This window comes from Cibotium barometz, chromosome 57 (assembly GCF_041138505.1).
Source record: "Cibotium barometz isolate CiBa-2024 chromosome 57, ASM4113850v1, whole genome shotgun sequence".
NCBI lineage: Eukaryota > Viridiplantae > Streptophyta > Polypodiopsida > Cyatheales > Cibotiaceae > Cibotium > Cibotium barometz.
In genome coordinates this window covers 2,440,626-2,584,804 of record NC_141102.1, presented here as the reverse complement: position 1 = coordinate 2,584,804, position 144,179 = coordinate 2,440,626, and the positions used below count along the sequence as shown (strand labels likewise).

The 144,179-nt window shown below is 41.9% G+C and overlaps 1 protein-coding gene across 11 annotated transcripts; it reads left to right on the top strand.

Annotated features, from left to right (window-relative positions):
- The first annotated feature begins 39,309 nt into the window (after positions 1–39,309).
- Positions 39,310–103,291, top strand: LOC147606326 (mediator of RNA polymerase II transcription subunit 33A-like). Of its 11 annotated transcripts, none has more exons than XM_086792206.1 (14): positions 39,332–39,688; positions 48,433–48,489; positions 48,628–48,738; positions 51,360–51,941; positions 81,024–81,377; positions 82,462–82,784; positions 82,929–83,020; positions 83,132–83,504; positions 94,838–95,048; positions 95,179–95,293; positions 95,630–95,791; positions 95,886–96,576; positions 101,590–101,796; positions 101,891–103,291. In XM_086792206.1, exons 5-14 carry the CDS (start codon positions 81,073–81,075, stop codon positions 103,030–103,032), a joined length of 3,621 nt encoding a protein of 1,206 aa, XP_086648332.1. In that variant the 5' UTR covers positions 39,332–39,688; positions 48,433–48,489; positions 48,628–48,738; positions 51,360–51,941; positions 81,024–81,072; the 3' UTR covers positions 103,033–103,291. The 11 variants fall into 11 exon arrangements, with proteins under 11 accessions (XP_086648330.1, XP_086648326.1, XP_086648323.1 ...); XM_086792203.1 differs by having other exon boundaries at positions 39,337–39,688; positions 95,176–95,293; XM_086792205.1 differs by having other exon boundaries at positions 39,352–39,688; positions 48,404–48,489.
- Positions 103,292–144,179: the final 40,888 nt, after the last annotated feature.

The following is a 144,179-nucleotide window of genomic DNA, read 5'->3' as shown; positions in this document are numbered from 1 at the left end:
ACATGCCATCACATTCCTTCACATCCTATACCATTCATTCACATCCTAATTCACTGGACATCACATCTATTCATCCAATTTCATTTATCTGATTCATATTACTTCCATCCATCCATTTACATCTATCTGATTCCTATCACATCTAATCACATCTTTTTATAGGATGTAAGAGAATTCTAATTTTTTGGATATAAAGATTCTTTACGCATCTAATTAGGCATAAAGACAACTTTAGTAGGAATAACACTTTTACAAAAATCCTTTTATGCATCTATTTAGGCATAAATTCGATTTTAAGGAAAATAACACTTTTGAATTAAAAATAAACCTTTTATGCATTTTACTATGCATAAATTCCATTTTAATGAGAATAACACTTTCAAAATAAAAATAAATCTTTTATGAATTTTACTATGCATAAATTCATTTTAAATGAGAATGACACTTTTGAATTAAAAATCAATCTTTTATGCATCTTCCTATGCATAAAATCAAAATTGATGAAAATAACTCTTTTGAACTAAAAATAGATTTCTTTATGCATCATTCTATGCATAAAATCAAAATTGATGAGAATAACACTTTTGGATTAAATCAAATTCATTATGCATCTTTCCATGCATAAATCCAATTTAGTAGGAATTACACTTTTAGAATAAAAGAAATTCTCTTATGCATCTTATTTATGTATAAAATCCATTTATGATGAAAATCACACTTTTAATATAAAAAAATCTTTTATGCGTATGTTTATGCATACAAATCATTTATGATGAAAATCACTCTTTTAATATGAAAGAATTTCTTTTATGCATAAAAATCTTTTATGCATCCATTTATGCATAAAAATCATTTTTGATGAAAATCACACTTTTAATATAAAAATATCTTTTATGCGTATGTTTATGCATACAAATCATTTATGATGAAAATCACTCTTTTAATATGAAAGAATTTCTTTTATGCATCCATTTATGCATAAAAATCATTTTTGATGAAAATCACACTTTTAATATAAAAAATATCTTTATGCATATGTTTATGCGTACAAATCATTTATGATGAAAATCACTCTTTTAATATAAAAGAATTTCTTTTATGCATCCATTTATGCATGAAAATCATTTATGATAAAAATCACACTTTTAATATTAAAAATATCTTTTATGCATATGTTTATGCATACAAATCATTTATGATGAAAATCATCTTTTAATATAAAAGAATTTCTTTTATGCATCTAATTTATGCATAAAATCTAATTATGATGAAAATCACACTTTTAATATAAAAATATCTTTTATGCATATGTTTATGCATACAAATCATTTATGATAAAAATCACTCTTTTAATATAAAAGAATTTCTTTTATGCATCCATTTATACATGAAAATCACATTTTTATAATCAAAATCACAATTTCAATATGCTTCCTTCTATGCATGAAAATCACATTTTTATAATCAAAATCACAATTTCAATATGCTTCCTTCTATGCATAGAATTTAATTCTAAAGAAAGTAACACTTTTTTAATAAAATATTTTTAGTATGCATTTTCTTATACCTAGGATGAAAATTAACACTTTAAGAATACATATACGATGGGAATTACTCTTTTTGAATTAAAAAAAGTAAAACTTATTTTACACAATTTTAGAAAATTTTGCCATAATCTCCTTTGTATGGCTGACCATTTTTCAATTTTCAATTCTCTAAAATTAATTAGAAGTTCACCAAGAGTATTTAAATCATTCTAATGTAAACATTTTCTGCTTATCAAAGAGGAACATTATGAAAAACTTGATTTTATCCATTAATCATTCATCTAGGATAAAGAATGGTTGGAGTTACTAAAGAAGAGAGGAGAATGTCCTTTTTCAATAAGGCATTCATCATATTCATTTTAGAGAAGACAAAAACCATAAAAACCATAAAAATTAAGCATACATGGGAATTTATGTAGTCCTTACTTCCATTCATCAGTTAACTTCAATAGCATACATGGGAATTTATGTATTCCTTACTTCCATTCATCAGTTAACTTCAATAGCATTAAAAAGTCATTCCAATTAAGCTTCTCAAGCTTGAGAGGGGTGGAGAAGAAAGAAACATTGAGAAATTATGGAAAAAGATCAAAATTCACACTTTACCTTACAAATTGCTTAATTCTTTGATCACGGTAGAGGCCCCCAACCAATCAATTGGTTTGGTATGCTGATGGAGCCACCAATGGAGATTGAAGAAGGAGGGAAGCTCTTGAGAATAGTAAAAATTATCATTATTTCAGCATAATTCTGGCATAGTATAATTCTCCTATTTTTTTACAAAGGACTCAGGTTCTATTTATAGGAGAACGCGGCTCTAACCAAGATCAATTGATTTCTGGAATTTTCTAGATTCAGTTTGATTGAATTTGGACCAGATTGGACCTAGTTTGGTTCCTTTTTTATTCGGTTTGGTTCCTTTTTTATTCGGTTTGATCCAAGAGAGAGGAGAGATAAAAATATCACATTATTTTTTAGTTTAAAACTCATTCAAGCATGTGAAGTAGGTGCCTCCTTGAAGGGACTCCCCTTCCTTACACATGTGTCAAAATGGAGTCATTATACCCAAAATATCTCATTTTTTTTAGTAATACTCATAGTTTTTTACTAATAAACCTTGTACATAGTCAACTCTTCATCTTATGTGAACATTTACTCATTTTTGGATATTTTTCTTTTACAAATTGGATTTATCTCCTCCCCACACATGGATTGATCTTATTGGCCCATAGGAACCTTAATTTAAAATTTCGAAAAAATCTTGACCCTTATGATAAGGCCTCTTGAACAGATTGTACTTGATTTCTAATGCACCTTCTGAAAATCTTTTTGATTTTAGGGGAATTTATTTTAATAAGAAGAGATATTTTTCCATCTAAAAATATTTAAAAACTGAATTACCACTCTCTAAAAGATTTTCTTTCTCTAGGACAAAACTGGTAGAAACAAGATCTTTTATATTTCTGAAGAGGGATTTGACTACAGGGGAAGATACTGGACATCCTGAGAGGCTGGGGAGGAATCTTACATTCTACCCCACTTAAAAAACGCGAGATTTCCTCATCTCGCAAAACTAGAGGAGAATTCTTTTTCTTAAGATCCAATTGATTATGGGTTCCTTATATTTTGGTGAACCCAAACAGAATCCTGGGATAAAGATCCCTTATATAAAACTCATTATTAAATAACAATTCACTCAAATTATAACAATCAATTCCTTATCACAATAATGGTCCATTAGACCGAATTTTCTATCTGAACAGTCCTTCATGGAAATTTTTCATTTATGCAGATTTTTAATTTGACCTCCTTTAACTTGATCCACTGGGTCAAGTGTTAACAGCAGCAATCTGCCAGCACAATCCACTAATCTCATAGTGATTTGCTGGAGTCATTAACGTCATTCCAATTATGAACATCATCACAGGGACTCGTCCCATTCATCCTCATTGTGGTTTTTCTCAGCTTATTACATTTCAACTAAATTTTAGGAATTATCATTTTTCAATCAGAATCCAAATCAACTCATCAGTTCCACAACCAGAATTTAAAAATCATATCAACCACATTCGAATTCATCATCTGGATAGCATTAATGCTTATAATTTCAAGTCTTAGATTTACTCGTATATACTGCCAGTAAAGAGCTGCAGTTACCCTCGACGTATACGGGTAGACACGGTCCTTAGAATTATAAGGTAAATACCATCATGCCTAGGCCTCAAGCAAGTCAGGGATTTTCCATACAATTGCGGTACTTCCATCTAAAGACCCAATTACCAATTTACGAATTTCAATCGGAATATCAATTTGTATGAATTTCAGTCGGAATATCAATTTGTATGAATTTCATCACACAATTATAACCTTTTAGTGCTTCTTGATAATTTTTTTGGACATATTTGGCTTCTCGGTTGATCCTCATTAGCCAAATAGCTATGATACCAACTGTAAGATCCCTGACCCCACTGCGTAACGAATTCTAGGGTGCTAGCAGCGAAAGTAGCACTTCTTACGCGAGGCAGGGTCCCACACTCGGGGCCTCACCCACGAATATCCAAACAAGAGACTAATCCATCGATTTCTCCAAAATTGAACCCGAAAAGACTTCCTTTACCCAGAAAGCACGGGCGATTCCACCTAGATAACTTTTCCTAACGTAGTCAAAAGCCTTAACTAACTGAACTGATCTGACCGAACTCGTAAGTTCCATAGTTAGATCAAGGGACAGATTGCACTTGGATCATAGAGACCAATGCTATTTTCCTCATCAAGAGGCACAGCTATTGATTCTTTTTCCATAGAACAATTTTTGTCTGGGATTTGCTTCATCTATCGAACTAAATAGAAATTGAGTCTCGATTTACGGATCCATCAGTCCAGCCTAACCCCATCCAGTCCCATGGGTTAGCCAACCGCCCAACCACTGTAGTGATGGGATCCAATTAGGAATTTGGTTAGGTTTTGTCCTGGGTACCAGGGAAAAGAGTTCCCAGGCCCCCTAGTCGGATATTCATGCAAACATAAAACTAGTCACACCACTTACACACCCAATATGAAATTGCCTTTTTCTCAGCATCAGCTATCTTTAAAACAATCCTTTAATGAAACCATTGTGTCACTGATCACAATCCTCAAAATCTTTGGTTGAATCCTTATTTCTAATCATTCCTTCATCGGTGTACTTATGGCATCATTGGCAACCAGAACGCTCACCACCTGTTCACACAAGGGCCTTTTCGATAGTTCCTAGCTCATAGTAACCAGCAATATATTCACATACAAAATGGAATCTCCGTAGAAGATCAGCCAGATCAACCAACAGATCCATATAAAAGAGCGATGGACTCATCCGTTTGAGGACCAACAAGGTCAATCAACCAAATCCATGCCCGGTTTCAGAAAACAACTCTTACTCCTTGACTCTATAACTTCCACGACACGTGTGGGTATCTTCAGCGACCCAGAGCCCGAGCACCGTATGGTCAGCACCCTCTAGGATCCTTCGCAGGTCACCTAGCGCTTCACTCATAGGCCACTTCCTTGGTCCCTTATCCACCGTACTGGAAGCTCACCATTTAAATCGAACCGAGGCTGGTCAAGACCTCGGCCGACCTTGCTACGCGAGACGTCCTCGGTTGACTCTCCGTCAGCTGTTGCAACTTTATCAGGTAGGTCTCCACGACCACATTCTCAAGACAATCAAAATGCTTCCCCAGCATTCTTGACATAAAACAGTCATTTACAAACAGTTCACAAATACAGTTTCTATAATGAACTCAAATCTTTCCAGATTGTTCCACGTCGATCCATATTACTTAGCCCAAATCCAAATCATATGTGTATCCATTCTTGACCAGATACATCATTTTCCATCCCATCACATCAAATTCATTCACTTCACATAATATCCATTCCTATCTTTCTTAATTTACATTGCGTCTCATTTACATTATGTCTCATCACATCCATTTCTCATTGCATCTCGTTCACATCTTATATTATTCATTCACATTCTGATTCACATGACATCTCCATTCGCTCATAACGACTTCATATCCATTCACATATATATTCGCATTCATTATTCCACATACACATCCACATTCACATCTACATCCATACATCCATTTTCACATCCACATTCATACATCCACATCCACATCCACATCCATATCTACATCCATACATCCATTTTCACATCCACATTCATACTTCCACATCCACATCCATACATCCATACATCCATACATCCACATCCACATCCACATTCATACATCCACATTCATACATCCACATCCACATCCACATCCATACATCCACATCCATACATCCATTTTCACATCCACATTTGTACATCCACATCCACATCCATATCTACATCCATACATCCATTTTCACATCCACATTCGTACATCCACATCCACATCCATACATCCATACATCCACATCCACATCCACATCCACATTCATATATCCACATCCACATCCACATCCATACATCCACATCCATATCTACATCCATACATTCATTTTCGCATCCACATTCATACATCCACATCCACTTCCATACATCCATACATCCATATCCATATCCACATTCATACATCCACATTCACATCCACATTTATACATCCACATCCACATCCACATCCATATCTACATCCATACATCCATTTTCGCATCCACATTCATACATCCACATCCACATCCACATCCACATCCACATCCATACATCCACATCCATATCTACATCCATACATCCATTTTCACATCCACATTCGTACATCCACATCCACATCCACATTCATACATCCATACATCCACATCAACATCCACATTCATACATCCACATCCATATCCACATCCACATTCATACATCCACATCCATATCCACATCATTCACACATCAAACCACATCATCCATTCACATCCCATTCACATGCCGTCATTCATTCACATGCCGTCATTCATCCACATCATTCACACATCAAACCACATCATCCATTCACATCCGATTCACATGCCGTCATTCATCCACATCATTCATTCACATCTCTTATCATTCATTCATATTACGATTCACATGCCATCACATTCCTTCACATCCTATACCATTCATTCACATCCTAATTCACAGGACATCACATCTATTCATCCAATTTTATTTATCTGATTCATATCACTTCCATCCATCCATCCATTTACAGGATGGATGGAAGTGATTCATATCACTTCCATCCATCCTAATTCACAGGACATCACATCTATTCATCCAATTTTATTTATCTGATTCATATCACTTCCATCCATCCATTTACATCTATCTGATTCCTATCACATCTCATCACATCTATTTATAGGATGTAAGAGAATTCTAATTTTTTGGATATAAAGATTCTTTACACATCTAATTAGGCATAAAGACAACTTTAGTAGGAATAACACTTTTACAAAAATCCTTTTATGCATCTATTTAGGCATAAATTCGATTTTAAGGAAAATAACACTTTCGAATTAAAAATAAACCTTTTATGCATTTTACTATGCATAAATTCCATTTAAATGAGAATAACACTTTCAAAATAAAAATAAATCTTTTATGCATAAATTCATTTTAAATGAGAATGACCCTTTTGAATTAAAAATCAATCTTTTATGCATCTTCCTATGCATAAAATCAAAATTGATGAAAATAACTCTTTTGAACTAAAAATAGATTTCTTTATGCATCATTCTATGCATAAAATCAAAATTGATGAGAATAACACTTTTGGATTAAATTAAATTCTTTATGCATCTTTCCATGCATAAATCCAATTTAGTAGGAATTAAACTTTTAGAATAAAAGAATTTCTCTTATGCATCTAATTTATGCATAAAATCCATTTATGATGAAAATCACACTTTTAATATAAAAAAGTATCTTTTATGCATATGTTTATGCATACAAATCATTTATGATGAAAATCACTCTTTTAATATATAAGAATTTCTTTTATGCATCCATTTATGCATAAAAATCATTTATGATGAAAATCACACTTTTAATATAAAAAATATCTTTTATGCATACAAATCATTTCTGATGAAAATCACTCTTTTAATATAAAAGAATTTCTTTTATGCATCCATTTATGCATAAAAATCATTTATGATGAAAATCACACTTTTAGTATAAAAAATATCTTTTATGCATATGTTTATGCATACAAATAATTTATGATGAAAATCACTCTTTTAATATAAAATAATTTCTTTTATGCATCCATTTATGCATAAAAATCATTTATGATGAAAATCACACTTTTAATATAAAAAATATCTTTTATGCATACAAATCATTTATGATGAAAATCACTCTTTTAATATAAAAGAATTTCTTTTATGCATCTAATTTATGCATAAATTTCAATTATGATGAAAATCACACTTTTAATATAAAAATATCTTTTATGCATATGTTTATGCATACAAATCATTTATGATGAAAATCACTCTTTTAATATAAAAAGAATTTCTTTTATGCATCCATTTATGCATGAAAATCATTTATGATGAAAATCGCACTTTTATAAGCAAAATAACAATTTCAATATGCTTCCTTCTATGCATAGAATTTAATTCTAAAGAAAGTAACACTTTTTCAATAAAATATTTTTAGTATGCATTTTCTTATACCTAGGATGAAAATTAACACTTTAAGAATACATATACGATGGGAATTACTCTTTTTCAATTAAAAAAAAGTAAAACTTATTTTACACAATTTTATAAAATTTTGCCATAACCTCCTTTGTATGGCTGACCATTTTTCAATTTTCAATTCTCTAAAATTAATTAGAAGTTCACCAAGAGTATTTAAATCATTATAATGTAAATATTTTCTACTTATCAAAGAGGAACATTATAAAAAACTTGATTTTATCCATTAATCATTCATTTAGGATAAAGAATGGTTGGATTTACTAAAGAAGAGAGGGGAATGCCTTTTTTCAATGAGGCATAACATCATATTCATTTTAGAGAAGACAAAAATCATAAAAACCATAAAAATTAAGCATACATGGGAATTTATGTATTTCCTTACTTCCATTCATCAGTAGTTAACTTCAATAACATTAAAAAGTCGTTCCAATTAAGCTTCTCAAGCTCGAGAGGGGTTGAGAAGAAAGAAACATTGAGAAATTATGGAAAAAGATCAAAATTCACACTTTATCTTACAAATTGCTTGATTCTTTGATCATGGTAGAGGCCCCCAACCAATCAATTGGTTTGGTATGCTAATGGAGCCACCAATGGAGATTGAAGAAGGAGGGAAGCTCCAATTTCTTCAATTTGGAGAGAATTTTTGAGAATAGTAAACATTATCATTATTTCAGCATAATTCTAGCATAGCATAAATCTGGCATAGTATAATTCTCCTATTTTTTTACAAAGGGCTCAGGTTCTATTTATAGGAGAGGGAGGCTCTAACCAAGATCAACTGATTTCTAGAATCTTCTAGATTCAATTTGGTTGAATTTGGACCAGATTTGGACCTAGTTTGGTTCCTTTTTTATTCAGTTTGGTTCCTTTTTTATTCGGCTTGATCTAAGAGAGAGGAGAGATAAAAATATCACATTATTTCTTAGTTTGAAACTCATTCAAGCATGTGAAGTAGGCGTCTTCTTGAAGGGACTCCCCTTCCTTACACATGTGTCAAAATGGAGTCATTATACCCAAAATATCTCATTTTTTTAGTAATACTCATAGTTTTTTACTAATAAACCTTGTACATAGTCAACTCTTCATCTTATGTGAGCATTTACTCATTTTTGGATATTTTTCTTTTACAAATTGGATTTATCTCCTCCCCACACATGGATTGATCTTATTGGCCCATAGGAACCTTAATTTAAAATTTCGAAAAAATCTTGACCCTTATGATAAGGCCTCTTGAACAGATTGTACTTGATTTCTAATGCACCTTTTGAAAATCTTTTTGATTTTAGGGAAATTTATTTTAATAAGAAGAGATATTTTTCCATCTAAAAATATTTAAAAACTGAATTACCACTCTCTAGAAGATTTTCTTTCTCTAGGACAAAACTGGTAGAAACAAGATCTTTTATATTTCTGAAGAGGGATTTGACTACAGGGGAAGATACTGGACATCCTGAGAGGCTGGGGAGGAATCTTACATTCTACCCCACTTAAAAAACGCGAGATTTCCTCATCTCGCAAAACTAGAGGAGAATTCTTTTTCTTAAGATCCAATTGATTATGGGTTTATAAGACAACCACCCCCCACTCATAATCAAGGCCTCAAGTTTATAAGACAACCACCCCCCACTGACCAGCACCCTAACCCCACACCAGGTATCAACAAGATCACTAATCAACATGACATCTGCTTAATCCAAATCTATCTAGAAGAGAAGTTCAACCAGTGGTCTATTACAACACATTGCAAGAGGAACGTCCCTAGGGGCCTGCAAGAAACCACAAGTGAGGGCTGCCCCAATCACACACAAACTCATGAGTGAATAACCTGCATGGCATAGTGACCTTACCTTCTCTAGGTGCCAAGTAGATGCTCCTAGTAGGTACCTTAGAGTTAGCCCAATCTATTTTTTAATTGAATGAAGATGGGCCTATGACCTTTTGAGAAAGAGCTAGAGAGAAGAACCCGAAGCTATACTTCAATTTTCCCTAGATACCTCCACCTCGACCACCCCTCCTTCTCTGCACCTTCTCCACATGAAGACTAGATGATTTGCATAATGTACAAATTCATCCAAGATTATGATGAGGTGCCTAACCCTCACATGGTCTCATCACTATTTTTAATTTTGGCTCATCATTGTTCTCCTGGTGGATTTTCTAGATTGGCATGCTTTTGATGAAGGTCTCCAAGGCATGGGCTTCAACATCAACAAAGGCTCTACACTATGACACATACGGCTACTACAAGCGAGTATAGTGGATGCAAGGTTGGAGGATGCTCACATTCATGAAACCACCTTCTAGACATCCTAGAAGCCCTTCCACTGCACCACCCAGTACATGAAGCCCCGTTTCGACTTCTACTAGCCATTGACTCCCATGACGCTTCACTACCAATTTCTAAGAATGGAACCATGATTAGTGAGAGGGGTATGTTTACTACATTGGCTAACATTATTCTGAAAACACATCATTTTGAGCCATATTTTTTGTATCGTCGTGCAATGCGCTTCATTACAAATTTGTTCATTCAACAATGGTCTTGGTGTGTTATCCCACCACAAAATTATAACAAAAGATTCTATCCATATCTTGATATCATAGAGAAATGTTTATGAGAGTGCTAAATGGCTTATTTGCTTTGGACTTAGCATAAAGCTATGACTAATATTAACAAAAAAGGCAAGCACTATACATTTATTTCAAGAAGGTAACCTTGCCAATAACCTCAAGATTTTGCTTAGTCTTGCATACGAACAAGATAGAAGGCCTATCTGACCAAGCATGCTTATGTGCTTATTATACATTTATTTCAAAGTTCATTCAACATATAAAACACTCCTATCTTTGGCTAGCAACAACATCCCTAGAATAAAACTTGTATATTCTCGAAAAAATAATAATCCTTATAATAGATATTTAAATATTAAGGTAAGTACCCCCTATATTATGTCCATGAGTTGTTTGGCTGATAGAAAATGGAGACATAGCAAGGAATAGTGTAAGCAAAACCTCACACTAATGGTTTTGGCAAACAAAGAAGCCAGTGATGACTTGATACACCACCTTCTTGCCCACCCCTTTATCTGTGTGTGTGTGTGTGTCTCTCTCTTTCTCTACTATTTTTTTTCCAACTTTATATATTTGAGGTGCACCACCTTAATATGTGCCCTCAATTTGTTTACATTAATGGTTTTGGCAAACAAAGAAGGTAGTAATGACTCGGTACTCCACCTTCCTGCCCACCCCCTTATCTAATACTTTTTTTCTAACTATATATATTTGAGGTGGAACACCCTAATATTGGCCCTAAATGTGTTTACATTAATTAATTAATTAGAATTTTTGAATGGTGCAAAGGTTTGAAGGATGTGTTTGAGGATTAAGATATGAAAATATGGGGGGTCCAAGTAGATTTTTTTTGGAATGTCCAGCCTTTTCTAGGCATGGGTAGTGGAATGGCCTAGGGTTTTAAACTTTTGGGAAGTTTTCTCTTGGCCACTCGCATATTGGCATGCCCATGTTTCCATGCAATCTATTTGTGCGTGTTCTGCTGACTTTGCCGATCGTCTACACTTCTTGCTCTTGGCCACTTGCATGTTGGCGCCCAGGCTTCCATGCATGCTATCTCTGCATGTTCTGTTAGCTTTTGAAAAGATGCAGGGGAGAATGGAGCTTGAGCTTTTACAAGCACACACACAAACCCTAGAAGAGAACACACAAGATGAGAGGCTGAAATTTCTTCTTCTTTTTCTTCTTCAACAAAAGAGGTCTACAAAGGAGATAAAGTGACTAACACACATACTAGAGTATATACACAAGCGGTCCATAATGTGAATACACCAAAGTGGAGTGGGTAGATGTGGACTAGTCGATGTATTCCAGCTGTAGAATCTCTGCGAAGATATGTCGATGCCAGCTACCAAACCCGTTTAGTGATGTAAATGTCAAATGATCATGCAGGCGCCTTGTGAGTGTCAGCTCATGTTGAGCTTGACATCTCAACACTCCCCCTCAAGCTTAACTCTAGCTCGTGAACTCCAAACATATCTCGAAATCTGTGGAGCTTCTCAGCTCCCAAGGCCTTTGTGTGAAGACATCAGCGACCTGATCCTATGTGCTGACGTAGGCCAAGTTGATGTCACCTGCCAAGATCTCTCCTTGATGAAGTGGTAATGTACCTCAATGTGTTCGTTCACATAGAAAATTGGATTCCTGGCCAACTGTATACTGCTAAGATTGTCACAATATATGACAACCTTTCTCACCACATGTAACCACAAATCAGCCAAGTAGCTTGCATAACCAAGCTACCTCACACACTACAACCGTAGATCCTCTGTACTCTACCTCTCTACTTAACAAGGAAACTATGGGCTACTTCTTGGTGCTCCATGTCATAGCAGCACTCCCCAATGGAAACATAAATCCACTGGTAGATCTCCTATTTGAGATGCTACCTACCCAATCTACATATTTGTACCCATATAGCTTCACTGGTACCACACTTGCTGCATAAAAATTGCAATGCACAATCAACAGTGGCCCTCAAATACCAAAGTGTGCGTCGCACACACTGTCAAGTAGTGATTTGCATGAAACCTGCATAAATTGGCTCTCTAAGCTAACAATGTAACTCAAATTTGGCCTACTAATCACGACATAGATCAAACTCCCCACAATCTTCCTATACATAGTGGGGTCCTCCAACACATAACCTGCATCTAAGTTTGCCATTTTGGCACCGAGATTGGCTTACAACCAGCCATCCCATATACTTGGACAACATGTCTAATACATATTGTCTCTCTGATAGCCAAATACCATTAGATGTGTGAATGACCTCAATGCCCAAAAGTAACGCAAATCTCCCAAATACTTCATGTCAAACATCCTTTTGAGAAGACTTTTCACATGCTCAGTCTCTTCCAAGTTGTCACCCCCCCCAACAATAAGATCATCTACATAGACAGTGATGATCACAATACCCTTATCACTCTTGCGCACATACAAAGAGTGTTCTGCATCTGCTATATGAAAAATAATAGTGACAAGATACTCAGCAATCTTGTCATGCCATGCTCGTGGAGCTTGCTTCAGCCCATACAAGGCCTTACGAAGCTTAAATACATATTGGTGACCTGTATTCTCAAAATCAGGTGGCTGATCCATATACACTTCTTCTTGTAAGTCACCATGCAAGAACGCATTTTTTACATCCATCTCATGTAAAACCCCCCTTTAGTTGTAGCCATTGCAATCATAGCTCTCATGTAAAACCCCCCTTTAGTTGTAGCCATTGCAATCATAGCTCTCACAGTTGCCATCTTTGCAACCAGGGCAAACGTCTCCTCATAATCAATCCCATGTGTCTATGCATATCCTTTGGCTACCAATCTAGCCTTGTACCTGCTTATGCTACCATCACTATTATGTTTCACCTCATACACCCACTTACATCTAATAGCTTTCTTACCTTTAGGCAATGGCACCAAATCCCAAGTCTCATTTCCATACAATGGAGCCATTTCTTCATCCATGGCTTTCTACCAATCTAAATTCCCAATAGCTTCTTCAAAACATGTGGATTCAACATCTTAAATAACTTTGGCCATATATGCATAATGATGAGTAATATAACCATCATATGTCAACCTACCAATAGGTTTTCTAAATCTCCCCGACCTACGTTGTCCATAATCACTACCTTGCATTTTTGTAGCTTCTCTTATCTTTCTTACACCAAGTGTTCTAATAGCTGGAATCCCAAGCTCATCATCAAGGCTTTGCTCCGAGCCACTAGACTCTCCATCAACATGAGAATGCTCTGTAAAAAATGTCGGGCATACCAAGAGGCTTACCAACATTCTCTTTGCCTTTCCATGATGTACCAACTACATTTCCAGGACTGGTACTATGACACAGCCCACTCCATGGTTTATCAACAGAACCGTTGCATGAGGGCTCTCCTGGTCTACTTAATGACTGTGATTGTTGACTTGCATTCTGTGCAACCACGTTTCCACTTACATCAGTCACAATATCTTTCTCAGTAGCATACCAGCTACTCATTTCATCAAACACAATATCTCTACTTACCCTCAACTCACATGTAGTAGGGTTGTAGCATCTTTATCCATTTTACTCAAGGGAATATCCAATAAACATACATTTTTCAACCTTTGTATCCAGCTTCATACGCAACTCATATGGCACATGCACAAAGGCAATACATCTAAAAACTTTCAAGTGAGACAGATTAGGTTTCTTGCCACACTGAATTTCTCCTTTGGCGTTACATCATGTATGGCTGCAGAGTAGGAGTCATGTTCATGATATAAATAAACTGCTATAGAAACAGCTTCAGTCCAATAGCTATGCGGCATATTCTTCTCTGTCATCAATGCTCATGCTATCTCTGTCAATATTCTTCTTTGCTATCAATGCTCGTACTATCTTTGCAATGTGCAGAGATATTCTTCACTACCAATTTCCAAGAATGGAACCATGATTAGTGAGAGGGGTATGTTTACTACATTGGCTAACATTATTCTGAAAACACATCATTTTGAGCCATATTTTTTGTATCGTGCAATGCGCTTCATTACAAATTTGTTCATTCAACAATGGTCTTGGTGTGTTATCCCACCACAAAATTATAACAAACGATTCTATCAATATCTTGATGAAGGGTGTAGTAGCCAGCACAGAGGGGGAAGAGTAGATGAAGCTCTTACCCTCACATTGCTTCTTGTGCTTCTCTTGCTTACCACTCAACTCCTTAGCCTGAACCAAGCTCTGATACCATGAAAAGATACAGGGGAGAAAGGAGCCTGAGCTCTTGCAAGCACACACTCACACAAACCCTAGAAGAGAACACACAAGATGAGAGGCTGAAAATTGTTATTCTTCAACAAAAGAGGTCTACTAAGGAGATAAAGTGACTAACATATACTAGAGTACATACAAGCGGTCCATAATGTGAACACGCTAAAGTGGACTAGGTAGATGTGGACTAGTCGGTGTAGTCCAGTTGTAGAATCTCTAGTGAAGATATATCGATGCCAGCTACCAAACCCACTAGTGATGTAAATGTCTAACAATCATGCAGGCGCCTGGTGAGTGTCAACTCATGTTGAGCTTGACATCTCAACATTGAGTACAATGTGTAGTGTTGGTGTAGATGAATCTCAATTGTAGGAGGACAGAGGCTTACAATGAGTTAGTAGCTTCCAAAAATCAAAACCACAACCAACCACCACAACTCATGCCAAATATAAGCATATTACCATCAATTCTTCATGCATATAAACCTAATAGCATTAGTTATAGTATTAACCATATGTACAAGGATTTTCCCTTAAGAGCATCCATCCTAGGTCAAGCCCAAGAGGATAAGCTGAGTGCCACCTACCACTTTGCCCAAGATTACACCCCCTGCATCGCCATATGTACAAGGATTTTCCCTTAAGAGCATCCATCCTAGGTCTAGCCCAAGAGCATAAGCTGAGTGCCACCTACCACTCTACCCAAGATTACACCCCCTGCCTCACCAATGTCGCCATGCCCCCCCCTTTTGTCTCCCGAACCACCCCCACCACTTACATCTTTAGGGGACATCCTAAATGGACTAACCAAGGCCTCAAGTTTATAAGACAACCACCCCCCACTGACCAGCACCCTAACCCCACACCAGATATCAACAAGATCACTGATCAACATGACATCTGCTTAATCCAAATCTATCTAGAAGAGAAGTTCAACCAGTGGTCTATTACAACACATTGCAAGAGGGACGTCCCTAGGGGCCTGCAAGAAACCACAAGAGGGACGTCCTTAGGGGCCTGCAAGAAACCACAAGCGAGGGCTGCCCCAATCACACACAAACTCATGAGTGAATAACCTGCATGGCATAGTGACCTTACCTTCTCTAGGTGCCAAGTAGATGCTCCTAGTAGGTACCTTAGAGTTAGCCCAATCTATTTTTTAATTGAATGAAGATGGGCCTATGACCTTTTTGAGAAAGAGCTAGAGAGAAGAACCCGAAGCTATACTTCAATTTTCCCTAAATACCTCCACCTCGACCACCCCTCCTTCTCTGCACCTTCTCCACATGAAGACTAGATGATTTGCATAATGTACAAATTCATCCAAGTTTATGATGAGGTGCCTAACCCTCACATGGTCTCATCACTATTTTTAATTTTGGCTCATCATTGTTCTCCTGGTGGATTTTCTAGATTGGCATGCTTTTGATGAAGGTCTCCAAGGCATGGGCTTCAACATCAACAAAGGCTCTACACTATGACACATACGGCTACTACAATCGAGTATAGTGGATGCAAGGTTGGAGGATGCTCACATTCATGAAACCACCTTCTAGACATCCTAGAAGCCCTTCCACTGCACCACCCAGTACATGAAGCCCCGTTTCGACTTCTACTAGCCATTGACTCCCATGACGCTTCACTACCAATTTCTAAGAATGGAACCATGATTAGTGAGAGGGGTATGTTTACTACATTGGCTAACATTATTTTGAAAACACAACATCATTTTGAGCCATATTTTTTGTATCGTGCAATGCGCTTCATTACAAATTTGTTCATTCAACAATGGTCTTGGTGTGTTATCCCACCACAAAATTATAACAAAAGATTCTATCCATATCTTGATATCATAGAGAAATGTTTATGAGAGTGCTAAATGGCTTATTTGCTTTGGACTTAGCATAAAGCTATGACTAATATTAGCATAAAGCTATGACTAATATTAACAAAAAAGGCAAGCACTATACATTTATTTCAAGAAGGTAACCTTGCCAATAACCTCAAGATTTTGCTTAGTCTTGCATACGAACAAGATAGAAGGCCTATCTGACCAAGCATGCTTATGTGCTTATTATACATTTATTTCAAGGTTCATTCAACATATAAAACACTCCTAACTTTGGCTAGCAACAACATCCCTAGAATAAAACTTGTATATTCTTGAAAAAATAATAATCCTTATAATAGATATTTAAATATTAAGGTAAGTACCCCCTATATTATGTCCATGAGTTGTTTGGCTGATAGAAAATGGAGACATAGCAAGGAATAGTGTAAGCAACGCCTCACATTAATGGTTTTGGCAAACAAAGAAGCCAGTGAGTGATGACTTGATACACCACCTTCTTGCTCACCCCTTTATCTGTGTGTGTGTGTGTCTCTCTCTCTCTCTACTATTTTTTTTCCAACTATATATATTTGAGGTGCACCACCTTAATATGTGCCCTCAATTTGTTTACATTAATGGTTTTGGCAAACAAAGAAGGTAGTAATGACTCGGTACTCCACCTTCTTGCCCACCCCCTTATCTAGTACTTTTTTTCTAACTATATATATTTGAGGTGGAACACCCTAATATTGGACCTCAATTTGTTTACATTAATTAATTTATTAGAATTTTTGAATGGTGCAAAGGTTTGAAGGATGTGTTTGAGGATTAAGATATGAAAATATGGGGGGTCCAAGTAGATTTTTTTTGGAATGTCCAGCCTTTTCTAGGCATGGGTAGTGGAATGGCCTAGGGTTTTAAACTTTTGGGAAGTTTTCTCTTGGCCACTCGCATATTGGCATGCCCAAGTTTCCATGCAATCTATTTGTGCGGGTTCTACTGACTTTGCCGATCGTCTACGCTTCTTGCTCTTGGCCACTCGCATGTTGGTGCCCAGGCTTCCATGCATGCTATCTCTGCATGTTCTGTTAGCTTTTGAAAAGATGTAGGGGAGAATGGAGCTTGAGCTTTTACAAGCACACACACAAACCCACACAAACCCTAGAAGAGAACACACAAGATGAGAGGCTGAAATTTCTTCTTCTTTTTCTTCTTCAACAAAAGAGGTCTACAAAGGAGATAAAGTGACTAACACATACACAAACGGTCCATAATGTGAATACGCCAAAGTGGAGTGGGTAGATGTGGACTAGTCGATGTATTCCAGCTGTAGAATCTCTGGCGAAGATATGTCGATGCCAGCTACCAAACCCGTTAGTGATGTAAATGTCAAACGATCATGCAGGCGCCTCATGAGTGTCAGCTCATGTTGAGCTTGACATCTCAACACTCCCCCTCAAGCTTAACTCTAGCTCGTGAACTCCAAACATATCTTGAAATCTGTGGAGCTTCTCAGCTCCCAAGGCCTTTGTGTGAAGACATCAGCGACCTGATCCTATGTGCTGACATAGGCCAAGTTGATGTCACTCTCTCCTTGATGAAGTGGTAATGTACCTCAATGTGTTCGTTCACACAGAAAATTGGATTCCTGGCCAACTGTATACTGCTAAGATTGTCACAATATATGACAACCTTTCTCACCACATGTAACCACAAATCAGCCACAAATCAGCCACCAAGTAGCTTGCATAACCAAGCTACCTCACACACTACAACCGTAGATCCTCTGTACTCTGCCCTTGTACTTAACAAGGAAACTATGGGCTGCTTCTTGTTGCTCCATGTCATAGCAGCACTCCCCAATGGAAACATAGATCCACTGGTAGATCTCCTATTTGAGATGCTACTTGCCCAATCTACATATTTGTACCCATATAGCTTCACTGGTAGATCTCCTATTTGAGATGGGCTGCTTCTTGTTGCTCCATGTCATAGCAGCACTCCCCAATGGAAACATAGATCCACTGGTAGATCTCCTATTTGAGATGCTACTTGCCCAATCTACATATTTGTACCCATATAGCTTCACTGGTACCACACTTACTGCATAAAAATTGCAATGCATAATCAACAGTGGCCCTCAAATACCAAAGTGTGCGTCGCACACACTATCAAGTAGTGATTTATGCGAAACCTGCATAAATTGGCCCTCAAATACCAAAGTGTGCGTCGCACACACTGTCAAGTAGTGATTTGCGCGAAACCTGCATAAATTGGCTCTCTAAGCTAACAATGTAACTCAAATTTGGCCTACTAATCATGACATAGATCAAACTCCCCACAATCTTCCTATACATAGTGGGGTCCTCCAACACATAACCTGCATCTAAGTTTGCCATTTTGATCTAATGGCACCGAGATTGGCTTACAACCAGCCATCCCATATACTTGGACAACATGTCTAATACATATTGTCTCTCTGATAGCCAAATACCATCAGATGTGTGAATGGCCTCAATGCCCAAAAGTAACGCAAATCTCCCAAATCCTTCAAGTCAAACTTCCTTTTGAGAAGACTTTTCACATGCTCAGTCTCTTCCAAGTTGTCACCCCCAACAATAAGATCATCTACATAGACAGTGATGATGATCACAATACCCTTATCACTCTTGCGCACATACAAAGAGTGTTCTACATTTGCTATATGAAAAATAATAGTGATAAGATACTCAGCAATCTTGTCATGCCATGCTCGTGGAGCTTGCTTCAGCCCATACAAGGCCTTACGAAGCTTAAATACATATTGGTGACCTGTATTCTCAAAACCAGGTGGCTGATTCATATACACTTCTTCTTGTAAGTCACCATGCAAGAACGCATTTTTTACATCCATCTCATGTAAAGCCCCCCTTTAGTTGTAGCCATTGCAATCATAGCTCTCACAGTTGCCATCTTTGCAACCAGGGCAAACGTCTCCTCATAATCAATCCCTTGTGTCTATGCATATCCTTTGGCTACCAATCTAGCCTTGTACCTGCTTATGCTACCATCACTATTATGTTTCACCTCATACACCCACTTACATCTAATAGCTTTCTTACCTTTAGGCAATGGCACCAAATCCCAAGTCTCATTTCCATACAATGGAGCCATTTCTTCATCCATGGCTTTCTACCAATCTAAATTCCCAATAGCTTCTTCAAAACATGTGGGTTCAACATCTTACACAACTTTGGCCATATATGCATAATGATGAGCAATATAACCATCATATGTCAACCTACCAACAGGTTTTCTAAATCTCCCCGACCTACGTTGTCCATGATCACTACCTTGCATTTTTGCAGCTTCTCTTGTCTTTCTTACACCAGGTGTTCTAATAGCTGGAATCCCAAGCTCATCATCAAGGCTTTGCTCCGAGCCACTAGACTCTCCATCAACATAAGAATGCTCTGTAAAAAATGTCGGGAATACCAAGAGGCTCACCAACATTCTCTTTGCCTTTCCATGATGTACCAACTACATTTCCAAGACTGGTACTATGACACAGCCCACTCCATGGTTTATCAACAGAACCGTTGCATGAGGGCTCTCCTGGTCTACTCAATGACCGTGATTGTTGACTTGCATTCTGTGCAACCACGTTTCCACTTACATCAGTCACAATATCTTTCTCAGCAGCATACCAGCTACTCATTTCATCAAACACAATATCTCTACTTACCCTCAACTCACATGTAGTAGGGTTGTAGCATCTTTATCCATTTTGCTCAAGGGAATATCCAATAAACATACATTTTTCAACCTTTGTATCCAGCTTTATACGCAACTCATATGGCACATGCACAAAGGCAATACATCTAAAAACTTTCAAGTGAGACAGATTAGGTTTCTTGCCACACTAAATTTCTCCTTTGGCGTTACATCATGTATGGCTGCAGTAGGAGTCATGTTCATGATATAAATAAACTGTTATAGAAACAGCTTCAGTCCAATAGCTATGCGGCATATTCTTCTCTATCATCAATGCTCATGCTATCTCTGTCAATATTCTTCTTTGTTATCAATGCTCGTACTATCTTTGCAATGTGCAGAGATATTCTTCTCTGTCATCATCAATGCTCGTGCTATCTCTGCAATGTGCCTATTTTTATGCTTAGTTACTCCATTTTGCTGCGGAGTGTATCTATATGTAAACTGTCTCTGAATGCCATTCTTTCGTAAGAAATCAGAGAACTCATTGGAGAAGTACTCTCCTCCTCCATCTGACCTTAGGCATTCACATGCTTCCTTGTCTGCTTTTAAGCACAGTCTGAAATTCTGAAAATGAGTGAAAACTTCACTCTTCTCCTTCAGGAAATACACCCACTTTTCTCGTGTGGTCATCAATGAATGTTTCATAATACCTACAGCCACCCATGGACGTAGTATTTGCAAGACTCTATACATCTTAATGCACAACATCTAATACATTCCTGCTCACATTTCTGTCATATGGAAATACATGCTTTGTCTGCTTTTTAACTTGACATGCTTCACATACTTTCTACATACCATCAACCTTAAACTTAGGTAGCCTTGTCACAATTTCTGTAGTTTGCATGGACTTCATTCTTTGCATATTTACATGGCCAATTCTCTTATGCCAAATGTTTGTATCTGCAACAACTCTTGAACCATTTACAAACATTACAACACTCACTTTAGGCATACTTACATTCAATGTAAACATTCTACTCACTTTATTGACTTTTTGTAAGCAACCTGCACTTATCTTTAAAGTCTTCTACATAATAACCATCAGGGTTAAACCCTACCTGCAAACCCTGCTCAATCATCTAGCCAACAGAAACCACATTCTTTGTAATGTTCGGAACATGAAGAATATTTGTAAGGTACTTCACCTTACTATCTTGCATAGACAATGACACATCTCCAACATGGGCAATTGGATGAGTAGTATCATCCCTTGTTTCAACAAAACCTAGCTTTTTAGGATTTTTGATATCCCTGAACCACTCGCCATGACTGGTCATGTGGTTCAAAGCACCTGAATCCACATATCATACATCATCATTGCATGCCGATACATCATTTTTCGACACAACATTAAGCACGTCGCATAACAAATAACCTTTCATTATTCTCGTTACTTTAGCTAGAGGACGCATAATTATTTTGCTGCGCTTCTCATGTCATTTTGCTTCTTATAGCGATCTGTCTACACATGCCCAAATTTGCCATAATAAAAACAGCCTCGTGTATCATTTTCCTACCTTTGCCAATTTTCACGACCTCTTTGACTCCCCTACCTCTAAACTTGCATCTTCCACCTGTGTGTTGTTGTTCTAAATCCTGGGACTGTTGCTGCTACTATTGCTAAACCATAATTCTAATTACTTGTTTGGCCACCACCTTGGCCACGAGCGACGGCCTCAGCCTCTACCTCGTTCTCTACCTGCACTTGTGTAGAAGGCCCATTACTCCGAATTGCCTTTGTTTTGTGAAGATTGGTCTTCACCCAAACTCTTTTCTTTAATGATCAGCATTGACACCAAATCTGTAAAGTTGGGAATGTTCTCCCGAGTCTAAATAGACGTCTTGAATGCCTTGTATTATGGCCTGAGACCATGTAGACATACTTTCACCTTATCATCATCATCAACAGAAACACCAATAGATGCAAGGGATTACACAATGCCCTTGATCTTCAAGGCATAATCATTCATAGAAATATTTTTCTTCTCCAGTATGAATCTCATTCTTCAACTGAATCTTTCGTGCCTTGGTGCTAGTTTCATACAACTTCACCAAGGTGTCCCATGCCTCCTTGGGTGACTTGGCATCCTGTAAATGCCCAATCATAGTGTCCTATATACTAATAGAAAGCCAATACATGAATTTTCTTGCTTCTTGATTCTAATCCTTGTGTTCTTTTACATCTGCTACAGTTGGATAAATCTTTGCTATCTCTGGTGCCTCCTTATGTTCACCTTGAATGTAGTCCCAATAGCCTTTTCCCATTAGGAAATTTGTAATCTAAACTTCCAAGCATGGAAGTTATTCTTGTCAAGCTTTTCTACAACAATATGGTTAATTCCATTATTCGACATCTTATCTGCAACACAAACTCACCAAAAACAACACTTTGTTTGACTTGCACACAAACTATTGTATTCTCTGCAAAACAACGATACTATACTGCACCCGAACTATCACAACCAGTGACCTCAATTCGTATACATACACCCAATGGAAACTATCACAACCAGTGACCTTAATTCGTATACATACACCCGAACTATCACAACCAGTGACCTCAATTCGTATACATACACCCAATGGAAACTTTAAGACCTCTTTGCAGCACACATAGTGTATGCACAATCAATTGCCCTTCCTACAATTGTAAAAACAAAAATCTGCAGAGAATCAAAATTTACCTTGGAGTGCATGCGAACGCCTCCAAACTGAAAAACGAAGGTCAAGATGCACCCGACAAGCATTTTTAGCCCCAAAAAATTTATCCAAAGGACATTATAGTTGCTTTGCTGCTCCACTCTCACGAAAATAACTCCTTAAAATCGAAGTTCGTTTTGCTGGTGCCTCCCGAAGAGCTCCTGTGAGAACAAGGGTGTAGTAGCCAACACAAAGGGGAAAGAGTAGATGAAGCTCTTACCCTCGTACCACTTCATGTGCTTCTCTTGCTTGCCGCTCAACTTCTTAGCATGAACCAGGCTCTGATACCATGAAAAGATGTAGGGGAGAAGGGAGCTTGAGCTTTTGCAAACACACACACTCACACAAACCTTAGAAGAGAACACACAAGATGAGAAGCTAAAAATTGTTCTTCTTTTTCTTTAACAAAAAGAGGTCTACAAAGGAGATAAAGTGACTAACACACATACTAGAGTATATACAAGCGATCCATAATGTGAACACGCTAAAGTGGAGTGGGTAGATGTGGACTAGTCGGTGTAGTCTAGCTGTAGAATCTCTGGTGAAGATATGTCGTTGCCAACTACCAAACCCGCCAATGATGTAAATGTTGAATGATCATGCAGGCGCCTCGTGAGTGTCAACTCATGTTGAGCTTGACATCTCGAGAGCTTTACCGGTTGTTTGTTTGTACTTATTACTGTTGCTCACTCACATGTTGGTGCCTGGGTTTCTATGCATGTTGTCTCTACATTTTTTGTTGACTCTGAATAGCCACTAGAGTAGTTGTCACGTGTTCTAATTTTGGTTTTCCTTAGTTCATTTTTGTATGATTGTTTACCTTTAGCTCTATGCACGATGATAGTTGTCCATCTTTTATACACTTTGCTTCTCATTTTATGTGCTTGTTTCTAGTAAAACTCGATACAATAAAAGCAAAAGAAATTACTTATGCACATGTAAATCAAGAACTCCATAGCCATAGCATGTGTATCTCCATCATGTATCATATGAAAGTGATAAGAACATAGTAAAATGGATAGGATATAAGCTATATCCAAGGAAGAAATGTGATAACCCTCACATGAGTGGTCATGAGCCAGCTCCTATATGAAAGCCTAAGTGTGGTAGTACACATGTACTCCATGAAGTGACACAAGGTCAAATGTAAAATGATCCAAAAGTTCCCTGGGCCACCATCCTAATTTATAGTCTTACCCCAAAATCACTAATCTTGCAAAAATGTTGTCCACCTCCTTAGCTTCAATCTCCATGAGAGTAGGTCTTCAAAGCTTTATATGCTATCACCTTTGGCCTCTTCCTTGGGTGCAATCTCCTACACATACTCCAATATAACCTCCAAGTAGAAGTCATAGACAAACTCATGTCCTCAACATGTACTAATCTCGTTACATCATCATAAAATTTAGTCGTATGAGCATGTAATAGGCTGAAAACTACGTGTACCAACTAGGAATCATTCCAAACCATCCAATCATTGAAGACTCCCTAAATGTAGGTGTGAAGACCACCAAAAAGTGAAGTTATCAAAAATTCCAACAAGCTGCAAATTTCTAAAAATTCCCACAAATCACTCAATATCATCAAGAATAAGCCCATGCTCATGCACAAAAGCTAAGGGCTTCCAAGTAGACCTATCTTCAGGCATCCCTTTCCACTTAATAAAGGAATTATTCAATGGTACAATTCCTAAAAACTTTATGCCTTCTCCCCAACACTTTTTTGGGAATGTATTGTATCTCCCCCTCTTTATTCAAAGGAGGCAACTCTCCACCACTTGAATATATTGTCCCACATACCTCTTGAGGTTGGATATGTGAAACACATCATGCATTCTTGTAGTGTTGGGTAATTGAATTTGGTAGGCTACCTCTCCCACTCTCTTGATGATCATAAAATGTCCATATTATCTATGTGCCAACTTGTTGCTGCTAAGTCCACCTTTGAGAGATGGAGGTCTTGATTTGGGTAACTTCAAAAAGACATATTCTCCCTCATAAACTCCTCATGCCTCCTATGTACATTGACATAAGACTTCATCCTCTCTTGTGCCTTCTTCATATTATCCTTGCATTGTTGCATCAACCCTTGCATCTTGTCCATCTGTTCTTTTGCATGAGGATTGAAATCATATTCTTTAGATCATTGAAGGCACATTCACCTTATAACCATAAAGAGATTCAAAGGGTGACATGCCAATGCTTGAATACATAGTAGAATTTGTAGTAAAATTCAGCCAAGTAGAGACATCTATCCCAAGTGGTTTGGGTGTAATGGCAATAATGCCTCAAGTAGGTCTCCAACCACTTATTGACTATCTCCATGGTGCTTGGAGTAATCTTGGTGCCCATGCTTTCAAACAAAATCTTCAAAAAAACAACCCATAAACTTTGGATCTCTATCACTTACAATTTGTAGAGGCATCCCATGTAGCTTGAATACATGTTCCATAAGTTGCCAATGGAATTCCATTCACGCCTTATGATGATGAGAGGCAAGCTGGTGATGAAGTCTATGTTTATGTGAATCCATTTTCTTTGTGGAATGGGTAAAGGTTGAAGCAACCCACTTGGCTGATGAGTAGAGTCCTTGTTTTGTTGCATTGACAAACATACTCATATACATCCCTCCACAAACCCTTCCAATAAAAGCTTTGCCTCACCTTATCATAGGTTTTGTAGTCCCAAATGCCTTGAAAGTGGAGAAGAATGCATCTCTTGCAACACCTTTCCTTCTATGATGAGTTGGATACCAAATACACATTGGCACAATATCATAGGAGTCCGTTGTGCACCTTATATTGAGGAAAAATATTAATTGTTACCTTGCTATAATTTTTGAAAAAGGTGGGACAGCCACATGATCAAGCAAGTATTCCTCTTGTATATCCACAATCCAATCTTTATACATCTCCGAGATGGAAAAAAGAGTGCATGCCCACATACAAAAGAGAGCATTGGCCACTGCCACATTGTCTTTGCCCGCCGTATAAGATATCTCAAAGTCATAACTTTGGAGAGTGGCCAACCACCTTCTTTTGGAGAAAGATTGGGTTGAGACGTGAAATACTTGAGAACCCTATGATCACTTCTCTCCCATAGATGTACACTTCTCACCTTGAAATGACTCTCATAGATGTAGTGATGCCAACATCTCTTGCTCATAAACATGCAAAGCCCTTTCCTTCTCCATGAGCTTCCTACTCTCATATGCAACCACACCATGTTCTTGGTACAAAACAGCCCCAAAACCACTCCCACATGCATCCATCCACTCTTATGGTAAAAGGGAGGGAAAAATCGAGACACACCAAGATAGGGGCTGAAGTAAGGATTTCCTTAAGCTCTTGGAAGCTCTTCTCCGCTATGGCATCCCAAAAGAAGGCCGCTTTCTTAAGCCTATTGGTGAGAGGAGTGACAATGGATGCATAATGCTCAATGAACTTTCTATAAAAGGAAGAGGGCCCAAAGAATCCCCTCAATTGAGTAGTTTTGGTTGGAGTAGACCATGTTTTGACACATTGTGCCTTCTTTGGGTCCACTTTGATGCCATCTTAACTCACAATGTGCCCCAAATACTCCACCTCATGCTCCATAAAAGAACACTTGCTCTCCTTGGCATATAATTTGTGCTTCCTCAAGGCCTTTAAGACTTGCCTCACATGTAACAAATGATCCCCTTTGTTCTCACTATAGATGAGGATATCATCAAAAAACACCAATACCCATTTGTAAAGGAAGGGTTGAAGCACCTTATTCAAAGTGGTAGGTGCATTTGACAACCCAAAGGGGATAACCATGGAGTGGAAAAGCCCTTTGTCGATGCAAAAGGCCATTTTAAACTCATCCCCTTCCTTCATTCTTATTTGATGAGACCCCAATTTGAGATTTATCTTATAAAAGAACTTGGCTAGTAGATCATCAATCCTAGATATGGGATAGCAGTTCTTGATGGTAAGCTTGTTGAGGTCCCTATAGTCAATGCACATCCTATATGTGCCATACTTCTTCTTGACCAATAGAACGGGAGAAGAAAAATGAGATTGGCTTGGTTGCACAAATCCCATGTCCAAGAGCTCTTGTACGTGCTTTTGCAGCCTCCTCTCTCTCAAACTTAGAGAGTCTATAGGGTGGAATGGTTTAGCATTTTTGGCTCAAGGTCTGCCGCATGATCCACTTCTCACTTTGGTGGTAGACACTTAAGGGGCTGAAATACATATTTGTACTCCTCCAAAACTTGAGCCATATCCTTGTCATGGGTCTATCCACCTTGATTTTCAACATCCTTTATGAGTTACAAAACATAGATAGAACTGAATTTTTTTGTTTCCCTCTTCAACTGCTTGGAAGCAATGATGGAAAGCTTGGAAAATCCAATGCCATTGAGGGTTACAAGCTATTCATCATGCCTAAACCTCATATACTTGTGATCAAGAGCCAATGAGAACTCACCCAAAGTGCTCAACCAATCACATACCGATATGACATCAATAGATCTCAACTAAAGCATAATGAGATTGGCTTGCATATCGAGTAACCAAGTGTGAGGCTTATGGTAGTGGATGGGCAAAACATAAAAGCAACCACATTCTCCCCATTTGCCACTTGAAGTCCCATGGCATATAAAAGGTCTATGGGCTGTAATTTCAGATTTTGGATAGATTTGGAGTTGATAAAGCTATGTGTACCAAAAAATGGGCAACCCTTCCATTGATAGTGCCTGAAGTCTCAAAGTAGTGGCTGCTTTCTTACATCCCACAAGCAAATCACGAGTGATAGCACACACATGGGTTGTTTTACAAATGGAAACTCAGGATCATCCATAGAGGAAGTCTCTTCTACCACTCCCTCATGACAATCCATATAAGCATCCTCTACCCCATCAACATTTTCAGCTATGTCATTCTCTTCCATAATAATCATGCTCAAATTAGCTTTCTTACCCTTGCAAACATGCTCCTTGCTCCACTTTTGTCCACATGTGAAGCATGGTCCTTTGCTCCTCAACTCTTAAATCCTTGAAAGTCCAATTGCCTTGACTTTTTAGGAGTAAAGGTGGCTTCTTATGTTGATTAAGGGGCTTATTTTAACCATCAAATCGAGTACGAAAATTGCTAACCCTTCACTATCTAGCCCCATACAATGTTGGAATTTGGGTATAGAAGAGGGTGTTGTGGGAAAAGGGGTCTTCCCATTATTCCACGTGGTAGTGGATGGTTTTTGGCTCTTATTGGCTGAAAATTGTGGATAGTTCTTGTACTTTGGCTTATATAGCTTCGCAAGTCTCATTGTTTTCTTCAAAGTGGGAGGTGTTTGAGCACTCACATCCACTTGGATAAGAGGAATGAATTTCCTCAATATCATGCCACTTGGATAAGAGGAATGAATTTCCTCAATATCATGCCACTTATATAGCTTCGCAAGTCTCATTGTTTTCTTCAAAGTGGGAGGTGTTTGAGCACTCACATCCACTTGGATAAGAGGAATGAATTTCCTCAATATCATGCCATCATTAAGACCCTCCACATACATTGAAAGCTTCATGAAGCTCTTGATTTAGTCTTTGACCATTTTACCCTTTTGAGCAAGCTCATACCATTGTTCCATGTACCTATCAAGCACTAAAGGTGAAATGAATGCCATGTTCATCTCTCTTTTCAACTCTTTCCAAGAGTGAGGTCTGTTCCCTCCTTTCACCAAGTGTCTCCATCATTAGTGTGCATAGTCTTCCATATTTGCAATGCGGCAAATTGAACCTTATCCTCTCTCTTTGGGTAAAGCTAAAAATAAGTGTCCATATTCATAGTCCACTCCTCCAACCCATTAAGGGCTGAACCGTTTCCCTTGAATTTGGGTACGGTGACCTTGTCTTTCATATCCTTTGAAGTGTTGGAAGAGGGATCATCTTTGTTGCTAGGAGACTTGTGCCATTCCATTGGTTGTAAGAGGATAGGAATTGAGCAAAATCCTTGAATTCGGTCTTGATGTAAGGGGGAAGCTCCACCCAATGAGCGTAAGCCGCTCTTTGCATGTGAATATGTTCATTCGATTGCAACACATCACTCCTTATAGCATCTTCTTCCACATGTATGGGCTGAATTGGGTTGGGTGGCATTGGAACCCTCCTAGTGTTGGAATTAGGGTTAGGGTTGCAACAATGCACACACACAAGATAGAGAAGCTTGAGAGCACACAAACTCACTAGATTAGAATAAACAAATGTGTGCTAGATATACAAAAGATAAGTACACACCCTAAAATGAGTAGATAAGAGGGTGTACATATGCACAAGGAAAAAAACCTCCCAGTGAGGAAAAAAGTACCCCAGCGGTCCTAAGTGTGTTCACACACATCAGTACCATATAATGCTACAAATCCCCCCTGTGGGGAGAGTGATGATGTGAACATGTACAAGGCATGGCCGATCAATCCTAAAAAGGTAGTAAGCCTAAAGCTTTACGAAAAGCTTCGAACTTTACGAGGAAGAGCCTTCGTGAATCAATCTACCATGTTGTCATGTGTAGACACATAGACCAAGCTGATCTCTACTGCTGTAGAGAGTCTTTCCCTGACATAGTGGTAATGCACCTCAATGTGCTTAGTGCGAGTACGAAACACTGGGTTCCTCGTAAACTGCTAATGCGTTTTGACTGTCAATGAAAATCGTAGTGCTAGACGACTGTCCAACACCCAAATCAGCCCCCATAAGACGTCTGAGACACACACACTTAATTGTAGCTATAAAAGCTGTCCTGTACTCAGCTTCACAGCTAGAAGTGGCCACTGTAGGATGCTTCTTGCTGAGCCATGATATACATGAATCACCAAGGCAAAAGCAAAACCCACTAGTGGACACTCATGTGTCATAATATCCAGCAGCCTAATCTGAATCACTGAAAGCATGCAGTTGTGACTCACCCTCTTTTGGATGAAATAATCCAAAATATTGAGTGCCTTGTAAATAGCAGAAAACTCACTAAACAGCCTGCCAATGCTTCGTACTTGGGCTATGCATAAATCTGCTCAACTGTGAGATCGCATACATTTGACCTCGTGTTGCACACATAAAGAAGGGATCCAACAGCCTGCTGATACAAACTAGCATCAAAAGAGTCTTGTGCATGTTGAAGACTAAGTCAAGTACATGTCTCCATAGGTGTAGCCCCACAGGTTTATAGTCTTCAAGATTAAACCTCTTCTCAATAGCTTCTGTATATATTTAGACTACAACATAACAATGCCATCATTGCGCTGCATAAACTGAATCCCCAAATAGTAATGCAAGGGCCCCAAATCTGACATCTCAAATGATGACTGCAAATCAGCCTCAAAGGTTGAAATCTGATCTATATCGGGTCCCGTAAGCTGCATGTCATCAACATATAGAACGATGACCAAAAATATGTCCTTACTTCTCTTCACATAGAGGGTATTCTCTGTTGGACTGTTGCAAAAATCATTTACAACCAAGTATGCATGAATCTTCTCATACCATGCTCTAGGAGCTTGCTTAAGGCCATAAAGAGTCTTTTTTAACCTGCATACTTTAGACTCTTCTCCTTTCACAACAAAACCAGGAGGCTGCGATACATACATCTCCTCATGTAAATCACCATTCAACAATGCAGTCTTAATGTCCAACTGATGTACATTCCACCCATGATGTGCTGCCAAAGCAATGAGACACCTAATGGTAGTCATACGAGATGTGGGTCCACCCAAGGGTCTCATCATAATCAATGCCCTTTGTTGGGCATACCCCTTTGCAATAAGTTTGGCCTTATAGCAATCAATGCTACCATCTGCTTTGCGTTTTAACTTGTAAACCCACTTAGTACGAATGGCTTACTTGCCACCATGAGGTATATAATACCAGGTGTCGTTCTTGAGTATAGAGTTATCCTGCATAGCATAGCATGCATCCAATGATCATCATCTTGTGCTTCCTTAAAGGAAATAGGTTCCTCCTCATTACATAAAGTAGAAATGAGAACATGATCCACATAAGAATAATCTACATGATAAGAACTTGCATGAGTTCTATTAGGTAAAGAAGCTGCCAACTTGCTATCCCTCAACGTCTGTACAAGCCATTTTGGCATACACCTAAATTCTTCTATGGTTGCTCTCTCCTCATCCACTACATCCTCAATAATTGCCTCATCAAAAGGTTGATCTGTAAGCCGATTTTGCACCTGTAAAGGCTGAATTTTAGCACTTGGTTGAGCATTCAATTGCTCTACATATGGCTGCTCTCCATTAAATAAAGGTAGGAGCGAATCAAACATGTCATGTAACCATACATTCTGTTGTTTTTTTGCATGAAAGCATGGGCCGAACTGAGTTTTCGACAAAAAAAACATCTCTACTTACCAAAATCCACTTTGAGGCGGAAGGTAGAGTCTACATTCCTTGCTTTCTAAACTGTATCCCATAAATATGCATTTAACTACCTTATCATCAAGCTTACTGCGTTGTTGCTCAGGCACAAGAGCATAAGTAAGATAACAAAAAACATGCAAATGAGCCACATAAGGCTTCTTGCCATGCCAAGCTTCATAAGGAGTTTTAGAATGCAATGCCTTGGTAGGGCATTTGTTAACACCACATAGTTTGCGCACATTGTTGCCTCTAACAAAAAACAATGAGGTAAATCTTGTGCTTTCACCATACATCGTGCCATCTCCATGAGAAACCTGTCTTCCTCTCAGGCACACCATTTTGCTAAGGTGTGTATGGCACTATACATTGATGCCTTATGCCTTTTTCAGCCATATATGCATGAAATTCCTATACTCCCTCCCTCGATCTGAACGAAGGGTGCCAACTTTATATTTACATGCATTTTCAGCCATGGATACAAAGTGCCTAAAGCACATAAAAACCTCTGACTTCTACTTTAATGGATACACCCAACTATATCTTGAGTAATTATCAATAAAAGTGATGAAGTAGAGATATCCCCCAATAGATGGTGTCCTAATAGGACCACATACACCACTATGTATAAGCTGTAATTTCTTAATAGCTCTCACGGATCCATCCTTTGGAAATGATGCCCGATGCATTTTACCAAGAATACACCCCTCACATACATGTCTAGTAAGGGTCTCAAGAATTGGCAACTCAGACACCATATCATGCCTTTGAAGGCGTAACAAACTGCCATAATTCAAATGGCCAAATCATGCATGCCATAATTCTACATCACTCATAGTACGAGTCGTAGAGATTGACCAAGCATCATGCTACAACTTCTCAAATACATCCATCTTATATAGGCCATGAAACAAGGTACCTGAGGTAATGATAGAATAACCATCATTTCTATCATGAACTGTAAATCTGTCATCCATAGATTTCACCATCAAGCCTCGCAAGGCTAAAGCTGAAACTGATAGAGCAAGTTCTTCTTAATGCATGGCACATATGAAACTTTAGAAAGAGTAAATGCACCCCCATTTGTAGCAATGAGCACAACTCTATCGACTCATTTGACAGGATACGAGGAACCATTTGCACATGTGACGGTTCCTACACTTGGGACAGATTCTAGAGATGAGAATAAATTTTTTGTGAAGTAATGTGCTTACTAGCATCACTGTCAAAGTACCAAGCATCCGATTCTACTTGACATCATGTATACATCATAAACAGAAGGGTCATAATTGCCATGCCCAATCATCTTGAGCAAAACTTGCAGATTCCTTCTTCTCTACACTTTTGGTGCAGATGCATCAGCCTCACAGCCATGTCGGATTCTTTCTTTTTCTCCTTCTCTAGGCTTTTCTTTTTCTCCTTCTCTAGGTTTTTCTTGCACTCATTTATGTAGTGCCCTGGTTTCCTACAATAGTGACACTTGTCCTTCTTTTTAGGCTTATCACCTTCTTTCTCTGCATCCTTACCTGAGGATTCTGATTTTGACTTATAGCCACAATACAAAGAAGCTTTACCTTTGCCTTTCTGACTGGCAACAAAAGCTTGGTCACCAACTCACATAACATATCTGTTTTTGCCTAGACTGCTGTTCTTGCAAGAGTACCGAAACCAGCTCATCAAATGTAAGGGCATTTGGATTTCCCTTCATCTCATGAGTCTAAGGGTAGAGGCAAAACTTTGATAAGAATTCGGCAATACATTGAGAACTGTGGGCACCAATGTACTATTAGGATATATCTCATCTACTAGCAAGCTGCTCCGTAAAATTTTTGATCTTAGTCAAGAAGGTATCCATTGAGTCCCCCTCATTCATGTGCTCAGACTCCAACTGTTTGCACATATATGCAACACGTGTTTCATTGCGCACATGGTATAATACAGCAAGTGCATCCCATGCTTGTTTTGAAGTCTTACATGATCGAACCCGAGGAATAATGCCTCGCTTCACAAAAAGTGCAAGCAATGCATGTGCCTGTGCATCTCTTCCATCCCATCTCATTTGAGCAGTAGTGGGAGGTACTGGTGGTGCATGTGGAGGAGCCACATCTATATCAGATTCTACTTCAGATGTACTTGCAGCACCTGGTTCCACTGGTAGTTGTGAAACACGATGAGTTTTACTACCACTGACCACATTCTAAAGGCCTTTAGCAACCAGTACATGCCTCATCATATAGGACCACAATGGATAGTTAATCTCATCAAGTTTGTCCTCACCAGACAACGTGTTGAATACATCACTACTGCCAGCCATGACTGTCTACCAAATGCAAAATCTTTCAACACACTTCAGTATTCACTGAATGCAACCCCAGATGGCTGCCAACTGATTAAATCACCTGCAAAGTGTATGAAAAATAGCACAGAGTAGAGAATAGAGTGTTACTAGGCGAAAGTATGATGGCCAATGTTGTTGAAGACACTGTAGATGCTGTTGCACACCAAATCTTTGCCCCCATGGCACAACCCAAACACCCAAAATCGAGCAGCACCAATCCAAAATGATGCCTCTCCAAAACGTCTGCAGAAACCTTGTGGTGCCCAAAACGTGCCTGAATCACGCCGCGGACCTGGAAAATTTCTGTATACTTTGTATACAACACACTACAATATATACCTTCTTCTCGATACTAATTGTTGAAATTAGGGTTAGGGTTGCAACAATGCACACACACAAGATAGAGAAGCTTGAAAGCACACAAACTCACTAGATTAGAATGAACAAATGTGTGCCAGATACAAAAATCTTTCAACACACTTCAGTATTCACTGAATGCAACCCCAGATGGCTGCCAACTGATTAAATCACCTGCAAAGTGTATGAAAAATAGCACAGAGTAGAGAATAGAGTGTTACTAGGCGAAAGTATGATGGCCGATGTTGTTGAAGACACTGTAGATGCTGTTGCACACCAAATCTTTGCCCCCATGGCACAACCCAAACACCCAAAATCGAGCAGCACCAATCCAAAATGATGCCTCTCCAAAACGTCTGCAGAAACCTTGTGGTGCCCAAAACGTGCCTGAATCACGCCGCGGACCTGGAAAATTTCTGTATACTTTGTATACAACACACTACAATATATACCTTCTTCTCGATACTAATTGTTGAAATTAGGGTTAGGGTTGCAACAATGCACACACACAAGATAGAGAAGCTTGAAAGCACACAAACTCACTAGATTAGAATGAACAAATGTGTGCCAGATACAAAAGGTAAGTACACACCCCAAAATGAGTAGATAAGAGGGTGTACATATGCACGGGGGAAAAAACCTCCTAGTGAGGGAAAAAGTGTCCCGGCGGTCCTAAGTGTATTCACATATCACTACCATATAATGCTACACCTAGCATCACCAAAACCTATGCTCATTGATTCATTGGAACAACATGAGATCTCCCATGCATGTGTGAAGAACTGGGCTAAATTAGAAAGCTTTTTGGTACTTCCCCATGAGGTCTTCTTGCATGTAGTCTTTCATGGTAGCTTCATGAGGTTTCTTCATTTCTTGCTTGCTCTCTCTATGAGTAGATGGAAATCCTTCTTGTGCATTCAATTTGCTCTCCATAGCATCAAATTTGGTCAACAATGTTAGCACCCATGGATTGAATGCTTTAAGTAAGGGCATCGAATTTATCCACAAACATGTGAACAAGCATGTCATTGGAAATGGTTGGGAGAGGATTGACCCCGCAGAAGTGTATCTTTGAGTACTACCTAACATGGTTTCGTCTCCAACTTCTTTTAATGCTTGTCCCAAGGCATCATCATGCTCCCCCATTGTATCCATAGTGTCTTCCATAGTGCCTAGGGCTTGCTCATGCAATCCTTCACCTTCAACTTCATCCATAGAAAGAAGAGACTTTCTTAGTCTCCCCCTTGGTTTGTCGGCTATAGAAAATAAGTGGAGCTACGGTTATCATATTTGAATAAGCTAAGTCTCTTTAGAAAGGTAATGAGAAGATGAATACGCTTATGTGATTAGTTTAGGTTCAGTCTGAGCCCTAGTATTCTTTGTTTTTGGTTTTTATAAAACATGCTTTTACCAAAAATGGGTCATAACTCTCCACTCAAGAGTCCAATTTGGCATTATTTATCTTGTTAGAATCCTCTTGGGAGGTACCACACACCCATCAAGTTCAGTCCTTGAGATCACTTTTGGTGTACAAACTACCAAAATAGGGTGTAACCACTTAATGGTAGCTCCGAATAGTATGCCATTTGGCTTGTTTGTCAATTTAGGTGTAGTTCTAAGGGTTGGGATTGAATCAAGGTTTAGGGTTTTAGTTTGACAGTGGTAAAGGTGGCCAAAATTTGCCCATAGTTTCACTTGTTTTCCATTGACCTTGTATCCTTGCACCCCAATTGACATTAAAATTTAAATTCCACATGCCAAACCTTATGTGACATCCTTTTCCCATGTGTATAGGTCTCTTGAAGAAAATTTGCCATGGTCTCCTTTGTTTCTAGAGACAATTTTCACTTTCCAAAAGAATCCCAATGTATCACATTTGTAGAAACTATTTGCTCAACAAGCGTCAAAGCCCATGCAAGGCTTATCATGCATCACGTTGCCCAATACAAGTGCCACTTTATGAATTAAATTTCCCATTCCTTTGAGCCCAATACATAGCTCACATAGTGTCGAAGCCATTACAATTTGCTCACATAGTGTCGAAGCTATTACAATTGGCCTCGTCCTCCTTACCACTTTCCCACGGCACTCATGTTAAACACTCTCCTCTTCACCTCTAGTCATGGGAAATCTTACCACCATGTAGATTCTAGGAATTGATTTGTGGAGTATAAGTGAAGTGTGGTGTGTAACTTGAACTGATTGGATAGAATCCCCTTACAATTTAGATGTATAAACTCATGCAATTTTAACCATAGACTCATGTCCCATTCTCACGATTCATAGCATAAACCATCCATATCATGATTGCTCCTTTGCTTCCGAAGATCAACAACAAAAGACTAATCCACCAATGCAAGAAACATGCCAATTGCCCTCAATCAACTTACATTAAGCATATACAATGCATTTCCATGTTTCCCCTTCTCTAATATATTCAATATTCTTCTTTTGAGTAAAAGATTCATGGGATTTACAAAAATCAATTCTACCCATATTTCCCAATAATGTTGAAAATTCCACTTTTGATAAATACTCATAATTTGAATTATGCTAAAAATTTCTCTTTTTTCTTTTAATTTCTTGGATCTCAAATATCATGAAAATTCCTCTTTTTGCATTTAAATGATTGAATTCCAAATGTCATGGGAATTTCTCTTTTATCATAAAATAAATTTATCTAAAATTTCTCTTTTCTTTAATAAAAATATCCATTATTTCAAATATGCCAAGAATTCCACTTTTACCATTTAAATGATTGAATTCCAATTATCATGGGAATTCCTCTTTTATCATTTAAATTTTCTCAGTATAGTCAACATCCCTCTTTGGTAATTTAAGTTAATTAGAGCGATAAGAGAGGGTTAAGGAATTGAAAGAGGCTTGACTAGGTTTAAGGCATCATGATTAGGTAAGGCTTTTAATGAAGAAAAGATTCAAGTTAAGGTTCTTGTCCCAAAACCCTAATAGGTTCAACCAAATGAAGTGTGTAATGCATAGATGGGAAGAGGGATGCATAGAGAAGAGGTTAATCACCCTGGATCTCAAGACTTAAGTAGAAATCCTAATTTTCATGAAAATTTCCAAATCCTTTAAAAGGGCCAAGAAACCCTAAATATTCGTTGGAATCAAACATTGAAAACATGTATAGGTAGAGGAAGGTTGGGAGAGCCACATTATGCAAGAAATTCACGAAGAAGATGACCACAAACCTTAATATTCCAAGAAAACCCTAATGTCAAGAAAGTGTATGAAAGTGAGCATTGAAGGTATCATTGAGAAGCTTACACATTGTATAATCATTTGCTAAGCTTGCAGCACCAAAGGACACCATATGGCTTCATCACCAAAAGAGCTTGAAAGAAGTTAGTGCATGAACATAGCTCATGGGCTAAAATCGACGACTCTTCCTTGCATATTAGTTCTCCATGTGTAGCTTAGAAGCTGCTCCATACTTGCCCTATGGTTGTAGAAGAAGAAACTAACCCTAAAGGTGCTCTATAGCCATGCAAAGTGTCAAGGAAGAAGAGGGAAGAGCAAAAACGTAAGGAAGCAAGATTTCCCCCAATTTTGGTCCAAATTTTCTAATAATTTGGTCTTGATCCCAAAAGTTGGTCCCTAAATTCAAAAATTGGCCCAAATCTTACATTTTCGCCATTTTTCCTATCCGCATCAAAAAAGTTACAGTGTGCAGAATTAAGAAAATTCCCAAACCACATGTAAACACTCAATTTCGTTGTTATTTCTTGCCCAAATGCACATAAAAGCTCTCCAAAATCAAATTCCAAGCTTTGATACCAATGTAAAGGTGGGAACCATGAAAGTAAAAGAAAATACTCATGCACATGTAAATCAAGAACTCCATAGCCATAGCATGTACCATATGAATGACAAGAATATAGTAAAAGGGGTATGGGTTTAAGCTATACCCAAGGAAGCAATGCACCCTCACATGAATGGTCATGAACCAGCTCCCATGAAAGCCCAAGTGTGGTAAGTACACAAGTGCTCCAAGAAGTGACACAAGGTCACCAATGTAAAATGATCCAAAAGTTCCCTTCCATGGGCCACCACCCCTTTTATAGTCCTACCCCAAAACTACTCATAAATCCCAATATTTGCAACTTTAGGGCATTAAAATAACCCTTTATTACATTTCCTTATCAGGGTTCTATCACAGCGGCCATAGTATGGGCTTGTGATCTTTCTGATGCTATACAAGGTCGTCTAGTTGTACGACTGTTGCTTTGCATGCTCATGCTCCACTGCATTGGCTGGTAGATGCTGCATGTGGTAGTACAAAAGTAGGTCCAGAGGTACACACCGAATCATCTTTAAGGGTTCTCGAAAGAAAAGCACGTAATTTAGGTTAATGTTGAATTTTTTATGCACCCTGTTTGTTGCTTCTGTTTTTGTCATTGCATGTGACTCATGCATACTATATGGTATATTGCACTATTTGGGTTCTTGCATGTTGCATATATGTATTTAATTTTTCTTTTTTAAAATGCTTGTTTGCTTGTTTTCATGTCTATTCTGATTTGTGGATGCACCTCTAAAAAGGGAAGACAACATACTTGATGTCTGAAACCAGTGATAAATTAAAAGATCTTGGTAAGTTTTTAAATAAATTCTTTAGTAATATTTTTAGTTTGAATCTAACCTAAGGTTTGAAGCTTAAGTTACCCATATTAGTTAGTGCCAACTTTTGCTGGCACTAATACTAGTTGGGAACTCTTGGTGCTTCCAAAATCAAATTCTATCTAAACCTTCTCCTCCAATTTCCAAATTCTTGTCAAGTGGCAGTTTTGTAAAACTCTTCCTAAAAATCTCTCTCTAAGTGACAGCTTTGTGAAACTCTTCCTAGAGATATAGAGATAAAGATAGGGATAAGGAAGAAAAGCTTCTCGCTCCCGTGACTTTGTGAACATTTTGACGCGAAAACGCAGAGTTCAGGTGGGAGACTGCCATATGGACGCGGAGGCTAGCCCGACGATGCAGAAGGTCGTGGAGATCAGCAGAGCCGCGCTGGATCGGGGTGACTCACCCCTCCTGTGGGCAGTGGACGTGGCCAGGTGCCTCCAGGATGCCGCCATGGACATCCCCAGCCTCCAGCTCGGCCAGACCCTGGTCACGTGCGTCTTCAGCTTGGCCCCCCTCTCCACCCTCTCTACGTACCTCCACCACGCCATGGCTTCACACCTCGTCTCCTCCTTCCACGTTCTTGGATTGCTTACTCCCAGGTAGCTCAGATTTCTTCTTTCTTTAAGAAATCATTATCATTATCTTCATTTCTGCAATTTGCTACATAGAATGAACTTATCTAGTAAGATCCTCGATTGTATTTAGTAAGTTACTTACTAAACAGCAAATTCATAACAGTGCTACATAGTAAATCAACAAATCGCTATATATTAATCTACATAAAGAAACATTGCTATATAGATCAATATGCAAAGAAATCACTATATAACAATGTCTATAAAAAGTGACTTTCGAGAAGAAAAATGAATGTCCAAGGAAGGAATATATAAAATCACGTTCATCAATTCACTATGCTAAGTACTAGACTTCGGAGGATAGTTCTTGCATCTTCATAGCAATTTATATACAAATATACTGCAACCCACACAACAACTTGACGTAGGGGTTCATTGAGGCTACAGTGCTACGTTCTTGCACTCGGAGTCCCTTCAGGTTGGGAAGAGTTCGGAGGGGAGTTAATGCATATTGCTATTAGAGAGAGGCGCATAGCCAATACAGCACTCTATTAGCTCGTAGCTTTTGCTAGACCGTGAATGTGGAGAGGATGCAACGTTTGATTCTGTGAAGCCTTTCAGTGTTAAAGAGAGCAAAGAACTGCAGAGCTAGCTAGGGAAGCTTGTAAGATGGCCACAATTTGAGACATGTGGAGAGAGAATAGATTTTGCAAGGGGATCAGCCGATCATTAGTGAGCTTGGTGAGGTTGCTGCAGTTGTGGATGTGAGTTTCTGAACAAGCTAGAGAAACAACCTGGATACTCTCTACAACCAAATCTTCTAAGAATTTGGCTTCAAGTGCAGCATTGAGGAGAGTGGGTGTGCCTCTTGTGAGGCAGAGTTTATAAACCCTGGTGCAAGCATTGAGATTAGCAAGGATTCTTGTAAAATCCTTGATTTTGTAGCTTGCGCGTGTGAACCTCCCACACACAGATATACATACACACATACATATGTATATATATATATATATATATATATATATATATATATATATATATGCTTTGACGACCACCCCCCATTCTTCTTCACGCTGGCCCACAACTCGATCCCCTTGCACGTCAGCGCTGGTTGGACCTCCCCTTGCATGTCGACGCCGGCCACACCTGCTGCTTGTGGTCTTCTCCATCGACCAGCCTCGCCATGGACTTCTCTCTCACTCTCTCACACCCCAGCACCTTCCTCTCTTATTTAAACCCCCCTTTCCTCTTAGCAGGGACGGACACCACACCCCCCCGGGCCCCCCCTTCTCTCGCTTCCTCGTAGCCTCTCTTTGCCAACTCGTTACACCTCTCCCTCTCCCTCACCCGCCTTCTCTAGCCCCTCGTAGCAGGCATTCCACTCGTTCTCTCGCCCTCTCGTCACCCCCTCTCCTCTGTGCAAGGTGACACACACACACACACGCGCGCCAACCTCTCCCTCCCTCGCCCTCCCGTCAACCCTGCCTCTCTCACACTCTCCCTCTCACTCCGTCTCTCTCACACACTCTCTCTCACACGTGTACACACATACATGTCTTATGTCTTGCAAGCTCGAAGCTATGAGAGTGATGTTTGACTGGGTAAAAACAAAAAGAAAGGTGGTCTTTTGCAGATATGGCGGTGCCTCTATGCACCTCAACTCTTATCTCTTATGTTTCTCCTTCTCCGCAGTAGTCACGGACCAGCAAGACGTGAATGCACACATGGCTTTGCGCACTGCGTGGTCTTCATCATGGGACACGGCAACAACCGACCCTTGCAAGAGCCCATGGCTCGGGATAGTGTGCGACGTCACGGGCAGACGAGTTGTCCAACTGTACCTTATCAATTAAAGCCTAATGGGAATCCTTCCTCTTGCTATAAGAGAATTGTCAAATCAATTAAAACCTAATGGGAATCCTTCCTCTTGCTATGGGAGAATCCTTCCTCTTGCTATGGGAGAATTGTCAAATCTGACAGACTTGGCTCTGGATTATTAACCTCAAGATTGTAGGACTAAGAAGAGGAGAACTGACATTGTCAGTGCAAGTACGAGGTGGGGTGAAGGAAATTTGGACTAATTTTGGGCATTTGTAAAATAACTTGGCTAAGGGGCCAAGGAATTAGGCACCTTTTTAACCTAGTATGAATGCATTGACTTTTATCACGTAATTTTTGGGCTTGCAAATGATTGGCTGACCGGAGCAATCATGGCTAGAGTAAGATCTGAGTATTCAATCACAAATTCGTAGTGCGAAGTCCTTGTGTGCAGAGTAAAGCTTGGATCAGCAGTTGGGAACCACAAAACAGCAGGTTTTGGCTCTATATATAGCTTTGGAGCAGCAAGTATAGTGAGTAACATGCATTAGTAGTTAACGCACATGTATGAGTCAAGATTTGAACAAACATCATTCATTCAGTTAATATACAATAGATCAGGTAAATCTCTTCCCTTCTCTTTGTGCATTTTCAGTTTTGCATCTAATTAACATGCTTGTGTGTAGCATGTACCTTGGCATCATAGCATAGGTCTTTACTAGGAAGTCATGCATACAGTAGCTTAGGTTCTCTATGCATAGGTGCTAGGATAAGTCTAGGCAAAGTCTAGGTCTAGACAATAGATAGCAAATGTTGTTTTCTCTCTTTTGGGGGAAGTTTGCAAACTCTTCATGGTAGCCTTTAAGGCCTTTCTAGAAAACATTAGAGATTTGGGAGCAAGCTCATATCTCTTGGATGTAGAGTATGAAAAGAAAGCGAGATGAAAACTTTGGCAATGCAAACAAAGTTGACAAAGGTACAAGGGTGGTGAGTTCACCAAGAGTCGAAACTCAACAGGAGGGAGTTTCCTCGATAGTTGGAGAGCTTCAAGGACCTAAAGTTGTCCTGGAGTTTGAGTCAATGGAAGGCCAAGTTTATAGGGATACTAGTCACATGCATGGGATAGTTTGGATGCGACAGATTGAAGTCAACTAAGAGATTTTATTGGTTGATTCTAGAGGGTCAACACAAGGGCAAGAACTTGTCTCCAGCCCAGAATAATCTGGTTTCACAAGTTCACTTTAGTGGCAGTTGAAGTGAGTCTAGAGGTTTTTTCTATGTCAGCAATACTAGTGGAGTTAACAAAGCAGGATTCTCGGTTGGAAGAAGAGGTTGAAGACAGGGAGATGTTCCCCCCGTGTTGTCCAATTTATGGAACATGGAGCTACATGCTTTAGTGACTAGATTAGAGTAAGTTTTGTGATGATTGGGATGTTATGTCTTTTGACGTCACAAAGAATGATTCTAGAATCCGACAAAAGATTGCCAACAAGCAGGTAGTGGGTGATCGAGGTGGAGGTGGAGAAAAGGTGAATTAGGTTCCTCAATCCGCCAGGTTTAGTAGGAGGGGATGCCACATGTACAAATCAAATTGGTGGCATGTGGATATAATTTAGTAGTTTAAGGACAATTTGGACCAGTTGTGGGTAGCCTAAGAATGTACAAACCAGCTTGGTCAAGGCGAGAAGGATTCAGGATCTTTTCAGCTTAGTATGAAAGCATCAAGTGACTTTTATGACATAATTTTTGAGCTTGCAAAAGGTTGGCTGATTGGAGGGTTAGATTTGAGCATTCGGTCACAAAATTGAAGGGAAAGTCCGTTCAGTAGAGGAAAGCCTAGATTAGCAAGTGGCAGCCACAACACAACAGGTTTCAGCCATGTATAGCTTTGGAGTAGCAATTACAGTCAATAGCATTTATCAGTAGGTTAACGCATAGCATTCATGAATCATAACAAATTTTCATTCATTTGGTTGATATACAGTGGAATAGGTGATTCTCTTTCCTTCTCTTTGTGCCTTTTTAGTTTGTGCACCTAATTAATCACATCTAAAATTTTCTCATTCTTGCATATGACATATTCAGCACACATTTTTTGCATTTTTGGTTGTTTTCATTGTCATTTAAGCTGAATTGAAAAAGCCTCGATTGCATATGCTCTTTAGCTTTTTTTTTCCCGACTGGCTTTCCTCTTGTAGTTTTTGATTTTCCACTACCCGTAGGCGCTTAATTATCTGCCGTGGCGATGCAACCAAGGAATCACCAAGTGGGGTTTTGAACCCAGGACCTCTTGGTCCTAGACAAATACCTTCACCACCTGAGCTATCACCTCATTGGCATATGCTCTTTAGTTTTACTTCCTATACATGTGGAATTGATTGCTAGCATGAGAGATCATATCTAATTTAGTCCAGATTAGCATAAGTGCTTAAGGTCAATCATATGTGTCACGCGAAACAATTTGGCACGTGGACATTATCAGCCTAATTATGGGCAATTTTGGACAAGTTTTGGGCATCCTAAGCATGTGTAAACCAGCGTGGCCAAGGGGCTAAGTGATATTCACCTTTTTAGCCCCATATGCACACATTATTTTGTGACATAATTTTTGGGCTTTCAAAAGGCTGGCCGATTGGAGCAGCTACGTGCTTATATAAGCAAGGCTAGGGTCATTAATTAATCATGTACAACTGGATATGTAAGTTGCACCCTGGATCAGCAGTGAGCAATTGCGGGCCACATTAGGTTTCAGCCCTGTGTAGCTTTGAAGCAACAATAAAGTTAGTAGCATGCATCAATAGCTTAATGCACATCATTGAAGAGTCCAGATCTAGTCAATAATTGAGCAATCTTTGTAAATATTCAATCATTTAGTTAATATACAATAAATTAGTTGAATCTTTCCTCCTCTTTGTGCATGTTTAATTTGTGCATAATTGCAGTACATAATCAACAGGCTTCTATATAGCATGTAACATTGGTATCAAAGCATGAAATCTATCCCGAGGTAGTTAAACTAGACCAATATCCATGCATTTGGCATGTAACATTGGCATTAGAGCATAACGTACACCTTGAGGGGACTGAGAGGCTCAAAGAAAGGCCAATATTTCCATGCATTGCGCATGTAACATTGGTATCAGAGCCTAGTTATGATTTGAGGAGTCATGCATGTAGTTTAGCTTTTTTTCCATAGGTGCTAGGGAGAGTCTAGGCAAGTCTATGTCTCGATAGAAGGCACCAAGATTTGTTGGCAAATCTAGAAAAAGTTTATTGGAATATTAAGGATTTACTAGAGAGTGAAACCCTAATCACCATAAGCACAAAGCTTCATCCTAACCTTAAAGATTAATGCTATTCTAGTTAACATAATCAAAGAAGATTAAGATATAACTAGCACAAAGCTAGAAGTGAAGCAAGAAATTAGCACATAGTGACAAGCAAAGAGATAAGCTTGGGACAAGTGTTTTCACAAAGGAAGGTCACAAAGACCTATCAAACTTGCTTATTGTTCACAAAGAAAGGTATAAGTTATATAGGCTCCAAGAGCCCTCCCAATGACCTAAGCAATGATGTCAAGGACTTGCCACCTATCCCTTATCTAGATTCATCTAAGCTTTACTTTTCCCTTTAGTAATTGGCCACTTACACAAGAGAATAACCTTAGACTTCATGTCTATTATTTTATCTTAGGCTCTAATAAGTTGTCCCCAATGTGCACACTCGTACACAATGGATGTTAGATCACCTAGATTCTATCACTCCCTCTTGATCAAGCATCACTGACACACTAGCTATTCATCATTCAGTGAGTATCTAAGATGCGCCTCTGACACGCCAGCTATTCAGCGTTACAGTGAGTGACGAAGATGTGTCGTCCTTCTCATCTTTGACGCTGTTGCCTCCCTGCTCAGCTCCACTGCCACCCTGTTAGTCGGCGCCTGCTGCTGAGATCTAGCTCAGCAACGACCCTGCCGGTGGCCGACACACTGACACGCCAGTTATTCATTGTTCAGTGAGTAACTAAGATGCGCCTCTGACACGCCAGCTATTCACAGTGAGTAACTAAGATGTGTCTCCCTCCGTTGAGATCCAGCTCAACATCGACCCTGTCGGTCGTCGCACTGACACGCTAGCTATTCATCGTAGTGAGTAACTAAGATGCGCCTCTGTCACGTCAGCTATTCATCGTTACAGTGAGTAACTAAGATGCGTCTCCCTTCTTAGCTCTGACGCTGCTGCCTCCCTGGTCAGCTCCACTGCCTCCTTGTCAGTCGTCGACGAATTGCGGACGGCTACCACGCTCACCACCGCCTCCTCGACTGCCTTGACAATCAGCTTGTTGCAGCCTCCACACTTACTACCGCCTCCACTAGGCAGAGCGCTTGACAGTCAGCTTATTGCAGCCTCTTGATAGCCACCTCGCTTAGCACTGCCTCTTGACGGCCACCACGCTTAGCACTTCGTTGGCCACGGCCAACCAGAGCACACCGTCTTTGTGTTGGGCACTATACACACGATCAACAGTTGCTTTCAGACGTGCCTCCAGCACCTTCTTGTGGCCCCAGCAGAAGCAAAAGGATCCAGATGACCAGTCGGAACCCAGCAGAGTGCTTCGGAGATTAGAAGTTCTTGAAAATCTCCACCGTCTTCTCTCTCTCTCTCTCTCTCTCTCTCTCTCTCTTAGTTGCGAAGAAGCTCTCTCTCTCCCTCTCTGTTGCAAAGAAGCATTCTCTCTTTCTCTTTCCCTCTTTGTTGCGAAGGAGCTCTCTCTTTCCCTCTTTGTTAATAATGAGAAACTCTCTCATTGTTGAATGCCTCACATATAATCACTCAAACAAATTTCTCCCTCCTTTCCTCTCTCACTAGATTGACCCTATGGCTTCACAAGAAACATCTCTCAATTCTCCAGAGTGTCAGTCAATGGATTTACAAGAAAACACTACACATAGATAATCACAAGATAAGCCTATGTATCACACATCTCCCAATTAAGATGAGCTTTTGTAGTATATAGCTCAACTAGACAAGTATTCACAAGAAGAGAATTCCATAAGGAAGAGAAGTAGCATATAATAAGGAAAGGAATACTCCCTCTTTTTCTCAACACTTCACACCCTATTCTCTCCCTCTTGTTGACATACTCATAATCTATTGTAGCAACATCTCCCTCGACCTCCCCAAGGTTAAAGAGACACTACACTTAGATATGATAGGTAGAAAGAATAGAATAGAGAAGATCAAAAGAAGATTATTCCTCTGAATGATACAATCCACATAGTATTAGAGAGTTGAGCAACATAGAATGCCCTCTTAATGGTATCACTTAATGAGAAGAGATTAGAGCTACGTCCTCACATAAACTCGTGGTAATATGGATGCCAACACACAATTAGCTCCACACATAATACTCTTCACAAAGAAGGCAATGTGGGTAATCATGAGGACACTAACACACAGTTAGCTCCAACTAAACAACTTTACAATGAAAATTATTAGGATGTTAATTAACACATAACTAACTCCCGTTCAAACACAACTCACAAAGAAGATAATAAGGATATTAATTGTGACATGTGGGGATAGATCGTAGTAATCACAACCTTAGGCTAAGCTAAACTTCACTTGATGATGCTTAAGAGATAAGACACATAGAGGGAAGCCAACATTCCAAGGGTGGTCCAGGAAGGAAAACGCTGAAGAGAAGATGAGATATGATGCTGACTGTATGTTGAATTGTATCCCCTTGTCTCCTAGGAAGGAAAATGCGGAGAAGATCCAGATGCCCCATGTTGAAGTGATGTGATTGCTTATATATGGGTGAATGCTGTTGGTCGGTTACCTTTACTGCAGTCGGCTGCCTTTTGTACCTTCACGACCTGTAAGAAATTAACACATAGTGACAAGCAAAGAGATAATCTTGAGACAAGTGTTTCCACGAAGGAAGGTCACAAAGACCTATCAAACTGAGTCAGCAATGACAGTAAAGCCGGAAGATGTAATGAAGTTCCTACAATTTGATCTCAAGGAGGAGATGTGTCCACAAAGGTATTGGTCATGTTTTTGGAAGCTGAATGCTGAAGTCACACGTAGTCAGCATTCACACGTAGTAACATTGTTGAGACGATGGGGCATGTTGTGTCGTTTGCCATCACGTCATGTTATGTCATTCTAGTACTTGATAGAAGATTGAAAGAAAAAACAAGCAGGGAGTTGATGATCTAGGTGGAGATGGAGAAAAGTGGAATTAATTAGGTTCCCAAGTAGCAAGAGAGGACGCCACGTGCACCAATTAACTGGGTGCCATGTGGACATTATCTTGCCAATTATGAGTATTTGCGGAGCAAAGGGCTGGGCATTTCTTAGCCTAGTTTGAACACATTAAGTGATTTATGACATAATTTTTGGGCTGGCTCGACTTAAGCCGTTATGTGCCTATAAAAAAAAGTAGGGCTAGGGTCATACATAAGTCATTCAAAAATAGATATGCAAGCCTCAGCTCTAGATCAACATTTAGTAGCCCGACACAGTAGGTTTCAGCTGTGCGCACAACTACTTTGGAGCAGCAAGTAAAGTTAGTAGCATTCATCAATAGCTTAAAGCATTCAAGGGTCTTAATCTAGTCGAGATATAAGGAATCATTCTAAATATTCATTCTGGTTAATGTATAATAGATAATGTGAATCTCTCTTCCCTGCTCTCTATGCATGTTCAGTTTTAGCGTAAGCTAGCATTAATTTCAGCACATAAACAGCACGCTCCCATATTAGCATGTAACAATATGCAAATAATTCAATGGTGGTTTTGTTTTGCTCTCTCGATGTTCTGGAATTTTATCTGCTTGATAAACATTTTCTTCTATGTACGCATACACATTCTTTATCATTATTCCAAACACCCTGCAATTGTTGACCAAAACAGATTGTGATTTTTGCTTATGCCCTTGTTAGCTGTGAAGGCAAAGTATGTGCATTTTGAAGGCTATATCAAGTTAATTATTTGAAGAGGTTTTGCTCATGTCTCCCTAAGCTCTGTTCGTTTATGGCATGTTCTTATTTTAAGTCTAATTGGTTTGACGCAATGTAAATGAAACAATCAAGTGAGGGAAACGTATGAACTAAAAGATTATTTTTTTTGGCTTTTAGGGTTTTGCAAGCCCGGCTCTCCTGTCCGGAGTTGTACTCAGTGTACTTGGAGCTCGCAGGCACTTATATCTTTTGTCTTGGCTCCACAAAGGCCATGCCTTGTTGTGACATGTAAGTGATTCAATGGAATTCTTGTTGACTATTTTGTCAGATATGGTTTTTTTCCCTTCTGGGGTGGGGTGGGGTGGGGTTGCAAGGTGTACTGACATTTTAAAGGATACAAGAGCTAGATGAAGATTCTAGAGCAAGAATGCTGATTAGACAGTTTAGAATGTTGTAATTTGCAATGCTTGCTATGTGTATGTGTGAATGAACCTTATCAAACAAAAATTAGACTTCTTGTTTGCACACCTGTGCAAATTACAACATTCTAAACTGTCTAATCAGCATTCTAAACTGTCTAAACTATGAGAACACTCGCCCACACTGAAACAAGACTTGAGTTTTTGTCCTTAATTTGAGGTTGGGCTCAAATCAACTCACCTATAGCATGCTTGTGATGCGAGCATCAGTCTGTTTCTATTTGGGTTGTCTTTGTCCAAGGTAGCAGCTAGCCTATAACGATGGTTCTTTTTTGCTCCCCGCCCCCCACCCCAAAGAAAAGGATCAGAAAAAGAAACATCCATACCCTTCCAGGGAGTAAAAAATACAATGTAGCATAAGGGGGGCTCCGTCCTTGGCTGGCTGCCATCAAAGGAGGCTATGTCGGAGGGGGAGGGGGGAAAGCCACATTGGATGCCTGTAATGCCAAGCTACGCTGTCGTCCCCTTGCATGATGAAGGGGCCAGGTCTCCAAATTCAAAGGAAGGTGTCAAGCCTCAAGCGGTAGGGCAAAGCTGAATATAATGTACAGCCCAAGGAGTGTCCAGCAAGCTTCCAAGTCTTCTAGAGTGTTGCAGACATGAGCAAGCATTATCTCAAGCTTTTTCTAGCTTGTCATCTTTTTACGAGCTGTTCATGCTCTTTTTTTTATTAACAAAGTAAATTTAAGATTATAGTTGAATTCCTCTCTGTCTCTCTTACAAAAAAAAAGATCATAGATGAATCTCTACTCCACTAGAGACCTAAAGTGTGATTGGAGCAACAGATATGGCCTACTAGTCATGCTCTCATGATTTTACCCACAGCTACTGCATATCCATGGTGCACTTACACCACAAATTTCAATGATCATAAGATGCAAAGTGAAGTACTCTAGCCACCCATTTTATCTCTGTACATTGAGTGCTGTTCTAATCGCTTGCCTATTGTATGTGTTCAGTGCTAGGCAATTCTATTTAAAGATTTGGATTTGTCAAAATGTAAAATAAGTTGTGCTTATATTTTTATTTTTGCAAGACACTTATGTTGAAAAAATTGGACTCGAGAGAATTTTTACTGAGAAACAAGCTAGAAAAAATCTAAAGCTGAGCATTATAAAGTGCCATGATAACAATTCTTACTTTTAGGCTAACAAATAGATAATAATAGTTATTTTTATAAATTTATAGGGCAATGATAGTGTAAATATTGGACAAGAAAATTTTTACTAGGTAATGAGCTAGAAAAATTTTTAAGTAGAGGTTTATAGGGGGTCATGGTGATAAGTCTTGATTTTGACGGCCAATGAGGTGATAGCTGTCACCATTTGGTACCTTCACCAGTCTTCATCAGTGTTTTGGGGACAGAATAGAACCAAGGTGAGAACGGGGATTTTCCATAGAAGAAAGCTGAAGCATTTACTTCCAAAGTTTGGCGTGAAAGATGGCTACAAAGCATGAGCAACATGGGATTTTATTTATTAATGTGGCTTATAAGGTTTATAAGTCAACAGGTTCACATATCATTAAAGTTTGGCCGGACTTATTATTATTTTGGGCATGGATCCCTGGATAGGAGGAGGTGCCTAGCACAAACTTGGGCAACAATCTGGGAAAAGCATAAAGTGGATATTTTGGGCATACTCAGCCACTTTTGGCAAAAAGGAAAAGCACATCCAAAATAAGAGCTGTTCGATTCTATTAAAAAGCAGGCAGGTAGGTCTGTTTTTATCAATATGCGCATGCACCAATCTGGTCCACTGCCCCTTCTCCCTCTCAGCGCTGGCCGTACAACTCTCGCTCTCTCTCTCTCTCTCTCTCTCTCTCTCTCTCTCTCTCCAGGTGCTAGCCGTACAGTTCTCTCTCCTCTGTGCGCTGGCTGTACACAGCAGCAGCAGGCGACTAAGCTCTCTCTCTCTCTCTCTCTCTCTCTCGTTTTTGCTATCGTATGTGGGCTGGTTGACTGCATCAGAGATGTTTTTGTCCTCCTCGACTGGATGCGCACAGAAAAACACAGTATAGAAGCTGCCGTACAGCAGCAGAACAATGTTTGTACAGTCAACCACACATGTGGCTACAGCTGGTGTTCTTCACTCTCACAGTCATGACCTTGTTTTGGGCAGATTTGGGGCTGATTTGTGGACTGTTTTGAGACAGTTTTTGACAGCTTTTGGTGCTGTTTGTATCTTGGCTCTAGATAGAGATATGGGAAAGAGTTTTGCTGATGCTTTGTGGAAAATCCGGTGCAAGTCTGCACCCCTTGTAAAAGCTTCTATCTGAATAAAGAAATTCCTATGGGGGGTTGATGTTCCGGCTCAGTGCGGTCTTTTTTATATTGTTTATGGTTCTTCTGCTGTGTTTCAAAGCTCTGTGTAGTATTTGAAGTGTCTGTCTATTGTTCTGGATCCCTAACTTCAGTTACAATGGTATTAGAGCATAGGTTTTCTCGGAAGCATAGGCTTCCTTCCAACAATGAGAAAGAGAAAAGATCAGAAGTGGGGACTACAACGATCAACAATTTTGCTATTGAGCTTATGAAAGCAGTCACGTGTCAAGAGCATGAGCGGTAGACAGCTTGGTCTAAGGATTTATGGATTTACAGAATTTATCTTCGGAGTATGGATCTGTTTTTTTTTGCCCATTTTTCCATATGGATTATTCTGGATTATAAATCAAGTTTACAAGCAAGATATATGGAGCTATACAAGATATCTTATACGCATGCTGAGGAGATATTTCTTTTGGCTTTTTGACGAACTTGGCAAAGAAAAGTTAAGTATACTTTGAGTGTTGCAAAGTTCATGCTTTTTGCAATTTATTGTAAGTGTTTTTGGACACTTAACCCTTGTATTCCCGTACAAGGAGAATTGTGTGTCTTTTGCCTTGAATTGTTTCAGGTAAACACTGCTAATGGTTGAAAAGCTTGGTTTATATGGTTTTTCATGCGGATATGTTCAACGACTATAGACTATGTCTTCGGCATATTTTTGCTCGAGGATTTATACATATATGATGGTATGGTACATCTATATGGTTATCATTTCCTCAGTGATTCTTGGGATTTATATATAGCTCTATCACTCCCTTTACGGGGATGGAGTATGTTTTTGGCTCCCTTTTATTCGGGATGCAGTGGATTTATGGATATGGTATGGATCAAGGATTTTTCTATGGATTTCTATTATCGGTCAAAATGCTTGTAAAACTTATCTATCGCAGACATGTTTTTGGAGAACCAGGATCTCTATGCTTGTGATTTATTCTTATATGAACTCATGGAAGAGTTGGTGACTCTGTCCAGTGAGAATCTAAACTAATGGAAGAGTTGGGACTCTGTCGAGTGAGTATGAAAGAGTTGGTGACTCTAATCAGTTTGAAGAGTTGGTGACTCTAATTACTGACTATGTGAATTCATGGGATCATGGAAGAGTTGGTGACTCTGTCCAGTGAGTATTTCATGAACTCATGGAAGGGTTAGTGATCCTGTGGACTCGTGTAAGAGTTGGTGATTCTAGTTAGTTAGTATCTGGACTCATGGAAGAGTTGGTGACTGTGGTGAGTATCAGGACTCATGGAAGGGTTGGTGACCCTAGTGAGTAAAGGCTCGAGGAAAGGGGAAACTCTGGTGAGCATCTATGGTTTCATGGAAGGGTCGTGCCCTAGTGAACCATATGGACATGTGAAGCATGTTTGGCTTGGGCATGTGTATGGAGGGCTAAAACCACGGGCTTTCATCTTTGTGAAGATCCATCGGGTACTCTACGGCCACGTGTCCCCAAGGCTCGGAGTGCGGGCTGAAATCCGGGCCAATAAGAAATCCTTCCAAGGCTCACTATCGGGAAGGAGTCCTTTGACAATTAGCTTGCCCAGCAGGGCACAACTTTGAATAGCTGGATTGATGAGGCCAAGCCCCCCTCTGCTACATGGCTGAATGATCACCCGCCATGCCACCTTGGCCGTGGCTGGCCTCCCATCACTTCCGGCGCATAAGAAGTTCCAGATCAATCATTGCACTTGGCCAGTGCATGCCCGAGAAAAGGCCCAACACGAAGTGATGTACCATACGGTGGCTAGTAGTACCTAGTTCGCCACCTCCACTCTGCCTGCTAGGGAGAGCCTCGCCGAGCTCCAATATAAAAGCTTCTTCCGAATACTCAGAAGAAGCGGGGCGAGCTGCTGCTCAGGAGAGATATCAATGCCAACCTGGCAACCGAGATATTGAACTGGAGTGCCCCTTGGGATCCACTGAAAATCCTCAACTGGTCACCAAGTTGGGGCAAGTGCTGAGCCTACCCAAAAACCACACGACTTGTGCCAGTTGATCTGTGCTCTTGAAGCGCGACAGAAAACCTCAATCGCCCCCGCAAATCTCTGAAGATTCCCCACATCTCCTGCAAGGAAAGCTGTTGTGTCATCTGCAAACTCTGAGTCCAGCAGCTCCTCCTGTGTGCGGAGGGGAAGACGCAATCCTTGAAGCCCGGTCTCCTGGGCGGAGAGAAAACTGCGCATGGCCTCGACGACGAATAGGAAGAGGTAAGGTGCCAAAGGATAGCCCTATCTAACCGAGTGGGAGAGGGGGATTTGTGCCACGGGCTCTCTGAATGAGAACCTGGCTGTGTGAGGCTGAGTAAAGTCCTGAAACTCCACGAATCCACTCCATGGGGAATCCCATCCGGCTCATAGTGCCCTTTAGAAAGCTCCAATCCACCCTATCATAAGCTTTCTCAGAGTATAGGAGTAGCACAATGAGGTCTTGCTGCCGCATCCTGGCCGAAGCTGTCGCCTCCCAGAAGGTGAAGATGTTGTCCAGAATGCTCCGATCCTGAACAAAGCCGGTCTGAGTGTCCTGGATCAAGTCTTGGAGAAAAGGGTGTAGTCTCCTGCTGATGGCCTTAGCCAGGATCTTATAGGTTGTCCCTAGAAGAGTGACGGGTCTCCACTACCAGATCTCCAATCTGTCACCACCCTCCTTGGGAATCAAGTGAATCAAGCCCTTTGGCACCTGTGATCATAATCTCATTGAAGGCAGCATGAAGGCCATCCTTCATGAGGTCCCAAAAGGAGACTGGAAGCCCATCCGCCCCCGGGCATTTTCCCCTGGGAAGTGCTGTCATTGCCTCTGCGAACTCCTCAGCAATAAAAGGTGTCAATGAGAATGACCGAAGAGAGGGGAGAAACACGTCCCTTGTATGCCGCCTCTCGCGTGCTTCCACCAGTGAGGAGGGATCGAAAGAAGTTCGTGGCAATGGTCCTCACCTTGGGGGGGGGGGGGTCTCTGAAACAATAGCTCCGTTTTGGCCATGCAACTTGCAAATACCGTCTCTCCTACTACGGGGGCCGGCTATCTCAAAGAAGTCCCCTGTGACTCTATCACCTGCCTGAGTCTAGAAAGAGGCCCTGGCATGATACCTGTACTCCACCCTCCTCTCTATGGATCTAATCTCTGTGCGAGCGGCGGTGGCAAGTTGACTCTTGATCCATTGGCTATCCGGGGACCTCTCCTGAACCCTTTGTAGAGAGGCAGGACTCCTTCGCAAACTCCTCTCCTTCTCCCGGAAACCCTCTAATCCGCTCTTGGTTGCCTCCTACAAGAAACAGATAATCTCCCCTAAGCCCTTATCCGCTGTACGTGCAACAGAGCCTGAAAGAAAATTTAATCCCGCCCATATTTGCTCTATCCTGCTTCAAATCTTTGGGTCCTGAATGAGGTTGTCTGAGACATAGTTACCAGGGGACGGGGACGGGGACGGGGGACGGGGGACGAGGACGGCTAAAGGTAGGGAACGGGAACGGGGGGTGGGGACGGCACTCAAAATTGTTAATTTTAGAGGAGTAAAGAATCAAGATTAATCAATCAATAACAACAAGATTTCTAACTCCAAAAGTTATGAATCATGATACACATTACATTTAAAATTAAATTACGCTACGAGGTGCAAGAGTCAAGAGTCAAGACTTGCAAAGTCGGAAAAGAAAGACTTTAAAGTTGATAACATTAAATAGATATACTCAAAAGATGTTGGGGCCTAGGCGATACAAAATATAAGTCACTCGCTCTCATACTCTGCGCTCCCAATAAGAGAGGTGCTAGCCTCATGATCATGAGTGCGTGAAGTGTGGATGGGGGTTGTGTCATCCGATGAAGGCTCATGATGAGAACCATCTGTCCCACCCTCCTGTGCAATAGTTGTAGCTGCCTCCTCTTGTTCCATCTCCCACTGTGTAAAAGTATCAGCATTGCATCTTGCACTCTTGCCAAGCATGCGCAAGTTTGCGCTAATGAAGACAAGATCATTAGCTCTTTCCACCCCAAGCCGATTTCTTTTCTTTGATGAAATGTGACTGTAGGAGGACCATAATTGCTCTAGGCAAGAAGAGCTAATGGACTGGCTCAAGATCCGGATCGCCAACTGTTGTAGCTGTGGTCCATTTGATCCGAAGTCCTCCCACCATAATGCTGCACCAACCTTGAATCTGTCCTGCTGAGCATCTGCACATCCATATGAGCCTTGAAATGCCCTGTAATTAGAGAGCTGGTCTCTAATTTTGCGCCTGATTTCTGCATCCGGCGTGAGGCGATCCAAGATGAGTCTCCAACCGTTGCTCACCTCTTTATCACCCTCCTGCCCTTTTCCCTGAAATTTTGGGTCCACCATAAAAGCAGCTGCATGTAAAGGAGAGGAATATGAGCTTCATCTCGCCACACAAAGCGAGTGGATCTCCTCATATCTATCTACGTCTGGCTCAAGCTTCTCAAGACTCTCTATCATCTGGTCCATGGCTTCATATACTTTGCCGATGCATGGCTGCATAGCATCAACAATCCTGAGCAAGTGGACAATGGGATGCACCATGGCGTCAGTGCGCTTGAGGTCCTCCCAAAAATCAGCATCTTCGATCTTTTTCTTGCATGAAATCCCTACCTGTGTACGTGCAAAAGATGAGGAGCAAAACTTATCACTGATGAATAGTTGCCGCACGGCACCCTGACAATCCTTCAAGCGATGCAACATAAGAAAGTTGTATGCAAAGCGAGTGTCCGAGTACTTGAGAAGGACCTTTGTGGACCTCTTCCCAAACTCGGATCGAAGGTATGTGTGATTGTTGATGAAGGTCACAATTGCACATGCATCATCAATCACCGATTCAATCCATGACAATTTTCCAATATCTTTCAAAAGATTATTGAGACAATGTGCCATGCAAAAAGAGACGGTGATTTGAGGATACATACTCTCAAGAATAGCTCCCGCTGCCCTATTTGTCGCCTCACCATCCGTGACGAAACCGATCACACATTCGGGGCCGATAATCTCGACAGCACTACTCCACTCAGCAGCAAGTACATCCGTACTCTTTCCCGTCCCTGAAGCATCATGTGAGGAGACAAAGTACATCTCCCCCCGTGAGGCCATGGATAGACCTTTTCCGCGTGTCACTCCATCCGTCTGCAATCAAAGAGACTCCATTGCGAGTCCATTGTCTCTTTGTGTTTGCCACCGCTTGCTCAACAAGGCGTTTCTCCTTGTCAAGCATAGTGGTCCGCAAGGTTTCGGAGGATGGAGGTGTGTAGTGAGGACCGTACTCGCCAATCTTCTTCACCATCGTTTTGAAGTAGTCGGACCTATTTATCATTTCAAAAAAAAAGAGGGTAAGTAATTAGAATGGCAAAATGGTGACCCGTGAATCGTGACTGGTGAGACATGATGTTGAAATCATGTGAGTGAAATACGTACCGTGCCACACGAAAAGCAATGTGGTCATGAAAAAAGAAGCGGGCCACCGCGGCATCAACCTCCTCCTTCTTTTTGGGATCCCAACTCCCCTCAAGAGTACTTTGCCGACGAGAGAGAGAGGGTGGACTAGGTTGCGGCATTGAGAAGGCGGCTTGTGTGAAGCCACGAGTAGTGCCACGAGGAGGACGTGGTAGAGGGGTAGATGAAGATGCACCACCACCCGATGTAGAACCTGATGTTTGGGTTGGAGTGACATAAGTGTTGGGATCCACTCCACGCACCCTTTGGCTTGTATTCAAAGCTTGATGGGCGGCAAGCTTTGCAAGAAGCTCCTTTCTTATCTCCGGTGTGACCCGCTCACAAAATTTCACCTCATGACCGGGCTCATGCAACAAATGGGCCCTCACCCTATTGGCCCCACCCACACGCTTATATGGGCAAAGCTTGCATGTCCATGGACGTGCACCCCCCGCATGAGTAGGAGGCTCGAAGTTGACCTCATCCCACCATGACCACCCATCCGTTCTACTCCTACCGCCCGCACGAGAGGAGGATGCCATGAATAGTTAGTAACTTAGTAGTAGTCTAGTAGAAGAGGGTGGAGAGAGCTTAGAGGGTAGAGTAGGAGAAGAGGTAGAGGGAAGATTGAAGTAGTCTAGTAGAAGAGGGTGGAGAGAGCTTAGAGGGTAGAGTAGGAGAAGAGGTAGAGGGAAGATTGAAGTAGTCTAGTAGGAGAGGGTGGAGAGGAAGGTGGTGGAGTAGGAGAGGGAGATAGTGGAGAGGAAAGCTTGAGTAGGAGAGGGAGATGGTGGAGAGCCTAGAGGTACATCATGGAAGGCTTGAGCAATGAGTAGAAGAGGAGTAGCATAAGCCCATTATATAGCATATGGCAGCTCTCTCTCTCTCTCTCTCTCAAACTCTCAAACGGCTAGCCGCCAACGGCTAGTAGCCGTTGCCCGAAAAAAAAACGGCTAGATTTTTGTAGCCGTTGCGCCGTTGCAGACGTCCCCCCATCCCCGGCTGACAACGTCCCGCCGTCCCCCCGGACGGGGACGCCCGTCCATTGTCTCGTCCTGTCCATCCCGTCCCTTGGGCTGTCCCGCCTCCGTCCCGCACCTGCAGTTAATCGGGACGGCGTTCCCACGTCCCACGTGGGCGTCCCGCCGTCCCCCTGTCACTATGGTCTGAGATCCTCGAGCTCATCTGACTGTCATGCCTCTAGGGGTCCTCTAAGGATAAAATAACGGGGGCGTGGTCAGAAAATGTAGTGCCTGCCAAAATACCAATCATACCCCCTCGGCTGCAAGCCCACTCATCCACGTAAAATCTGTCAAGTCTAGAGAGGTTGGGGCCGGTGCTCCTCCTATCCGATCTCGAGAAGCGAAGGCTCCCCCGGGCTACGACCAAACTCTGGAAGATGCCAAGGGTCCTGTCCGCTGACGGCAAGAACCATCTCCTCCCAGGCTGAGTACTTTGCTCCTGAAACTGTGGCCGTGCCACCTCAAAGTCTGTCCTCTGCTGCCTCTATCATGTAAGTCACCACCCAAGCACCAAAAATCAGCTTGAGGGAGGGCCTGTCGTACTGAGCTCCAAAAGAGAGCTCTACCTGCAGCAATGTTCGGAGCGTAAATGTTGAGGAAGCCAATGCTATCCTCTCCGATAGTAATGGTAATCCACTGTGCACGCTCAAGGACGATGACTCCGGAGCCAGACATTACTGGCAACAGCTGCTCACTTACTTCTAGAAATACACACCCCTCCCTACGTCCCAGAGGGGCCAAAAGATGGGGACCAGAAAGTGTGACTCCTGCTTGGAAGAATCTTCTCGCATTTGCGGGTGCGCCCCTATGAGAGGTGATGCTCGTGGAGGAATAAAATGTCTATGCGGCACTAGCGGAATTGCGCTTCACTTGAAGAGTCTTGGGCGCGGGTTTAGACGGGGAATAATCACACTCAGTGCGGGGCAGAAGGCGCGCTAAGTGGGCACCAATCCTGTCCTCCATGTGACACCACTCTGTACAAGCGCAAGCGTATGCATGCTCCGGACTCCATCTATCACAATAGAGGTAAGAGGGGGAAAGAGGTACCGCGACAGAAGTATGCATGAAGACAAAAAGCAACACCCCCAAGATGGAGACTACCATCTCCCTGTCTTGGCCTTGATGAGCAGAACCTCCAAGCTCAGCGGGCAGTGACAAACCCAACCATGTGTCCAATAGATAAAGATATATAGAGAGAGGGGAGAGAGAGAAGGGAATAGGGATCTTGCACAGTACACCACATTGAGCGGGGAACATGCCTTGCCCCCTTTTAGGAATTTATTTAGGAACAATCCATAGGCACGTTGTCCAGGATCAATACCATCAATGAATACAAAACAAACAGATATGCCAATGCAGGATATCCAAGTCGATATTGAGGCACGAGATCTGTGATGTCGAGCACACCATGGGGATGACGCACAAGTATCTCTCACAGGGCCGGTACCAAATCTAATATCCAAATCCAGTGAATCCAAGTCCAATGAATCCAAATCCAAGTCCAAGTCCAAGTCCAAGTCTAGATCCTAGTCAAGTCCAAGTCCAAGTCCAAATCCAAGTCCAACTTGAGATCCAAGTCTAAGTCCAAGTCCAATGTCTAAGTTCCATGTTTCATACCCAAACTTCATGCCCAAGCTATATATCCAAGTTCCATGCTATATGTCTAAGTTCCATGTTTCATACCCAAACTTCATGCCCAAGCTATATATCCAAGTTCCATGCTTCATGCCCAAGCTTTATGCCCAAGCTATATATCCAAGTTCCATGCTTCATGCCCAAGCGTTATGCCCAAGCTATATACCGAAATTCCATGTTCATGTCCAAGCTTCGTGCCCAAGTTAAAGCTTCCAAAGTTGGGCGACGGCTCTGGAGTGGCTGAGCTGAGCGGCGGTGGCTCTTGGGGGGCTGAGCTGGGCGGCGGCTACTCTAGAGTGGTTGAGTTGAGCGGCGGTCGGACTGAGCTGAGCGGCAGTGGCTCCAGGGTGGCTGAGCTGGGCGGCGGCTTTGGAGTGGCTGAGCTGAGCAACGGCGGCGAGTGGATGAAGATGAGGGTTTCCTTGCTCTCCACAAGCTTGATGCCCAAAACAAGAGAGCTCTAGCTTCTTTTATACTTGGAGAGGGCCTTGCGTTTTGCCAAAAAGCCATCATGCTTTTGTTTTGCCTTCGCTCTTTTTACTTTTATTAATAAAATATTACTTAACTTTTGCTACTTTGCTTTTTTGGCTTTAAGACCTTGCTTTTTGGCCTTAGAGTTGCTTTTTGAGAAAGCGCCTTTTAGCTTTTTGGTCTGGCTCAGCCTCCTCTTTCCAATGGTGCCCTTGGCTCGTGGTCAACCGTGTTTGACTTTTTGCTTTTTCTTGCTTTTTGACCAAGAATCGTGCTTTTTCTTAATCAAACCTTATGGACCCTGTCCCCATGTCTTCTTCCACCTTTCTGGTGTCCGGGCACGGGTTTGATCATGTGAAATAGAGCCAGGAGGACCAAATAGTTACATTTCCTTCGTCTTACATCACAGTTGTCCTCAATTGCGGACCGCAAGTGTTCCAAGTATGTCCATGTCTTCCAAGTACATCCATATGTCCCTGGTACATCAAGTACATCCATATGTTTCAAGGTATATCAAGTACATCCATATGTTTCAAGGGACTAGCCCCATCTGGTGAGCTTGTGCATCTGGTCTTTCCCCATATCTGTGGTTTATTCTGCTCATCTGGCAACATCTCAATGCCTTTTCTTTGACCAATAGCTTTGTTCTTGATGGTACTTCTTCATGGCTTGTCACATGTGTTAGATAAAATAAATGCATACTTACCTCTTGCAAAAACTAGACACAAGCTAGTTAGTAAACAAGTATACATTATTTGTGTCTATTGGGTATTCCAGGTACTGGCCAAGTAGTCTAGAGCCGAATGGACTATCACATGACATAAATCCAAGCATTGTCCACACATCAAAAGCAGTACACAAAGTCAAAGAAATTCAAACATACATCAGAATGCAATGCACAAGTAATGATCCTCGTGTTCATGGATTGTCCTATCTGGTTTCATCGAAACCGTGCTGTGAGCCATCTGGCCACTAGGACCGCTCAGACTATCCTCACGGCCATCTGGTCACTAGGACTGTCCTTAGTCGTCTGGGCCATGTGGTCGCATTGACCGCCCGACTATGAGATCCAATATAGTCATATGGGCCATCTGGTTGCAATGACCACCGGACTGCGAAATCCAATATAGTTATCTGGGCCATCTGGTCGCAATGACCGCCCGATTGCAAAATCCAAGATATCTGGCATTGTTGCCGTCCAATGGGTCATCTGGCATCATTGCCTCCCATATACAAATCTCATTTTGGCATCGTTGCCGTTCGATGGGTCATCTGGCGTCATTGCCTCCCATATATAAATCTTGTTCCTTGGGCTATGCGGCATCGTTTCCACCCAACTAGAGCATGTCCAAGTAACCATTATAAGCAAAATAATGATCAATTCTAGTCCAATACAATGAAGAGGGCGAGAGGTACAATCCCTCCAGAGGCTCTTGAATCTGTCTTGATCGCAAGACGTCCATATCTGTACTTCAAATACAGCTGGACCAACCACTTCCTCAATGCTCATAAGCTCTAAGTATATCTGGATAGTCCTAGGAGTACTCCTCTGGCATCTATTTTGCGCCCAATAGCAAATAACTCTCGAATTCCAAGAGGAACTTTCTCACCACTATCTTTCCTCTTTTTCTCACAGAATGAAAATCAATCTGTTTTGGTTCTTCCACTCCTAGTGAATCCTTCAATATAGGCTCCTCTTATACATGGCTTCCATAAACTGTCATGGAAGGCATTATATATCCTCCAATGTTCTGAAAGGTCCAACCGATGACATACATGGTTGATCTTCTTGGTATTTTGAAAGGTCCATATACCATCGTTCCTTGACTTTGGCAATCCAAAGATAAAATCATAGCAATATTCTTCCATAGATCATTCAATGGGTGCAATAATCCTGCTGGTGTTTGTCGATCAAACTTGACCTTCTGACAAACCAAACATTCTCGAATCATAAAGTTCAATGTCCTTTTTCATAGTAGGCTAATAGAAGTAGCTCTCCAAAGCTTGAAGTGTAGTCAAGGTGTCTCTATGCCCCATGTAGAAAGGAGCATGGCCTTCCATTACCTTGGCCTCAATTCCTTATGTCACACATAACCTGGGTTTGCATGATAAGAAAACCGTACTTGATGACATAAAAAGTCACCAAATTTCTATTCTGCAATTTGTTCCAAAACATCTTTGAAATCCTCTTTGGTAGCATAAGGATCCTTTATCAAAGTGAAATCCATATGGTAACCCATGGAAAGTGCATGTGTCATGGGTCTTCGAGATAGAGCATTTGCTACTTTGTTGTCTTTCCCTTGGGTATGCATAATTGGGCCAAATATCTAGTACATCTTATATGCTTTTCTGATATCTTAGGTTGAGACATAAAGTACCTAAGACTTTGATGATCTGTCTTGATAACAAATTCAACATCCATAAGATAGTGCTTCCAAATCTTAAAGCGTGAATGATAGCCATCAATTCTTTCTCGTATGTGGGTGCTATCTTTTCGGCTCCTTGAAGTCTTCGACTCTCATAGGCCACGGCATGGCCCTCTTGGTTCAAGACTGCTCCAGTGCAGTCTCCTGAAGCATCACACTCTACCATGAATGGCTTTGATAAATCTGGAATAATCAATATCGGTCCTTTGCTAGCATAAAACTTTAGTGCTTCAAAGGATTCTTTTTCAGCTTTGGCCCACCAAAATCCCACGGCTTTCTTTGTCAAATCATGTAGTGGACTTGCTACCACAGCAAACCATTTGATGAACTTCTTGTAATAAGAGCATAAGCCAAGGAAACTTTGAACTGCATGCACACTAGTCAACTCTGGCCATCCCACAATAGCCTTGATCTTATCAGGGTCCATCCGGACCCCTTCCTTGGACACTATGTGGCCCAAGTAGTGAATCTCTAACAAAAAGAACTCACTCTTCTTGCTATTCACATACAACTTGTGCTTCCGCAATCCCTGAAATACCATATCCAAGTGATTTCGATGCTCTTCTTCGTTCTTTGAATGTACAATAATGTCATCAAAGAAAGTAGGCAAACTTTCTATGTGCTTGGAATATTCTTTCCATCATTCGGTTGAAGGTGGCTAGCCAGGGCATTGGTAAGACCAAAAGGCATCACCAAATACTCATAGAGTCCAAAAGTAGTCTTGAATGTGGTCTTGTGAATGTCCTCTAGAACTATCCTGACTTGATGGTAACCACTTTTCAAGTCGATCCCGCTAAAGATAGTGGCTCCATCCAATCTATCCAGGATATCATTAATCCTAAGAATAGGAAACTTGTTCTTTACAGTTATCTTGTTAAGAGTCCTGTAATCAACACACGTACGCCAAGAGCCATTCTTTTTCTGAACCAATAAGACCGGGGAGCAAAAATGTGATGAGCTAGGTCGAATCAAACCCTTTTCCAAAAGCTCGGTCACTGGCTTCATAATCTCCTCTTGTTGAGCCTGACTCACTCGATAAGGAGGCGTGTTAGGAGGTGGGCTTCCTGGCATGATGTCAATCTTATGATCTCTTTGGCTTCTTGCTTTGGCTTAACAAGACAATTTGCAACCATATGTCCCTTGTTTCCATATTGAAAACAATTCCCTTCTTTGGCATATTCTTCATGTTGCTCGAGGGACGATCTTCTTCGAAAGAGTGGGGGTTTATCTCCACTCCCATCCTTCTTTTGAAGAGAATGGTCTTTAAACTTTTTCTTTTGAAATGGATTCCGATTGTCGTTCTTTGTCTTGCCGTCCATCCATGGCACGTACAAGGCCTCGGCTTTGCAAAGCCTTGTCTTGAGCTTCTTCCAATGTCTTTGGTCCCGCCATGTAAATTGCTTGCAGAAGCTTAGGTTGCAATCCATTGACAAACTTATGTATTTCCATTAGTGATGGAATGGGGGTATAAGAAGTAAACTTCAAAAAAGACTGCTGAAAAGTTGTCAAGGTATGATGCCACATTCTCATCAACTTTCTGCTTTACTGCATCCCATTCCTTTTGCACATCAGCTTCAAAGTTTGCGGGTAAAAACTTCTTGTTGAATAAGTCTTGAAGTCGCTCCATGTCTTCAACTCGGTCCCTTCTTGTATTACTTTTAGCCACCAATTCAAGGCGGCATCTTTCAAACGCATACGAACCATGCGAAGCTTTAGCTTTTCGGAGTAGTTGTCACCTCCAAAAGTAGCATCAAGTTGCTTGACAAAGGATAAAGCTTTCTGGGTATCGTGCTTTCCATGAAAAGCATCAAACTTGATTCTCTTCTCTCCCGGCTTGAAGTCCATCTCGCCGGTTGATGTAATTTCCTTTGCCTTCCTTTCCCTTACCTGTTCCGAAGAAGCTGCATCTGAAAAAAAAAGTTGACCTGGGAATAGCCTCCCTGCTTTCTCCACGAGAAATAGACTGGGTAGCTCTAGATCCTTCTGCAACGGTAACTCCTTTGGCTCGTAGATAAGCTTTGGCGGATTCCACTCCTTCAGCCTTAGTGGCTTGTTCATTGATAAAGTTTTCAGATATCTGAGCCCTTCTTTGGTCCTGTTCCCTCTTGATTCTCCAAGCAAGGAATTATCGGAAAAATCATATGAACTGCTGAAAGTCATGGTACTCTTCTGATGACCTTGGTTCCTATCAAGAATTTATGTATCAACCTCATGGTTGTTCCCTTCATGAGGCCCTTGGTCTCCCTCTCCTCTCGACATCGCTCTGTCACCCCAAGAAAGTTTCGAGAGAAATCTTGCTCTGATACCACTATAAGCCCATCGGGATGTGCAGTGATAGACTCAACCATGTGTCCAAGAGATAAAGATATAGAGAGAGAGAGAGGGTAGAGAGAGAGAGAGAGAGGGAATAAGGATCTTGCACAATACACCACATTGAGCGGGGAATAGGCCCCGCCCGCTTTTAGGAATTTATTCAGGAACAGACCACGGGCACGCTGGCCAGGATAAATACAATCAATGAATACAAAACAAACAGATATGCCGATGTACGATATCCAAGTCGATGTTGATGTCGAGGCACCAGATCTTTGATGCCTAGCACACCACGGGGATGACCCAACAAGTACTCTCACCGGGCTAGTACCAAATCTAATCTCCAAATCCAAATCCAATGAATCGAAATCCAAATCCAAGTCCAAGTCCAAGTCCAAGTCCAACTCCAAGTCCAAGTCCAAGTCCAAGTCCAGATTCAAGTCCAAGTCCAAATCCAAGTTATATATAAGTTCCATGGTAAAGTTCCATGTTTCATACCCAAACTTCATGCTCAAGCTATATATCCAAGTTCCATGCTTCATACCCAAGCTATATATCCAAGTTCCATGCTTCATGCCCAAGCTATATACCCAAATTCCATGTTCATGTCCAAGCTTCATGCCCAAGTTCAAGCTTCTAAAGCTGGGTGGCGGCTCTGGAGTGGCTAAGCTTAGCGACGGCGGCTCTACGGGGGCTGAGTTGAGCGGCGGCAGCTCTGTGGTGTGGTTGAGTTGAGCGGCGGCGGCGGCGAGTGGATGAAGTTGAGGGTCTCCTTGCTCTCCACAAGCTTGATGCCCAAAACAAGAGGGCTCTAGCTTCTTTTATACTTGGGGAGGGCCTTGCGTTTTGGCAAAAAGCCATCATGCTTTTGCTTTGCCTTTTTATGCTTTGCTTTTTCTCTTTTTACTTTTATTAATAAAATATTACTCAACTATTGGTGCTTTGCTTTTCTGGCTTTAAGGCCTTGCTTTTTGGCCTTAGAGTTGCTTTTTGAGAAAGCGCCTTTTAGCTTTTTGGTCCGGCTTAGTCTCCTCTTTCCAATGGTACCCTTGGATGTCTTGTATTTGAAGTGTCTGTCTATTGTTCGAGGTTCTCGACTTCCGTTACAATAGCTCAAGTGGTGAAGGTGTTAGCACTGTTAAGAGCTTGGAGGAAAGCTCAAATGAGACAGTGATGGAAGGTTAAAACACAAAAAATAAAAAACCCCAGAAACAGGCCGTGCCGACGCAACCTGTTTCTGGGTTTTTTATTTATTTATTGTGTTTTAATCATCCATCATTGTGTTTTTTTCCCTCTTCGAAGATGGGCAAGAAGACAAGCTTGAAGAAGAAAAGCAGTAAATAGAACTCACCTAGGCGTTGCTGGCTTCCGAAGTGCATCGGCGCGGCCTGTTTCTGGGTTTTTTTTTCCCTCTTCGAAGATGAGCAAGAAGACAAGCTTGAAGAAGAAAAGCAGTAAATAGAATTCACCTAGGTGTTGGTGGCTTCCGAAGCGCATGCCTTGGTCCATCTTCCCTTCCTCCCACAACTTCCTTCAAAGGCTGCTTGTCGAGCAGAGCACTCCCCTACCCTTCTTTTTTTCAATATAATTACCCTTCTTTCTTTATCTCCCTACCCTTCTTTATTTATCTCCTTACCCTTCTTTTTCTATATACCTACCCTTCTAGGACCAAGAGGTCCTGGGTTCAAAACCCCCCTTAGTGCTTCCCTGGTAGCATCGCCTGTGGGTGGATAATTAAGTGCCTACGGGTGGGGAAAAATCGGTAGCTACCGGGAGGAACTTGGGCCTAAGGTGGGGGGGGGGGGGTGAGGGAAAGTCTTGATTTTGACTTGGGCAAGGTGCATTAGGAATTTATTGGAAAAAAATAATAAATTATCTTTGAAAATTAGGAAAACATTACTCTTTTGGGGGTTTTGGTGAAGGGTGAAATTATGGCCCAGTGTGGGTGGCAATTTGGGCACCTAGGTGTGCACAGATTGTAACCTTAGCTATTCAGACCTTATGAATAAGGGGCTTGCTTAAGGGGCCTCCGTACCCAGTATGGGAGGGATGTTCCTCCCCTTACCTCTTACCCTCCTCATTCTGTGGGAAGCCACCCCCACGCCTGATTAGGCTTATCCTGATGCTTCTCTTCCCTTCTTCATGGTTGAAAAATGCACCTACTTCCCTCCCTCCTGGAGGGAGCTTTTGATCATTACCAAACTTCTGTCTTAGTAGTATTGTTGTAAGATGGGAGATTTGCAACAATATTGCTGCGTGACACATTTGGAGAGCTCGATACAGCGGATCCATCGAAGGCACCCTCACTCTGCCAACGGAGTCCATCCAGAGCATTTGGCTTGATATCATTCAAACCCTCCCTGGTAAGTGGGGGATGCTTCAGGTGGCTCAGAGAGCATGCAGAGGCGTCGGGGGGCCTTCCTGAGGATTTGGTGTCCTGGTTCCTTTCTTATTGATAGTGGTGGCGAGGCCACTTGGCAATATAGACCACCAGTGTGGTTGTTTTCCCCTCCCGCCATTGTATGAGATAGCCTTCTCCTCCTAGAGCGGCTAACCGGAGGAGAAGAGCATCCTGCCCTTTTATGCATCTAGATTCTCGCTTCCCATTTGGGGACGAGTTTGTACTTAGCCATTATTTGTGTTTTTCTCGGTAACTAATAGAAGGATCTTTTTCTAATAATTTTTTTTTTAGATAGGGCATTTGTATATGTAATGCTCCTCTGTCCAAATCTCCGTAGTCCTACATAACTTGCATACCTTGGCCTCCCGTGGGATGCTCTCAACCCTCCTAAACTTAATCCTAAGACAATGGGAGGACATTGTCAACTCACCAATGGCAATCCTCATTGCATGACATGTCTTTAAAGATACTTTTGTACAGACTACTGTATATCAGAAAGGAAAAGAGGATGAATAGAGAACCGGGAGGCAACGAGTGGGAGAGCGTCACGCAGGCAGGTAGTGAGCGTCGTTATCACTTGATGGGAACCAAAAGAGTATGTCATGAAGGCTTGAGAGGTGTCTGGGTCAGAATGCCTCCTAGTACTGCCTCTCCAGAGTTGCCCGATGATGGCAAAGCTCCATCAAGTACAAGCCCAAACACCTATGATCGCTATATTGCATCAGCCCTGAGAGGGAGCGTGTCGTGATTCCCTGATAAGAACCAAAAGGGTATAAGTGATGAAGGCTTGAGAGGTGTCTGGCTTATCATGTCTCCCTAAGTACTACCTCATTAGAGTCTCATGATGACGGCGAAGCTCCATCAAGTACAAGCGCACACACCTTTGATCTCTATATTGCATCACCTGTGAGAGGGGGCCAAAATAATCTTGAAAGATGCAATGAAATCTCCCTAGTAGACTGGCATTTGCATATGTAATGCTTCTTTGTCTCAATGTTCCAATCGTGCATAACTTGCATACTTGGCCCCACTGTGGGATGCCCCCAACCCTCCTAGACTCAATCCTGAGGCAGTGGGAGGACACCTTCAGTTGACCAATTACAATCCTCATCCCATGACTTGTGTTTATAAAAATACTCTAGTACACACTGTATGCCACAGAGAAAAAGAGGATGAACAGAGAAGCGAGAGGCAGTGGGCGGGAGAGCCTCATACGAACGAGTGGTGAGCGCTCGTTGGGATCGCCTGACAGGAACGAAAAGAGTATGGGATGAAGGCTTGAGAAGTGTCTGTGTCATGATGTCTTCCTAAGTACTACCTCATTAGAGTCTCCCAATGATGGTGGCGAAGCTCCAAAACACCTTTGATCTCTATATTGCATCACCCGTGAGAGGATCTTGAAAGAAGCAATGAAATCTCCATAGGAGACTGGGCATTTGCATGTGTAATGCTTGTCTGTCTCAATCTCCCCAGTCCTGCATAACTTGCAAACCTGGACCTCTCGTGGTATGCCCTCAACCCTCCGAGACTCAATCCTCCGAGACTCAATCCTCCGGTAGTGGGAGGACACCCTCAACTGACCAATGGCAATCCTCATTGCATGACGTGTGTGTGTAAAGATCCTCTGGTACACACTGTATATAAGAGAGAAAAATAGAACAAACAGAGAAGCGGGAAGCAATGGGTGGAAGAGTGTCACACGAACGGGTGGTGAGCGTCGTGATCATGTTATGAGAACCAAGAGAGTATGTGATAAAGGCTTGACAGGTGTCTTGCTCATCATGTCTCCGTACGTAGTGCCTCACCGAAGTCTTGTGATGATGGTGAAGCTCCCTCAAGTACAAGCCCGAACACCTCTGATCTCTATATTGCATCAATCGTGAGAGTGGGCCAAAGTTATCTTGAAAGATGCAATGAAATCTCCATAGTAGAGTTGGCATTTGGATATATAATGCTCGTGTGTCTCATATTGAGAAAAGTGGTGCCAAAGCGTAGCACTAGGAGATTTCTACAAAATAGATAGACCAGAGGTCTTTCATCATGTAATTGCCCCAAAAAGGGTTGAGCATAATCTTGACACACACTTAAAGTGTTAATACTATTAAACAAGATGAGATGGCACAAAATTGTAGGAAAACATGGTGCCACGATCACATGAGGTGAGAGTGGAGATGAAGATGGAAGCTGAAGACATGGTGATGGTGTGCAGAGAGAGAGAGAGAGAGAGAGAGAGAGAGAGAGAGAGAGAGATGCAATAGAGCTCAAGTGAGATAATAATACTCACACAATTATAGGCACTAAGGCCTCATCTTCTGACCTAACCCTTAATAAGTGGGTGTTCACACCGGACAAGACCTAAACAGCTTTACACCACTGAGACTCAGATAATTCCAACACCCCCCCTCGGAGTGAAGGTGGTGAGACCCAAATGCAAAAGAAGCAACTAACCCCTAACTCCATCACATCATTGTAGAGAGGCAACCTAGCCATGCACACCTCCCGTGCCATAACTATTCCCTCAAGGAACCTGTGGAGATGAGGTCCCCATGTCCCTCTGCTCCCGTCGAGCATAATCACTAATGTTACTGATTGATTGCTTTACTGACAAAGCAATCAAAGTTATTGCTTGGGCATCACGAGTATCCCATCTTTTTTGCACCTGTGAGGGAGGAGCAGGTATTGCAGCTTGCTGAGCACCACGGCCAGGTGTATTAGGTGCTATCTTTGTAGGGCGTACATCTTCACTTGATACATAACCACATAAACCTTTGGCCACAAGAAGGTTTCGGACCATGAAACTCCACAGGAGTAGTTATTGCCATCTAGTTTGTCCTCCTGGGACAAAACCTTGAATATATCAGTTGTATTCCTAGCCATAATGCTGAAATCTCTTTGCCAAGAGATATGGAAACACTTGCAACCAAGTATGCTGTAAAAAGCACTAGCATGCAAAAACCCAATGCATCGGAGTGCTATGCCAAGCAATCACAGGTTCTTGAGCAAAATTTTTGCCTCTAATACAAGGTTGCAATAAATGTGGAATGTCTTGACAACAAAAGCAATGCAAATCTTTGCACAATCAATGCATAAACATCCAATCAAGGCCTGTAGATTGGAAAGGCCCAAATTTTTGTAAACTAGTGAGCTGTATGATATGCCAATGGCACACAAATGCGAAAAGCCCCAAATATGTCTGTTCCCTACAACTTCAATTGTGCAATTATGCACTAACTTTCAAATTTTTGCAAAGCTTGCAGCTTTAACTTGTGCAATTAAGCAAAAAAACCTGTAGTTGTGTGCATGGAATTGTTCTATTTGACTTGAATTATGCAATTAAGCATGAATTTGAAAAAATCCCCAATTTTTATTGAACCTTGCACTTGAAATCTTGCAGCATATTGTTACCTGCACTTGGAATTTTGCAATGAAGCATGTAATTCACAAAAGCCCCAAGAATAGAAGCCAAAAGCAAATACTTTGAGTCAGGTCCTCCACTTGCACCACTTGCACCAGATCTCCCTTTGTAGAGATGTGGAGACATGCGTAAGGCAGGCTGTCAAAGCTGAGCACTGCCGAAAAGGATGTCGCTTGGTCTTGGAAAAGATGAGAAGATGGCCACTTGACAGGTAAGCGTAGGTGACGGAGCACATTGTAGTGCCGATGGTGCACACATGGACGGACAACGGTGACCAGGCAGGTGACTGGAATGGTGACGGGGACCGGAACTTGGTCAGCGAGACGGGCAAGCATGCAGGCGACGAACGAAATTGGCGACCACGTTGAGAAGACGACCGACGACGCTGGTGACCATGATGGAACGACAAATTTGCCGGACAAGAAGGTTGGCAAAATTCGAGAAAAATTGGCCCATGCCATGTAAGCCACAGACAGGGTGGCGCTCCGCCCATTGTGCATGGAGTGTCGCCCGTACGCTCGGTGGAGGCGGTCCCATGTTCACTAGCGCTGTCAAGACTGGAGGTCAGAATGGGCGGTGAGGGGTTGGCCAGAATGCGCTAGACAAGGGGGTAGGCAGAATTGGGAGTGTCGACAGAAAGTCGCAACGGGTGACGGATAGAGGGCCGTGCACGAACTAACGGAAGGTCGAGCTGGGCGGTGGCTTGTGCGAGTGGAAGTCGGGAGTAGAGCTCTGATTCCACTGATGCCTAGGAGGTGAGCTGCAACGATGTCACGTGCACACCTTAATTTGGTGCCACATGGACATGATTCTTGCTTGCAGCCGCCTAAAAGGCAAAGTTAGAGGAAGATTATGGGCAGTTTGGAGCAGTTTTGACAGTCCTATAGGTGTGCAAAGGTGCCCAGTACATGGCCCAATGGTTGGGACATATTATGGACACAATATGAAGACATTTTATGACATTTTTGACCATTTTTTATGGCCTAAAAAGGACTGGCCGACCGGAATACGACTTGCTATTATATCCCTATATAAAGACAAGGCATGGGTCATTTGGAATCATTCAAAGACGAGGATTGTAGAACCAAGACCAAGAGCAAGCAGTCCAACAGTTTGGATCAGCAGTGTTCATTTCCAAATTAGCGTTTTCCATTAACGCACAAGGGAGGGCAGTTCATGCATAGCATTCAAGGTATAGATCTACATTGGATCTATGACATTATTGTAAATATTCATTCATTCAGTAATACATAGTAGGAGTAGATTAGGTAAAGAGTCTCTTCTCTTCTCCTCCTCTCTACTTCTCCATGTTATGTCATGCGCAAGTGATTAGTGTTAATCTTTATTGCTTTTCGTTAATCATCATTTAAGCACGCTTCCACATAGTAGTCATGTTACATGCAGCAACAGACAAAGAATGGATTGCATTGGAATGTGTAGAGCTAGTAGGTAAACCATGTCAGATGTGACTCCTATCTCCTATAGAGGGTGTAGGAGGTGGGCTCGGGGTACAATATTAAAAGCTTTGTAGAAATCTACAAAAGAGCAGTAAATCCACTGATATCGTGCTCTACCCTCAGCAATGATGGCATGGAGGGTGAAGATGTGGTCAAAGTTAGAGTATCTCCTCCAAAAGCATGTTGTGAGGCTCTGCATCCCTGCCTCTTTGCAAATGAACTGAGCTCCACCTTTAGCATGGATCCGTAGAGTTCGGCCAATGTGTGGCCAATCATGATCATCCTGTAATTATTAGGATCAAGTGGATCTCCAGCTTTGAGGATGGGGGTGATGGTGTTGGTGGACCAAGAGGGTGGAAATCCTTCACAAAGGGCTCTATTGAACATGTAGGCTAGTAGGGGTGCCAGGTTATCATCGGCATGCGAGATGTACTCGGCAGTGAGTCCCTCGTGATACTGGGCTCGCCCATTATGTAGTCTATGAATGGCCTTGAGGACCAGGTGGACGTGGTGGGGGGGGATCTGGTGGTGGTGGCTGATGGGGGATATGATAGAGGGAGCGTGCATAGGAGTGCCATGTGTCCGGGCAGGTGATAGGTGTGGGGGGTGATGTTCTTGGAGTTTCTTTGTAGTTCGGTCCTAAAAAAATTCGGTATATCTCGTCCTCTTTTCGAGCGTAGAACTCCCGTTTCTTGCGTTGGGTGAGCCGTTGCAGTTGGTGATTCGTGATTTGCCCAATCCGTATCTCATGCTTAAGATGGGAGCGTGTGGCTTGGCATTCATCATCATACCAACAGTTATGGAGCATGGAACCGCAAGGTGGCTTGGCGGTAGATTGCCACGTGCAGATGAAAGAAGTGGTGGCGGATGTGTGGAGTATGGTGGTGAGCTGTGATGTGAGGGTGGGTAGGGGGACAGTAGGCTCTACATCCTAGAGTTGGCGGTAGATGTGGTTGGAGTAAACAATGTCAAGCTCGTGATCAAAATGGACCTTGGTCTAATGTGAGATGGGGGGTGGTGGCAGAGGGACGGGTGGTTTGCGGGTAAGAGTGAAAGAGAGGTAGGCATGGTCAGCTTCAAAAGGGACTGGCGGGATGTAGAAGTCGGGGAGAAGGTGTGCCAAAGCCGGAGATCCCATAAGGTAGTCCACGGTTGTAGCCACCAAGGGTGCCCACACCGACGGACCACCGCAAAAGTGTGACATTGCCACTCTATAACAACGTAACACTGCCACACCGTCACAGTGAGTCAACGGAGGCACCAAGCATTCAAGACCATCATAAGCGGAGACACACCACAACTGACACAAAGAGCGGTGCACACACTAGCATTGAAGGCACCAACTGAGACTCCAACGGCATCTCCCAGAGATAGAAGATTCTACCAAGGCTTCCACCTCAGGGCATCCACCAAAGATAGGAGATGCCACCCACCCCACTGACTCAACTCGTCTCGGCCGTGGACTCATTTGAAGGACATTCTTCATCCTTCATCCCTCAGCCATCAGCCATCATCGGACATCCTTCATCTTGCATAGTTCATACCACTTTTACCCTGTGTTCTACAATCAATTGTCATCAACTTGAGCTGTATGTCGTCCTCTTCACTGTGACCTCTGCTGAGTGTGCACGGTCCAGTGAAGAACATGTATCAGTGTTCTTGGAGTAGTGCAAGTGTTCTTGTTCCTCTTGCACCCTTGTCTCTTCTTGTGTTGTGTTCCGCTCCATAGTGTCTTCTGTGCTATGTTGTGAGCATCGAGGACTCTGAACTTATTGTCCAGAGAAGAGCCACCACCTAGTGTGGCAGGCAACCAACCTTGCTATAGGTGCACTAAAATTTGGCACACCCGGTGGGACTTGGGAAACTGGGAATTCTGTTAGCACACCCTTCTCTCTGCGTTGTGCCCTCTCTACATGCCCAATACACGCTCCTGTGGTAGTCCAGTTAACCCATCCAAAAGTCCTCTCTCAATACACTGCTACAATCGGAAGAGGTTCAATTACATACCACTTAGGGGTCCCTCTTCCACCTCTTCCTGTGGCAGCTAACCTTGGTAATCCCACCCCCAGTAACAATGTGGGAGGCGAAGCCAAGCCTCTTGGTCCAGCCAATCCTCCTGGCGCAGAACCCCTTTCCACGGTGTTGGGCCGAGTCAACGTCAAGCTTCCAACCTTCAAAGGATCATCCACTGAGGATGTGGATGACCACATCCGACGATTCATCTCCATCTGCAAGAGCCGGGATCTTGAGCGGGAGGATGACTTCTTGGTGCTCTTTATGTCGACCCTCCAGGTCTTTGTAGATAAGTGGTTCAATCAATTTCCAACTGACCACTTTGCATACTGGACCACTCTGAAGAACACGTTCGTCCGTACCTTCTGTCTTGGTAAACATGAGGATCACATTCTCCAGGAGCTCAGGAGGCTACAACTGCTACCAGGGGAGAGGGTGTAGGAACTCATGACACGGACCACAGTGTTGGTGGCCCGATTATTGACTTACCCTGGTGACCCCATGGTATATCAGTGGTGGGTGACACAAGCCTTGCTCAGGTGCACGACTCATGTTTGAGCGTGGCGTGGGCTCTGTATATCCAACGGTGACACCACTGGATGACCTAGTGGCTCAGCTGAAGCGAGAGATGGAGGCACTCAAAGTGAGCCAAAAACTCTGAGCGAGGAGAGTACCCCGTTGCAACTCAAAAGGGAGATTGAAAAATTGAAGACGCAGCAAGAAACCAAGAAGGGCTTCTGGTGTGCTATATGCCAATCAATTGGACACACCGTCCAAGAATGCCCAAAAGGAGGTACTACTTCTTTTGTGAAAAAGCAAGACGTGAAGACAAAGATTGCTACTACCTCAAGGGGTTCCGTCAACTTCATCAACAACTAACTCCTCATCCCGCCTTGACAGCGCCCTGGAGTTCAGAGTATGCCTACTCTCGCGCTCAGAGATAGTAGCGATATATGGAGTGTCACCACTTTTCTCGCAGACATCTGGAATGATGTCATGATTGAATACATGTGGAAGGGCTCCATGGAAGGATTGGTAACATCATTGTGTTCTCTAAAGATGACGAGTAGCATAAGGAGCATTTGGCCATAGTGTTTGAAGAGCTTCGTCACCATAAGCTCTACATTAATGGCAATAAGAGTGAATTTTTCTTGGCTGAAATTCACTAACTTGGTCATATTGTATCCAAGGATGGAGTACGTATGGATCCCGCCAAGTTGCAGGCTATAAAAGATTGGCCCGATTTGAAGAATGTACATGAGATTAGGAGTTTTATGGGATTATGCTCATATTATCACCGGTTTATTAAGCTCTTCGCCGAGATTGCTTCACCTTTGCATGATTTAACAAAGAAGAAAGATACTTTTCACTGAGGTGACAAGCAAAGGAATGCCTTTCTTAAGTTAAAGGAAACAATCATGTCTGGACCGGTGTTGATCATTCCAGATTTGCATAAACCCTTCTTGGTGGAATGTGATGCATGTATGTTGAACCAGGAAGGCCATATATGAGAGCCATTGGTTGTAACATACCGAACTCCACTTGCAGGTTTACAAGAAAGAGTTCCTGGCAGTGATTCATGCTCACGATGTGGAAGCATTATCTTTTGGGAGCTGAATTTACCGTTAAGACTGATGATCAGAGTCTACGGTATTTTCTTACACAGACTAAGCTATCTGAGAAACATGAGATGGGCAAACTTCCTATCTATGTTTCATTTTCAGATTTTACATACTCCTGGTAAGAAGAATGTAGTGGCCGATGCACTATCCCGAAGGCCTCAAGTAGCCTATCATCAGGACTTATCAGATATGCGAAATTCTTATCGTACAGAATCCAGATGATGATTTTCAGCATATATGGGCTGGTTTTCAGCAGGGTATAACAGCCCCGAATTACTCCATACGTGATGGGTATTTGATGTTTCCTAATCGCTTATGTGTACATAAGGATTTGAGGCAGAAAGTAATGGATGAATGCCATGCACCGCCTTATGTAGGGCATAGAGGAATCCTTGCCACTACACAGGCTTTGGAGAGATACTTTTTCTGGCCAGGAATGCGTAAAGACATAGATGACTATGTGTGCCGATGCATGGTTTGCGAGAAAGTTAAGTTTAACAAGCATAAGACTCCGGGGTTGCTTCAACTGTTGCCGATTCCGAATCAGCCTTGGGAGAGTACTGCCATGGATTTTATCACAGGTCTTCCTAAGTCGTAGCAAGGGAATGATGCCATCTGGACTATTGTGGATAGATTCAGTAAGCAGGCACATTTTATTCCGGTACGGAAGACCACATGTGACATGTCAAAACCATGAGAGCAAGCCAACACTGGCCAAGTGTGTAGAAGGCACTCCCAGTAAACATCACATGCGAGAAAGTGACAATGTCAACACTATAGAAACAATCCTGCTGCAAGGGAAAACAACATAAAAGGCATCTCCAGTAGACATCACATAAGAGAAAGCGTCTAGCATAGACAAGCATAAGGGTCAACAAGCATAAGTGACCATGAGGCATCACCAACTACATGTGGGCAAGTAAAATCTCCCCTTGAATTGCATCTGCTAGACAATGCATACCAAAGAGTATAGACTATAGAGCATAGTCATCAAAAGCAACGGCATGAGAAGAGATCTCTGCAAGTGATGAAGATGTAAGGGTCAAGGCTGACACGTGTAGCCAAATTGGCCTGATCTGCACCTGTGGAAGAAGATGCTAACTTCTTCTTTTTTTCACTCTCAATACGCTTCCTGCATTCCTCTATGGTGTGCCCTGTTTTCCTGCAATAATTACAGCGCTTTTTCTTTTCAGGTTTGTCCTCTGTCTTGGGAGGATCCGATGGGCTAGGTTTAGTCCCAGATCTATTCCTACGAAAGGGAGCAGCCATTGCCGACTCAGCAGACATCATGTTGTTCCTATTGGAACGAGATTGCTCTTGACTGAGCAAGAGAGTCACAAGGTTGTCAAAAGTGACCGCATTAGGTGCATTGCCAGCCAACAACCACAAAGTGGTGCCAAATGTCTGATAAAAGTCAGGCAAATTACGCAAAACTGTCTGAACAAGATAGCCATCTGTCAAGACCTCATCAATGTTACTGAGCTGCTCTCGTAGGTCTTTCACATGCGTAAGGTACTAATGGATAGAGTCACCTTCAAGCATCCGGTCAGTCTCAAGCTTGCCCCGAAGGTAAGCTGCACGAGCCTCATTGTTGCGACCTGAATACAACGCTGCAAAGGTATCCCAAGTACCCTTTGCAGTGGTGCAGGAACGAATGTGCGGAATGATATGCCTGCGGCACGAGAGAGCAATCAATGCATGGGCCTCAGCATCCCTAGCATCCCAAGTACGCTGCTGCTGAGTAGGAGGACGAGGAGGAGGTGGACCTGCAGGAGGGTGAGTGGGAATCACTTCACCTTCCGCTGGAGCAGGTGCAAGAGGACGTTCCTCAGTGCCATCCACATATACATTCTTGGCAACCAATACATGACGCATCATATAAGCCCACATAGGGTAGTTATCCCCATTGAGCTTGTCCTCTTGAGATAGCATTCCAAAGAGGTCATTATTACTGTTGGCCATGATAACACAACAAATCTGTCACAAGTCACCACGAGTAGGCAATGTCCAACAAAACCGTAAGAATGCGGGAGATAAATAGCTGGATAATCAATGGATTGAAAGGGAACTCCTTCACCACGAGAAATACATATGCATGTCCCAAATTTGCAAGTGTACTGCACGATGATGCAAATCTGTCAAAGTGTCCACAATGGCATACATATACTGCAACAAACCACAAATGTATACATGTGCCATGAAAAACACAATCAGCTGACACCTGTAAGAGCTGCAAGTGCTCAAATCCTGTCAAAATCAAAGGTAAATGGATCGAATGCTACAAAAATGGACTCAATGTAGAAAAGCTCCAATTTTTAGGCAGCCAATTAGACCAAATCTGAACCGGATCTGCACCTGTAAATTTGCTAAAGCGATTGTCACCTGTACCAAATGCTGTAATGCCCAAAAATTGGGAGAAATGTCCCAATGCCGAGTAAATGTGCCTGTAATACCCAAAATGCATGCAAATAGTGTCAATTTCTACAAAATAGTGCCAATTTTTGTAAAATCCCCAAATTTCTAGTGCAATTATGCACCAAATCTGCTGAAATCAATGCCAATGTGTGTCAATGTTGCAATTGCAGGCTCAATGGTGAAAAGCCCCAAATTTCAAAAGGCAAAATGTGCAATTTCAGGTCAGAAAATTGCAAATCCCTCAAACCTTGCAATGTTGGGTAGATCTTAAGGTGAAGGCGTCAATGTTGGGTACTAAGCGCAGATCTGGGCTAGATCAGCATCGTGAAGGCGGCGGCAGGCAGACAACGGCGGTGACCGTACAGGTGGCTCAGTGTACAGGTTGTAGCAAGGCACGTCGATGGCGGCGACGGGTACAGTCGGTGGGCGGCGTTGGGCAGATGACAGGCGACGCCAGATCTGGGGTTGGGCGGCGCAAATCTGGGCGACGTACGATACAGGGGCGATGGCGGCACGACGCTATTGCAAGTGGCGACGACGGCGACGGCGATGCAGGGGCGACGGGCAGATCTATGCGATGGTGGTGGCGACTGTGTAGATCTAAAGGCGGCGACTGAGATCTGAGCGACGTCGATGGCGGCGCACACGGATCTAACGAGTGGCTGAGCACAGTTGGCAGTGGCAGATCTGAAGGCGACTGTAGAGGCGGCGGCGGCGGGGCAGCTGAGGATAGTAGGGGAAACCCTAACCCTAATGCAGGATGTGTGCAATAGGCTGAAGCTCAAGGGCAATGGGGAAATCCTAACCCTAACCAAGCTCTGATACCAATGTTGGGTAGGAGGGCAGCTAGCCTGCACACACTTTTTTTTTTGGCATATGCTAGCCTGCACACACACACACAACGTCAAGCACAGAGAAACGTGAGTGCTGGAAAAGATGTACTCAATAATGATATGAAATGAAAGTACAAGTGAGTACTAAAAAGCCTAGGGCTAAGTGCCCAACACACATAAGTGTGTTCACATGGGGAAAAAACCTGTGTCCAGTCACAGGGAAAAAGTGCCAGTGAGTAAGCTGGGTTCACACCTAAACTAGCCAGGAGTGGACATGGGCAACTGATTAGAGCCCCCTTTGGAGGATTTTAGTGGCTGCACCTTACAGAGGGTGAGGGTGATTGGATTTCAGGCACATGAGTGGCACATAAACCCCCAACCGGCCAAGGTGGCCAGGCCCCGTACGCGCCTCCAGTGGGGCCCGGGGGAGTAGACTTGGCATGATCCTGTTGATATGGAGGAGACTCTGGATACCCCTTTCTTCACATACACCGCACGGCTAGGCCGTAGGATTCAGATGCCCGAGGTTGAGGGCACCCCAGCAGCAGCACTACGTTGGTAGTCACAGGGCCTCTCACAGCAATTTCTCTTCGGTTTTTGGAAGAGGCTCTGAGACAGTTTTCGGCCTCGAAAGATCATCCTCTTTCTTTGGGTGATGGCACACATGAGCTTGGCGGTTGGCACGTGGTTGGCCATTGGTGGTCAACCAATAGCTTGTCCGAGGTGTTGCCACCCTCAAGAGTCTCAGTGACGTTGTCTTTGGGATTGTCCAAAGGTTCAGCAAGTTTGGCAGTGGATTCTCCACATTTTCACGATGAACAGGACGTTGACACATATTATTTCATGGGGCTTTGTCGCTTGGGCCAAAGAGGCTAAGGTTGTCATGGCTTATGAGGAGGGAGGTGGGGGGCTAGCCCTTCAGGTCTCTCACCTTCGCATATCGGTAGTACCAGTCCTAGCCCCATCTACTGATCACGGGACTCCGGGCTCGTGCCAGAAATGGGAGATTTGTAGTAGCATTGCAGCTTGGCACATATGGAGAGCTCGATGCAACGAAGCCATTGAGGGTACCAAGACTCCGCCTGCGGAGTCCATTAGGAGCATTTGGCTCGACATCATCCATACCCTCCGCGGCAGTGGGGGGAGTTGCAGGGTGGCTCTGACCGCATGCGGAAGCGGCGGGAAACTTTCTTGAGGCTCTGGCGACCTGGCTCTTTCGTCGCATATAGAGGTGGTGATGTCAATTGGCATTACAGTCCACTTGTGTGGCTATCAACCCCCCCCCCCCCCCCCCCCTCGGTCCCCCTATATGAGATACCCTTCTCCTCATAGAGCGGCAGCCGGAGGAGAAGTGCATCTTTCTCCACCTTTGATCTTGTGATCCCGGCCCCGTACATGGATGCGAGTTTGTATGTAGCCCTTCGTGGTTGTATTTAGCCCTTCATGGCTGGTTTTTTGTTAACTAATAGAAGGATCTTTTTCCTGGAGAAAGAAATAGAACATTCAGTCCACTATGCATTCTAGGCAAACAGACCCTCTCATATCTTAAAAGTGTCGGTACTTTTTATGATGTTTTTTTTTCATAGTACTTCCATTGTCCGTGACATAAAATCAGCAATGTCTATTTTTTAGCATATTAGAAGCGGCAAGAAAAACTGAATGTATGCCATGGGAATAGATTGCACAATTCGAAGTCGCACATGAATAGTAGTGAATACTAGTGTATTGACAATCAACAGATGATCCTGTGTAGAGTGAGATATGGTGTGATCGGTTAATGCCGATACCTACCTCAGCTAGAATTGATTTGATGGCGGAGGGAATGTCAAGCTTCTGTGATGGGAGCATGTCAGAGCAACGAGGAATCTCCTAGATCTGCTTCTGTCAGACAGAGGGTTGTGGTGCTCTGGATTGAGGGCGTTTGGCTTGCAAGAAGATAGATCGGGCTCCCTCATTCAGAACTCCTTTGGGGCGTGGAGCTGAAGCGCAAGTATGAGTGGTGGGCTGTGATGTCCCTTGTAAGTGCCATTGGTACAATGCTACAATGATACAATATGAGGGGATCCAAATGGGTCCTCAAGATCTGACTGTATAGAGGCTCTCCAGATCCACTGCCTGTTGAGAGAGAGAGAGAGAGAGAGAGAGAGAGAGAGAGAGAGAGAGACTTTTTGGCTGAGATTTTGTTTCGTTTAGAATGCCAATTTGGGGTGGTTTCTTCTGCTTGTTTCTTGGATATATAGACAGGTTCATAATGAGACATAAGCCATTTAACCGTGTGCAAACATTCAAAAAAGTAATTGCATACTTATTGTTGCTGCAGGGTTGTCAAAGCTGTTGATGAGGTTTTGCAACTATCTCTATTTTCTGGGATGGCAGTATCAGACTTTGGAACAGCAGCTGTGCAGTTCATGTTGAGCTTAGTGTGGAGATTAATGGATGCTACATTGAAAGATTGGAGTGTATCTGTTGATCGATCAGAAAAACGAGACAAAGTTATGCAGAATCCAAATCTACAGGAAACAAGCATGGAGGTTGATGAAGGTTTGGATGAGAAGCAAAGAGGAGAACGTGCACAAGGACGCTATACAAATTGTATTGCAGCTATCAATCTAGTGTCAAAAATGATGCAGAACAAGAAGACGTTATCCTTGCTTCGTCTCGCACGAAGGAACTTGTAATATATAATCCATGTCTTTATTTGAGGGACTGTCAATTTGTTTCCAAATCTTTTCTTTTGTCCGTCTTACTTGTGAAGGTTTTTCTTTCATTTTGGACTGCTTTATTTCCTTTTCTAGGAATTTTGATACAAAGGCATTTCCTGTTTCAAATTTTATTCCAAATCCAAGCAGAGGCATGTAGTGATAGGTGGCCTTTTTGGAAAGAAGTTGCTTTCCGTTTGGCTGAGTTGTTGCCGTGCCCAAAGGTTGCCATAGCTTACTTCCAGTTTTGTGAGTCAGATCTCTTTCACATTAAGCATGGTTCCAGGATTGATGAATCATCGCTTGCCTTCAACCAGCTTGCCTTTTGAACCTGTCATGGCTCCAAATATCTGGACGTGGCAGCTTTCCTTGTCCAAATGTTTACAATGAGGAGTGTGCAGTTGCATGCTGGTTGCATTTTCTAATGGGAACTCACTCTATTCTGGTTGTAACTTGGAGCAGCGTAGGTAAAATCAGATGGGTGTACCGGGCTTGTAAAATTCCTAGCTCTCGGTGTGCTTAGGGCCAATAAGGTACCATGTCCTACCTTCTTCCCGTTTAGGGTGTCTATTTGTCGTGCTCAATACTTCTGCCTGGTAGGTGGTCTCTCCTGACTCTTTCTTTTGCCTTTGCCATCGAAAACTACAGTTAATAGCATCATCAGGTGCTAGGCTTCAATGGGTATCTAGGTGGTATAAACTTCCTGCTTGGCAACCTCGTTTTTTGTTTTTGGGTAACAGCTTTGCAGTGTACATGGGTTGTAGGAAAACTGGTTTCTGCACTGGTTTAAGAAATCTGATTCCCCTCCCTTTTACCTTTTCTATTTGTGCGACTTAGACAGATGCCTTTTATAAAGATCTTTGCAGTGTACATGGTAATGCAGGAAAACTGTTTTCTGCACTGATATAAGAATTTTGATTTCCTTTTGTTTTACCTTGGTTTTTTTCATTTCTTTTTCCATGGTGCCATGCTGACAGATGCCTTTGTCAAGTTTCCTTGAGCTTTAGAGGCAACAATTTTGTTAGGTTACAAGTGAACTCAATCACACTGCCTCTGCAGGTTGGATCAGTGGAGCTTGGTTACATGCTGCATTCAGTCGCTGGAGGCATTGACCAATGACGTATCATTCACAGCACCAAGAGTAGCTGTGGAATCCATAACTGACTTGATCAGGTCATTTCAGCAAGGCCTTTGCCAAGAGCTGAAGCCTCATCAGTTTCCAGTTGTTCAAGTGCTTGTTGAGTCAAGGACCCATAGCTGGTCCTATGGTTACAGTTCTGAAGTTGGACACACAGCTGCATGGCTTCCTATTGATATTTTTATGGAGGATGTCATGGTTGGAGGACGAATTCCAGACAGTTCTGTAGTCGAGTCATTGGCAGGTTGGTTTGCAAGTTCATTATGTTTTCACGAAGGTGAATTTGGGCATGCTCCTAGATTCATCTAGGTATATATATTCATTATGTTTTCCCTAACCTATAAGTTCGTAATGAAATTTACATACATTGTATGTTTCGTATCTGCAGAATTAGCTAAATCATTGCAGTCCCTTCAAAATGCATTGTGGCATGACACATTTCTAGCTCTGTGGATTTCTGCATTACGGCTTCTTCAACGGGTCGGTTAAAGCTCTATAGATGCTGTTGACATTGGCTATTCTTTTGAGGATACTAGGTGTGGTATTGAAATGTTCACCAGAATATAAGAGCCTGAATTGAACAAAGTGCAGGAGCTGCATCATCTGGAAGGTCCTCAACCTCAGTCAGAAGCACGTTTGTGTATACTGCTGTCCATTGTGCCATTGGCTTCAGCACGGCTCATTGAGGAAGAAGAGAAACATTCAATGGTTGGCTCAGAGAGTAGCTGCATAGGAGCTAGCAATGACAAAGATTGGAAGGATTTCGGCAAGCGTCGTGCTGCATTTACATCCAGCTTAAAGATTTTAGGTCAATTTGAGGGTCTTCTTTCTCCTCCTCAGCATGTGGCCACTGCTGCTCACCAAGCAGCAGCATTGGCAGCATCATTTGTTGCTGGAATTAAAGGTGGGAGCATGACCTTCGAAGCTTTACGTACAACAGATGGAAGTTCTGGTACTAGAACAGGTATTTCTGCTTCTCTGTATTTTTTTGGCTACTTTGTAATACATAGTAGTGATTTTTGGTCCTTTTTGTTTCAGGCCACTATGCATAGACCCTTGTGTGTACTATTGGACTTTTTAAATCTTCTCTCTTCTTATTTTGAGGTGCTCCATTGGTAATGTGGGGCATAGGGTCCAGGTGGGTGCTGTGGATAAGGCCTCTCATCAGCTGGTAGTAGTGACTCTCTTCTAGATTGTGACATAGATGCTAAGGGCTATCTGCACGCTCTTAATGGGGCCTTTGTGAATTTTCAGCTTCTTGAGGGTCAGTGTTATGGTCTACCTTCTGTAGGTTTCTAGAGGCTGGTCAGTAGTGCTGTCCTCTGAGCTATATCCTTACCCAACATTGCTGCAAATATATTGTCATAAATGGATCTGCCTTTAATAAACCCCATGTTGTTTGTTAGAGATCAGTTCTTGCAGGGCTGGGCTGACTCTCATAGCGTGAGGAGGGGGAGAGTACATGGAGGTGGGGGGGAGGACGTGAAGGTGGGGGGGGGAGGCAGGGAAGAGGGAGATAGAAGCGGCTGGGGGCCCTGGAGAGGGAGGGTGTGGGGAGGGGCTCGCTGGAGGCTCAATGGGGCTAGCTGGCCTTATTGGAATCGGAGAACCTGAGGAGCAGCCTCGATGGGGTAACGGGCCGCTAGACTAGAGGGGCCGGAGGTGGGACCCTTGCAGTGACTGGGGGCCCCATCGCCGACGGGTGGGTGCTGCGGGTAAATGCTCGAAATGGTTCTCGAACAGAACCAAATCCTCCTGTACTCTACTAGTGTGGCGCGTATGACGATGCTGCTCAGCTCGGGAAGTCGGCTGGTGGCCCTGGCACGGCCCAATGGTCTACCACTCTCCGGCAGCAGAGTCTTTCATAGTCAGGTCTTGGTGCTCGGTTGCCTAAGGGCCTGCCTCTCTCCCTACCCCTTGATGATGATTTGAGCTGGGAGGGGGGACCATCGGAGGCGGTCTCTTGGACTAGTGCCGAGGGCAAGCTCTAGTGAGGTGTCCCAACTGCCTGCAAATGAAGCATTGGCCGGGGAAGCCTAAGTACTCCACTCTGTGCAAGATGTGGTCTCCTCGGTGCAAGATGTGGTCTCCTTGGAGGAAAGGAAGGGATAAGACATGATGGACTGTCTCCGGCGAGGCAACACAGATGCAAAGGGATGGAGTCCCGGCCACTCGTGCGAGGGACGAAGTGGTGGTGGTGGGGGACTCCATCACTCTCCCAATGTCTCCACCAATCACTGGGAGGAGAGAAAGGTATTCCTTCCTGAGGCTTGGGAAGCAAATTGTCATGGGAAAGCTTGAAATGCCAGCCAGTTGGTCGGATGCGGGGTTGAAGCCGTGCTGCCACCTCACAAAGAAGGTCTGGGCCATGCGCAATTGGACAAGGCTCAGTTGCATGACTATCTCACGCCGCTGGCGAGTCAAACTCAACCTCGTAGTAGTCGCGCCTCAAAGGATGAATGTCTGTGATCTTTGCAAGTGCTCCAAGGATTCATTGTAGAAGATCTTTGAGTTGTCCACCGCCGGGTGGCTACCAACAATCTTGCACACCAGAGTGGAGGCCTCTAGAGATGCACTCCTGTGGATGGCCACACCGCGGACATAATGTTGGCCTACCAAGTGCCAATTGCCAGACTCCTATGTGCCAACTGCCACATAAAGAGTGTGATCTTCCACAGCTGAAAACTATCCCACAACCTCTTCTAGAAATCAAAGAGAGTGTAGCGAGAGGCCTTGGGATTGCCAGTGTCTTGTTGCGCCCTCAACCTTTGGCAATTGAATCCTACGGCCCAGCCTTGCCGTGTATGTAGAAAAGGGGGTACTAGGAATCTCCTCCCTGTCCTTTGAATCATTGGGTCACACATGTTACGCACTGATGTTTGGTGGAAGTCCATTAGAGATTTACAACGAGATATAGTTAAGTGGAGTTGGATAAACACAAATAGGCAATGAATAAAATGTCTTCTTTTGTTGATCGTTCTTCTTTTGTAAACAATGTTGAAATATATGATGTACAAGTGGTAAAGGGTGAGAGAAAGAGGTCATGTAGGTGTGAACACACCCTAAATAAAGTGCGCATGTGGGTGGAAAAGGGATTTAGGGTTGGCCCAACCCTAGCCCTTGGTGAACCCTATATAAAGGGCAGGAGGCTTCACTTTTTGTAACACAAGTAACACAACACTTGAGTGTGAAGGTTAAGCCAACTTTGGAGTGGCTGAAATGGAAGGTAATATAGAAGCTTTCTATACATCTTGTGTTCTTTCTCTCTCTCATATATGTTGCTCTATCTTGCCATCAACTATTGCTTCCATTGTGCATACTCCCCATTATTTTAACATGGTATCAGAGCCTTGTAAAGGCTAAGTTCCCCTTCAATCTCCTTTTCTTTCTCTCTCACTATGATAAACCATTCACATCCTCATCAAGAAAGACGGTGGTAGAAGAAGGTGAGAAGCAAAAAGGCAAGCAACAAAAGAGCTTGATCAAAGAGGAGATTCCGTCATCAAATTCAAGATCTTCAACAAGTGAAGGAAGCCAGCAAATCGAGAAAGCGGGAAGAGAAGAATGAAAAAAAACACAAGCAAAATTGGTGAAATTTCTGTCCATTTTTCCGTCAAGATTTCTGTCCATTTTTCCGTCAATCTGGTTCCATCCATCGATATCTCTCTTTGGAGAGTTCTTGGGATATGAGACTCAAGGTCGAAGACATAAGCAAGAGAAAAAAAAAACGCAAGTCACTGCAATTTTCCGTTGCTCTGCGTTTTTCCGTCGGCCATCACCGTCCATCACAAATTTTGCCGGTTGTCCGTCGCTCATTCAGTCTTCCCATTGCTCAATGCGTCCACAACTCCCTGAGCAACGAGTTGCTGTTGTTGCTTAAGCAATAGTTACGTAAGCTACATCAAGGCAAAGAAGCGCTTCAAAGTCGACACCCTCTTGCGTTTTTCAGTCCGTCCGTCCACTGCAGCATCGATATCCGTCAGACGGCTGCAACATTGTAAGCATCCAAACAACTCTCTTCTAGCCGTCGTCTGTCAACAGCACGGAAGCTTCAACGACAATTGGCAGCAACGCTTCGCCGACAGCACCTACGCATGACGAGCATCGCCGTCTCTTCAACAACGCAAGCCGGTGCAGTGCATCACGATAGTTTTTCATAAAAAAAGAAAAAGAAAAAGAAAAAATGCCATTATAAAGGTTTCAAAACCTTTGTGTTTTATCTCATCAACAGTTTTTTTAAAAAAGGAGAAAAAAACCCTTTCTTCTAACGTTTTTGAAACCCTTCATCAAAGGTTCTTCTAAAGGTTCCATCGTTGTCTCTCTGGTGCGGGCTCTCTCTCTCTCTCTCTCTCTCTCTCTCTCTCTCTCTCTCTCTCTCTCTCCAGATTCAGCTTTTTTTGTTCAGTACTTTTTCATTTTGTTGGGATGACAGAGGATACCCCATACAGGTACTCCGATTTGTCTCATAGGCCGAGTTCGGTCTTTTGGAAGACGTTAATAAAATCTTTCTTTCTTTCTTTCTTTCTCTCCCCGTGTCACCTGGTAGCCCCTCCAAGGTGTTGGGGCAACCAGTTGACTACTGTTTCTTCCAGTGTCTCCCTATTGAAGGCATTGGCATGTTCGAGTCTAGCTTGCAGGTGAAGACTCTTCGGGCTGACAAAGGAGGATAATTTTCTTCCAATGCTTTTGGGAGATTTTGTGCGGAACATGGCATCAAGAGGGAGCTGGCCAATACAGGTTCGTCGTCAGAGAATGGAGTAGTTGAACGAAAGAACAGGATTGTGGTGGAGATGGCGAGGATGATGTTGGAGTATCGTGATCTTCCTCGTCCACTTTGGGGAGAGGTTGTGGCTACGTCTGTCCATATCCTCAACCGTTCTCCAATGACTTCAGTACCGAACATGACTCCCTTTGAGGCATATTTTGGCAGGAAACCTGATGTCTCCCATTTCCGTGTGTTTGGGAGCGATGCGTATGTTCACATTTCCGAAGAAGCAGAGGGGGAAGCTCGACTCAAAGTCCCAAAAGCTTGTCTTTGTGGGATATAACTCTCTTTCCAAGGAATACAGGTTATATGATCCAGAGAGGAATGAGGTTGTTGTCAGTAGGGATGTAGTCTTTGATGAGCATGTTCCGGTTTCCACTGTTGATGAGCCGCCACTTCTTGGAGACCCAGAGGATTCTGATGATGATTCCCAGTCAATTGTTCCAGCTGGACAACCTCAATCAGTTTAGGAGGTTGAGCCTGCAGCTGGAGATGAGCCCTTGCAGCAGCAGGAGGCTCCGCGTTCTGTTCGAGTACCCAGGTGGTCAGTGGACATCCTTCGGTCAGGTGTCACGGAACTTCCCTCTGAATGGACCTCGAAGATCGCACAGAGTCTGTGGCAAAAGTCATTTTGCGGAGCTTTTCCAAGTAAACTATGCTTTGATGTCTCGTATCATGCGGGACAAAGAGCCCACTTCCATCAGGGAAGCCCTTGCACAGGATGCTTGGAGGAAAGCCATGCAGGTGGAACTGGATGCCATTGAGAAGAACAACACTTGGGAGTTGGTACCGAGGCCGTCGAAACGGTCTGTCATTGGTATCAAGTGGGTCTTTAAGGCCAAATATACGTCAGATGGGTTGGTGGACAAAAACAAAGCCAGACTTGTGGCCAAGGGTTATGCTCAGCGGCTTGGCATCGACTATGAGGATACCTTTGCACCGACAGTGAGGATGACCACGATTCAGACCGTTCTTGCCCTTGCTTCTTCTCAACGGTGGCCCATATATCAGATGGATGTTAAATCTGCGTTCCTTAATAGTGACCTGCAGGAGGAGGTGTATGTTGAGCAGCCTCCAGGCTTTGAGGTTCCAGGATCAAAGGGTATGGTTTACAGGTTGAGGAAGGCCTTGTATGGTCTTAAACAGGCTCCTAGGCTTGGAATCAGAAGATTGATTCCTTCTTTCTCCAGACTGGATTTCAGAGATCGGTTGCAGATCCCAACTTATATCTCTTTCGGGAACGCGGCATGGTCACATTAATCATCCTTTATGTGGATGACCTCATTCTCACCGGCGGTCATATATGGAGCAAATTGCAGTGACGAAGGCTGCCTTGTCAAAGGAGTTTGAGATGACCGACTCAGGCTTACTCCACTTCTTCTTGGGATTGGAGATCTCGCAGACCCAGAGGGAGTTCTTTGTCTCTCAGTAGCGGTAGGTTCATGAGTTGCTTGAGGCCTTTGGGATGGAGAACTGCAAGCCTATCACGTCGCCGATAGACCCAAACACGAAGCTGACAGTGAATGATCCTTGTGAGTCAGTTGATGCCTCTCTGTACCAGAAGTTGGTTGGTTCATTGATCTGGTTGCTGAACACCAGATTGGACTTGAGATTTTCTGTGGGGTTGTTGAGCTAATTCATGTAGACGCCGTTGAAGTCTTATTGGGACGCTGGATTGCGGATCTTGCGGTATCTGCAGGGTCCGAAGGATCTTGGACTCTTTTACACAGGAGGGGGATTGATTGGAGTCGGACTCCAAGGATGGAGTGACTCAGATTGGGGAGGAGATCCAAACACGAGGAGATCAACATCAGGCTACAGTTTTTCCCTCGGCTTAGAAGCGGTTGCTATTTTTGGCCCGACTCCGATGGAAATTTTGTTCGCGTCATTACATCTGGAATTGAGGAGATACCAAGAGTTGGCAAAGTGCCTATGACAGAATGTCTACTAGTTGGGATATTTTTAGAGGTAAAGATTATGGAAGGACCCATCTTTTAGATTGGGACATGTGGCAAGAAAGTGAACCAAAGTGAGACAAGTGGCCTGACACTTGTTAGAAAATGGATCAAAGTGAGAGAAGTGGCCTCACACTTGTCACTTCAGCTATTGTGTGGCTCTCCACTTGTCATTGTAGCCTTCTCTTGCCATTTTAGCTCATGGGAGGCCCAAATCTATAAATTGGAGCCCTCTCTCTTCATTAATAGAGGCTCTCTTGCTGCACACCAGCCTCTACCACCGTTGAAGGCTGCCCTAATGATGGCTACTCTCTTTCTCTCTCTCTTGAAGGCTGCCCATGAAGAATACCGGCTGTTGGGGACTGTTTTGGAGGCTTCCATGGTGGTGAAGAAATACTAAAGGCAAGGGTATTTAATCATTTATTATGATTTCTAGCCATTGTACTTGTTGCACCAGCATTTGTACTTGCTGTACCTGCTATATCAGCCATCGTACCGGCTGTACCAGCCACCGTACTTGCTGTACCAGCCACTGTACCTGCTGTAGTAGTCATTGTACCTGCTATACTAGCATTTGTACTTGCTGTACCTGCTGTACCAGCCACCATACTGGCTGTACCAGCCAATGTACCTGCTGTACCAACCACTATACTTGCTGTACCAGCCATTGTACTTGTTGTACCGGCTGAATGGAGAGTTGTACTTGCTGTACCAGCTCTATTGCATGAAGACCCGTGGTTTTTGGGGAAGAATCAGTACCCACACGGAGGTATATGGATTATATTGATGGCTCGGCATTTCTACAGCCTATGTTCCGGCTTGGTAGCCTTGTGTTGGGCTGTGTTATGGCATTTGTATAGGGATAATCCGGCATCTCCCGTGGGGAGAGTAAGGCCCTCAAAGCTTGTACATGATATTATTCTCCTTGGGTAATAAAATACTCCAAGGGGGGGGTCGGCCCATTCCGGCCTCTATGCGGTGTCACAGGTGCAAGCTCCATTTTCAGCATTTGTGGATGTTTTGTCCAGCTTTATGTTTTATGCAAAGTGATGATGGATATGTGTTAAGGTTGTGGCCATGTTTTAAGTGTTTTAACATGCATTGATGGTATCACCAAGTGTGTAAAAGGCCCTAGTCCCCCGGGCACCCGCCGCGAATTTCACTCTCTCTCTCATTTCTGCGTTTTTCTGCCGTGCACTTGCTCTTGGTGTTTTCAGATCTTGTCTTCATCTCCAGTGCATATTTTGACAGACCCATCACCCTCCTAGGGACAGCCTACAAAATTTTGGCCAAGGCCATCAGCCGGAGACTGTAGCCCTTTCTCTGCGACACGTCGACTCATCATGGAGTAATGAGACATAGACTCCCTTATTCTAAGTGTCTCCTCCTCGTCCTCATCCTACAAAACATGGACGATAAGAACATAAGAACATACGATAGTGAATACCTAAATCATGTGCATAAGAACATACGATAGTGAATATATATATTCACCTAACTCTCCAAACATCGTACATCTTTGAATCGGCCGTAATCTTGCATATACTTTATTGTAATTCATTGTAAATGCATGATTGCTCCCTTGCATCTCTCACATGGACATGGAATCTTCTAACGTAACCACTCATGCCGACTTTGCATGGGTGCCATGTCATCATTGGAACAAGAAGGCATCGATGGTGGGCACCTAGTTGTCAACATCTAGGATACATACGTGTATGAACACTCCATTCTATTTCATCAAACAGAAACTTAGCTCTGTGGAATTCGCAAAAACATCTCTCTAGAATTTTATCCCCATAGGCAGCTATAGGCGCAGCTATGGGTGCGGCTATGGGTGCAGCTATACCCATGCCCATAGCCAAGTAAGTATTGGGAAAAAAATCAGATATCTCCCTCCCACGTGTTGTGCCGCGTGCTATCGCTTTATTAAGTCCTCTTCCCTCTAGCACCTTATCTCTTCCTGTTTGTTGTTGAGGCCATGATTAGTTTTCTCTCCGTCGAGGAGATTGGGCTTTAGGGACTACGTCTTCCCATCCGCCTGCAAGAGGAGCTACTTGACTTCGAGTTCGCTGATGACACAGAAGCACATACCTATCAAGGGACGAGGGGAACCTCTAGAGATTCGCCGAGGCGATTGAGGTTTTCTGTCGTGCATCCGAAGCACAGATCAATTGGCACAAGTCATGTGGATTTTGGGTTGGCTAATCGCTTGCCCTGACTTGGCGTCTAATTGAGGCTTTTCCGTGGGTCCCGAGGGCCGCGGGGCACTCTAGTTCGGTATCTTGGATGCCATGTTGGCATTGACATCTCTAGTCAGTCTTCTTTTGAGCATTTGGAAGATGCTACTATACTGGAGTTCTTTCGGGATTCCCTTAGCTAGCCAGGTTGTGGCGGCGAACCGAGTCCTTCTTGCCACCATGTGGTACATCACCTAGTGCTGGTCTTTCTCCCGGCCTGTATTGGTCAGGTTCAGCATTTGATCCGGAACTTTCTATGGGCTGGCAGTAACAGGAGACCTGCCTGGACCAAGATGGCGTGAAGAGTGATCATTCAGGCCACAATGCAGAGGGGGCCTGAGCATCATCGACCCCTCCACTCAGAGCCGTGCCGTGTTGGGCAAGTTAATTGTTCGAGGTCTTCTTCTAGGTGATGAGCCTTCTGGCTCGGATCTCCGCCCGCACCCTGATCCTGGGAGGCCGTTGGCCTCAGAGCACTGGATGGATTTTCATAGAGATGCGCGCACGTGGCTTTAGCCCAGCATTTGAGGACAGATTTTCAGCCAATCTCTTGCGTGCTTGGGATCATCCGTGGCCGGTCCTTCAGCAGTTTTCTTTAGCAGCCTCCGAGGAGCAGTTCCGACAGCCTCTGATTTGGAACCCCATGGTCTGTATGCCTAGCAGTCACATGCTCAGGGCTCGCCCGCACATATCGTGCGGAGCTTTGAGCATGGACCCGGTTAGGTCACTTGGCGATCAAAGGACAGTGAGGAGACGCCTAGCACCCCCTTTTTTGCACACACTTTACTGTTAGGCCGTAGGATTCGGATGTCAGAGGTGGACATTCCAGCAGCAGCATGACACTAGCAATTCCAAGGCCTCCCACCACGCGCACTCTCAGATTTCTAGAAGCGGATGTAGAATAGTTTTCGGCCGTGGAAGATCTCTCATGTGGCAAGTAGCACATAGGAGCTTGGCAATTGGCACTTGTTTGGCCATTGGAGGTAGGCCAGCATTCTATCAGAGGTGTTGCCATCCCCTGGAGTCCCAGCATCATTGTCTTTGGGATTGCCCGAAGGCTCAACAAGTTTGATAGAGGATCCTACGCATTTTCACTATGGATCGGGCCCCCACCTGTATTGTTGCACGGGGAACAGTTGCCTAGGCCACTGAGGCCGCGATCATCATGCCATAATAGGAGGAAGGTGGGGGACTAGCCCTTCAGGTCTCTCACCTTTGTATTTATGCACTGCTCTTCCCATAGGTCGTTGGGCTCTTGGTTCTAGCCAAAGATGGGAGATTTGCAGTAGTATAGTGGGGTGGCATATATAGAGAGCTCGGTGCAGCGAAGCCATTGAAGGCAACCTCACCCCGCTAGCAAAGTCTATCTGGAGCATATGGCTCGACATCATTCATACCCTCCATGGTCAGTGGGGGCAGCTTCAGGGTTGCTCAAATTGCATGTGGAAGCGCCACCTTATCAAGGATATGGTGGCATGGTCCCTTTCTTACAGATAGTGGTGGCAAGCCCACTTGGCATTATAGACCATCTATGTGGTGGTTTCCCCTCCCCCCCCATTGTATGAGATAGCCTTCTCCTCCTAGAGCGGCCAGCCGCCGGAGGAGAGGAGCATCCGCCCCCTTTATACATCTTGACTCTCGTTTCCCATTTGAGGACAAGTTTGTACTTAGCCACTTTGGCTGTTTTTCTCAATAACTTATAGAAGGGATTTTTCCCCAAGAAAAAAACAATAATGTTCTAAGAATAGCCTATTTATCATCTGTGTCATTGATGCCTAGAAAAAAGAAAGGTGAAATATAGGAGCAGAGCTCCCTGCCAGAAAGCGTAAACCAACCCCCACCCCCACACTCCCTTTCCCCTTTTTTTAACCCCTTCATGCTTCTTCTTTGCCACCTTTTTTTTTTCAAGGAAGAGACTTCTATTAAGTATGAAAAAGGCATACAACAATCATGGCTATAAGCCAGAACAGAATAGAATCACCCCAATACGTAAGGTGATTTCAACCATTGAGGAGCATCATGATGCCATGAGAGATGTGTGGGACTAGAGGAACCTTGGTCCCACTCCCGCATAAATATAACACGCTTTGCCTGTGCGGAACAAGAGGACCCCTGAATACGAGCCCAAGTAGCCATGAGAGAGTAGGGATGAAATCACCCCATATAGTACTAATGCACTGAGACCCAAAAATCTGGACACCCTCAATAGCCTTCGTGCATCTAGCTCTCCAGATCTGCCATGCTGTAATACTGGCAACAATCTCCCAACTGGTGTAAATCCTCTATCTGGGGGGTGTATAATCAGATCGAGGGACATCTTGCAATAAACCATGTTCGGCAATACGTCTACGAATGAAAGTAGTAATGGCTGTACCATTGTCCTTGTAAAAATTGCGGACCGGACTGGGATAGCCAAGCAACTGCCCCCCAAGTCACATGCATGGCACGGCCTAAGTCCCTTGCCCTAAGTTCCTTACCATCGCCTGTGTGTACCTGTCCTTTCCACCTGCCTTTTTGTCTTATGTACCTAGGTTAGACAGACACCCTATTTTCCTTCCTTTTTGTTCACACCCCTCCCCCCACCCACCCCACCAAAAAGGCTTGACATGCTACAACCCTTGTTTTCTCAAAGTCTTGCATTTTAGCTCCATTGTCATATGCAATGCACACAAGTATTCCGTTCAATAGCACCATGGCGATCCCTTTTGACCACTATCATAGGATGCCCATCAAAGAGCATGTCATGACCTGAAGCACGATGTGACTCCTCGCACCATCCACATTTACTGCACAGACCTTACCTTTTTGAAAGAGCAAACCATTTCGAATAGAATACTCTCTCAAACCAACACTAATAGGGGTTGTCCAAGCATGGAGTATATTCCATAATCTACTTAAGAATCGATCTTTGAGATATAACCCTTACAAGAGTTGTAAAGGTTAGACTGAATCTAACCAAACAAAAACAAAAGTTGATTCACATGTCCAATTCTGCTCAAATCATTTGCCACCGTATTGGTGAGTGAAAAAGAAAAGAATAGCGTACTTTTCTCTGATCAAGACTTTCAGAAATAATTCAATTTATGTACTGTTTACTACGTACTGAATGTCCTTAACTTGTATGGTGCATCAGGCTCTCAAAATCTCCTATTTGTCAGGCTAACCACCCTGTCTAAATCATTGTGTGTAGTGTGTGGCTTATGGGGAGGGGGACTGTCTTATAGGCTTCAGACCAATGCAATTTTTAAGGGATTTTCTGTTCTTTCTTTTGATCTAGCTAAGAATGTGCTGTGACTTCAAATTTTAGTATGTGTAACATGAACCCTGTTTTTCACAGTGGCTAATTTGCGCCATCTAATTGTGGAAACATGCATTGCACGAGGCTTGATAGACACCTCAGCATATTATTGGCCTGGATATGTGGGGACACTGGCTGGCAATCTCTCCCTTTCAGGACCTCCTCAAACCTCCCCTTGGAATGCGTACATGGATGGAGCTTCTTTAAGTGGCTCTTTAAAAAGTTCTTTGATTACCACCCCTGCAAAAAGGTATTTTTGTTATGTTCTAATTGCGATTTTTAAAGGAACTAGCAGGAAAGTAAGTGGATTGTTTGGTTGCAGTGGTACATCGCTATTCAGGTGCTGCATGTCATATTTACCTAGAAGTTGATTTCAGCAGTGTGGCAGAACTTGAGAAGATATATCAAGCAGCACTCAATGGACCAGAAGATGAAAGGCCAGCAGCAGCTAGCATCTTGTGTGGTGCTTCTTTGATGCGTGGCTGGAACGTACAGGTGAAAAGCGAGCCATTTAAATTTGTGTGGCTAAGTTTTGTGCATGCATGCTTCCTGTAGTATGCTCGGTGCCTTGTAGTAAGCAACTGGTGGCTCCTGTTTCTGTTTTTGTCTGTACGTGTGCATGCGTTCATGGAACATGTATGCAGTCATGTTGTGTGTGTTTATGCTTCTTGTTTGCTCCTTACCTTATACAGGAAGCAACATGTAGCATCCTGTTACATGAATCAAACAAGAATCACTCAGGGATTCACAATTATATTTCTTGTTGAAGTGGGTATGCATATGTTTAAAAGGCCAAATAATCATCTGTTAACTTTCTTCAACTGGATGCAGGAACATGCAGTGTGTTTAGTTTTGCGTTTACTGTCACCTCCAGCTTCAGCTGATGACAGAGTAAATGGTCATTTTTTAATTCCACACGCAACAATGCTACATGCTGCTCTTGTAGCCATCTTCTCAGATGACGCTCTTCATATTTTGTCATTATATGGCATGGTAACTATTCTTCACTTCAACCAGTTGGTTCACTTATAACTTGTTGGTGTTTCTAACCTGGCCAAATTTCATTGTTTTGTCCCTGTGAAAACAGTTTTCTAAACTGGCTGCAGCTTTACTGCCGATCTGTGAAGTATTTGGATCTCTATCTCCTACCGTACCTTTGGTGACAGGATCCACAGAAGATATCTCTGTGCTGACATTGTTCTCCTTGGCTTTTCTAATCTTCATCAAACTTTGGAAGTTCCATAGGCCTCCTGTTGAGCACAAGGGAATGTCTCCAGGCACTGATTTAAGCCTTGAGTATCTGCTCATGCGGCATAATATGCAAATGTCTTCATTGATGGGTACGTCTTTTGATAAAACAGGAGTGGATGATCAAACTTCACTCAAAAAGGGCTTGCTTTCAAGCAGCTTTTCTCAGGCTAGTAAAGGTTTGGCGCAGCCCTCATCTCAATATACAACAATGGACTCATTCCCCAAGCTGAAGGCATGGTTTTTGAAACACCAGTCCTGCATTGCATCCAGCCTTTCGGTGCTCACACGTGTTGATTCTGTTCACGTTGTGGTGGACAGATTACTTACTATGATGATGAGAAAGACTAGTAAAATTGGCAGCATGCCTACCACTCCTGGTGCTTCAGTCATTAATACAGGCAGTGATGATGCAGGAGGTAAACCACTGCTGCCTGCATGGGACCTTTTGGCAGCAGTCCCATTTGTTGTAGATGCATTGCTTACAGCGTGTGATCATGGCAGACTGTCACCTCGTGATCTGATAACAGGTTTGTGCTTTTTTTTAAACACTCCAGATCTAAGTTACTAAAACTCATCCGAAAATATGGTTTAGAGAGAAGCCGTGGCATTAATTAGAAACCCCTCCATCTGTCTTGTTCTTTTTTTGGGAGGGGTTATGGTTCAATAAATCGTTAATACTCGCCGTAATATCCAGGTATAGGTCACCTCAAATAATACATAAAGACTTAGATGTATTCCAATCTTAGGAAGATCTATAAAGAGACTTAAGAAAGCATCCATGTAAAAGTGCATTTTTGCTGAGGTAAAGGTTAGGGCATGACAGCTATATTGGAAAGGTGGGTATCCATCCATTGAGATTCCTTGAGAGCATATGGTGCTTGTCTCCAATAAAGGGCACTTAACGCTTTTATTCACAACAAACATAACAATCCTTAGCCGGTATGCTAGAGAAAGGAGCCATCTATTGGTTTTGTAATACCACACAGCTCCCATGCTTGTTAGTTGTATGGATGAGGCAAGGGAAATCATGGGAAGATGATCAGCTAAGGACCAGATTCTATGAAGATAGGCAACTCGCTTGAAGATCATGTGAATCTCAAGGGATGAAGCTCTGAACTCTGCAAGTATGATCTCAGTCTGGACATCCTCCTAGTTTGCAACAGCTCAACCCTGGCCAAAAAAATTTGGTCAAAGTGAGGCCCCTGCAAAGTCCTGTACATTATAGGTGTTGGGCAGACCATGGAGTCCAAACTATAAAATCCTTGTGTGTTGATCCTGACAATCATCTAGAAGACATTTTCTCTCTCCAATTGTGCAACCCTTAAGGTATGTGTCCACAGCCTTTGCTTGTTCTCATATGTATTGAAATTATCTCCATTCCTAGAAGTACAAAAGTTCATTTCATTTGCTTTGCTGAGGTTTAACTTCATATCCTTGTGTCATAGATCTCTAGTGCGCCTAATCACTTGTGAAGCTATGCAATATCATCTGCATACAACATAATAGCAGTAGGAGCCTGTCCTAAAGGAAGCTAGCCCTTCTACTGTCAGAATGCACAGCGGAAATAAGAGACAACTGCTGCAGAGAACAAAACGCAGAAGAGAGAGGGAGAGAGAAGCTGTATAAACTCTGCTCTATACACAAGATCCGATACATATAATACAATGTGGTGTGGGGGTAAAACACTCCATATATATGGCCCTAAGCTGCTGGTTGACAGCAGCCAATATGCTCACGACTCGGAGAAAACTCCAGTTGGCCAGCATAGTGCAAGTCGGCCAGCACTGAGCACTGGAGCAAAGCCAGTCGGCCAGCAAAAAACAGGGCATACCAGGTCGGCCAGCAATACAACAGCCAACAGCTCTCCCCCACAGCCAGAAAAACAGGGAAAATGGACAAATGAGGAAAAAATGGAGAACTACCTACACGGGCGGGCACACCCACAATAGAGGCCCTAGTGTGTAATGTACAGATAGGAGATCACTGCTAACACCCCCTCTCAGCTCCTGGTTGTGGAACCAACCCCAGTGGGCTGGAGTGCTGCTGGAGCATTGCCTAAGGTAGAGACTTCATGAAGAGGTCCGCCACATTGTCCTCCGTTGAACAAAACTCTAGCAAGATGTCATCAACAAAAATCTTCTCACGAACAAAGTGACTCTGGATGACCGTGGGTTTTGCCAGTGGATACCCAATCTCACCAAGTAACCTTTGCAACCGCACCACCTCGCAAGCAGCACCACAAGCAGCCTGGTACTCTGCCTTTGTAGACGACAAGGCAATAGTTGGCTGCCTCTTGCTACGCCATGAAACAGCTCCCGAGCCAAGGATAAAACTGTAGCCTGATGTAGATCTCCTCGCGTCTGGATCTCCTCCCCACACTCCATCCGTCGTTCCGCCTCTGGTATCATAGAAGAGTCCAAGATCCTTTGTACCCTGCAAATACCGCAAGATCCACAATCCTGCATCCCCTTTAAAAGCGTCCGCATAAATGAGCTCAACAGCCCCACCGGGAAGCTCAAGTCCAATGTGGTGTTCAGCAACCAAACCGCTTCCGAAACAAAGAGGCGTCAACCTGCTCACAAGGATCATCAACTGTAACTTCGGTATGCCAAGTCCTGGGAACCAGTTGAAGACCATTGAAGGCCTTCCGGAACCTGTAAAGCACCCCCTCTGAACCCGGAACCTCAAAGCCTGGAGACTACTCAACATCCACCTCCACCTGCAAGTCACCATCTGCCACTTGCTTGGCTTTCCTACAAGTCCCCTGGGAAAGTTGCAAGAGGCTCTTTGTCCCGAATGATACGAGACATCAGAGCATAGTTTACTTGTAAAGGCTCCTCTAACTGACGAATGCAAGAACTGCAGTGTTCCTGCCTGCTGCCATCATTTGGCAAGCGGTCCACCATCTGATCCCGGAAAGCCTTCCGCCGTAGCGTATCCACATGCAAGTGGTCATGACAAAACTGCCACACATCACCTAACTAAGAACATGTAAGAGAGAGTGCTGAGAGTTTGTAGATCCCATTCTCCACTCTGCCTTCCCATACAATCTTGCTTGTTACTTTGTCCCACAGAGCAACAAAATGCTCATCAAACTCCACCCGTACGCCAGTCTTGCAAACCTCATGCACTGACAACAGATGGAAACCAAGAGATGGGACAAAAAGAACTTGGGAGAAATGCTTCCCCCCTCTGCCATCGGGAACGATCTCTAACCTGCCCTCACGACGAATAGGGATAGTGGACTCGTCACCAATCAGGATGTGACTTGTGTGCCTCTGAAGATCCTGTAATAACTCTCGGGAAGGAGTCATGTGCCTGGAAGCACCACTGTCGAGAATCCAGTTCCGAGTGTCCCTAGCGGGGAGTTCAACCGCCTCCCTGCTAAAAGAAGATGAAACGTCGGTGTTCATAATCTCCAAGTGCACAAAAGCTGGAGTTTTTACGATTACTGTTGAGGAATAAGCACCCTTCTCGATGCTCCGCTTAGGACATTTTCTCCAATAGTGGCCTTTCTCGCCACAATTGTTATAGGTCCTCTTTGCCTTCAAGGCGTCATGATCCGAGTCAAGCTCCTGCTCGGAAGACTTCTCCTATGAAGACTTCCCTTTGCCCTTATTGCGGCCTTGCGACCGCTGGCCAGTCAAGGCCTCAGGACCTCCGCCCTGTGGAGGGTTCGTAAAACGCTCTTCCTGGTCCAAGACCATAGGCACAAGCTCCTCCCATGTGATGGTGCTAAGCGTGCCACTAGTGATCAAAGAGGAGTAGAAAGCTGAGTATTGAGAGGTCAAATGAGACAGCAAAGTGATGATGGCCATGTCCTCTCAAGATATCCCCTTCCCAGCCTGAAGAACCTCCTACTGAAGAGCCTGCAACTTGTTGATGTGCTCCCGCATCGTCAAAGACTTTGCAGGATCCATCACCCACATTTGCACTTCCAAGGAGATTCGCTTCATGGGTGATACCCTTTTATACAAAGAAGCCAAATGCTGCGAAATCCCTCTGGCCAACGTCATATGTTTTATATGATTAATCACCTGTGGTGTGCAATTAAGGAAGATGAAAGAATGCACATGGGCATTGACACAATCCCACAACTGTGCCTAAGCCTCCCGTTCTTTCCGAGTAGAGGGTAAAAGCTCCCTGTCCTCCAACTTCGGCCGTGGAACACCAACCACAATGAAATCAGCCAAGTCATAAGACTCCAAGACAGACTCCCATCATTACCTTCCATATGCCATAGTTGGTCCTGTCCAAATGTGGGGAGAGTAGGGATCTTCACGTGCTTCTCAGCCATCTCAAGCAAGTCTGCCATCGCAATGGTTCACAAGGTCTTGTGAAGGGAGGGTGGGTGGGGAAAAAAATGAAGAAGAGGCTGCAAATAATATGCAAGGTGGCTGTCCAACGGTGATGGCCGCCTTCTACCCGATCTCCAAGTCCCAAACAGCCCAAGCAATCTCCAATCAGCACCACAAATCAGGAAACCTTCAAGCTCCCACCGTCTCCAAGCTTCAAGCCGTCTGGGCTCTGATACCATGTTAGAATGCATAGCGGAATAATAGACAACTGCTGTAGAGAACAAAACCCAGAAGAGAGAGGGAGAGAAGCTGTATAAACTCTGCTCTATACACAAGATCCGATACATATGATACAATGTGGTGTGGGGGAAAAACATTCCATATATATGGCCCTAAGCTGCTGGTCGGCCAGCCCATCATTAATATAAAGTGGAGAAAAAGTCATCGATAATGGACAGCCTTGCCTAACTCCATTGCAGCCCAAGTTAGTTCATTTGAAACATGAAGGTCTTGGAGCTGGTCGAACTCTGGAGAGCTTTCCCCATGCAATACCATAGGGCTTTTGAAAACCCAGAAAACTGAAATAATCTTTTGAAGACTTGGTGTTTGTCCTCTTAATAATTGCCATGAAAGTGCAAATTTAGTCTGAGATAGGGTAACGTCTAAAACTGGCTTGTCCTTTGGCCTTCTGCAAAAGTGCTTAGTGCTCACCATAGACTTAGATCTAACCAATGGATACCCTTATAGCATGTGACATGTGCCTTTTAGTCTCCAAATAAAAGCATGGAGTCCTCTCAAAACTGCAGCTTAGGTGGAAAATGAGGCAGCTCAATCCTTCTTCTTATGTGATAAAATCGGAGATGTCCATCTGCATAATCTGAGGGGACATTAATGCTGTCATGGAAAGGTAGTAACTTGTCCGACTAGATGCCTTTAGAGAGGAACCAGTAACCATGTTAGAATCAATAACCATGTAACCAAGACATGTACCTATTTGTCATGATGTGTGCGTTAGTTGGTGTACAAGTTTCATGAGAGATGAGGTTATGGCTAGCTCTAGAATCAACCAAGGCTAGCTACGATTCAAAACCTCTGTGGTCATGCCTAGCCATCTCATGTCACCACCCAGTCCCAGTGCTTTCCAACTTTCTCTGTGTGTGTGTGCATTCATAAGTGTGTTGATTGATTGATGATTATGAGAGAGAGAGAGAGTTGATATTTTTTGCTGTTGTCTATCTGAAGGGCTTAGAGATCTGGTGGATTTTTTCCCTGCATCCCTTGCCAGTATTGCAAGCTACTTTGAGGCTGAGGTGACACGTGGGCTTTGGAAGCCAGCTTCGATGAATGGAAAAGACTGGCCTAGTCCATCTGCCAATCTTTTGTCCATACAGGCAGAGATCAGGGATATGTTAGCAGACTCAGGTGTCAATATACCTGGCTCTGTAACAGGTGAATAATTACTGCTTTTGGCATTACTGTTTCAAAGAAGAAAAAAGTCCTCAGGGGGGTACTAACAGTGTTTGCACTTTATGCGCTTCTTTAGGATCAATTTCTGAAAACGTACCGGTTACTATGCCACTTCCGCTAGCAGCACTGGTGAGTTTGACAATTACATATAAAGTGGATTCAGAGCTGGTTGTAAGTGTGGCAGGTAAAGCCTTGCAGAAGATCGCAGACGGCATCCCATGGCCAAGCTTCTCTGTCGCTGCAGCATTATGGGCACAGAAAGTCCGTAGATGGCATGACTTCATTGTGTTTAGCGCAGCACAAACTGCAGTTAAGCAGGATAAAAATGCAGCTGTTCAGCTACTTAGAAGCTGCTTTGCAGTCACGCTGGGCACCACAAATAACCAACTTAGTAAGCTAACAGCTCATGGAGGAGTCGGTGCATTGCTGGGCCATGGTAACTGGATGCATGCTTCTGCAGGAGGTCGGCATCCTGTCCCACCTGGCATTCTCTACTTACGTATCTGCCCCTCTTTACATGACATCATGTTTCTTCCAGGTGAAATTCTTACACTGCTCGTAAACTCAGTGAGAGAATTGGGTGCCATAGGAAATGAAGGGGCAGGTTCTGCTGCTGCTTTGAAAAGTGTATCACGATTGCGTTGCTTACATCCTTCTTTGTCTACAACTGTTTCAAGAGTCTCTCAAGCATCAACTCTGGCAGCTTCTTTACTTATTGCTTCTGGAGGTACAACCTTAGCACAACTGCTTTACACTGAGACATTGCCTACTTGGTTTTTATCTAGACAGAAATCGGAAGAAGAGTCACTTAGTGTCAAGAGTGGGAATACTGTACTGCTTGAAGGATATGCTATGGCCTATTTTGCACTTCTGTCAGGGTTACTTGTGTGGGGGGCTTCTGAATCCGAAGGAATGTCGTCACTCAGCTCACTAAGAAAGCGTGCCGTTGGTTGTCAGATGAGATTCTTAGCTGCGGCATTGGATGGCAATGTGTCCTTGGCATGTGATCCGACCACTTGGAAGGCATATATCACAGGTTTTGTGTCATTAGTTTTAGCATGTGCATCCAACTGGATCTCAGCTGTTGATGTAGACACACTAAAAAGGGTAGCTGTAGCCCTACGTATGTGGCACGAACATGACCTTGCTGTGGCCCTTCTGGAGAGGGGAGGTCCTGCAGCTGTGGGTGCTGCAGGGGAGTTTGCTATGGGTTCCTGATATTCTAGCAATGCCTGAGTGTTGAGAGACATCACTCAAGGTCGTAACTCATGCCAAATCGGGGGTAGCATGTGAAAATAAAAAATTAGCTCCCGTTACTACGTCACAATGAAGATAAAAATTAGCCCCCTGTGATGAGGGCTTTACAGATTTTGTCATCACTTTTGTATATGCATGACAGGTTCTATGTGTGACGTTGATCATTGTAGAATGTGTATTACTTAATAAGTTACAGTGCTTTTAGAATAGCCATATAAAATTTTACAAGGGTACATTATAGTTCAGAAATATAATATCATCATACATATTTTTGGTATATCGAAGTATATTATATCAATTTTGTATTGCTTATGTTGTATGAATGTAATCATCTATGTGTACATACGTGTGTAGATGTATTAATACAACATATGCAATACAAAATTATGCGATACAAAATTGATATATACACTACGCATCAGAGATCCAGGGAGAAGTTCTCCTCCCCGTGCGCATTTCCCTTGTCTTTTTGCTCATATGTAGAGCTTTCACAGAAGGTAGTGTATGTTTGGACGTCTTGTGTTACCCTTGATTCTCAACAGAGTGTGGCTTTGGCGTTGGGAGTGTGTTCCTGACTTCTACCACGGTGGCCTTTGCTAGGAGATAGGTCATTGATGGAGAGAGAGCTCTTAGACGTAGGTTATGTGTATTCTAAAGGGAACATGAAAAGCGTCATGATGCCAGCTCACTGCCGACACTTTATGCACTGTTAGGGGTGAGTTGCAATACTCTTTGGAGCAGCGTGCAATGTATCACTATCATGCCTAGGAGTCCTTTTGAATCCAGATGGCAATGCAATAAACACTTCTTTGCTATTCATGGTCCATTTTATAGCAGAGAAATGTCAATTGCAGGACACTCTCAGTGCACTCCACTTGGAGCCTAATATGGTCAGGAGTATTGCCCGACTTCTATCATCACCTCCTATCAGCAGGGGCTCATTCCACACACACACACAGACACCCACCAGCAGAAGATTTGGGATTCCTTGCCTCACTTACTTGGTACTCCTTTTTTCGTTGAGGAGTTCAGGAAGGCACTCTTGGCATTACCTCATGGTAAATGCCCAAGGGATGATGGTCTTCATGCGACCTTTCTCAAATTTAGGGACAACTTCGAGGAGATTACATTGGCTTTATTTTTATTTTTTATTTTGGGAAAAACGATCCTTCTATTAGTTAATGAGAAAACGCCATAAGGCTACAAAGCTCACCTCACAAGGAGGGATAATAAACACAGTGAACACCGGAGCTCCACCCCCGTGGAACACAAACTATGCCAACTTTCCTTATTGAGAGTCTTAGCCACCTTATTCCTAAATATGGTTAGAAGACAAATATTGCCCAATGGAGACTTATCACATTACTTGGGACAGCCTACAAATTCTTGCCAAGGTAGTGAGCATGATGTTGCAATTTGTTTTGTAGACCATATATGATTCATGATACACATAATGGATTCCTTTGAGGATGAAGTATTTTTGATAACATTTAATTTAGGGGGGTGGTTGAATGGGCTAAGGCAAGCCATGAGTCCCTAGCCAACATAATGTTAGATTTTGAGAAGGCATATGACATAGTGGATTAGGACTTCCTTGAAGGTACCCTTCCAAACATGGGATTTTTGTAGGATTGGATTAGAGGGATGTCATGCCTTTATTGAGATGCTCACAATCGTGTGCTTGCTTGTGGTGGTAGAGGTGAGCACGCGCAGATTTCACTTAGTACGTTAGGGATGTCCTTTTGTTGTATCTCATTGTCATTGAGGCTATGAGCGTATTTCTACACTCTGCTACTAGAGCTTCCAGATTGAGGTTGCCTTTGTGCAGAGAGGAGCTACTCTTGGACTTTGAGTTGGGTGATGATACCTATTTGTTCCTAGAGGTCTCCTATTTATGTTTGTGCTTGTTTCAGAGGTGAATTTTGTCTAGCAATAGGGGTCCTCATATATTGGTAAAAATCTATTGGATTCTAAATAGTAATTTATTACTTGGATTAAGAGAGTGCATTGCAAGATATCTTAGATGTCGGGTCAAGATTGACATTTCGCTTGCACAATGGTTTTCTCCTATGCTCATGAGCATAAGGAAGAAGCTTCTTCATTGGAGCTCCAGGAAGGTGGATTTGGCCTTGGAAGGCTTTGGTGGTTGACCAAGTGTTGCTTGCGACACCTTGGTTTATTACTTCATGGTGGTGCTTTGACTGTTGATGTATTGGGCAATTGTAGAGGTTGGTTTGTAACTTTTTATGGTCAGGATTGGATGGCACCTTTGATACCACTTGGGCCAAAGTTACTTGGAAGACTATTATTCTTCCCAAGGAGAAAGAGCACTTGAATATTATAGACACGGAAATCTAGTGCAAAGCATTGCTTTATGTAAGAGGGTTCCTTCTGGTATTGAACCTTGGAAGGAATTCTTCATGTAATATATATCTAGATGTGTTCCTGAGAGAGTGTTGGAGATTGGATGCATAGGGCTTGCTTCATCTTCTTTGAGGTATAGTAGTACCTCCCATCCTCCGCACCGGTATCATCCATTATTAGTGCTTGGGGTATTATGAGCAAATTCTTCTTACATGGGCTCCTAGTATATGAATGGGTGAGGCTAACAAGTAGTCCATTATGTGGAATGATCTTATTAGAGATGACTTTGGCAAACCTTTGTACAACAGGATACATGCAGTGGCCAAGATGGGATAAATGTTCAGTGATAGTCTTTTTAATTGGAAGACTTCAAAAACATCCCCCTCCCCCCCCCCCCCCCCCCAATAATGGTGGCTCTGGATTATTTTTGTTTATGGTCGTATATGATTGATGTCCCATTGAGTATCTTCAATGGGTGAGTGGAAGATGCTGTCAACCCCATGAACAGCCTGACATTTTTCAACTACACTAAATGTAATGCCCAGCTTCTCTTATGTGGACAAATCTCATCTACACATGCACATTTCCACATTCACATCTATGTACACATCTTCTTGTCTATGCATGCATGTTTCCATGTTCATTTTCACATTCACATCTCAGCATGCACTTTCAAAGCTGCGATCATATGTATGCCCTTTTGTGTACACGCTCTTAAGACTGGTCTACAAACATACATTCGTACGTTCCTAGGTAAAAACTATAAAAGTGGGGGGGGGGGGGGGGGGAGCTTCTCTCATTTCCTCTATTCACTCTCCAGCTAGCCAAACTTTTGCCAATTTTCTCCAAAATCCTCCCTGCCTCTTAGCCCTCTTCCTCTTCACTATCATCATGGCGACTGTAGTTGCAGGGGCATCAAAGAACTCTCCTCTAATATAGTCTTACTCACACCCACCAAGAAGAGGAAGGCCACCAAGGTAGCCAAAGCTCTTGGAGTACCAAGTCGCCTATCAAACTAACTTCTTCCAACTAGGAGTGGAGTTGCTCTGCGAGAAGTCAAAGGCCACATGATTCATAGCAAAATCTAGTCCAAGAACATGGTGAGCACAAGCTCACCTATCACACACGAGTGTTACTACCAGTAAGTAGGTGGCAATAGACCAGAAGTCATAGAACATTAGGATAGACTTAGGCTTGGAGGGAAGAGAAGAAAGTGTGAAGATTTTGAAGCTGATCGTGGATCTTTATTGACATTTTGGCTCGTGGGGACACTTCGCCAATCTAGTGTGGGACGCCCAATTTTGGCATTATTTTGGCCAATTTCTCATGGTTCTACAATGAAAAATCTATGTTCTTGGAATTATTTTATGGCATTTATGCCATCTCATTGTACTCATTGCCATATTTTTTATTATGTAAATGCTTGGCTATTAGTGGGTCCGCAATACATTTAAACCAATGCATAAAATCTTTGCTCTCTTATTTGATTTTGAGGCATAGGACTATAGTTTATGAAAGTTAAAAAGGACAAGTCAAATTATTGATAGAGGATTATATATCCTAAGGTTTTAAAGTGCATGTAAGGACAAAGTTTTTCAAGAAATGCAAAAAGGAGTTTGTTAATTAAATAAAGTTATATTAAGTAAATATAAATTAAATTAAATTGAATATATTAAGTTCAAAAATATCACAATCAAAACCTAAATTAATTAGTAAAATTAATTTTAAAAAAATTACCTAATTTTAAAACATGTTTCAAAATGTTCATAGTAGCCCAAGATGAACCAGAATGTGCACACTAAATCAAACACACACATTGAATCAAACACACACATTGTATAAAAAAATATTTTATCTTTTATACATCATGAAGAGATGTAAACCAAGTATTTTCTCATGATTATTCACAATGAATCATTTCCTTTTCTACTATAAATGCCAAGAGGGAAAAATTCAACCCATGTTAACTAGTCTTATTATTACAATACATAAAAATGAATAGAAGTTCGTGTGATTTGGGGAGATGGTAATTGCAACTTCCTCCTCCCTTTATCTCTCCCATGCACACGATTCTTTTCTCTCTCTCTCTTAGGTTCTTGCAACAAGTTCTACCTCTTGTGCTTTTCTTGGTTTTAGCAATGGAGGAAGCGAGTGAAGAGTGATGAAGATGATGCTTTTTATTATTTCTCTTGATTGTTGAGAGTGTATGGGGATGGTTTTCTTGGTTGAGAGAGCATTTTTATTGATTTTTGAGGCTATGGGGCATCCTAATGCATAGACTTTGCATGCCTTGATCCCTGGTTTTGTGAGTGCTTGACGGGACTACATTCACCCTACTAGAGAGCACTTGTGCGAGGAAGACCTTAGACAAGTGCTTGAGCATTTCAAAACATACAATGTGGGTGATCGCTTTTTTATCTTTGAAAAGGTAAAGAGAACCCTTGATGGGAAGCTTGGAACATCTTATGATGGACTGGACTCAGGCTAAAGAATTCAACCTAGCAAGACTTGACGAGGATCCCAAAATTGTATACATTGGGAAGGACCTATCTCCTAAAGAAGAAAAGATCTCATTAACCAACTCATAGAATTCCAAGATTGCATTGCTTAGAAATACACAAACATGAAGGGTGTACCACACCGGAGGTGGTTAAAATACCATTCCCATTGTGGTAGGAGCACGACCATTCAGGCATAGAGCCTACCAAATAAATCCAAAGTATTCCAAAATGGTCAAGGATAAGATTGACAAACTCATCGAAGATGGATTCATTTATAAAATAGAGAACACAGAATGGCTACCCCAATAGTCATAGTACTTAAGAAAAATAGGAAGATCTAAGTTTACATTAACCTTAGAAAGATTAATGCAGCCCAATGAAGGACTAGTACACGTTACCATTCATCGAACAAGTAGTAGGCAAGGAGGTTATAGCTTCCTTGATGGGTTCTCAGGCTATAACCAAGTGGAAATAGACCCAAATGATTAATATAAAACTGCGTTTGCCATAGAGTGGAGAACTTATGCATACAGGTTATGCCATTCAACCTATCCAATGCCCTTGGCACTTTCCAAAGGCTTATGTGCATAGCATATAAGGAATACCTTAGGGAGTTCCTTGAAGTTCTCATGGATGACCTTTATGTAAATTCCAAATGGAAACCACATCTATGGTGCCTTAGAAAGATACTGTAAAAATGTAAATTATATCAACTATCCCTCAATCTACCAAAAGCCAATTTTGGGTGAGGCATGGAATAATACTAGGGCACATTGTTTCCGAACATGGCATCTCCACTGATGAGACATAAGGTGAAGCTAATTCTTTAGCTTCCCCCCACCTACTAACTCCAAGGGCATCCAACATTTCATTGGACATGTTAGATAATATAGTTAGAAGATTTATAATCCTATATGCCGACATAGCAAGACCCTTTTGTATGGGCTACTTGTCATCTTTGTGTGGACGGATGAGTGTCGAAAGGCCTATGACACTCTCAAGAAAGCCCTAACAAGCACACCAATTCTACAATCACCCAACTGTGATATCCTTTTCAATGTGCACATAGATGCCTTGGCTTTTATAATTGGTTGCATTTTGGCACAACCAGGAGGATAACATGGATTTCCCTGTTAGCTTTGCTAGCTAGCTACTAGCAGCAGTTGAATGATGCTAAACAAAACTACAATACCATGGAACGAGAAGGACTTTTGATGGTCTATTTGTATTTGAGCTAGGCATCTTCTTAGATGCAGTATTGATAGGGATTATAGAATATAGGTCATATAGGGGCACCATTGATGGAGATAGACTATGCCTATAGGGACTACATTAGATACCTTGAGGATGCCATGGATGATACCACTCTTTTCTCTTGTGTGGATTTGTTATCTATGTTCGATGTTGATGATCATGCTTCTATTTTGGATCATCATACACTTGTATCTGGTCTTGCACATGAGGATGTGTTACATGGATCCTTCCCACATGATATTAATGGCCAACTCTTCACAAAGATTTCTTCGAATATTATAAGAGATTGTGATTCCTATACATATCTCTCCCTCTAAACATGCAACTGGGGTCATGGGATTATATGGAAGCCTTCCCATATATAAGTCGCTTCTTATTTTAAGCTACCTTGTTAGACGTGATTACCTTGAATTACTCGTGTATAGTTTTTTAATTATTTTTCAAGCTTCTCATCATTGGAAGCCTTTGGTTGGTTTCCTTGGTGCAAATAATGCTCACCCTCTAATTTTTAGTCAGAAGGGTATAACATTAGGAGTTGGTCCAAAATGCTCATCCCAAACTGTTGGATTAAACTACACCAAAATATCCTTTATGACATGAGGGAACAAGGGAATAAGGTTCATAATCATTTTATCCATATAAAAGCACTAGTAGATGAGTTAAAAATCAGAGCTCATGGGTTATGGAGAGGTGGAGAGATTCTAGGCTTTTGGAGGAGGTTTAGGAGAAGATGTAGGAGATGCCTCCTAGGTTCATGCCCACAAGTTCCTTCAGTGAATCAATGTAGCCATGATGTCTATTTAAGAGGCAACTCAGCTAATACAATGTGTGCATGATTATACTAATCACACCTATGATGCTTATGTTAATCCATATCTTAATCTTCTTAGCTTAAGTGTTTCATTATGCTTCACCGTGTTTCTTCTTGATCATTATGAACCACCATAATTCTTTCAATTGGTATTAGAGCCATCTAGGTCAAGTGATTATATCTCCATTATGTTTATCATTATCATAATTAGCCATAATCACTAGTTTAATCATGTTTTATCTAGTTTTCCTCTCTCTGTGAGACCTATCTGTAGTGTAGGCTTGATTACTCCCACTACACACAATCATTAGTAGATTGTTCCTAACAAAAAGGTGTACACACAGACTAGAACAATTAAAGAAACTTGACGTCATTGCCAACGAGAAGCTCTACATCTTCTGCAACCAGATTTGGGCAAGGTGTGTCTTGGCTTGTTGTCCCACCAGCGCTTAGTGGTCACATAGCTTGCATAAGCATGCATCCTACTTGGCAAAGTGACAACTAGGGAATAAGTCATCTCCTAACCCATATGGCCACATCTAGTCCACCACCATATACCAGGGTCTAAGCTAGAAACTTTTCGGTGCTCGGGTGCTTGGGTGCTCTCACAATAGTAGCTTTTCCTTCATATAGGGGGCCTTGCAAAATAGAGCACATCCATCACCCACCGCCACCAGTAAACAACATGAGGGTGGAGCATTGGGTAAATGCTTTTCTAATAAATTCTACCTAGTTTTTCACGGCTGAAAATATTATGTTTTCTAATACTTAGAGATAATGTTATGTAGAGGTTGGTCCTTTATTAGAGGAAGGCTTTTACATGACCACATCTTGCTACTTTGACCAATTTTTATGCATGTGACTATTTTGAGATGTTCATGGCATGATTATCTCACCTAGTTTTTCACGTATAAACTCCTCAATTCTTGTCACTATTGTCTTTGATGATGTTAGAGGGGTTCCCCAAACTCCCTAAGTAATATGTATATATTAAAGGCTTCCTCTTAAGCTACCTTGCTGGATGTGCTTATCTTGAGTTACTTAGGTATATAGATTCTCAATAATTTTCTAAGCTTCTTATCATTAGCAAACCTCCGGTTGGTTTCCTTAGTGTAAATAATGCTCACCCTCTAATTTTTATCTAGAAGGGTATGTATAACAGTAGGAGCTTTTTGAGTTCATTCTTTGAAAATTTTATTTCCTCCTTCATTCAATTTTTGTGAAGCTATTGTCTAGCCCTATACGTAATTTTGATACTACTAGCACTAATCCTAAGTCTACCATCTCTAGCTTAGTTGCCAAAATGATCATAAGTTCATTTGTCTCCTTGATTTTCAGATTTCACAAAATCGTCAATTGTCATGGGTTTTTTGTTGTGACCCCATCAGCAAGCTTGACTATTAGACTATCTTTAAAAGAAGAAAAATACCTCATTGACCTACTCACATAATTCCAAGATTGTTTGCAAGAGAGAGAGAGAGAGAGAGAGAGAGAGAGAGAGAGAGAGAGAGAGAGAGTTAGCGAGAGAGAGAGAGAGAGAGATTGTTAGTCATAATCTCTATTGGAAATACTCATTATTTTATTTCAAGATATTTTATTTTGGATGTCTCTTTTATTTATATAATTTACCATGATTAATGTGTTTAATCAAGCTGTGTGTGCTGGTATGATATTGTGAGGAATTAATGTGTTTAATCAGCTATGTGCACTAACTAATATTATTTTAAATGTAGCCGAAGAATGAGTGGCAGATTATGTGTTGATTCGCAGGTGGAACATGTGTTGGACCATTATGAGATATTTTGGAAGGCATGCGAACGCCTTTAATGGTTGCACATTTAAGCATCTATATTTTTATAAGGCTAAGGTCTCATACCTTTGTACATACCAAATAATATTTTATACTATTTGATATGTAAGGCTAAGGCCTTATACCTTTGTACATACCAAATAGTATTTTATACTTTTGCTAGGCCCAAGACTTTATATTTATCCTTGCTATATTTTTGTAAAGCTTACACGTTCATAAAACTCAAAAGTACTTGTGCTTTGTTTTTGGAATTAACTTTTTGGAAAGCAAGCGCTTTTTCTAATACATATAAATATAGGAGAGTGGTATAACTCTACCTACGGGAGATTCAACCCACTCTTATGTCAACGGTGCCCTCTACTCTATCTCTCTCGTTTATTTTATTTGGTTTATTAAGGTTTATGCTTTCAATTTGTGCAAGTATATGTTATGCTCTAATTTTGTGTTAAGAAATCAGAGTTTTCTTCTCCTAATGTCTTAACGTCTTGACAGCGGTATCAAAGCTTTGAAGACCACTAAGGAGAAGGATTTTATACTTTTGGTAGGCCCAAGACTTTATATTAATGCTTGCTATATTTTTGTAGAGCTTGCATGCTCATAAAACTCAAAATCACTTGTGCTTTGTTTTTGAAATTATCTTTTTGGAAAGCAAGTGCTTTTTCTAATGCATATAAATATGGGAGAGTGGTACAAGGGCCACACTCTACCCAGGGGAGATTCAGCCCACTCATGTGTTAACGGTGACCTCTACTCTATCTCTATCTTATTTATTTTATTTGGATTATTAAGATTTATACTTTCAATTTATACAAGTATATGTTATGTTCTAATTTTTGTATTGAGAAATTAGAGCTTCTTTCTCCTAGTATCTTAAGGTCTTAACAATGGTATCAGAGCTTCGAGGATTACTCAAGGAGAAGGATTTTTGAAAGAAAAAAATAAAAATGAAGGTCTATGCAATTTATTTGGTGTAAAGAAGGTCAAAGGTTTGATTTTTAAGAATTACTAAAGCTTCAAACAAATCAAGGAGAAATATCATGAGAAAAAGAAAGGCCTATAAAAACAACAAGGGTACAAGTGTGCAGACAAATAGAGGATATCATCAAAGATCTAAAGAATAAAGAGAAGAAGGCTATAAAAACTTTTGGGCAAAGGTTGAATGGTTTATGGAAAATTTTGAGCCATTGGATCAAGAACAAGATCAAGGGCTAGAGTCCAATATCAACTTTTTTAGAACCACCTTTGCAAAAACCAAATCCACTCCTCTTTTTAAAAACCACCTTCTTCAATTATCAATCCCTCAAGAATCCAGTCATATGGATGTGATCAGCATGGCCAGAGCTCTAACCTTCATAGAGAATTTGCATAATCAAGGGCCTATAATCTCTTCATCGTTTTTTCAAAAAAAAAAAAGATTTCTATCGTGTGTGTCCATGAATTTATTTTTTCAATCTCTCTTTCTTTTTTGTGCACAACTGGCCGTCTTCTTTTTTTTTTCTTGCTCTCTCAATTTACGCCCAACCTGTCGTGTAATAGAGTAGCAACTTCAATAGTTAGCTTAGGTTTATGGTCAGAGGGCTTAAGTATAAAAGGGGCTTAAGTATAAAAGGGGCTCATGGACTCTCATAAAGGTTGTAGCCACCATGGTTCTCATGGATGGAGGAGAGGATGCTAAGGAGTCTCACCACCACGAAGTTGAAGAGTTTAAGAACTATCATGAAGGAACACAAGTTGAAGAGTCACATGAGGATCACTCTTTCATAAAAGAGGGTGCTGCATTTCCATTTGACCCCGGTGGTTGGAATAATGGACACATTGTGGATGACATGACATTTCAAAAGGATACATTTTATTTGACGCTGGTAGTGAGATTCATCTATGGGAGAGTTGTTCACATTTTAGTGGATTTACCTATGGATGAGGCTACATGGCAACCACTTTCTTATGTGCAACAACAAGGTCTATTATGTGAGGATGTGGTTTGACCATTTGACATACATTATATGGGCTTTTATGACTCCTACAATGGAAGATCTGCATTCTAGAATTTTTTGGACAGTGCAAAGGCATTTTTGGGAGTCTTTTGGTGATCTCAATGAGCTCTAATGGTTACTATGATGGTATTTTATGATATGTAGGTATCATGCACACGTCATTTAGGACTCATTTTGAAGTGTTTTCATGAGATATTTACGAGTGGTTTCGACATTGACATGGGTTGTCGTAACACTCCACTATGCTTCAAGAGCACTTATTTCATGATTGGAGGGTCTATTTCTACATTGATTATGCTATGGATGCATGGAATCTATTTAGGGTTCATACTAATTAGACATGGCTACTTTTTGAGGCCCTACCATTGTCTTGTACATATGATGGAGCCCTCTCTTCTCATTGATGTATATGGGAGATATGGCAATTGTACACATGATAGATCTTGAGAACAAAATTTTTGGGGAAGGGATGGTTTTTAATGGAGTAGCAAATTTAATCGTTAGCTTAGGTTTATGGTCATAGGGCTCAAGTACAAAAGGGACTCATGGACTCTCATTTGTATCTTTTGATTATATGACTTTTGGAATTGTACATTGGAGCCTAGAGGTACCATACCTTGGCTTATAGAAGGCTATTTTCATCCTTTGGTGAAAGGCTAAATCACTTAGGCATTGTGTATGATTTCTTGCTAATTGCATGTAATCAACATAATGATTTGTCCTAAATCTCAGCTTATGGTTACTTCATTTCACGCCGGCCATCCTTTTCTTTTCTGCCTTGCACCGGCCTCCTTTCCCCTCCTTGTGCCCAAATTCCCAGCGTTTCTTGTTGCTCCATGTCATATGGATCCCATGGTTGCACATTTGGTAGCCTGGATGGACTCTTTTGCCCTAGTATCTTAAGCAGTTGTTGTGGCCTCTGTAGTCATGCTAAAGCTAAATCCCCCTACACTACTTGTACCAAGGTCAGATATAGTGAAGCCAGATGGGATAGTGGGTCTCCAAGCTATTCCAAACACACCAAAGTTAGTGTTTTGTAAGTTGGCCAAGCCAAAAGACTGAAATAGTTGGTCTCAACAACCATTCCCGTTGTGGTTCTAGGAAGGATTACTCCTTCCTCTCTACAAGATTAATGCTTCTCATTCTTGCGCCAAACTTGTTAGCATACATATCGGGAGCAGATGTCTCCATGCTTGGTCTTTCTTGCTAACGGTCTCTCACTTTGCTAGTCGGTTTGATGAGTGTTTGACTCCCACTCCTTAGTTGGACCACCTGTGATTATATTTCTAATAACATCTACAAAGCTCCTTTGAGTAGTTGTAGGTGAAACATGCACTCCAACTTCTTAGACCATACGTATCTTTAAAGAGATAGGTTCCCAACAAGAATAGGCCACACAAGCTAGCATCCTCTCTATTGCTCGAATGCTCAGTTTCTATGGTCGCTTGCTCCTGTGGGGTTCCACCAGGGATTGTGAAGCATGTAGAGATTCCTCTTGAGAGGGTGCTCTTGGTCTAGCATCGTTCGAGCCATGCTTCTTAAGCGTGGGATTGAGTCCAAAAATCTTACTTAACCTCGTGTTCATGTTAGGGGGTGATCAGCTAAGAGCACCCCTCCTATTGACACAAGTTAAGCAATGACCCTGGATATTCTAGATTCAACTAATTTTTTTACTTTTTTATCTCTGTTAGGCTTGTGAATGTGTTCACAAGTTGAGTACGTGCATTCTGAGTAGGTACGTACATGACTAAGTGAATTGGGAACATGCATGGCCAAGTCCTAGTTAGAGCTATGAACATGCGTTCACAACTCTTGGAACATGCATGGGGAACTGAGAACATGTGTGGCCAAGTGAAATCTATGGAGCTATGAACATGCGTTCCGAGTTAGGAATGTGTGTGGCTAGGGATTTATGAATGCACGTGCATTCATACGTGGTAATGTGCATTCATACGTGGGAATGTGTATTCCTACTTTGGCACATAAGTATGGAATTCTGAATGGTCTACCACTTACAATGGTGGAAATTAGGGCCATGTGATGGTCAATTTTCAATCGTTTTTATCATTATTACGAGCATTTATATGAGGAATATTTTTTGACCCCTTCCTTAATGAGAATATTATGCAAATTTTCTCTATCACACTTGCGAACGTGTGCAGTTTTCAATCATTTTTATCATTACAAGCATTTATATGAGGAATATTTTTTGACCCCTTCCTTAATGAGAATATTATGCAAATTTTCTCTATCACACTTGCGAACGTGTGTACCCAAGACTAGTCGAGTACGTATGCAAGTAGAGCAGAGGGCAATTTTCTATGTTTTGGCCTAAAAATCCATTTTTTGCTCTCTCTAATTACTCTTTAATGGTGAATATTTTTAGGTTTTTAATTTAATAACACGCTTGGGATTTTCCTAGCCTACCTAATAATGTGGACAATGCATCCTAATGGTGTTTATACAAAGATTAATGATGTGATTAAGTTCTAAAATGAGCAAAAACATAGAAAATCGCTAATGCAAGAAGGAATCAATCAAAATCAAAGGAAATAGAGTTAGAAACTTACTTATAGCCATGCAACTTGAGCTCGAAGGTTTACTCCATGCTTTATTGCATTAAGATAATCCAAATAAACAACAAAATATCAACAAACAAATGTTGAAATTGGTTGATTTGCACTCCAATCTGGCTATGATAATACTCCAAATGCAAAGCTACACCTAATAATTTTGTTTAACACAGGTACTAAATCTAAATGACAATCTAGACCAATTGGAACGAATGGCATCATAGAACATAACATAATTCCTACAATATAGGATAAGATAATTTTAGGAAGACATTAGAATTGGGAAGGAAATCTTGGGATGAGAAAAGTCATAAGCCAAAGCACTTCCCCGCAGTAGTGCCAAAGATGTTCACGAGAGAAACTCTCAAGCCTCAAGCCATTCTAGGTAGAGTAATTCTCTTGTGGAAAGCTAATCACCCATAAAGAAGCTTTGCAAATGAGTGGGGAGTAAAGAGAGACAAAGCTATGGAAAGCTCCTCTTCTTCAATACCACGGTGAATGAAAGCATGAAAGGCTAATTTCCTAGCCTAAATGTACATCATCGGCATTACACGCATAAGCTTGGAGTTTGACTATCTTTTGGCATTACGTAAGTTGTAAGATCGGCGCTTGACCATCTTTCATTAGCATTACACAAGTCGTAAGTTTGGAGATATCCCATAATAGAGGTTGACTATTTTACTTCATCGACATTACACATCATAAGCTTGGTGTTTGACTATCTTCTGGCATTACATAAGTTGTAAGATCAGCGTTTGACCATCTTTTGTCAACATTACACAAGTCGTAAGTTTGGAGATTTCCCATAATAGAGGTTGACTATTTTACATGAAGCACATTGCACGGTATAAAAATAGGGCTTGAAGAAGTCACCACACTTGGAGTAATGTTAGCCAATGTGGTTAATAGTAATAAGTTTTGTACCAAGCCGAAGCTATAATACCATGTAAGAGGATATAATGTGCAGTGTATTAAAGAGAACACTCACACAATGAGGATCTTTCACAACACAAAAATTTAAAACTCAAATTGCACAATAGGAGAGATAGAGAAGAATATTGTGTTACTAAAGTGATATAATAGATGAAAAATCCCACACCCATGTGCTCCTGTGAAGGGAGCTTTGATGGCTAGTTTGGAATTTCTAATACATAGGCTGTATGCTAGTAAAAGCTAGGGAGTAAACTCACAATGATGACTGATGAACTATGTGGAGAGAAGGGACTAGCCAGGTATCTATATAAGCCTACTAACATGACTATGTAGGTCTGTGGTGATAGTCAATTCCACCGTCCATCGTGTAGACTAAGCACAAAAAGATGTACTAGAATTTCATACCAATATTCCCACCTCCCACAACCATCTGAGCTTATCTTGGGCCTTATTCGGGCCCAACAATGTCAAGATAAGGTGTCCAAGAGTAAAGTCTACCTACTCCATGTGTGGACCATTATGAGATAACGGTCCAATGTAGGATGTAGCATCTCTAAACCATATGGCCTCCTAGGCCACCTTCTCGTGTGAATATAAGAATGCCAGGTGCTTGGGCTACTCCACCATGGCTACTCCTCATAATGGGGGCCATACAAACATGAGCTAGCTCGTGTTGGTGTGCCTAGCCAATACAATATAAGGGTTGTATCAATATCCAACACGGTTATATAGGTGATAGGTTTTTCGTACCATTTAGGTTGCCATGGCCATGTCCTTCTGGAAAACTATATATATGGGCCCCACCTCCTCATTTCCTCACTTTCAGCTTTTAGTGTAACCAAACTCTTACAAATTTTTATTTCAAGCCTTCCTTTACTCCCATCCTCTATCATCCATGGCCGACACCTGGAAACTCCTCCATGGAGGTCCTCCACCACCCTACCCCCTCAAGAAGAAGCACCCAGGGCGGGACGCTTCGAGGAATACGCCTACTGCCCCACATAGCTTTCACATTTTGGGAAGCCATTGATGAATCAGCGGCCATACCATGCACTCTCTGATGAAGAACAACCATAAAGTGAAGCACAAGCTCCTTTATTTCACACGGCCATGCTACAGGGCTATTGCTACCGACCTTGTAGTCGTAGGACATCTGGAGCAGTTGGGGCTAGGAGGTCTACCAAACAATGGAGCCATGGGGACCGGATCTATATACCTGCCTATATTTTATCAAAACCTATGATGCTAACCTACACACAGGCAAGGTGCTCAACAATGATCAAAGAAGCCCTCTAGCTCTCCCGATTTGACTAGCCTTATGTGGAGCTAACCAACACCCCAAAATTGACCAAAGGCACTTACAAATGTGCAACAAACAAAGACGGGGTTGAATGGGCTAACATCACATAGAGGAGTTGGTAATACCAGTGAGGGCACTGCAGTTTCTTTTGACAACCAGATGGACATATAGGTATGATCATCCTTTCAGCATGTCTACATTGGCCAGGGTACACCAAGGGAAACCCGTGAATTGGGCTAAATATCTATGCAAGGAGCTCCATGCCATTTGCTCAAACCCACAAGGAAAGTTTGTAGCAACAACGACACTCCTAACAACAAAGTCATCTACCATACTGCCGGGTGGAAGGAGATTCCTAGGGCCATCTAGCTTGGTGGACAGACACAATACCCATTTCCCTACCTCCATTTCCATTCTCTCCCCACAACGCTGAGCCAAGGCCCTACACAAGAGGAGAAGGAAGCTCCAAAAGCAAGATGCAAGGCTACTGAGGAGGAGAGGTAGAAACATGATTTTTTTATTAGAATCTTTTTGAAACCTCGCGCCCCCGGATAGCTCAGCTGATTTCCCTCCTCGCTACACAAAAGCAAGCCTCTCCTCTCCTCACTCTACTCATTTTAACACGCTGGAGACTCTTTGATGGGCAAGAAAATGTAGCTTCCGGTCAATCCAAGCATATGCTGAAAGTGTACATGTAGTACATGGAGCAGTACCGAACTTTGCACTGGGGTTTTCTCATTACACAAATGATAGATTGTATTTACCGCCAATAGGAGGTGGCAGCCATGGCCCAAAAGGAAATGTTACTGGCAAAAGCTCAGGAGAGGCAGATGACCAAAGATTTGTACACCACTAATCTCAATAACCTCCACCTCCAGAACATGATCGATGAGGAGTAGCAGCTCAAGCAGACATTCTCCACCATCATAAAGTCTAGCAAGCTCAGGAAGCCACAAAAGGGGCCCACCACGACCTCTCTTTAGCTTAGGCTATCGCTAAGCCACTCCTAGCACCGCGCTACTACTGTAGAGAAGGCCCTCTCCCACATGACCTACAACTATATCCTCACCAAGCTCCCTCTCTCCAACATCGCCCTCCTACCTCCTCTCTTCTTCTTCCAAGGGCTTATTTCCTTCACCCACCACCCCAGATCTTCTACGAGCTCCCTACCCACCCTCTTCGGGCCACCCTCATTAGTTTGGTGCCACCTACTCTACTTCGGCCAACCAACAGAACCAACTAATCTCATCGACCTCTCAGTCCCTAATGGCTTGTGTCCATACCCCTACTCCCCACAAAGGACACTTGACGCTCTTTAACATCTTCACCATAGGGGTTGGCACATAGTCGATGCTGCATACTGCTCCCTCCACCATGATGAACTTCCTACGCACTTTGCAACCGGCATTCTCATCCTCTACCATAGGTGCCATGTATAGATGGAGGTAATGGAAGCCATAAGCATCATCTAGTTTGATGACTCGCACGTGACCTTCCCGAGCGGAGGCAAAGGCATTTTTTAGATCGCATGGCCCAGAAGACTTCGAAGACAAAGCTCATAGCAACGACCATGACGGCTATGATGGAGGAGACAACAAAACCAAGGGACACAACCACCTTCACCCCGGTCCCCCGCCACCCTCATCTCCCCCACATCAACCGTGCCAGCCGCCACCCCAGTCCCTCTCATCCAAGCACTAGCACCAAACCACCACCACCCCCATCTAGCACCTCAATCCTGCCCCTCTTCCCCTCCCAATCATCTCCACCACTCCGTTTTCCCACCCACCCCACCCCACCCCGCCTCCCTCACCTCCCTTCTTATCCTTGAATTTAGGCAAGCACAGAGCCTTAACAGATTTACCTTCAACATCAGCAAAGCCTCCCCACATGCTTCTTGCCAGCCTTGCCACCCACGGTCATTGCCCACCCCTCCACTCTCATCTCACTGACTAATCACCCCTCCCCCCACCTCTGGAAGAAGGCAAAATTACATCGTCGCCACCACTCGAGCATGAGGAATTTGACCCTCCACTCAATCCTCTCAACTCATGGGACCCTCACGACAGAATGGAGTTTGAGTGGGCCATCCAAATCCTACTCAGTCAACAACTTCAGGTGGCATCAATCACTTGCATCACTGATCGCATGGACATCGACGTCTTGCGTCCGTACATCGACGTGAAGCATCACACTTGGCAACGAGAGCACCTACCTCGACAATGAGGACACTACCATCAACCACCCACCATTGCTTGCCCCATCACTTTCAATCTCATGGGCGAGCAACCGGCCTGGAGGTGCCCCTATTTACTGAAGCCATTCATTTGGGAGACCTAGTGCAAGGCGTTGCACCCCCTTTGCATCAACCTAGAGTACATGCTGATCCAAAGAAGGTGGGCTTGGAACCTCTTGCATGAGGAGCAACAAAAGAACCCAAAGCTACAATTCAACTTTCTATGGTTCACTCCTCCGACGCCCGAGCAACCCTACATAGAAGAGACCATGATCAAGTGATTTCACGAGTTTATACAAAGATATGATCAGGTCCCATACCCAGCCGTGATAGCAATGATCAGATTCTTCAACTTGATCATCATACTATTGGAGGCATTCCTTGACTGGGACCACTAGCATGACGACACGGAGGGCTTGGCCTTCGACATCAATAAAGGGCCGACACTCAAGCAAATTTTTGGCTACTACAAGCGCATCATGTGGATGCCCGCCGCACTTCCTCGAGATGTTCGAAGACATGATGGAGACTACATTTTGGACAAGCTATCGAGTCTTCCATTGAGCAAACCCTAAAACCTACTCCTACCTCACACACTGCAACTTTATCCACACCTATTCGATCTACTACCACTAGATCTAGCCAGCTCCAAGGATTGACCTGAATTAGGGAGGGGGTATGTTAACCACTTTGGTTTACATTACTTTTCAAGCATGGCCACGCTCATTGTAACTTATCTTTTGTAACCACGCAAAGTGCTTAATGATAAAAGAGACATGGGATGACCGAGCTTGCGGCTTGTATAATGTTGGTCATAGGAAAGAGTTGTACATAGAGCTAGGAAGACTAGTTTGGGCCCCCAATTGTAAATGGGCGGCCAACCATTGTAAACTAAGAGCTCTTGTATATAAGACATTTTATGAAATATGAAAATCCCATTAGTCTCATTTGAGTTCTCTCTCTCTCTCTCTCTCTCTCTCTCTCTCTCTCTCTCTCTCTCTCTCATGATCTTGTGAATGCATACTTGCTTTATTGTTGCTTGCATGCTTGATTGTTATTGTGTGTGCTTGGCCTCTCCTCTCCCCTCTTTTTCTCTTTACCAAGGTCCCTATTGCATGCGTATGGCATGGAGTGAAGGTTGAGCTTTCCATAGCTCCCTCCTTCTTGCCCTCCTCTACCTAGTGTTAGCCATAGGCTAACCTAAGCCGTGGGGCCAACGTCGCAGCTAGACAGCTGCATGTTAGCACCGCCCAATGTTAGGGCCAGCCGAATGGTAGCTAGAGTACTGTATTACAAGAACGACGCTTCCTTAACACCCAGCTGGCACATCTTATCACAGTACTGATGGAGACTGCAAGCCAGATAATATAAAAGGATGAATCCTATGCTTTGTAAAAGTTGGTTGCCAATTGTATCATTTTCCTTTTTGGGTTGATATAAGCAAGATCGTTCTTTTTGTTCTCTCTCTCTTGTACATTCGTCTTCCTGTTACGTCTTTGTGTATTCATTTGCATTTCATATGTTATGGTCACTAGAGTTATCTGTTAAGTTATCGTGGCCTTGCATTGTTTATTAAGTAGTCAATCTAGTAGTTTTCAGTGATCTATGTGCCACATTTGTTTTTGTGTTAGATCTGTATTTATCTAGTGTATGCTGCATGCATAACCAGTGATTCTCAATAGGTTATTGAGGGAATAAGCGTTCATATTCCCTCGCCAACACTTTGGTGACCACGATGCTTTTTTGTTGTTTCTTATTGTTGCCATTTCGCTTGCTGGCTGATTGTCATTGTGTTTGAATCTTTTCTCCTTATTTTCAAACTTGTCCCTCATGTCAGCATGTGCAAGGCGCTACTTAGAGCGCAACCAAGCTCGGCAATTATTGTTTGCCAACCCTAAAGACCAACCCACCATATCTAAACTAGAACAACCCACATCCCACTCAAAAGAAGAACCACTCACCCCTACCACCCCGACCTCACCACCACTATTCATACCACCTCCACCACCACCCCCCCATGCCTATCTCCCTTCACTACCACAACATGATGCTGCAAGATCAGCTGGCTGTCAACGTAAAGTATCCCAAATTTTTTGAGAAATCCTCGATGATGCAGATGTTTACATCCTTATGTTTGACACTGTTTGGCGTGTCAATGTACTTTGCTTGGTTGTGACCAACACCTCAAAAAGGCTGCCTTTGATCCTACACTCCAAAAGAGTGCAGCTCTTTGGGTTGCTCATCAGTATGAGTACGCCCATTTTCCCACTTATGATGCCGTCCGAGATACATTCCTTCAACACTTCAGAGAAGACAAGACATCCGTGCATGTGCTAGATAAACTGTGTAGAATGAACTAGAAGAGAATGACAGTGGAAGATTTTGCTACAAAGTTCCGGAAACTTATCCACAGGCTAGATATAGCTAATCGTCCTGTGGAGGAAATTCTCAATTCTTATTTTATGAAGGGCCTCAGCAAGCAACTCAAATGCTCCATTGATGGTGCCGACCTGACTACCATCACTATGGAGCAGCTTGTAGACTTGGCTCTTAGAGAAGAGCAGGTGTTGGTAGGCCCTATCAAAAGCAAGGAAAAGTCCAAGAGTAAAAGGAAGTCCAACAAATCCTCATTCGGATCTTCGAACGACGAGGTTGATTTTGATGATTCCACAGCCAGGAGGAGGAGAAGGAGGAGGAGGAAGATCGCAAAACTAGGTCCAAGAGCAAGAAGATAGGGAAGACCACCAAGGAAGTGGCTGCAGCCAAGGCTCAGTTGACCAGTGAAGGTCCGAAGCCCACTCCTACAGTCCAGTTACGGTGGTTGAAGTGTCATAATTTTGGACATGGAGCTAATGAATGCGGCTTGAATGAACTCTGGTGCGCCATTTGTAGGACGACCACACATACAACTAAAGCTTGCGAGTACAATGGCAGGAGAGTCCCTTCGCAACCGGTACTCCAACCTCTCATGGTGGCCGCAGTCCACCAACTCACCCAACCAATGGCTATGCCTGACCAGTACTGCAAACCCCAATTCTGCCCATAAGGAAACTTTCCTCCTAGGGACATAGCCGGTTCCCGAAGGCCTGTCCTCACATGCTTTTATTGTCATGGCCAAGGCCACTAGAAGTCGGTGTGTGAAATATGGAGAAAGAATAAAGTAGAAATAGAGGGAGCCCAGGCTTTCGCACACCTAGTCAACCCTCAATAAATGTAGTGGAAATCCAAGCTTTGGATGAGCAAGCAATACCCCAACCAACCACATAAGTGAAAGAATCATCAGCCATGGCGGTGACCAGATCCATGCAACCCAAGACTCTGGAGGCGGCGCAAGAATCGACCTCCGGATAAGAAGGGAAAGAAGAAAGGGGTCACCTAGCAGGAACAACACAAAGGCCAGATGGAAGTATCTGCTTGGGTGGAGGAGTAATAGGCCAGAGAGGCGCTGCGAAAAAAGCACCTAAAAAGACAGAGGCCAATCTGTCGGACGAAATCATAATTCAGTTTTTCGAAGAGGAGCCCGGAAGAAGAAGGCAAAGTGTCCTCGCTAGTTAAGATGCAACGGCCAACGCAAGGTGAAGAGACACAATGGCCAGAAGAATGTGGGGAAAGTGGGTGGATTACCCAAGAAGGCTCACAGAAGCAGAACACCAGCCATATGATCTATGGGAAGATATGAATCAACAACCAATACACATGTCGGTGGAACAATTACTCACATTGGTGTCAAGTTTCAGGGAGCAGCTGATAGATCGCTTGAAACCTTAGGGAGAGGAAACGCTGGAAGCCCTAAATATTGAGAGGGCAGATAAGGAAAGCCCCCATTTATGATGAAACCATTCCAATGATCTAGGTCAAGCTGGTCAAAGTGGATATAGCAGAAGTTCTATTGGATGGCAATTCTGGAGTCAATATCCTATCACATGTAACATGCCGCATGCTCGGGTTGAGAAGATGGGAGCCTGCACCATTTGCTGTCAAAATGGTGAATCAACAGCGAGTGCATCCACTCAGATTAATCCGTGAGCTCACACTGGAGGTATCTGGATGCAATTTCCAAATAGCAGTTGTGGTGCTCCGGATGGAGGATATCAAAGACGCTTATCCAATGTTGCTCGCCCCAGCAGAGCAGACCCTAGCTCCGCCAAGCACGGATCAAGCAAGATTGGAATGCAAATATGATTATTATCCGGTGTGGAAAGAAGAAAATAAAGATCTGTGTCGCGCACCAGTAAGCGGAAGGTGGAGAAACCAGCCCGACCAAAAATAGCCGAAGGAGTCAACATGTTGGAAGGGCTAGAGCTCGATGAGGAGGAGTATCTCCAGCAGAATGCTAATTGGATCAGCATGTTTGAGGCTGATGTAGTCTGGATAATGGACAGGTATCGACCAAGCAGCCTGCACAAGGATAAGGTTCCCAAGGATCAGTCCGCTCCACGGATGGAAGGACATAGTCCAGATAAAGCGGAAGATTTTTATGAGGCTCTAGCCGAGGAAGGCACTACTCTTCAAGCCTACAGCAACTCTTTGTAGCAGCAGAAAAGAATTTTGACAAAGATGTTAGGCATTCTAAGAGGGTCAAAGAGGATGAATTGATGGAAATGAACCTCGGAATTGATAATGTTGCTCACTTCCTTCAAAGATGTGTCTGCATGGAGCTGTAGATGAAAGGGATTGATCCCAGCTTCTACCAACACCAGATCAATCTAAAGGAAGGTGCCATTCCTATTCGACCAGATACCAGATGAACCTGAACTATGCCAAAAGGGTGGGAGCCTTTGCATCAAACATCATGACCTTTGGCCTCAAGAATGCTCCCGCCACATTTCAGTGCATGGTCCATGCAGTTTTACTGATTTTTTGAATACCTTCATGCAGGTATTCATTGATGACTTTAGTGTTTTTGGCAAAACATCTCAACATTTGATGCACCTACAGCTATGCTTGGCCAAATGTAGACTCTGATTAAGCTTGAATAATGTGCCTTTGTTGTCTAAAAAGCGGAATGCTATTAGGCCACATCATTTCCAAGGAAGGAATAGCATTAGAGAGGGCACCAATGCAAAAAACTAGTTTCACATTACTCAGGCTTAGCTTAGACTAGGGAAAGACCTAATATAGACCATGACCCAAGAACACTCGGAATGGGGATTAAGGGACATGGCCTCCAAACTCTTAGATGATGACTGTAGGGTAGCACACTAAATGGGACCTATGCATATTCCATGCACCTTTACCATCCCCAAAAGCTATGTAAGTGATAATGGACATACACATTGCTAGACTTTGTTAATGGCAAAAGAGAGAGATAACCCTACCAAGACAAGTAAGCCCACAAAAGTATCTCACTCTACAAGAAGAGCAAAGTTTACCAAAGCTAAAAAAGAAGCTACGTGCACCCTACAAGAGAAGTGCCTATGATGTAGAAGACCTTAGACAAGTGCCTGAGCATTTCAAAACATATAATGTGGGTGACCGCTTCGTACACTTTGTAAAGGCAAAGATAACCGGTTCCTAATGGAAAATCAAGGACATCTTACAATGAATTGGTTAAGGTTAAGGAAGTCAACCTAGTGGGATCTGATGAGGATCCAAACTTGTGCACATTCAGAAAGACGTATCCCATGAAGAAGAAATAGGACTAACTTATACAGACACCCTATTAGAATCACAATAATTTCTCCATCCAATTAGCATGATAAGACATGTAAATTCAAAAGTGTCACTATCAATATGGTCTTATCTAAGGTCATTGAAGATGAACATGAAGACAATGAAGCCCCTAGTGATTTCAATGAGTTCATCGAGGGTGATCATGTTCACACACTAGGCAAGGAGTTTCCATTTGATTCCGGTGGTACTTTGCCACCCAAAGACTTTGCAAGAGTATGATAACTTGGATTCCTATGTGTGCTTTTGATCGAGCAAGCATGAAGCCTACCTTGTGCACCTTATCTCAACATTCTTATGCGGGATGCAAGGGTGCAAACACTTTGAGGTTCAAAAGGTCAATGTTAATGGTAGAGTGGCTCATGTTTTGGTGGATAGAAAAAGTATGCATAATTTTGAGAATAAGAAGTCATTGTGTAGTTTCAAATTACAGCCCCTTTGGCAACTTTTCATGAAGTTCAATTGGCAAAATGGGCCTACAATGGACTATATAATCATGTGTCAAGGTGTGAGATTGGAGCTACCAAAAAAATACAGATCTACCTTGTACCTAATTCATCATACAAGTCCAAAGTGATGGAGGAAATGCATGCAACCCCTATTGCGGGTCATTTGGGTCTCTATAAAACCTTTGATAAGATAAGAAAGAGTTTCTTTTGGAAGGGGATGTGGAGAAATATGCATGCATATGTCACAAAGTGTTTACTATTTCAATTGAGCAAAGATCCAAATAGGAGTTAGGAGGTATGCTTCAGCCCTTATGTACATTCCCGAGGGAAAGTGAACAGATATATGTATGGATTTTATCACGCAAATTTCTCACATCAAGAATGATTGGCACAACTTGTATGTTATAGTGGATCTATTAACAAAAATGGCATGCTTCATTCCTACCAAGGTCACTTATACAGCATCTATGGTTGTAAGATAATACGTGGACCGGTTGACATAAATGGGGCACTTCATTCCTACCAAGGTCAATTGTACAGCATCTATGATTGCAAGAAAATCTGTAGAGTTTGTGTTCAAATTGCATGGTATGCCTCAACAAATTGTAAGTGATCGAGATGCCAAATTTATGGGTTTATTTTAGAGAAGACTATTTGAGCTCATGGGGATCCATGTCTTTCCCTTGTTCCACAATCATAACAACTAAATTGAGGTTTAGGCTAGTCTTAGATGCCTTTTCCATGCTCTTAAACAAATATTAGGGTTATATATTCATTGATGGATGCTCTATAAAGTGGTGAAATGGCTCGTTAGAAGAAGACTACCAACCCTATGATATCATTCTAATTATATAAATCCTTGAGAACAAAGCCCTTTTTATGGTTTTTCGAGGTCAAGTAGGTCCTTTACAAGTCTTCCATACACCCATAATTTATTATACTCCTTATATCAAAAAGCTCTAATATTACATCTCACTTTTACTTGGGCAAGATTGAGGACTAAAAAATTCATGTTTTGGCTCTAGTTTAAAGAAGTTACATGATCACAAATCTGATCCCAAATGATCATTTTGGAAGATTTCCCCTAACTAGGCTACTTTATGGTGTCTCATAGGATGGTAAATCTTACTTATTTGAGGTCTAATTGAATTTTGTTTATACAAATACCAAGAGAGATACAATCACAAAGCCTGATGGATCATCTAAGAAAGTCCTAATTATGGAGGCAATGATACGTGAGTGAGGCTATATAGTTGCCCCCTCCCATTCAATCATATGTCCATACACTTGATCAGATGCCCATGAAAGATATACTGAAGAAGGCTGCCTACAATTTGAATGGGACTACAATTTGAATGGGACAGAGTACAAGAATATACAAGAGGAAGCAGATGAGAGAGCTTGGAGAGAAATGTAAATGCTCATGCAAGTCAAACCATAGACAGATACAACAGGATACCCCTCCATCGAATCGCAAGGGTACATGAGGAAAAGCAGGATGATTGGGCATGGTGCATACATAGGGAGATGGAGAATTATCTAAAATCTCACCAATCAAAGGTGTGTAATCCTTACATGCTCACAAAAGTTCTCAGCCATGCAAGAAACATCCCCATTCCCCAAGGTACTCAAGAAGCAGAGGTAACTCAAGCAAAAGAGGTAATGAAGCCACTTGCCCACATTCCAGAGGAGCAAGGACAAGCTATCCTAAAGCAGACAAAGGAGCTGGTACAGGAGCTAAAGGGTGGTAAGAAGTCCAAGAAAAGTAGAAAGCTACGGGGCAATCTCCAACAAGTAGAATCAGAGACATATAGTGTCCGGAAGAAGACATCACGTCCTTTCAGCAGGAGAAACATGAAGCAAGGGAAAGGGAGAATATAAGTTTAGCAGCAAAACAAGCACTGCTCCAGAGTCAACACTACACACACCACCTTCCAACCCTGCCCACTTGGTCTTCAAAAACCTTTCGCCACTCTGCAATTTTGTTATTTCAGATTTGCCCACTTCAACAGAGATTGGTGCCACACAAGCTCAAGGCACACAACAATTGCAACAAGTAGATGTGGAAGCAACTTTAGCACACCCAAAGGTTCCTCAAGAAGATCACAAAGTTGAGAAGAGAAAGAGAGCCACCAAAACTCCAAGACCCGACAAGCGAAGGAGAATAAATGCTGGAGACACTATATAAGAAGGGTCCTTCTTGCACAACCTATAGGCCAATAGAGACCATGGAAGGATTTGATAGGTTGCTACAGCACCAAATTCATGAAACAGAAGGCTCAACCTCCACAAGTGAGGTTATTTGGTCCCACAAGAACAACGAGTATGGTGCTATCATTTGTTCACAATTCATATGCTACATGATAGAAATGTCGAGCTTTGGAAACGGGTCAAGGAAACCAGTGATCAAGTAAAGGCTCTCAAAGAACAAATAGTTGCAGGCGACGCCACGCACAGAGAGTAATTCTAAAGGGTTTAAAGGCAGTTGAAGAATAGGAGGCAAGGCTCCAAACCTTGGAGGGCAACAACAAGCTGATCAACAAGATGATAGTCCGCACCACCAAAGAGAATGACGAGCTCAAGGACAAATTAGAACAAGCCAAAGAACAACTTCAGCAAGAATTGGCGACCAACAAAGAAAAGAAGCTACAGCACACATAACAGCTGAGAGATGCATATGCTAACTTTCAAGCCAAGGAAGAGGGGTTCACAGGACACATCGATGAGCTCAAAGAAATAATTGTTGTCTTTGAAAAAAAGGTGGTAAGCCTCCAGACAAAGCATGAGCAGTTGAACAAGGCACATGCTGAAGGGTTGAAAGCCCTCAATGAGGTGATCAATGCAAAGAGAAAGGAGATAGATCAAATGCTAGTCAGCCACCATCAACAAATACTTGAACATGTACACTAGCAACTAACTAGTAGCCAAAGGTTAGTAAAGGCTCGAGCGGCTAAAGCAAGTTGAAAAGTTGAATGCTTAAGCTATCACTTCCAAGATAGCACAAGAGGAAGTTGCACGAAGATATGAAGAGCTAGCCAGTGCTCGAGAAATGCGTGAGGTAGCCATCTATGGATTCCTTACAAACAAAGATTCAAGGATTCATGAATTGGAACGCTCTCAAAGGACTGACCAACCTGATGAATTATGCCAACTCATTGAATACGCTTCGGAGATAGGTTTGTTGCATGTAACTCCTCGGGCCCCTCCTTAGACTCTAACATTGTTTTTATCTACACTAATCCTCTGTCTTCTTTAATACAAAATTAACCTAACCAAAGACCTTAGTTTAGGAGACCTATTACTAATTCATCAGAACACAGAAAGGGATGCAAACCCAATCATAGTAATGGAAATCCTTCAGGGGGATATAAATATTCCTTACTTGACCTAGTTGATATTTTCTCCCTCCCCTTACATTCCATAGTGCGCAACCTCCATAGTTGGTGTCAGGTGCTGCAACAATCAAACATCTTGGATGACAGTATCGATAAACTCGACCTGTTTCTACTAGATGATATCACAATAACATCGGCCAACTACAAAGTTGTTGCACATAGCCAATGGGTATTAGCCACGGACGGATTGAAGTTTATAATACCCATCAGCATCTAAACCTCTCAAAATCCACATTATATCATCCTTTTAGTATTATAAAACTTTATCAAAATATCCATAAGCAATTGGAAGCTATGCTCATTAACGTGGTTTATAATTTTGATAAGTATCATATTGAATATCCTAATATAACCACAATAGATATACTTGACCTCCAAGAGTTTATGAAAACTAACAAGCCCAGATTACCGCCCCCAAGTTCCAGAGAGGGCCAAGAAGAAACACCAAGAATCTTCATTTCTTTTACTTATCCAATAAATTACTAAATCCCTTTCCTAGTATATCTCGTACAAACCAAACTGAGGCCAATTGCATCTTCTCTTACTTCTCTTGTATCCCCATTAATTTTCCCATTAACAGTCTCGCATCGTGCGAGGAGATGCTAGCACCAACTCTATCTCCACCAAGGCCAGTCGATGAGGTACACAATCATCACCCTCAGGATGACATACAAGCTTTAATTGATGTAAATGTCCTTGAGTCTTTGTCAATTTTGTAGAGTACAAGGGCTTCATTCGAGCAGGCAACCTCCTCTTGAAGCCTAAACTCATGTTCAAGGTGCTCACACAAATCACACCATTTAAACCTACCAGAAGAATCCTGCCGGATGCATACTCTCACATGGAGTCACGAAGGTCCTATGTACCATACCCTCTTTGAGCCCCAATGCCAAAGATAGAAGAGCTACTACCAATGGGAGGAGAGGGGACCTTGTGGGAGAATGTGGCTCATCACACCAATTTGGCCAACCCCCACTAGGCCGACCTGCTAGAATTCTGAATTGTAACATTGATGATCAGCTATTGTTTCCGTAGGTGCCGCAAGCAACACCCAGTCCATACAAGGGGTGGTCATACATCAATTAGGAACATATGATACCAATCCCAGACTCGAGAATTTTGATATACAATCGGATTGGTGCAAGGAGTATATGACGGTCCCAAAATATAGTTTTCAGTACCAGTGCTCCCTGCCAACACAAGGAGTAGATCCATTATTCATGCCAATCCAAAGACAATTCACTCCACTCCAATTCCACGAACCAAACCAACGAGACTCTCATGTTTGTTACAACTTCCCTCCTCACTAACCACATCCATGAGAGGAGTTTATCCCTCTACTCCTCTACCCCTATCAATGTAGAAGACATGTTCATCTCCACCTGAATGACTAGTAGGTCTTCCTAGCTGAACCTCCTCACTCACAAGGAGAGGTACCAACTCTGCAAAACTTGAATAGGTCTCACAAACACTAATGGAAGTCTCAAATGGCTTGTAGTACTTTGCAAGGCCATTTAATGTGGCCACAACAAGATCATCATCATCTATGGGTGAGCCAATGGTATACCCAATGTGCATCTACACCTTTCACCTTTTGCACATACTCAAAGAGAGACATGGTACCCTTTTTCATGCTATTCAACTCCTATTGAAGGTGCATCTTTATGCTGGCTTTTGTATTTGTCTCATAGAGACCTATAAGAATGTCCCATGCTTCTTTTAAAGCCTGTACATCTTGTATATACACAATCATATAGTTGATACTATTCACAAAAACCCAATGTAGCAACTTGCATGCTCTTTCTTCACATGCCTTGTGTTCCTATCTCTCAGTGTGCACATTCATAAGTTCACTAGTCTCAGTTCCCCACGCACATTCTGAATGTTATGAATGCACGTTTGTAAGTCTAACTGGGACCTCACCATGCATGTTTCCAACTTGTGAATGTGTGTTCACAAGTCTAACAAAGACTAAGATATAAAAATTTTAGCGGAATCCAAAATATCCAGGACCACTACTTAACTCGTGTAAGAGGGGAGTGTGCTGTAAGCTGATCAATCCCACAGTTAAGGAGAGTGCATCGAATGATGTTGAATCAAGAGCACCTCAAAAGGAAGCTCTGCATGCTTCATAATTCTTGAGACCTCAAAGGAGCCAAGCAACCCTAGGAATTGAACATTCGAGCAAAGCGAGGACGTTAGCTTGAGTAAGGTCTATTACTAGGAACCTATTTCTTCAGAGATGTGTATGGACCAAGAAGTTGGAGAGCGGCCTGACTCCCCTACAACTACTCAAAGAAGTTTTGTAGACGTTATTAGAAATATTATCATAGGCAATCCAATTGAGGAGTGGAAATCTAAGACTCATCAAACCATCTGGATTCATTTACAAGATAGAGCACCTAGAATGGCTTCCAATAGTTAGTCATAGTGCTTAAGAAAAATGAAAATATTCAGGTTTGTGTTAATCTCAAAAAGATTGACATAGCCATGGTGGAAGGACCATTACCCATTGCCATTCATGAGCATGTGCTAGAATGAGTAGCAAGCAAGGAGGCTTATGTCTATAACCAAGTGGAGATAGACCAAAATAATCAATAAAATATTGCATTTGCCAAGCCAAGGAGTCCTATAGCTTCCTTGATGCGTTCTCGGGCTATACGAAGTGGAAATAGATGTGAATACAACACAAGACTGCATTTTCTATACTATGGGTTCTCGAGCTATGCCAAGTGGAAATAGATGTGAATACAACACAAGACTGCATTTTCTATGCTACGGGAAACTTATGCATATAGAGTTATGCCATTTGGCCTATCCAATGCCCCAAGCACTTTCAAAAGGCTTACGTGTGCATCATACAAGAAATGCCTTAGAGAGTTCCTTGAGGTTTTCATGGATGAACTTTGTATCAATTCCAAATGGAAAGCACATCTTTGATGCCTTAGAAAGGTATTAGAAAAATGAAGATTGTATAAATATTCCTCCCTTGATAGAGATAGAGCATGATGCCTTATCATAAAGGTGGCATCTCAATTGTTTGTAGGGCAATTACACAAGTTAGGCCAAGATAGGATATGAGGTGTTGTCCTTAGGAATTCAAATATGTCAATGTCCTTGAGCAAGACCACTCCACTATAGCTATAAGGCATTTCTTAGAGACACCACCACATTTCTCAATAGACATGACTGCTAAAAAAGTTATATTAGTAAGCTTATGGTGGCCCACTTTGTTTGGAGATGTAGTTGAATTTGTCAAAGGTTGTGATGAATGTCAATGATTTACTGGGGTTCACAACTGTGACAAAATGCCCTTGCAACCTGTAGTGTCTCTCTAACCATGTGTGAAATGAAGCATTAAGGTTGTCAGACCAATTAATTCAGCAACTCAAGGAGCAGCTGCCCCCACCACCAACCTCTCCCGAGGATGTCCTCAATGGACTCACCATAGCCTTAAACCTTGCAAGCCGATCACCCTCTCTCCCATCACAAGTCTAGGAAGAAGACGAGATCCCCAAACCCCCCATTAGAGAGTAGTAAAGCAGATGGCATGATCCTCTTGATGACGAGATTGATATTGACAGAGCCCTCAGAATATTGAACTAGTGGATGGGCAATGCCCGAATTAATCCTCTTGACGAGATTGATATTGACAGATTGATCCTCTCTCCCATCACAGGTCTTGGAAGAAGATGATATCCCAAAACCCCCCATTAGAGAGTAGTAGTAAAGTAGATGCACCACTAGACTATCCATTCAACTGGAGTGATCCTCTTGATGAGCTTGATATTTACAGAGCCCTAAGAATATTGGACCAATGGGGACAAGCGATGCTCGGACCCTACGCATAACACCAACATGAACATTGATTACCTTGATATATGCCTTATCAAGCTTTATCTAGAGAAAAAGTTTAATGAGTGGTCCACATCTCATCATAAGACCAATAACAGACCAAGGCAGCTCCAATGCATGACCTTATGGGGAAGCAACTTGTGTGATAGCAACCTTACTTTCTCAAGGCCAAGTGTTAGAAAGATTACTGCTATGCTCCAAGGTATCACAAGATTACCGCTATTTATTTCTTAATTGAATGCAAATGGGCCTGGGACCTCTTCAAGAAGAGCTGGAGAGGAACCCAAAGCCACAATTTAATTTGAGGACTTGAGCTCTTCACAAGATAGAGTTACTCTACTGAGAGTGGCTTGAGGTGCAAAAATTGATCAGATCTTTGCATTCTCCTCTCCTTCTCTTTATCTTGCAAGAGGCTCAAGTGTTCTCAATCGATGAACAATTGACCAAGGGTTATAGGTGTGGTTTAATGAGAATGGATATTTTGTGAAAGTAACTTTGAAGTTACAAAATGGAAAGGTTAAGCACTTGAGTGATGTGCTTCATGTACGTACTATTATAAAGAATCTTGTGTCAGTGGGGGTCAAATGGTTGACCAAGGGTTACAGGTGTAGTTTAACGAGAATGGAGGTTTTGTGGGAGAGTTTAGAAATAAGTATAGGCTTATCACAAAAGGCAAGAAGAATGGCATTGTTTACATTTGATGTTATTATGCCAAAAGTGAAGTTATTTTATTTACAAATGGTACAAATGTCATTTTTGACATGGAGATATGGCACAAAAGGATTGGTAATCTGAACATTGAGAGGTTGAAGACTATGCAAGCAAAAGACATAGTGAAAGGATTACCAAAGTTTAGAGCTGATGATTTTCTTGACAAACCACTCTCTATCTATACCCATACTTCCATACTTCTTCTCACTCTTTTTCCCTCCTCCCAGCTCGACCTGGTCTAACTTGGCTTACCTAGCCCCTCAATCCTCTCTTACACTTTAATGATAAACTAAGGTCATTAAATATAATTTAGAAGGTTAAGACCAAATTAAGAGAAGAAATAAGGATTAGAAGTTTCTTGATCAAAGATAGGATTAGAAGAAATAATGTAGAGAGAGAAGTTACCTGCATGTGCTAGTAGGTTAAGTTAGAAATTCAGAGTCATTTTTGATCAATTTTAAGCTAGAATTTAGCATTATAAGAAAACGAAATATCTATGTCTAGAGAGAGAAGACCTAAGATATATAGACAGAATCCTTAAGCTTATAATAGGATTGTCAAGTTATCCACAAGAGGGGATGAACCCCACTCAAAAGAAAAGTTTGAATTTGGAATTGGTTAAAGATATATTGGAGAATTTCAGGTTAAAAAAGACTCCTAACCTTAGATGCATAGAAGTTCACTAAAGATTTATTATTATAAGACTTAAAACTTAGATAAGAGAAGTAAATAGTTGACCTTAGAAAAACCCGTAGACTCTATCTATCCTAAAAGAACATAGAATAATTCTAAAAATTAAGGAAAGAAAATGTCTTGAAAATACCTCGTCAAAATATATGTGGCTAGAGGAATCTAGCTTACTTGGAGTTTCAACAAATGGAGAGCTGTGTTTGTCACTCACAAGCTTGGCATGGTTTACAATGTTTTGGATATGAATATGATGCATGTTACTTGAATCCATGTCTTGAAATTACTATTTGGACACTATTGTATTCATGTGATGTATATGTATTGCTTATTTATGGAAGCATGTGAAGATACCACATAGATTCCTGGATTGATGTGTGGATGTCATCCAACAGGGTGCATCACACAAAGACAGGTATGCTCCTAGAGCAATCAGGGTGATGAACAAGGAGTATATTCATAGTAAAACGAGTAGGGTAGTGCTTGGTGGCTAAGTATGCATGTTGGTATTGGTATGCACATCCTTAGTTGATAGAATAAGCATCCATCACTAAGAGTGTAATCCTTGATTATCGTAGTCTCTTTCTTAGAGTGATTTGTTTGGGCTAGGAGTTATAAAATGTGTCCGTCGAAGTACTCATCCAAGGCTATTTTTTCCTTCACTTTCATTATTAAAGAGTATCCTGGCATAGAGATTGTAACCACAAAGGACTTCCTACTCAATGCATCTGCAACTACATTATCTTTCCCTATCTGTATTTGATTTCAAAGTCAAATTCTAATAAGATCTCTATCCAACCCCTTTGTCTCATGTTGAGATCTAATTGAGTAAAAATCCACTTAAGCTCTTATGATCTGTAGTAAGTATGAACCTTCTATCTAGTAGGTAGTGTCGCCACCCATAACTTAAGAGCATGAATTACAACCAAAAGTTTTAGATCATGAGTAGCATGGTTTCGCTCATAATCCTTGAGTTTCCTTGAAGTGTAAGCTACTGGTTTCCCTTCTTGGGTGAGTACTCCACCAATAGCCAATCCACTAATATCAGTGATCACTTCAAAATCTACATCAAAATTTGGTAGTTGAAGGATGGGTGCAGTTGTGAGAGCCACCTTGAGTTTATCAATGCTCCTTGGTTCAAACTATTTTTTTATTCTTTTTAAGTAGTTTGGTTAAAGGTATGGCTATCTTTGTATAATCCTTGGTTCAAACTATTTTTTTATTCTTTTTAAGTAGTTTGGTTAAAGGTATGGCTATCTTTGTATAATCCTAAATGAAGATACGGTACCACCCTGTAATCCCAAGAAATCCCTCAATCCCCTTGATGTTGGATGGTTGAGGCCATTCCACTATATCTTGTACCTTTGCTGGATCTACTGAAATTCCATCCTTGGAGAGAATGAATCCCAAATATTCAATTTTGTTTGTAAGGAAGGTACACTTAATCTTTTTAGCAAAGAGTCGGTATTCTCTTAGAATTTCTAGAACTTCTCTAACTTGGGCTTCGTGCTCTTTCTCTCCTTAGAGTAGATTAGAATATCATCAAAGTATACCAAGACATGATTGTCAAGCTGTTTCCTCAATATTTCTTGCATGAGCCTGTTAAATGTTGCTAGGGAATTAGTCAATCCAAATGGCATCACGGTGTATTCATAATGCCCATATCTGGAGTTGAATGTTGTCTTTGGGATGTCTTCCTCCTTGACCCTAATCTGATAGTATCCAGATTTTAAATCAATCTTTGTGAAGACTTGGGCTCCATGAAGTTGATCTAGAAGTTCACCGATCCTAGGAATTGGATATTTATTCTTCACGAGCGGCGAGTTGATTTAGACCCCTATAGTCAATGCATAACCATAAGGTTCCATCCTTCTTATACTGAAATAGGACCGGGGCTCCCCAAGGCTATCGATACACTCAGCCTGATGAATCCTTGTTCTAACATCAATTGGATTGTTTCCTGAGTTCTATTGATTCTAGGACTGCCATTTTATATGCCCTTTTTGCCACCAGTTAAGCTCCATGAATAAGCTCAATCTCGTGGTCGATTTCCCTTTGTGGAAGCATCTAGGTAAGCTTCTCTAGAAAAAGATCGTTGTAATCTTGTAGCCAATCAGGTTCACTCCCTATAGCATCTTTCTCTACCTTGTTGAGCTTTACTACAAACACCTTTTGATTTTTCCTAAGACCCTTTAGAAACTTACTACCCTTTACTAGCTATAAGTTGGGTCTACCAATCCTTCTTGAAGCTACAACTTTTTCATTTTTTGTATCCTTGAATGAGATTTTCCCAGTCTCACAGTGGATGGAGAACTTTTTTTCTTTTAGCCAATCCATTCCAAGAATACCATCATAAGTTCCTAGGAACATCACATGGAAGTAGTAGTTGGTTGGTTTACCATCAAGATCAAACCCTAGATCCCCCATGGTCTGCTGAGAAATTACTTCCTTGCCACTAGCTAGCTCAATGACCATTTTCCTAGACGGTTTTTGATTAAGACCTAATTGTTTGATGCACTTTGGTGAAAGAAATGAATGAGTACTTCCAGAATCAATCAGCAATTTACAATGTTTACCATGATAAGCTGCTTGTGTTTGGATCATTGAAAATTGTTGATTTTCACCTTGGTGTTCTATCGCAGCATCAACTTGGGCTCCAACTTTCCCCTTCATCTTCAAGGGTTGCTTCTTCAGCTTGGATCATAGCAACTCTTCCTCTTCCACAACCTCGTCAATGATATCCACCTCTGGGGCTTTGAACTCAATTTATTACTTGATTGGGTTGTTGAATGGAAGAAATGCGGAGCCTCGTTATGCATCCCAACATATCTACGGTCTGATCACTGAATTCATCCCTAAGAGTATAGTTTATTGTTGTGGTAGATTTCACCTAAGATTCTCAAGGATTAGTGATTCCACAAAAATCTATGCCTTGGATCTTACCAAACAACCTCCCAAGTTTGTCCTAGGGATAAACAATCTTCACTATAAATCAACACGTAACCTTGTTCACAAAATGTAATAAAAAGTGAATATTATCTTTTTCACCTCTTTGGGCTTCCTTAAATTGGCATTATAGCGTGTTCTCTCTTTTAACGCCAACAAGATGACGAAGCTAAAAGAAAATTCTTGCTTAAGCAGATGCAACCCTCTTCCTTCTTAGGAGAAGGAAAAGATGTGGCTAAAGATACAGAGGCATGGATAGAGTCCATGACCGACAATTTCTCTCTTGTTGGTACTAATGAAGCATCTATTTTGGCCCATTTTCGACTAACTGGGGATGTGATGCTAAGCTATGGTGGAAGGAGTGGTGTAGAGAAAAGGATGTCCAAGAAAGCACTATCACCGAGCAACAAATCAAGGGACATGTCAAGGAAAGGTACTTGCCCTTAGACTTTGAAACCCTAAAGATGAATGGTCCAAATTCAACCAAACTGAATCTAAAAAATTCAAGAAATCAGTTGATCTTTTTTAGAGCCTCCCTCTCCTATAAATAGAACCTGAGCCCTTTGTAAAAAAATAGGAGAATTATACTATGCCAGAATTATGCTATGCGAGAATTATACTATAACAGAATTATGCTGAAATAATGATAATTTTTACTATTCTCAAAAATTCTCTCCAAATTGAAGAAATTGGAGCTTCCCTCCTTCTTCAATCTCCATTGGTGGCTCCATCAGCATACCAAACCAATTGATTGGTTGGGGTCCTCTACCGTGATCAAAGAATCAAGCAATTTGTAAGAAGGTAAAGTGTGAATTTTGATCTTTTTCCATAATTTCTCAATGTTTCTTTCTTCTCGACCCCTCTCAAGCTTGAGAAGCTTAATTGGAATGACTTTTTAATGCTATTGAAGTTAACTGATGAATGGAAGTAAGGAAATACATAAATTTCCATGTATGCTTAATTTTTATGGTTTTTATGATATTTGTCTTCTGTAAAATGAATATGATGTTATGCCTCATTGAAAAAAGGCATTCCCCTCTCTTCTTTAGTAAATCCAACCATTCTTTATCCTAGATGAATGATTAATGGATAAAATCAAGTTTTTCATAATGTTCCTCTGATAATAAGCAGAAAATATCTACATTAGAATGATTTAAATACTCTTGGTGAACTTCTAATTAATTTTAGAGAATTGAAAATTGAAAAATGGTCAGCCATACAAAGGAGGTTATGGCAAAATTTTTTAAAATAAGTTTTACTTTTTTTTATTCAAAAAGAGTAATTCCCATCGTATATGTATTCTTAAGGTGTTAATTTTCATCCTAGGTATAAGAAAATGCATACTAAAAATATTTTATTAAAAAAGTGTTACTTTCTTTAGAATTAAATTCTATGCATAGAAGGAAGCATATTGAAATTGTTATTTTGATTATAAAAGTGTGATTTTCATCATAAATGATTTTCATCATAAATGATTTTCATGCATAAAAGAAAATTTTTTATATTAAAAGAGTGATTTTCATCATAAATGATTTGTATACATAAACATATGTATAAAAGATAGTTTTATATTAAAAGTGTGATTTTCATCATAATTAGATTTTATGCATAAATTAGATGCATAAAAGAAATTCCTTTATATTAAAAGAGTGATTTTCATCATAAATGATTTGTATGCATAAACATATGCATAAAAGATATTTTTTATATTAAAAGTGTGATTTTTATCATAAATGATTTTTATGCATAAATGGATGCATAAAAGAAATTCTTTTATATTAAAAGAGTGATTTTCATCATAAATGATTTGTATGCATAAACATATGCATAAAAGATATTTTTATACTAAAAGTGTGATTTTCATCACATAAATGATTTTTATGCATAAATGGATGCATAAAAGAAATTCTTTTATATTAAAAGAGTGATTTTCATCATAAATGATTTGTATGCATAAACATATGCATAAAAGATATTTTTTATAATTAAAGTGTGATTTTTATCATAAATAATTTTTATGCATAAATGGATGCAGAAAAGAAATTCTTTTATATTAAAAGAGTGATTTTCATCATAAATGATTTGTATGCATAAAAATATGCATAAAAAATATTTTTTTATATTAAAAGTGTGATTTTCATCATAAATGGATTTTATGCATAAATTAGCTGCATAAGAGAAATTCTTTTTTTCTAAAAGTGTAATTCTTACTAAATTGGATTTAAGCATGGAAAGATGAATACAGATTTTAATTTAATCCAAAAGTGTTATTCTCATCAATTTTGATTTTATGCACAGAATGATGCATAAAGAAATCTATTTTTAGTTTAAAAGAGTTATTTTCATCAATTTTGATTTTATGCATAGGAAGATGCATAAAAGATTGATTTTTAATTCAAAAGTGTCATTCTCATTTAAAATGAATTTATGCATAGTAAAATGCATAAAAGATTTATTTTTATTTTGAAAGTGTTATTCTCATTAAAATGAAATTTATGCATAGTAAAATGCATAAAAGGTTTATTTTTAATTTGAAAGTGTTATTTTCCTTAAAATCGAATTTATGCCTAAACAGATGCATAAAAGGACTTTTATAAAAGTGTTATTCCTACTAAAGTTATCTTTATGCGCCTAATTAGATGTGTAAAGAATCTTTATATCCAAAAAATTAGAATTCTCTTACATCCTATAAATAGATGTGATGAGATGTGATAGGAATCAGATAGATGTAAATGGATGGATGAAAGTGATATGAATCAGATAAATGAAATTGGATGAATAGATGTGATGTCCTGTGAATTAGGATGTGAATGAATGGTATAGGATGTGAAGGAATGTGATTGCATAGTATGAATGTGGATGTGGATGTGGATGTGGATGTATGAATGTGGATATGGATGTGGATGTGGATGTGGATGTATAGATGTGGATGTGGATGTGGATGTGGATGTATGAATGTGGATGCGAAAATGGATGTATGGATGTAGATATTGATGTGGATGTATGAATGTATGGATGTGGATGTATGAATGTGGATGTATGGATGTGGATGTGGATGTGGATGTGGATGTGGATGTATGAATGTGGATGCGAAAATGGATGTATGGATGTAGATATGGATGTGGATGTATGAATGTGGATGTGGATGTGGATGTATGGATGTGGATGTGGATGTACGAATGTGGATGTGAAAATGGATGTATGGATGTAGATATGGATGTGGATGTGGATGTATGAATGTGGATGTGGATGTGGATGTATGGATGTATGGATGTGGATGTGGATGTACGAATGTGGATGTGAAAATGGATGTATGGATGTGGATGTGGATGTGGATGTGGATGTGGATGTGGATGTATGGATGTGGATGTGGATGTGGATGTGGATGTGGATGTATGAATGTGGATGTGAAAATGGATGTATGGATGTAGATATGGATTGGATGTATGGATGTGGATGTGGATGTGTGAATGTGGATGTGGATGTGGATGTATGAATGTGGATGTGAAAATGGATGTATGGATGTAGATGTGAATGTGGATGTACGAATGTGGATGTGTATGTGAAATAATGAATGCGAATATGTATGTGAATGGATATGAAGTCGTTTTTGAGCGAATGGATGAGATGAGATGTCATGTGAATCAGAATGTGAATGAATAATATAAGATGTGAACGAATGAGATGTAATGAGAAATGGATGTGATGAGACTTAATGTAAATTAAGAAAAATAGGAATGGATGTTATGTGAAGTGAATGAATCTGATGTGATGGGATGGAAAATGATGTATCTGTTCAAGAATGGATACACATATGATTTGGATTTGGGTAAGTAATATGGATCGATGTGGAACAATGTGGAAAGATGTGAGTTCATTATAGAAACTGTATTTGTGAACTATTTGTAAATGACTGTTTTATGTCAAGAATGCTGGGGAAGCATTTTGACTGTCTTGAGAATGTGGTCGTGGAGACCTACCTGATAAAGTTGCAACAGCTGATGAAGAGTCAACGGAGGACGTCTCGCGTAGCAAGGTCGGCCGAGGTCTTGACCAGCCTCGGTTCAATTTAAATGGTGAGCTTCCGGTACGGTGGATGAGGGAGCAAGAAAGCGGCCTATGAGTGAAGCGCTATGTGACCTGCGAAGGATCCTAGAGGGTGTTGACCATATGGTGCTCGGGCTCTGGGTCATCGAAGATACCCACACGTGCGTCGTGGAAGATATTGAATCAAGGAGTAAGAGTTGTTTTCTGAAACCGGGCATGGATCTGGTTGATTGACCTTGCTGGTCCTCAACAGATGAGTCCATGGCTCTTTTATATGGATCTGTTGGTTGATCTTGCTAATCTTCTACGGAGATTCCATTTTGTATGTGAATATATTGCCAGTTACTATGAGCTAGGAACTATCAAAAAGGTCCCTATGTGAGCAGGTGGTGATGAGCGTTCTGGTTGCCATAAGTACACCGATGAAGGAATGATTGGAAATAAGGATTAAACCAGAGATTTTGAGGATTGTGATCAGTGACACAATGATTTCATTAAAGGATTGTTTTAAAGATAGCTGATGCTGAGAAAAAGGCAATTTCATATTGGGTGTATAAGTGGTGTGATTAGTTTTATGTTTACATGAACATCCGGCTAGGGAGCTTGGGAACTCTTTTCCCTGGTACCTGGAACAAAACCTAACCAAATTCTTGATTGGATCCCATCACTACAGTGGTTGGACGGTTGGCTAACCCATGGGACTGGATGGGGTTAGACTGGACTGATGGATCCGTAAATCGAGACTCAATTTGTGTTTAGTTCGATAGATGAAGTAAATCTCAGGCAAAAATTGTTCTATGGAAAAAGAATCAACGGCTGTGCCTCTCGATGAGGAAAAAAGCATTTGTCTGTATGATCCAAGTACAATTTGTCTCTTGATCTGACTATGGAACTTACGAGTTCGGTCAGATCAGTTCAGTTAGTTAAGGCTTTTGACTACGTTAAGAAAAGTTATCCAGGTGGAATCGCCCGTGCTTTCCGGGCAAAGGAAGTTTTTTCGGGTTCGATTTTGGAAAAATCGATGGATTAGTCTCTTGTCCGGATATCCGTGGGTGAGGCCCCGAGTGTGGAACCCTGCCTCACGCAAGAAGTGCTACTTTTGCTACTAGCACCCCAGAATTCGTTGCGTAGTGGGGTCAGGGATCTTACAATTGGTATCAGAGCTATTTGGTTAATGAGGATCAATCGAGAAGCCAAATATGTCAAAACAAATTATCAAGAAACACTAAAAGGTTATAATTGTGTGATGAAATTCATACAAATTGATATTCCGACTAAAATTCATAAAAAATGATATTCTGATTGAAATTCATAAATTGGTAATTGGGTCTTCAGATGGAAGTACCGCAATTGTATGGAATCCCTGACTTGCTTGAGGCCTAGGCATCATGGTATTTACCTTATAATTCCAAGGACCGTGACTACCCGTATATGCCCAGGGTATAACTGCAGCTCTTTACTGGCAGTATATACGAGTAAATCTAAGACTTGAAATTATAAGCATTAATGCTATCCAGATGATGAATTCAAATGTGGTTGATATGATTTTTAAATTCTGGTTGTGAAACTGAT

Bases quoted from the DNA above. Each gene is read 5' to 3' on its own strand.
- LOC147606326 (XM_086792196.1), top strand. From the start codon at position 39,417: ATGGACGCGGAGGCTAGCCCGACGATGCAGAAGGTCGTGGAGATCAGC. The intron at 95,792-95,885 runs GTAACTATTCTT...CTGTGAAAACAG, and splicing joins TTTTGTCATTATATGGCATG to TTTTCTAAACTGGCTGCAGC. The intron at 101,797-101,890 runs GTGAATAATTAC...GCGCTTCTTTAG, and splicing joins TATACCTGGCTCTGTAACAG to GATCAATTTCTGAAAACGTA.